The 101130-nt window shown below is 43.1% G+C and overlaps 6 protein-coding genes and 1 long non-coding RNA gene across 10 annotated transcripts; 5 read left to right on the forward strand and 2 right to left on the reverse strand.

Moving 5' to 3' along the window:
* The first annotated feature begins 10393 nt into the window (after positions 1-10393).
* Positions 10394-13239, forward strand: LOC142956670 (uncharacterized). Its single transcript, XR_012956038.1, has 5 exons — positions 10394-10830; positions 10953-11346; positions 11453-11636; positions 11726-11812; positions 12135-13239. It is a non-coding gene; the product is annotated as an uncharacterized LOC142956670 (long non-coding RNA).
* Positions 13240-16456: 3217 nt separating this feature from the next.
* Positions 16457-30949, forward strand: LOC142956039 (myomegalin-like). The gene is made up of 9 exons (XM_076097336.1): positions 16457-16496; positions 16590-16657; positions 20541-20651; positions 25663-25739; positions 27673-27796; positions 27887-28044; positions 28138-28294; positions 28835-28888; positions 30929-30949. Exons 1-9 carry the CDS (start codon positions 16490-16492, stop codon positions 30947-30949), a joined length of 777 nt encoding a protein of 258 aa, XP_075953451.1. The 5' UTR covers positions 16457-16489.
* A 2365-nt stretch (positions 30950-33314) lies between these two features.
* LOC142956661 (myomegalin-like) lies at positions 33315-53660 on the forward strand. Its single transcript, XM_076098347.1, has 42 exons — positions 33315-34646; positions 36075-36212; positions 36302-36421; positions 36508-36600; positions 36718-36942; positions 37031-37189; positions 37280-37381; positions 37896-38033; positions 38216-38395; positions 38763-38957; positions 39039-39221; positions 39301-39417; positions 39505-39573; positions 39683-39789; positions 39890-40029; positions 42536-42663; positions 42808-42823; positions 42854-42959; positions 43080-43374; positions 43853-44057; positions 44173-44289; positions 44411-44661; positions 44767-44981; positions 45110-45227; positions 45372-45489; positions 45637-45691; positions 46782-47020; positions 47104-47208; positions 47310-47471; positions 47740-47997; positions 48091-48222; positions 48312-48428; positions 48509-48698; positions 48834-48955; positions 49245-49481; positions 49590-49691; positions 49904-50121; positions 50209-50352; positions 51003-51138; positions 51618-51664; positions 51876-51930; positions 53440-53660. Exons 1-42 carry the CDS (start codon positions 33315-33317, stop codon positions 53568-53570), a joined length of 7317 nt encoding a protein of 2438 aa, XP_075954462.1. The 3' UTR covers positions 53571-53660.
* Positions 53661-56583: 2923 nt separating this feature from the next.
* prkab2 (protein kinase, AMP-activated, beta 2 non-catalytic subunit) lies at positions 56584-61824 on the reverse strand. Of its 2 annotated transcripts, none has more exons than XM_076098066.1 (8): positions 61709-61824; positions 60583-60762; positions 60296-60447; positions 60100-60193; positions 59703-59817; positions 59485-59618; positions 59313-59381; positions 56584-58272 (listed from the first exon to the last, which is right to left on the reverse strand). In XM_076098066.1, the coding sequence occupies exons 2-8, from the start codon at positions 60739-60741 to the stop codon at positions 58195-58197; spliced, it is 801 nt and encodes a 266-aa protein (XP_075954181.1). In that variant the 5' UTR covers positions 60742-60762; positions 61709-61824; the 3' UTR covers positions 56584-58194. The 2 variants fall into 2 exon arrangements, with proteins under 2 accessions (XP_075954181.1, XP_075954180.1); XM_076098065.1 differs by having other exon boundaries at positions 60583-60765; positions 61709-61804.
* A 1229-nt stretch (positions 61825-63053) lies between these two features.
* LOC142956693 (mitochondrial adenyl nucleotide antiporter SLC25A24-like) lies at positions 63054-68355 on the reverse strand. The gene is made up of 10 exons (XM_076098409.1): positions 67755-68355; positions 67390-67516; positions 67167-67254; positions 66934-67045; positions 65720-65878; positions 65446-65598; positions 65220-65327; positions 64694-64861; positions 64374-64524; positions 63054-64129 (listed from the first exon to the last, which is right to left on the reverse strand). Exons 1-10 carry the CDS (start codon positions 67932-67934, stop codon positions 63948-63950), a joined length of 1428 nt encoding a protein of 475 aa, XP_075954524.1. The 5' UTR covers positions 67935-68355; the 3' UTR covers positions 63054-63947.
* Positions 68356-69701: 1346 nt separating this feature from the next.
* Positions 69702-76789, forward strand: LOC142956694 (EEIG family member 2-like). Its single transcript, XM_076098411.1, has 11 exons — positions 69702-70015; positions 71136-71256; positions 71534-71563; positions 72051-72167; positions 72647-72693; positions 73794-73897; positions 74281-74376; positions 74495-74678; positions 74894-75030; positions 75671-75734; positions 75991-76789. The coding sequence occupies exons 1-11, from the start codon at positions 69870-69872 to the stop codon at positions 76031-76033; spliced, it is 1089 nt and encodes a 362-aa protein (XP_075954526.1). The 5' UTR covers positions 69702-69869; the 3' UTR covers positions 76034-76789.
* A 455-nt stretch (positions 76790-77244) lies between these two features.
* Positions 77245-82419, forward strand: prpf38b (pre-mRNA processing factor 38B). 3 transcript variants are annotated; one of them, XM_076097435.1, is made up of 8 exons: positions 77245-77678; positions 78268-78336; positions 78563-78714; positions 79118-79178; positions 79353-79394; positions 79733-79750; positions 80442-80686; positions 80914-82419. In XM_076097435.1, exons 1-8 carry the CDS (start codon positions 77469-77471, stop codon positions 81644-81646), a joined length of 1530 nt encoding a protein of 509 aa, XP_075953550.1. In that variant the 5' UTR covers positions 77245-77468; the 3' UTR covers positions 81647-82419. The 3 variants fall into 3 exon arrangements, with proteins under 3 accessions (XP_075953550.1, XP_075953551.1, XP_075953552.1); XM_076097436.1 differs by lacking the exon at positions 79353-79394; XM_076097437.1 differs by lacking the exons at positions 79353-79394; positions 79733-79750 and having other exon boundaries at positions 77246-77678.
* Positions 82420-101130: the final 18711 nt, after the last annotated feature.

The raw sequence follows: 101130 nt of genomic DNA on the forward strand, positions 1-101130 counted from the left end.
GTGTTGCGTCTTTGCTGTAGTGATGCATAATGCTAAGTCATTTTTGTTTTATATAAAATACATGTTGCTCAACAGTTACAGTTTGTACTAATTTTGCTGAGAAACAAACACTTACCTTGATTACTTATTGAAAATGTATGTAAAGATGGCCCATTATGTCAGTCATTCCAAATATATGTGCACTATATCTTTGTTCGCTGCCCAAACGTTTTTTTTCTCATGCTAAAATAATTTAATTATGCACCACGTAAACTTCAAGATGTTGATGTGAGCTGTAAAAATACATTTCATTTAAAAAACTGACATTTCAATCCAAAGATTATATATGTATGTATGTATATGACTATATATGTATAACTTCCATGAAAATATCAAGAAAGCTTAGTCAAATTGCATATGTATTGTCATTTCTGTGCATTTTCTTCACCAAACAGTCAAACGGTCATAACCTGCATTTTACCGTTAAGTCACACATGTTGCTGTAATGTATCGTGGAAGAAGAAACATGTCCGTTTGATCTGTTCTGGTGTTGGATTTAGCTTCTCTCCAGGAAACAACTGAATAAAACAAGAGTGTTATGTCCTGTCCTTGTCCTTTAATCCATCTTACCTTCCTCTAATACCTGGGCAGTGACCTTATTTATGTCAAGGATTACTGTACATGAGTCATATTAAATACTATTGGATAATGATATAGATCGATAGATAGATAGATAGATCGATAGATAGATAGATAGATAGATAGATAGATAAAAAGATACACAGGCCTAGAACGATAAATAGATAGATGTCCATGCTTTTCTATATGTATCAGGTAAATTCTCATTAGCAAAACTGTGCTCGCAGCGTCATTCCTCTGACCTTGACTACCTCAAGCTGCTGCAGCTAATCTAGTTTTCATCTGCGTAGCTCCACAAGCAAACAGATAGGTACAGAGAAACTAAATAAAAAACTTGTCAGGGTGAAAGATGCAGCTGTACTTTTAATTTAAGGTTTACTTGCTTAGTGTTGCCAGGAGTGTGAAGGCACCCAGTGAATTGAAGGACTGTTGCCTGCTGCTTTGCTGCAATATAGACGTTTTTATTCACGTTCTGCATGCAAAACTGTTGTTGAAAGTATAATGTATGCTCATTGTGTTACATCATGTGAAGCAATGAAGTATTTCCTCCTGATCCTTTTGCGCTTTGTAAGATGAGACCTTTGTGCCGGCTTCTTTTGATACAGCGACGACTCTGAGATATTAAGTGGATTCCCAGGCTGACAGCAGCTTTGAAGACTCTCAGACAGCAACGGAGGTGATGGAGGACAACTTAAATGTTCGTTACAGGGAGGACGATGGCACGGTGTTGTTTGAGAGCTACATACCTCCCTCTCGGGATGCTATCCACCTGCCTACCTATGTCCTCTACCTGATCATGGCCATCTTTGTCGTGCTCGGTGTTCTTTATGCCATCATCGGTCACCTCATCAAGGACCTCATTCATGACGTTGCAGGTGTGTTACTGTAGCCTACTTGTCCTTCCCTCCCTTTAAGATACTCAAAGTGTCTGTTTCTGCTATTAAGAATCATCACTCACAGCTCTTCTCTTGCATCGACTCTGTCCCTCTTTCCCTCTCTTTCTGTTTTCTAGACTGGGTGCTCGGGGTGCAGCCTGAGGAAGTGGTGGTGAACTATTGCGAGGCCAAAGATAAGTTTGTGGCAGACTGGTGCCCAGAAACCTCCCCAGAACTAGAGGCGATGGCCCGGGCCGAGGAGAACAAGATGTTTGACAGGGACTTCGAGCAAGCCCCCGCCATCTGGATCATCTCTGCAGAACCTCGGGGGAGCAAGTCGGGACCCCGTGTGGTCTTTGAGAAGAGGATTTAGGAAAAAGAAGATGACATCAGATTAGAGACTCGTTGTTAATGTAGCTGGATCTTCTGTATCTGGTGTGATCGTACTGAGATGACTGAGATGTGACGTGAATGGCTGTAATGAAGCTTTAAGCTTTAAATGTCTTGTGATAGACACAGGAGGTGTCTCTGGCTGGAGGTGCTGAATGCCTGAGTGCACAGTGGTCTCATGAGGACATCTAGTGTCTATTGAGGTCATTGCAGCGGATTTGCAGTAATACACAGGAACCACATTACAGATATAAGAAAAAGAGATTAAAAAAAGACTAAATATGCCTTCCTTTCTGCTAAAGGTTGTTTTAAAAGTTTAAGCTTGCATTGCTTTTTTTTGTGGAAATTACTGATAAGAATAAAAACCATGTCTCATCTGTAGTGCGTCTATGAAAGGTGTTAATGTAAAGTTAAGTGTATCAAGTGTAGCTATTGCAGAGTAGCCTAATTTTAATAAACACAGGTGGAAAAATGTTTTCAGTTCATTATTCATTTATATATTTATGTGTATATATATATATATATATATATTCAATGTACTCAGTAGTCAGATGCCCACATTGGTGTTATAAAACAAGACAACCAAAATTGTCAACACTAAAATGTTTAATATTGGTACTAAGTACACTACTATACTAGGGGTTTGTTTGTAACTTATTTGGAATAAAACAGTGGCCGGTGACAATCCTTTGTTGTTTTTCTTCTTGTACATTGTGTTCATAAATGTAGAAATTAATTATTTGTATGTATTAATTTGTTATTACATGTAATGAATTCAATGCTACTTTCATCATGATTCAAAAAAAGAAAATGACGCAAAACAATGAACATTTTCCCTGAGCTGGAAAAATAAAATGCACAAACAAATGACATGTTTGCTCATTGTCAGTGTTGATAGGTTATTTGTTCCATTTTGTCATGGATCAATAAGATCCACTAAGTCATTCTGCTGGTGTTGGACATTTCTTTGTGCAACTATTAATATTGATTAAAATAATTTGACAGGCTTTAACACACACACACACATACACACAAAACACACCCAGAGGAGGAGTGGTTTTTACGAAGTCAGAAGGAAGAAGTCTAAGTTACAAACAACTTTTTATACATTTCCAAAAACATGTTTACACATAACAAGGCATCCTATAATATAATCACATCACTGGTGATCAAACCATAACATGCATCACCTGCATTAACTTGTCACCTGTTTGTGCTTTAAATATGATGGCACCATCTTGTGATTGAAATAAGAAATACAACAAGTTGTATCCAAACTAAATTGTAAAAGTTGAACTTAACATATGTGGATTTATCTCAAGTCTCAAATCTTTGTGGACTCACACATGAAGAAACTTCACTGAAACCAGCCCGAAAAAAAAGGTGACAAGTTAATGCAGGTGATACATTTGATGCCTTGATCACCAGTGATGAGATTATCCTATAGTACGCCTTGTTATAAGGCTTTATGTTACCCGGCAACAAGAGAGCCGATGACATTGCTGCTCTTCTCATCCGATTTCTGGAGGACCACGATTGTCTGGACAAATAGAACAGCATTTGGTGAGTGAAACTGCTTTCGTTTTCTTTACATCTGCAGTGTGTTCATTTTGCCTATCGTGTCGTTTATGGATAGTGTTCCCTGATGTAAATACTATTTGAATGGCCCTTGCTCTTTAGTGTGAGTGTTGCTGGATTGTTTTGTCATGCTTTGTTGTGAATACATGTGACTGGTTCTTGTGAGTTCGCTCTTGTCATTGTGTTAATTACATCGATTTTGACCATATGCATTGTCAGTTAATTACGAAGCATCCCGTCCTGCGTGGGTTTAGGGTCCGGATAATTTAATCTGTTTGGGCTGTTTTCTTTTACAAAGAAGAATTATGGTCTGGAGAAATGGGGATTGTGTGGCGATTGCTTAGCCCTGTTTGAATCAGTAGGGAACAGCTGCCTAAACGCTGCGGGGAGAATGTAGCGTGAGTTTGTGCGTGTTGTTTTCCTTACTAAGCTAGTTTAGCATAGCCTCGCAGAACATGCGTGCCTCAGCTGTGTTTTGTTTTACTTCCGGGGTCAGACGCTGACCCGGAAACTAAACAGACAGACAGACCGGTGTCTCCACCAAAAACGTTATATTTACCACAATTTAAGCTTCTGCATTTTCCAAATGCACTAGTATTATTGTTCGGTGTATAAGCCTTGTACCGAACGGTTTAACACGAATACGTGATGTTACACCCCTAGAAACAAATAACCGTAGCTGTGGCGCCATCATGAGCTTATTAGGTGGTAAGACAGCAGTGAAGGCCCAGTTATAAAATGCACGGCCCGCCAGATACATTATAATGTGTTATGATTGTGCTTATAAAGCATTAAAGACATGCATTTCATATATGAAAGACATGGTGATGATGAAAGAGATGATGATTTATTATTTTACAGTGATAAACACACCTAAGCATTTTTAACCAATAAATAATTTGTATCAACTCATTTATCAGAAAGTAAGTAAATATATCTGCTGGTAAACTGAAGTAAAAACATAAAAAAAACTGACTATGATCTCTAATATGAACGTGTCTGTTTTATGTTTACTCTTGTGGACACAAACGACTGATCTGATGACTGCAGAGAGTGATGGACATTTATTGAGCAACAGTGAAAAGGTTTACACGTGCACAGTAAGAGAGCGAGCTAACTGGCCGTCTCTGCATCCTTCAGACTTCCACTAATCTGGCGGTGGTGGAACTGAGACAGGGAGGGGCGCTCTCAGTTTGGGAGAGGAGCAGCAGGAGTCGGTGGCGAATGTGCAGGATGTGGAGGAGGACAAAGCATCTCTGGTACACAGCTCTGGTAGAAGGGATCGTCCTCATCGGCTCTCTATCAGCTCCTTGTGGATCTGGATGTGAAGTCCAACAGGGTCTGGAGGAAACCACAAAGAACATGTGTTGTATTGAAATAACACGCATCACCAACCCGCCATTAAAAAAATCAGATGAGCTGAAGAAGCACAGCTACACACTGAGACACTACCAAATATCTCACACTGCTGAACATCTGGCTGATCAACTCTACCTTGAGTTGAGTGGGAGGAAGAAGAGCGCTCTCTGGTCCATGAAGTTCAGCATCACAGTCAGTCAATGTGTGGAAATAGCTGTGAGGAGAAGAAGGATGTAAACAGAATGTAAACAGAAAGGCAGCTTTACTTCATCAGCCCAGACATGTTATTATGACACAGCTATGTTTCTGTTTGTTATCTGAGAGGTGATATTTACGAGTGTGTCTCTGGTCCTTGCTGTTCCGCTATGGTCTTCACATGGCGATAGGAGAAGGCAGCAGTGCAGGTTGATGGAGGAGGCTTCAGGTGGAGCTAGAGTCATCTGGCAGCGTCTTCAGGTGGAGGCCAAGGTTGATGGCTGCAGGTGAAGGTTCAGGCGGCAGGTGCCTGCGAGGATCTGCAGGTAGAGGCAGCAGTGATGGTTGTTGGTAGAGCCTGTAGGTGGAGATTAAGATGGCAGCTGTCTGCGGGCTAGCCAACTTCAACGTTACCGTGTAAGACATAAGTAGTGGACCAGAAGCGATCACACTCCTGTGACCAATCCTGCTTTATACAGAGGTTAGGACCTCCCACCTCAATAGCAGACACATAAATATTTATTTATTTCAGTATTTATTTCAGCATTTAATTATTCTTTTATTCATTTATTTCTGTATTCAAACATTTATTTATTTATACTTAAGTCATTTCTGTCCTCCATACTCGGAATGCATGGAAAAAGATCTAGACCTGGAAAAATCCATTAACATGGCAAGGCAATCAGAAGAGAACAAAAAGCAGCAAAGCACACTGAGGAGTGATGCCAGTGGTATAAAACAGATTTATTTATTTTTTTGATTAATTTGACTCTCTTTCTGTTGGACAAGTAATAATTTGGGCACTCTGGTTTCTACCTACTGGCCAATCCTATTGGCATTTGATTTTTGAGCATATTGTGCTTGTATGATGTGATGATTATGTATTTACTTTGTAGAGTGATGCAGGCGTGTCTACAGATTTACCATGTATGTGTGCGTTTATATATTATATAATATATATATATATATATATATATAATGACGTCTGGCACGGCGAAATGAGGTGACCTTTTTATTTATTTACTCTTCTGTTCTTCGAGGTGGGTGTACCAGTGGGTGGGACAGGTTTGTTGTTTGTTTGTATATGTTAACAAAAAGCTGAAAAACAATGGAAATATTTGTCAAAGTACATGCTTACTGTACTGTATTCTGTGTCTGCCAATATTTCCAAATTAAAAAAACACACTGAGGAGTGATGCCAGTGGTGTAAAACAGATGGATATTCAATTCAATTTATTTTATTTTTGTATAGCCCAAAATTACAAATTTGCCTCAGAGGGCTTTACAATATGTACACATTTGCCATCCTCTTGTCCCGGAACCCTCACATCGGAACAGGAAAAACTCCCCCAAAAAAAACCTTTAACGGGGTAAAAAAAGGAAGAGACCTGTGGGAGAGCAATAGAGGAGGGATCCCTCTCCCATGATGGACAGAAGTGCAATAGATGTCATGTGTAGCACAGCATAACAGAATTACAACACATTCAATGTAATTACAACACATTCACTATCAGATAATCAGCTCGGTAGACAGAGTGTTTAAAGGCAGACAGCTAAAGGAAAAGCCTAAATTCGGCAAATTCAAAAGTAATGTCGCAAAGCCACACAGCTCTCAGAGTACAAGTCCAAAGAGCTCCCAGTGTTACAGATGTGGTGGTATGCCCCACCCTGAACACGAGTGCCCTGCTAAGGATGCAGAGTGCCGTTGTAGGAATAAAAGGTCACTACTAGCGTGTGTGCCTTGCTGGTAAAGCCGTGCTTGGTCTTGAGGAAGAGGAGGAGAGTTTCTTTCTCGGCTCTGTGACATCTGATGCTGATCCATGGACTGTTGATATAGACGTTATGGACAAAACTTTCACTTTCAAACTTGACACCGGAGCGGATGTCACTGTTGTGTCACAGTCTGTTTTTAACAGCATTTTTTCCAATGCACAGCAGCCTGTGCTCCAGAAGGCAGAGAAGCCTTTACTTGGTCCAGGACGGATTCCTCTAGATGTGCTGGGGTTCACTAGACTGCTGCTGAGGATAGGAGCCAAGCAAACCATGGCAAAGGTCTATGTGGTCAAAAACTTGAGCATGCCATTGCTCAGGTTGCCAGCCATAGTGGCCCTTACTCATTCGTGTTGACAGCATAGACATGGCGACCCTAAAGTCAAGCTACCCCAAGCTATGCAGTGGCCTTGGGGAGGTACAACGTAATGAGATAGAAAGTCAAAGTTATGAGATTCAAAGTTATGAGATTCAAAGTTATGAGATAAAAAGTTAAAGATAGATAGATAGAAAGTCTCGAACATGAAGGATAACAGAATCTATAACTGTAGGATGGTCTTAAAATGCTAAACATTATTAGCCTTGCAGTTCTCTCCTGAACGCTTAGTCACTTGAAAAGAAGGATTTCACATTCTGCTTCGCTCTTCACGTCCCTCTAGCTTTCTCTGGAGTACAGTGCCTTCTAGTGGCTTTAGTGGCAACATCATTGTTCCCACTAGGTCAGTCACTTATAAAACTATTGCTGGAATAAACAAGTGTGCTCACTTTAAAACATATTGGCTGTGCATGAAAACAAAATACATAACACACATGTGACAACACATTGGTGGGTATCACACTCACAACATGTTATCTTTGTGCTAGCTCAAATGCACATGTCGCGCAGACGGACACCAATTCCATACAGCACTAAACAACGAAAATAAACATTACTTTCGATACAGTACACGCACATTAAATGTTCTCGAACATGAAGGATAACAGAATCTATAACTGTAGGATGGTCTTAAAATGCTAAACATTATTAGCCTTGCAGTTCTCTCCTGAACGCTTAGTCACTTGAAAAGAAGGATTTCACATTCTGCTTCGCTCTTCACGTCCCGCTAGCTTTCTCTGGAGTACAGTGCCTTCTAGTGGCTTTAGTGGCAACATCATTGTTCCCACTAGGTCAGTCACTTATAAAACTATTGCTGGAATAAACAAGTGTGCTCACTTTAAAACATATTGGCTGTGCATGAAAACAAAATACATAACACACATGTGACAACACATTGGTGCGCATCACACTCACAACATGTTATCTTTGTGCTAATCACTATATGGGCTTTGACAGGTTGCACGTTCCAGTCTGACACATTCAAGTTCTCGCTATTGCCACTCCAGCGACAGCGATGCCAACAAACACTCCTGCTTTCAGTAGACCTTTGGCACAGCGAAACCACCAACGTGTGGTCTGAGTCTCAGCAGCTGGAGCCGGCAAGACGCTCCCTTCAGACTTGACATCATTGTCATGCTGAGCCCCCTTTAGACGCTGCTCAAGTTCATTAATTTGGACCAACATGACATCATTGTCATGCTGAGCCCCCTTTAGACGCTGCTCAAGTTCATTAATTTGGACCAACATGACATCATTGTCATGCTGAGCCCCCTTTAGATCCTGCTCAAGGTCATTGATTTTGACCGACTTGACATCATTGTTTTGCTTAGCCCACTTTAGATCCTGCACAAGGTCATTCTTTTGGGCCGACCTGATATCATTACGCCACTCAAGGTCATTAATTTGGACCAACTTGATATCATTGTCATGCTGAGCCTCCTTTAGATCCTGCTCAAGGTCATTCATTTGGGCCGACTTGATATCATTACGCCGCTCAAGGTCATTAATTTGGGCCGACTTGATATCATTACGCTGCTCAAGGTCATTCATTTGGACCGACTTGATATCATTGTCATGCTGAGCCTCCTTTAGACGCTGCTCAAGGTCATTCATTTGGGCCGACTTGATATCATTACGCCGCTCAAGGTCATTAATTTGGGCCGACTTGATATCATTACGCTGCTCAAGGTCATTAATTTGGGCCGACTTGACATTATTGTCATGCTGAGCCCACTTTAGATCGTGCTCAAGGTCATTCATTTGGACCGACTTGATATCATTATGCTGCTCAAGTTCATTCATTTGAACCGACTTGACATTATTGTCATGCTCAGCCCACTTTAGACGCTGCTCAAGGTCATTCATTTGGGCCGACTTGACATTATTGTCATGCTTAGCCCCCTTTAGATCCTGCTCAAGGTCATTGATTTTGACCGACTTGACATCATTGTCTTGCTGAGCCCACTTTAGATCCTGCACAAGGTCATTCATTTGGGCCGACCTGATATCATTACGCCGCTCAAGGTCTTTAATTTGGAGCGACTTGATATCATTACACCGCTCAAGGTCATTCATTTGGACCGACTTGACATCATTGTCATGCTGAGCCTCCTTTAGATCCTGCTCAAGGTCATTCATTTGGGCCGACTTGATATCATTACGCTGCTCAAGGTCATTCATTTGGGCCGACTTGATATCATTACGCTGCTCAAGGTCATTAATTTGGACCGACTTGATATCATTGTCATGCTGAGCCTCCTTTAGACGCTGCTCAAGGTCATTAATTTGGGCCGACTTGACATTATTGTCATGTTGAGCCCACTTTAGATCATGCTCAAGGTCATTCATTTTGACCGACTTGATATCATTACACCGCTCAAGGTCATTCATTTGGACCGACTTGACATTATTGTCATGCTGAGCCCACTGAGCCTCCTTTAGATCCCGCTCAAGGGCTTTAATTTGGGCCGACTTGACATTATTGTCATGCTTAGCCTCCTTTAGATCCTGCTCAAGGTCATTCATTTGGACCGACTTGACATCAATGTCATACTTAGCTTCCTTTAGCTGCTGCTCAAGGTCATTAATTCGGACCAACATGACATAATTGTCCTGGTGTTTCACCCTTTGACGTTCCCTACATTCATTAATTTGTGCCTGATTCATATTTATCTTTCCTCCTTCCATTGTACTGGTGTCTCTTGAAAGTCCTCAATAACGGTCCTCAAAACTAAGCTCTTCAAGAAGGCGTCTGCTAAATTACTGTAATGTAATGTAACTGTTTGGATAAGTAAAGTCTGGGGTGTATATATAGAGTTTCTCTGCCTTTGATCTGGACAAATTATTGTGCCTCTCATCTCTTTGTGACGTCATGCCGTTCCATAGCGTCTGTTTCTGAACATTCTATGCGCGAGCTGTGGCCTTCTGGAGACCGAATGCGTTACCGCGGCTGCGACGAGGCTGTCCCATTTAGAAGACTCCTTCCAATGTATAAATACATGATGAAATAAATACAGAACTAATTAAATGCTGAAATAAATAAATGAAAGTTGACACCAAAACAGGACGTAAATAAATACATCTATTTCTACACTTCTGTATTCCTTTATTTATTTATTTATGTATTTCTGTGTCCGTATGTTAGTGAGGTAGGCAGTCCGAACCTCATTCTTAAGCAGGATTGGTCGAGTCGGGGAGCAAGACAGAAGCAACCGATTCCTAGCAAATCATCCCTGCAGACGACGTCAAAAAACTAGCTAGCAGCACTGATGGCTTCGACCAGGCGGCCGCTGACAGACCTGCTGCGGGATGTTTTCCATGCTAAATCCCTTGTGTAGACTAAATTACTATCGCCGGTGATGAGTGATTTATTTATTCATGCTGTGCGTCAGATCACATTCCTGTAAAGTGTGCGATGATATCGTTAGCCAACATGTTTCTTCTGCAACGTCCTTATTCTCTGATTATAGCTTATCCTCTTCACTTGATTCTAGCCGAGGTTTCAAGACCGTTCGGTCCATCCATTAGAGGGAGAAGGAGGCGAACTGTTGCTGCGCCTGCACAACTTCATTCGTACACTCACTCTTTCTGTTGTATTGAGGACAAACCGATATGCCAGAGATAAACTTGCTGCTGCAGGACTAGGGGAAAAACGTCTTACATTCCAAGGTAAGTCAGGCATCATGATTGACAGACATATTTTTCTTGAATCAAGTTACCTTTCAAAAACATTAAACGTTATTATATTTCAAGTTAGATCGGTTGTTTGTATTATTATCTTCTATTTTCAGGTAGTCATACTGATCCAGATGACTTTAGATAATTTATTTTAGAGGCATATCCAAAACTCAGACAAGGGGGAGGATTTGAGTTGCTCAAAATCTCTGGAACAACACGAAGTCGCCAACTGATCATCATACCATGTCCCAATGAGGGTTACCATGTGAGACATTTGGAAGATCCACAAACACAGATTTGGAAGATCCACAAACACAGATTGGTCACGCTACAATTTTCATCCGACCACTCCAAAGAAACCTGAATCTGGAACCCTGTATCAGTTCACCTTACAGGGAAGTGAGACAACAAGGGCCAGCAACACAAACTACTGCGTGCCACCTCAGGGACATGTGGCTGCTCCTGAGATAGTTGACCTAGATCCCACTGAGGAGAGAGGCTTCCCAGGTGTGTTACATCATTTAAACATTACATCATTTATTGCAATAAATTGTTGCTCTCTACATATCAATTCATCCAGTATTAATTGGAATAATTTAAAAACTCTTTTTAGATTGGAAAATTCTTTCAAATCCCAGTGAGGCAGCAAAGAGATTCAAAGAAGACATTTTAAGCCGGCAATGCAACTGGAAAATCATTCTATCTCACCATGGATCTTGGAGACAGTGCAGAGGACCTTTCTTTTTCTAAGATGGCTAATGTTGAGTGGGCTTGCCCCTTGACATGCACACTCGAGGGTAAATTGGTTACACATGCAAAACTAAAGATAAAAAATGATCATATATTCATTTAACTGATGTCTGTACTGTGTATTTTGCTTTTTCAGGAGATCCAGCAATTGGTGATGACGTGAGTCGCCATTTCTTTGCAAGCATCATGTCCAAACTTCAGTATGGTTTTGAGATGAATTTTGGTAAGTGAATATTCACTTTGGCTGATGGCTGGTTGTCAGCTATCGGGCTCTGTGTTTGGTTTGTTCCAGGCAACAGACATGCATGGCAACAGGCATGACAACAGATCTGTCTCTACTTACCCAGAGAATACCAAAAACCTTAAAAAACAAACAAATGTGACGCAGCTGCTGTGGCCCTGTAGGTTTCTACAGGATCACTCAAAGTATTCAGTGGCTGATTGATATTTCCTTACTAATTCTGTATGAACGTTTGAATATCTATGTCCTTTACATTCTGCACTATCAATGTTCTTTCACTTTTCTCTTTTAATTGATGTACCAGGAGGAACTCTTCTTTTTGAGGGGGAACAAGATCATCTGATTCCCTCCACTTGGCATTACCTTTTGGAGAGTGACTTCTTTGTTGTTGCTGGCCCAATGATTGGTCATTCATTCCTCCATAGTGGGCCATGCCTTGGAGGACTCAGCCCAGCTATCCTGCATGTGCTCTTTGGTGGATCCCCAGAAGAAGCCATAATAGATGTTAAGGACTGTGCTGACCTTGACATCCGTGAGAGAATCAAAGTGGTGAAATACATTTTTCCTGTAAGATTTTAATGATAAAAATTCGGGGCAAGGACAATAAAAGTAATACCTGATGTCAGAAATTTTTCTCAGATATTTATAATGCCACAATCACATAATTTACTAATTTAAACCAGTAGGGGGTGCTGAAGCAATATTAAAACCATAAACGTAAGTACATTTCTTTAAAACATGTAATTATAGTGACGGATGTCATCATGTAAAATGTGTTTTTAGAGCAAACACAGTTTTAACAGGTTCCCAACATGCTGTTTAAAAGGGATACAAAATGACATTATTTGGGATGTAGTTTGAGACCAGTGGGTGTTGTCAACCACGTGATTGATAGTTATTGACGAGTTGTCCTCTCCCTATTTGTTGTATCAAATCTGAATATTATGCAAGTCTTGAGAAATCAGGAATTCTAATCTATTCTAATTCTAATTGTCATTATTAGCTGGAGGGTACAGCAGATTTGTCATCTGAAGAAAATAACCTAATTAATGAGTTGGCACTGTTCTGGGATTTGCCTGCAGTCACATCTGACAACAGAAGATGGCTGCTGGACAAACTGCTCCTCCATGCTGACAAACTGCTCCTCGCTGTCACGCCAACTTATATTGAGAGGGGGAAAAATGAAAACATTCTAGAGTCAAACTCTCTGTAACTCAATGGTAATAAAACTGAAGTCATTTTATTTGGACCACAGCATTTGACCAACATTATATCTTCTCATCTCGGCCCTTTGACCTCTTCTGTTTAACCATTCAAATCAGGATTTAAGTGTGACAATTAAATCAATGAGGTAGGTAAATTAGGCTTAATGTTTGATAAGAATAAACCAAACATCTTTATTTTTTCAATTGTCATTATTTATTGCCTCGTGATCAACACATGCTCACTCTTCCATGTAGGTATGTTTAGTTCTTAAATGACACAAAGATAACAAGTAAATACATGATGTATACAACTAATGTAAATTAACCATGAACATGAAATATCAGATGAAATAATCAGCATTAAGTACATCTGTATCAATAACCTAATTGACAAAAGTACAGGTAAATATAACAAAATCTATGGTTTAAATACACTTATACTGCCATCTAGTGGTAGAACGGGTGAACACTTACTTTGCGTGTCCTACACTCTGCGTTCACTAAATCAACACAATACAGTGGACAAACAAATATCAGTGCCAACAGCAACATTTATGTGAACACAAAAATGACTTTGATTAAACTATATCACGAACTGTATTGCATCAAACAATGCACAGATTCATCGAACAGTTGATTCTTGCTGTGTACATGGATAAATGAAATTAAATCGCTACTACTGCTGCTAACACACTCCCATCGGCCCAGGATTATTTATTTATATTCATTAATGTATTTTCTTCTAATGTTACCCTGGTATGTGCTTGCATCACAGACTATATAATGCTAACTTAAGCATTTATTGCATACGGTCATTATATTGCCTTCACTTTTATTTTGAAATATTCTTATTTCCGGGTTACATGTTGTGCTCTGCGTCTCGTTTTAAAGGAAAAAAACAAAAAAGGAACAAAATTCGGCTCGTTTTTGACTTTGGTTCTGTGGTTTTTCCGTTTTTGAATTCACAACCAAAAACGGAAATACGACCTCCCATTTCCGTTTTTGGTTTGAAACGAAAAACGAGAATACCATGCATGGTATTTCCGTATTTTGGTTTTTCCGAATTAACGGTAAAACAGATGACTAAAACGTACACGGACCATGTTGCCGCCAACAAGAGCTGTACCCCCGTTCACATCCTCCTGCTGTGACTGACTGCCAAAGAGAACAATGACATGATCTTATTAACTTTGTCCCACCTCCCCTTTGTCCCACCCCTCACTCTTTCAGAGCAGCACCCCCGAGTCAATGACACTATCTACAATAAATAAACAATCAGCAGCTTCTGCAACCTGATATAGATAACAGCTGAGTAGGATCTCACAGAACTTTACAGTGCTTGAATTTATATTTCACTGGGGGAAAGTCGCAGCACGGATGTGAGGCCATACAAATCGGTAATTGGTCAAAATCATTTCAACAGTTCTGTGCAAGAGCATATTTTTAAGGCCTTTAAACAACTGTTTGTTGTTCGGTCTCAGAAAGATTTTGATTGAAAACAAGTGTGTGGAAAAATCAAATACAGATAATTGTTTTGAAGGATGCAGCCGATCCTTAGAGGGCACAATAGTGTTGAAACAGTTTTCAAACATAATGGGATTATATTGAAATGCAACCTTCGGCTTTCTGTTTGCGGTTAAAACATGGTTGTGTTACTTTTAATTTGGAAAATGCAGCTAAATTCAGTTAAATCAGGAAATGTTCAGTTCATTATTTTGAAGGATCCCTAGAACGCGTTTTCACTTGTGAAGCAGAATATTGCTCCTCTCCGCTTATAGTGGTGGGCTGGTTGAACAGCAGGGGCTCTGCTCTGTGGGATGGGGGCTCTGTCACATCCCTGCTTTCATTTCTCAGGGCGCGCATCTACACACACCCCCTCCAGACCTGAGCGGTGTGCAGATGCTGGACCGCGCTCATCGACATGTTCCCGTGTGGTTGTATTTTCTCTATTAGATAATGGACGAGTGATTTGAAGGCAGCGGCTCACCGGCATGGATGCCCGTTGACTGAAGGAATAGCCTATATGGATTGGAGCTCATCGCCGCCGGAGCAAATCTGGGGAGAGTCTGAAAGGTGAGGAGGCATTTTTAGCCGATTGTGTGTGGGGGTGACACCGCAGCGGAAGTCCATATTGCTCAATGTGTATTGTAACAAAACACGACCCGGGTTTACAACCTGCGGTGGAATTAAAATCCTCTTTCGGTTGCAATGCCGTTATTTTCTATCAAATGTTTTCAGTGTTCTGTCATAAAGCATCCGTACATCCTCCGGTGTAATAAAGGCCTGGCTGTATCACACACAGTAGCCATCTGCATGCTTTATGGATCGGTGGATATTGCTATTGAGGCCACTGGCGATATACATTTAAACTTTGATGCCACATTGCACCGGATGTCTGTATTTTCCCCCAAATGCAGTGATAATATAATTTTCTGATGAAATATAAGGACAAGGACGTGCTTCTGGAGGGTCATTTTGGCCTACCTTGCACAAATGAAATTGCATTGCAATACAGTAGCACATATTTAAAGGGCCCAAATGTGCTTTTGGGCAATAGGGCCTGGGATACACTTAATGTAGCAGGCCCAGAAGTAATACATAAGATTATAAGATTAATTGATATACTCAGGTGCTGAGGTAGCACAACAGAATGACTCATTGAATGACTTTCAATAATCACAACCCACGTTATGCATCAAATACAGTATAAGAGTCAGCCTACTATTAATTCAGACTAAGCGATTGCAGTCCCTCCAGTTCAAGTTCTCCATGGGCTCTGTGGTATTGTATGTAGGTTACTGCATCACCAAATCCCTCCCACATACAGGAGATTCACAATTACTATAAATGGACCATCCCACTGATATTTGCACGGTCCAAGCAGTAGGCTTATAGTGAAAAAGTAGTGATATTGATACAATGACGCAGCACGTAGACTATTTATCCACAGGGTGAACTCGTAAACCATCAGCATGCACCAACTGTCTATACATTTTCTGATGGAGCAGCTGTCAGAGGAATGTACACACAGAGACTGGAAGGGGGAGCAATGGACTAAGGGCTATGCAGTCCTGTTTAAACAGTGGTAATGCTACTGTGGCTGTTGTCAGTGCTTTTGGTTGGTAGACAGCAGGTACCCTGAGAGGCTCGATTGAACTTTAACCCTCAGTGGCTCCTCCTATCCCTCCTCTCCCCTGCTGGGACTCCCTGATGACCCCCAATTCCCTAAAGAGGTGCAAATGATATCATGCTGTTTCAGTGAGAGGATTTGAGTGCCTTTTGTAATTTGCAGTAGAGCTCTCGCCTTTTACAAAGCTTATTGTTTATTTCTCTCTCTCTCTCTCTCTCTCTCTCTCTCTCTCTCTCTCTCTCATGTGTAATGTGTGTGCTACCTTTTTTTGTTTCTCTGGACAGTGCTGTGAAAGAGCAGACTTCATCCAAGATCCCAGGTCACATGACAGGTACATATCCCTCATTTTAAAATAGCTTGCGTAAAATCATTTCCACGATTCCACAATTACTCGTGATTAAAGGAATTTTGTCCCTCTGCTTAGATTTGTGCAGTGATGAAACAGACAACTCTCCTCCTCTTCAGCTCCACACACTCAGGGAGTTTGAACAGGTAAGAGTCTTGATTTGTAATTCTCGATGAGCTTGATGTGAGTGAGTGTCCTTCAGCACAATGAACAATACTCTAGTAGTGAGTTAGAACAATGACAATAGGCTCTCCAGTGCCATCTTGTGGCTTCTCGTCTTCCTATATAAGAAGCAATGAGCTGATTTGGTTTGCTTTGATGCAGTGTATGGGATCAGATCACTAAATGTTGAGAATGTATGTGTAATAAATCCATGATCATATCCAAACTCTCTGGAACATGTTATTAAACTACTGTACAGGAAAGGAGAACACCTGCAGCTGATAATATCTGATGGAAAACACCCTGAAGTCTCCTGGTGGTGAAAGTCCGCCTCTGGGTACAGCATGGCCCACTTAAGGATTTCTCTAATATTAATTATTAATTATATTAATACGAATCTATATTAAATATCCCTTTTGGCAGCAAGGTGTTGTACTATGGTGTTGTACTAAGCATACTTGATTTCAAACTCCTTTGTTTTTGGGGCTTTAAAACTCCAGAGTAGGGAAGATGCTAGGCGTAAACGTAGTGATGCGGATGTAGCCTCGGTATGAGTTAGAGCCAGGAGACGGTCAGCTAGCTTAAGACTGGAAACAGGGGGAGACAGTGAGCCTGTGAATAGTACAGTTAGGCTCCAACACAGAGACACAACACGTTATTACACTTCTGTTTACTAATGAAGGAAACGACATACAAAGTGATAATTACTGGGCTTCAGCAATTTGGTTGGTGGATTTCTTTCCCAGCACTTTTTATGCTATGCAAAGCTAACCAGCTCCAGAATCTAGCTTCATTATAAAAGCTCAGACATGATGGTGTTATTGAATAAGTGTATTCCCCGAAAAAAATATTCCTTTAAGTATCTGTTGGAACTTCTTGGAGAGAACAAAAGACTTTATCTAGAAACAACAGAAGCCTCTCAATCAATACAGTATTACATTGATTCCAAGTCAACACACTTTTACTTCAATACACACCAGACGCATACCAGATCAGAATAAAACGCAAGCCAGCACTAAAACTGTCACTGAAAACTCACCACCAGTGATAGTCCTTTAATGTTATTTTGGAGGTGCGGCTGAGCCTCATAAAACGGGAGGTGTCACCAACTAGTCACGAAAGCTGAATTACTTTATAAAACTACTCAGAGCTGGAGATGGCTGCCAATTCTTGGATGTGTCACTTTCACAATGAAATAAACACATACTGCACACACATATTTACACACATTCACTCCCACGTGTTTTTCTTTGATGGAGAGCTGAAAAGTCAGTGTGTGTGAGTTGTGTCATGTGTGGAGTTTAAAAACACACACTATGTACATGATGTCATCCCTAATGTTGGGCGGAGACTCCGCCTGGCGCCTGGCCTATCTTTACTCAGAATTATTTATCAACAGCACGTAATGTGACCCTTAAATAGGTTCACTCGATGAATGAAGCAAGAACTAATAATGACGTAATTGGTAACATGTTTCAGTTACTTCATTATTGATGCTCTTTGCACTGGAAATTTGTCTTGAAGCTTGATTTTAGAGAGCTTTTATTATGAGATCAAAAAGAGTAAGTGGAGCGTGTCTTCCTTTCTGTTATGTTACTTCTGTTCACTCATCTCTCTGTGGGACATTCAGGGATTCACCGCTCGGTGAGATGCAGGACACCTCCCTATTAATAGCACTGTGGCTCACAGCTCCCAGGTCTCCTATTTCATCCAACTTCTTTCCGATAAGTCCCATCAGTCACACGACCTTCGCATGCTGGTTAACCTTTGTCAGGGCACTTTCTGAATTTAACATCACCGTTCAACTATCATAGTCAAATTATAGAAAGTTGCATGTTTTCTCAAAGGTCGGATGATATTGACTCATCCCCTTCAATAACACTCTGTGTGTCCCAAAGACTTTTCCGTTTGCTTCATCGGTTTTGGCCAATAGGGGTCACGGACACACCAAAACATGCCGTCAGCCATGACATGATGCTACCACTCATGAAGTTGTTTTGGCTAACAGCTCTAGTTTCACATCCAACAGACACAGAGAAACCTCAGCATTCACTCGTGTTTCTTGACACCAAAATGACTGTAACGTTAAGTCCAATATTTACTGTCCTTTTAGCTCTGTTTTGGTCTCCACCAACGTCTGAGAAAAATATCTCGGCATTTAGCTCACTAATCTTAACTGTTATCACAAGCTAGCTTTAGCTAGTTGCTAACTTTCTCTTGTTTGGTGCTGGGCAGTAGTCGGTTTATCAGATCCTTTTCTTTTTCTGAAATGGTTGCCTGCAACTGCTAGAAACTCAATTTATTGAGACTGGTGAGACTGTACCATAAAGTAAATAACTATACTACCAAAACTATTAACTATAATTAGCCAACTAAAATAGATGAAAAAAGCTCTGCAGAGCTGCTTAGTTCGGTCATCACTAAGAGCAATCGCCCTTTTACATAGACTTTGTCATTTGACTCATTGTTAATCTTTATATAGAAAATATTGATTCATGTAAATATAGGACTCTACTATGAGTCTGAGCCCTTTTGGGGCTGTCTGTATCCTCTTTACATTGAGGCATTGTCAATACTCTCAGCCAGACATGCTACATATTCTTATTTTCTGAAAAGATAAGATTAACTTTACTTAAGTACTGTACTTAAGTATAATTTGGAGATACTTCCACTTTACTTTAGTAATTCTCTTTTCTATTTTTTCATGCATTTACTCAAATATTTTACATTTGTCTGTACTACATTTATTTGACAGCTGCAGTAAGACTTCTAGTTACTTTTAAGATCAAGGTATACAAACCATATGGTCAGTTTTTCAGAAAAGATGCATTGGATGGATTATTTTTACATTAGGTTATTAAGTAAAATGTATTCAGAAAACCCATTATTTTGGATGTGAGGTGTTCTAAACCTGCTCTAGGATACTAAATATGTTTGACCCAGTTGGAGTTCAGAGGGTTGAAGCAGCAAGAACGTATACACCTACACACATCTATTAGTTAGAAAAAAAGAGATAGTAGTAGAAAGTAGTTTGCTCAAAGTGGTGTGTAATTGTATAGTGTCTTCCAAAGAAACACTTTGTTAATCAAGTGTTTTCTGAGCTACCCTGAATGTGTTAAAGTATTTACCTTGCAGAATAGCAAAATAAAACAAATATTGAGAAACTGGAAAAACCAAATGTATTTTCAATACAACAGAAAAGCAACAGAGAAAATAAAAAAGGACACAAATCTGACCCGCTCTCTTCTCTTCGTGTCCCTGTTTGTTCGTTTTGGCGCTCCTGTTTTGCAGAGGGGTGAGATTTCCCTTCATATCACAACTGCTTGTGAGCCCTGCACCTCTTACCTCCCCTCCCCCTTCTCCCCCTCCACCCATCTCCCCTGGCAGACTGGGATTCCAGGGATGTCTCATCCTGTAAAACAAGCTCCTGTCCCGTCCCATAGCAGACCAGAACACACTATGGAGCTGACATGGCTACATCGCTGAGCGGCCGGACTGCAGAGTCACCCTCTGCACTGCAAACACCCCTATAGACTCTAGCGTGTGTGTGTGTGAATGTGTCAGTCTTAGTGTGTGTTTTTAGATGGTATCCCAATGGCCTGTTAGAGGCTAGGATACCACTTTGTAAATAATTGGATTATTTTGACATTATGCTCTTTTGGAGAAGGAGGTAGCATGTCTAACGGTTACCGGACTCTAACAGATGGACATGCCATGACAGTCGCTGTCCTCTAAAATGGACTCCCTATTCCCCCATGATACGGATAGGTCGAAGACGACTGTTCATTTCTGACCCATAACGGACGTGTCAAGGCGCGTCGGTGCTCTTTGACGGCCATGTCTAACGGTTACCGTACTTTGTCACAGCACCTGAATGACTTGAAGAGGGAGAACTTCAGCCTCAAGCTCCGCATCTACTTCCTGGAGGAGAGGATACAGCAGAAGTACGAGGAGAGCAGTGAGGATGTCTATCGTACGGTGAGTAGGGCACCTCTCGTCGAGCATGAGGAAATGACTAATGATGAATTGGACTACAAGGGGTGCGGGGAGATGTTGTGAAGGGGCCAAGGGTCACTTCACTATCAACAGCATGATCAAAAATCATTCATTTTGCTTTATGGAGGTATTTGACACTGAGTAGGTAATCAAAAGAGTTAATTTGTGTCTTATGTCATAGAAAGTGATTGTTATCAGACTGTATACAGGTTTGTTGTCCTGAAGAGTTGCTTTACAGAGCCACTTCCACTTTTGTTGACCCAGCTGTTGCACTGATGTGGTTGAAGTGTATGTTTTTAAATATGGCTGACCTGTGAGCGACTACACATTAACTAGCCCTGGAACTAATATTTGATGCAGTTTGTGTGTGTACCTAGCTGACCTATCTGTCCAGCAGGACCTCTGTGCATTGTGTTCATTATACTGGGATTTGATACTAAACTAGACAACACTACAACTCTGGATACATAGAGACCCTGTGAGATCTGTGAACCTGTAATGGAATGTCAGGCTTTGATGAGGATTTTTTTTTTTAAGTTTATCATGGCGGCATGTGTGTGAGCCGTTAGCAGAGCTGGATATTGATCCTCTTCCTTTTTTGGTCCAGACCAAAATGTGTCGTAACACAAAGTTGGACCACTGACTCAAACTTTAGTACCACAGCAGTCTCTGGTCTCATTTTACCTTATTTGGATAATTTTGTAATAAATTGTACTAAGTGACATGTACAGGTGTGTGTTTGGAACAAAGAGAGCACTAGTTGGATTTGGGATAAGGAGAGGAGAAGCTGGATCGGAGCATCCTTGCGTTTATGAAATACTTCCTGGTTTACATTTTAAAATGTCAACTCTAAATTGTGGCCTGCTTTTATTCCTTGCTACACTAGCTATGACAGACCAAGGCAGCGGCTGATGCACATTGTGGAAATGTTGGATTTGAATTAGAAAAGGGTCGAAAAGGACAGTGGGTGTCCTTCCTGTATGCTGTACAGATCCTAAAGCCTTCAGCCGTTTAGTTACTCTTTAATCAATCAGTAAGAATAAAACAGTATCAATAATCCCTTCTTTCGCTGCTACCAGTTTGTTTTTATGTGAGTGTGAAAGTTCATTCTTTACCCTGGTAATAATAGTCTAACAAAAGTAATGATAGTGTCACAATCAGGCTTTGTGTTGTGTGTTTTTCTGTAGCTCCTCACTCTTCAACTCAGTCACTCCCTCAGCACCAGTCCAACTCCCTTCACCTGTCCCTTATCTGTAATCAAGCACTCCCTCATCAGCACAACTCTCCTCACCTGTTCTAGTCACTTCTTAAACCCCTGTCTCTCTCTCACTCACTGCCAGGTCATTGTTTTTTCCCTTCCTACCCGTCCGTGTTGCTCGTCCTGTTCCCAGTCTGCCTGTTCCGTCTTGTCCTTGGATTCCCTGCTTGTTTTTTGGTTTGTTGATTAAACCTTTTTTCACTTCACCTGACTGTCTGCTCCTGAGTCCTCATTATGTCCCGTGACAGATAGACAGCATCACCCCCTGAAAATCTGGTTGTTGCTTACCTCCAGTAACTTCTCAACCTGATGCAGTGAACGTGTGGCTCTTACCATCTTTTATTTCAATCTGCAAACTGTATGCTTTTATATCTACATATAAATCTGTGCATTTCAAGAGCTTATGGTCCAAATACAACGGTTGTACAATGTTGCCTTTAAGAAACAACAAACTGTTGGGAATTGTAATGTCTTACCTCGATATCCATGTTGAAAAATGATTTACCTGTGGAAATGTAATCAGGTACACACATTTTTCCGTAGTTTACTCGGTGAAGGTCTGTATATCTGTTCACTTTGCCCCTGCTGTTAATAATGTGTACTGTACTGTAGAATGTCACAATGGACCAGAATGCAACAGTTTCATCTGTGGAACTGCAGTGCATTCTATATCCATATACACACACACACAATAATATGCATTAACTCAAACATTTTCTGACCTGCAGATGCTATAAGTTTGTATTTATTTATAATTTGAATATATGCTTCACAAAACTGCACCAAAATAGACATTTATTTTGAGTCTGTCACAGAATACAAGTGTTTGCTACCATAGTCTCTTGTGTCTCTTACCATGTCGATACTTTTAAATGTTAGCATTTGAAGCACAACTTGGGTATTTTATGCACTTATACTCAAAATCCATTGCGACAGTGATTGTGTACATCTCAGCTGTATTCACTGATACACACTCATCAGAACAGACTGTGACACATTCTGCTTATTGTGTTATTAAAATATTAACACTGGCTACGGAATTGAACTTTTCATCAACTGCTGTAGCCGGGGGTTTGTTTCCTCACCTGCACACAGAATAGAAGCATTACAAAATTCATTTTTATTCTTGTGCTATGTTTATTTATACTTGCCCAGGGGATTATTTGAAAAGCAGCTTCCGTGGTCAAATTTACTTTTAAGTATTTATTTACAGTAAGAAAAAACCTACAATCAAGAGGTCAAAAATGAATAATTTTTAGTCCCAAAAATGGTGACATTTTTTTTCATTCATCTTCCTGTGTGTGTGTGATTTATATGCATGTGCCAATATCTGTAGGCGTCTGCACTCTGTTTGTCTCGGGGTGTGCGTCGATCTGTGCCACTCTGTGCGTGCAAAGTGTGCGTCTACAAGAAGGTGACCCGGCTCAGCTGTTGTCTGTTTACACGACCCAGTCGGCATTTAAAACTCGCCTCTGCGATCATCAACAGCTCTTTGAGAAAAGCTAAATGGCGTTTTGATCCAGTCAAACAAGACCTGAGCGTCCTGCAACTTATCCTCCACAATTACTGCATACCGGCAGTGATTGAGTAAACTGATCCCACGTCATCTGAAGGGATTTTAATCCTTGTGCTTCACAATCTCTCACTCTGTGCAGCTGAAGGATGATCACTGTTTTATTGGAGACTAAATCTTTGTTCCATAGCTGTTATCTGACCTGAGCTGCCCATTGCTCTGTTGGTTGAGTGTCATGTCAGTGTCAGTGTTCCCATCCTCCAAAGCATTTCAGTGTAATACAGTACAGATGAGGTGTGCTGGTCCTGGGCACATACTGATCTCTCTCCGAGCTCCAGAGACTCTATTTATAGAGCAGGCTTTAGTGCAATGATTTATTTATCACATGCATCCATGAGTGTCCATATGACAAAACTCATAACGTGTTTTTTTAAAGGATTTAAATTCAGTCGTGCCATGCAGTTCATTTTTTGATTGATCGAGAGAAAGTTAATCATCAGCTATTTTGATAATAAATAATCATTCATTTTTTTAACAACAATGTCAAAAAATCCCTACTTCCAGCTTCTCCATTGAAAAGGATTTGCTGCTTTTTCTTCGTAGCGTATTTCACTGTTTTCATTCATGTAAATAAAGTGATGCTACCAGAGCATGAATGGTTTAGTGTGGAATATGCAAAATAAGCAGCAGCATCAACAGACGAACTGAGAGTAAAATATAATATCTGATCAGTCACAATGTTGCAGGTGTTTGGTTTATGAGTAACACTCCTGTGAGTGTTTTGAAATGCAGCCGTATCCCTCCTCTTGCACAGTTTGGTTATTAGGGGATCTGTTGCTGGGGGCCGGCAGGCCAGGAGGGGCCATAATAGCAGCTGGTGCACTGTGATGAGTGTCTATATATAGAGCTGTTTCCAAGAGAGAAAATGTCTCTCTTCCTGTAAGCAAAGTTGTTGACACACACACACACACACACACACACACGTGTTCCTGTGGCTTGTGAGTGACATTCATTTATTATCGGAGCATTTAGGTGAATCATTTACAGTCATTAGCTATGCAGAGCACATGGCCGGTCATGTGTTTCATAAGTTAGTTGCTGCTGCATTACTTGACTGCACAGTTGAGTTCTTGACAGATTAATTAGTCCAAAGAAAATTAATTATAAACATGAGCTTTGTGTCCTTATAGAGCCTTACCTGAAAAAAAATATATGCAAGCCTTTAAAACGTTAAACAAATGTTAAACATTGTTATTTAATGAATCAAATAGATAGCTTTTCTAATTTTCTAAACACAACCTCATGTCCCTTAGAATTAATTTCTGCTGTCCTTTTTTCTTAGTGCACATGTATAGTTTTACGAATTTAATTAAATGTACGATAATATTGAGAAACAAAATGTTTTATTTTTGTCCAGCAGACAGACAGACGAATAAACTGTCCTCTTGCGGCTCTCTAAGGTCAGAACGTAAAGAATGAGCCCCACCAATCCTGCTGTTTGAATCCTCTGTCCCCCAGTGTAAGAGCCCTGATTGGCTCGAAAATGTCCCATGTGGACCCCTGCAGGTAAACAAACTGTTTAGCCTTTGGCCCCCGAAGATGAAAATCTGAGCTGCCCTGAATTCACCAGCTCTAAATATACCAGCCCTGACAGCACGGTCACATGTTCTGTACTGAGCCTGATTCACACAGAGACAGAGAGGCTAGTTTGTGATGAAGAGATGTAAGAAACAACAGGAAAAGTACTCTTTAGATGCAGACAAACCCAGTGAATATAAAAACAATGAAAGACAGCGTGTCAAACATATTAAAAACCTTTTTTTTTTTTTTAATACAGAATCTGTAACTGAACCTCAGATATACAGAACAGGCACACCCTACACAAAGTGATGAGATCTTTTTTATTGATGATGAATCAGGTGTGCGACGTATCTCCAAAATATATTGTAACTTGGTTTTCTTTATGTAATTGTATGAAATTACAGAATGTATAGAATAAATCTGTGTCATCTGTTTTGCCAATATTGTATTAGGCTTCTTGATCACTTTAACAGGAACATTATAGTAATTGGCCACTATCATTGATACTACAGTATAATTACAAATTGTCATTTATCTGGTGCACGATTTAACACTGATGTTGGAGGAGATGTTTGATGATGTGTAATGACCGATTAACTCATGACCAGTGACTGACTTTCTACTACTTTCATCTGTTGCAGAACATCGAGCTGAAGGTGGAAGTAGAGAGCTTGAAGCAGGAGCTCCAGGAGAAACAGCAGCTTTTGGACAAAGCACTGTAAGTCTTCCATTTTTTTTATCATGATTATTTATAATGTGCAACCCTAACCTTAAATAAACTCAGATTATACAGTTTGTAAGTGTGAATGTTGGTGTCAAAACAACTAATTATCTAAAGATACAGAGCACCAAAGAAAACTTAACTGAGAAGTCAAAAGACTATCTTTGAAAAATGTAACACTGTCTAGCTTTATTCAGAGAGCCTTCATCAATAGTCGGTGTAACATTGTGGGATCCAAAGTTTAATGTTTTCTTTGGTCACATATACTTTGATTAATACGGTACATAGTGCGTACTGGTGGGCAGATACACAAGTTGCTACAACGCCTACAAGCTTGTTTTACTTTTAGGCTTTGATAACAAAGATGAATCCTCTATAATAGTGTGTGTGTGTGTGTGTGTGTGTGTATGTGTGTGTGTGTGCACCTCCATCTATGGGTATTGGCTCCATGGTCCTGTCCTAACTGTGGCAACACCTCATATCTCCAACAGCTCATATGTCATGCAGCAGCTGAAAGAGATAACACACACATAAGCCTTCATGGATAGACAAATGAGACCCACAATTTAAACCCCTAACATGTTACAAAAGTCTTGTTTAAGATTATCGTCGACAGGCTGTAACAACTGCTGTTGATCTAAATGTGACACGATAATGAGGAAGACTGCCCTTTAACCAGGGGACTCATCAGAATTGTCTCAGGTGATTATATGTCTACCGGTAGTCCCTTTTTATACTGTTGATTCCCTTAAAACTCACGTCCTCCTCTACCTGCTGGGCTGCTATTGCTCCAGGATGGAGCTTGCACCTGCTGCTGGAGTTTGGTTGATTCCATGTGCAATGTAGCCCAGGGTGGTGGTCTTTCTGGGTTGGGTCATTTCAGTCATCATTCTGTATGTCTTACTTTTCACAGCCGTTGGCCTGCGTTACTGCTGAAATTGACCGAGATCGTGGTTGTTGACCTTTAAATAGGTATAGTTCATTATTGTTGGTGCTCTTGGAAAGGACTAAATGGTTTGTATTACTGGTCTCTATTTTTGTTGCCGTTGTCGCTCCCTCTCTTCACATTCTGTAGTATTGTTACAGTCTGACCAACACTTCATGCCTGAGCGTCTTGAGTCCCATGAACTTGAAGCTTCACATTATTTCTCGGTAGTGTTGTAAGTTGTCATCCAGTTGTTTGTATTGTTGACAGACCAAGATTACTGACATCTCGCAGAAAGGCTGGCGCTTAGCATGAAGGTCTTGTCCACTACACATAAAGGACACTTGTCCACGAGACAGAGATTTGCATTACTCATACTGGTTGAAAATATCCCAGCTATTTGAGCTGTTGCATGTGGCGGACAGAGTTAAAAACGTACGTAGAGAGGGTCCAGGGCAGGACTCATGGCGACATTGTGGCGTGTGCCATTCTGGGAGTAGAAATTCCGGGATGGCGTTGTTAACTGACTAAGTGATATAGACAGATGCTCGCACAGAAGGAGAAGACTTATGTCGTGAACTGGGAATACAAAGAAACAGGATGAGTGTGAGAAATTTCTCATTTCAGAAAGTTTAGAATGTTCATATGTATGTATTATGTAGCTTTCACAGTCTGTATCAATTGAGTTGGACACCACTTACAAAAGGAAAAAGGACTTGAATTGCATCATATGCTGTATGTTTTTAACCTTTCACCACGTACAGATTGTGTGAACGCCACTAACCATGACAACAAAAGCCAACACCATGTGGAAAAGGTGTTGGGTCTCCCATGAGCACCGTAGCAGACAGGAGAGTGATGACATCTTTGTGTCTTGGCTCTGCATCATGTTCTAATGCTTACACCACTGGCTACATTAGTGTGCATTCAAACTGAGCTGATTTGGGCTGTAGTCATTGCGATACCTGTGATCAACTCTGACTTGCCTCTTTCCTTGTTGAACAGCATTACAGCAGAGAGCTTGACCAATCACAATGAGGCCGAGCTGCAGAGACGGTGTCGGGAGAGACAGCAGGAAATCGACCACATGGAGCAAGTGCTTGAGACTAAGATTCAGCTCCTGCAGGAGGTTCGTCTGCTCACACTCCTCTGCTGGTTCAACTGACACACAGCGGCATCAGGTTTACAAATCCTAACTGTGTATGCGTATGTTTTTTAGGAGGCCCAGCTAGTACGCAGCGAGGCTGAGCGGATGGTCTCGCTGGCTGGATCGCACTCCCACGCCTCCCTCCTCTCTCTAGACACCCCCATGGAGGACACCACAGAGGACGAGAGGCCTCCCAGCATCCTGTTCCCATCCAACACCAACAAAGACAGGTGCAAAACACTAAGAAATCTCCACAACCACAACTACTATCAAACCAAATCCAACCTCCCTGTCTCACTGGCGTTTCCTCTGTCTGCGTTCAGGTTAATAGAGGAGCTGACTAAAGATCTTTGCTCCAAGGAGGTACTCATCACAGAGCTGAGCGGAGAGAAGACGACTCTCACCCTCAGGGTGGGAGAGCTGGAGGGACAGGTTCAGGAGCTGTCTTCATCTCTGCTGCAGAAGGACAAGGATGTGGACGTATGTAGACATTGTATTCCTATTGTAAATGACGCCTAACATCAAAAAAACCTCTTTCTAGTCTTAGCAAATGGATATCCAGACAGGAAAGTGTTGGATCCCTTCAGTAAATCTGTTTCTATCAGCTAGTCATCCCTAGAGTATATCATTCAAGACTTCTAATATTACTGCATTCCTCTGGACCACCATGTCTCCTCTGGCCAAACTTCTATTCTAGAAAGCAGCATATGTGACATTCCCAAACCTTATTTTAACAGCTATTCATGAAGGTCACAAGAACTATTTGCACGCACAAACTGCTACTCAGACAAAAGTCACACTGCAGGGGAACATGTAAGATAAGATAAACCTGCATTGATCCCCAGCGGGGGAAATTCAGAATTTTTGTGTACAAGCATTCTCCCATGAAGTATTTTTTCTGTGAAGGTTCATTCGTTCCCTTTCCTGTTTCCTTAATCTTAAAATGTATTGTAATGTTAATTATTTTAATTCTCAGATTAGTACATACAGTAAGTTAATAGTCTGTCTCCATTCTTACAGTTTTATCAGGAGGAACTTAGTCGAGAGAGGCTGCGCATCGAACAGGAGATGCAGGTATGTGGAGCTCTGTATCTTTATGTTGGTTCATTAGTCTTCGCATGTTATTATAAAGTTCTCCACTAGGTGTCAGAACAGCATCACAGTTCTCTCTTGATGTCAGACGGACTCTGCCTCCTTATGGAGAGGTGAAACATTGCATTTTCACACAAGAGCTGACGACTGTAGATAGAATGGACACATATTTGAACAATTTGCAAATTTTTACAAAAGTATTTAAGATAGAGGGAGATCAGACCATTTGCAATATAACCAGTATGTTCAAGATTGTGGTACAAAACCAACAAACTACCAAAGTTTGAATATGTTTTCTCTCATTTTGCCCATTAAGAAAATAGCAGACTGTCTAATATGGCTAATAAAATCAATACAACTACTCTCTGTAATACAATGTCATAGCAAAAAGTCAGTAAACAGCAAGTGAAACATCCTGTGGTGAGCTGGAACTTTGCTCATCTTTGTGCAATCTAACCCTGAATGTTTCATCATCGGCAGTGGCTTCTGATTGGTCAACAACACAGATATGATGGTGAACTTTCCTCTAAAACGAGCAAACAGTTAGTCTTAGTCTTCTTGTACTGCAATGGAGCACCATGTGAGACTGCTCGTGAAAGATCTTACAGAGGGTTTATCTCATCACACAAAGTGCCAAATCTCATTACATTTATAGGCTTTAGCTGCACTAACATCCCCAAGGACACATCTCTGTCCTGATGCCTAATTAAACTACGAATGGAGGGGGACCATTATGTGAACTCCCTTTAGTAGTCTTTTCCATCAATTTGCACTTCCTATAATCAATAATCATAAACACAGTCTGCTTTATTATTCACCGTTCTTGCAGTGTTGCTTCGTGTTATTTGGCGTCACAGTATTTGTTGAAAACATTTTTGTTGTTGGGTGGGATGTTTTAACTTGTAAATCAGTTGTGAATGAAAGATGCAAATGTACTCACCAGGCAGGTTCTCTGCTCCGATTGTGTGAGTGTTAGTGCGCACGACAAAATGAAACAAAGCGTGTAGTATGTTCAGTAATGGACGACAACACTGTATGTGCAAAACATTTAGTCACTCAGGGAACAGTGGGGTTAGAGTGTGACTAGTAAAGTACATATGATGTGCAACATATTGTGTCTGAGTGTTTATAAGAAAGGACATAGTCTTAATATGAGCACAACAAGGAGAGCTGAATCTGAATTGTGTTGTTGGTTTTGGGGTCAATGCAATGGGAGGTGACAGTTATTTGTTGGTTGTGCATATGTGCACACGAATGAGACAGCATATAGAATACAAGAAAATGTACAACACAATGATTCCATATTATCCAATACACCATGAGTCATATTTTTCATTTTAAGAATTTAAGGAAAAACCGTTGCGGGTAAAATACAGCTAAAACTAAAATGATTTGCCATATGTTGTTGCTTTTTACTGCAAGTAAATTATTCTATGTGGCCCACAAATATACTTATTAGCAATTTGTGTTCTGCAGCAGTGACAGAAACAGCGACATTCACATCTACTCACAGAAATCATGTGAGGATCAGTAACTGGGGTCTTGTGTGTGCACACATTCCCATGAGGCGCCTTCTTTCATATGTGCGTGTGTGCATACAGGCATCTTGCTGGTTAGCAGTTTAGCGGGTCTGGTTTCAGCCGGGTTGTCGATAGGTCAGGTTGACCTTTGAGTGCTCAGCGCTCCCAAGGCTGATATCAAGTTGTGTAGTCTCCTACAGACACTCGCAATAAGAGCTCCTAATTAGTTCCCCAGACACCACGGCCATTTAGATTAAATCCATGTCTGGCGAGAGAGAAAGAGCCAGGGAAGAAATATCATCTGAAACCTCTTAAGACAATTATTTCCAGGGTTTCCTTTTTAAGAATAATTTGTAGTAATTGGTACACTGTACACAACTATCCTTTATAAATCTGCTTGTATTCAATTACATAGGACATCTGATCAAAAAGAAGAAATATCATATATCCAGTGTTATTATTCTGCTGCATTCTTCTCTCATGTGTTGTTGGCTGTCTGCAGCGTCCTTCGGGCAAATTCTAACACATTTTTGGATTTTGCACTGCATATCTACGAAGAAGTCACAGCGTGACAGCATGACCATCTGTTTGTGCCCCTAGGGAAAACAAAAATTGTGGTCACGGCTGTGAAGCACAGTCAAATGCATGAGAAAAGACCTAGTTGTTTGACCATCACAGTCAAATCATTGTTGGAATATCTGCTCCATGACAACAAGAAGTACAAATAATACTAATCTTGAGGCAATAGCATGTATTGACATAAGGTACACGGTCGGATGAGGGCTCTATTAAAAGACCAAAGTCACCAAACCAGTATGATTATGATTATACCACAGGATTTAGTGAGCTCAGTGATATGCTAGCTAGCAGCATTGCTTCTTTGTGATGCCTTTTTATAATGTCAAGGGCCCAAATAAGCGCAATCCACTGTTGTGTCTTAAAAATGCCTAATTCCACTACTATGCAGTTGAAACCAAAACTGATATTCATACATAAAAAAATGACTCAATTATCAAAATAATCATCTGTGAAGTACATATGTGTAGCCATGGTAACTTGTTTCATTGCTCTTGTCTTGAGAGCCTCTTGCCTGATAAAATACTGATGCATGAGTAACGGTCAGGCAGGTAACCCTGGATACATGAATAAAAAAATTATTAATTTCATTGGTCTGTTCTATAACTTATTTGTAGTGGTCTAATGAAGTTATACACACCATTACCCCAATATAATCAGATAGGAAATCATTGCAGGAATACAAACTGAGGCAATTTTTTATACTCAGTGTAACACAAAGGTTGTAGCACAGCTTAATACTGGAAAATGGAAACTGGGTCCTGTGTGTGTGTGTGTGTGTGTGTGTGTGTGTGTGTGTGTGTGTGTGTGTGTGTGTGTGTGTGTGTGTGTGTGAGGGAGAGAGAGGGATGACTCTACAGCATAATTAATGCTGTATATATGTGATTATCTTTAACACAGAATAGAATAGGACATTCGAAAAAATAGAATATGATGCCTCATCTTATTACATACAATAGTTTTGAACAGTGCAGCTATTTGAGTTAATAATGTGTACTCCTTGTACATAATTATTATTTTGTAATATATAATATCGTATAATAATTATTTTACTTGCATTGTAAACATTGTAAAACCTGCTGTGGCAAAACTGTATCGTCACACCAATAAAAAAAAATTAATTGCTAAAAATAGAATAGAGTCTGACTCTATTCTATTCTATATACTCCTTAATTTCACAGAGCGTCACTAATGTTACCGTGCTACTGAGCATTTCACCTGTTCAGTCAGGCGGACAGGGTTTAGTAAACCGGGCAGGAGGAAGTAAGAGACTCCCATGGGAACATCGTTCTATCTCTTTAACAATAAACTCCAGAATAAAGATAATATTCGCTGGGTTTACATATTGTGCGTTTCAAAATAAAAAAGGCCGTTTTGAATCGGAAAATGGATTTAATGGATATTAAACCGTGAGCATCTCTATACGACTGCACAGTGCTCCCCCCACCCCCACCCCTCTGTATTCTCTAAATGGTACGCTCCGCCGCTGCAGGTCTGATTCAGGCAGCCACATCGTTATCAGCCCGGAGGATCTCCGACCGTACGAAGCACCCAACCAGACGAGCGCGTGATTGCCTCTCTAGCTGTCGGTAAAGGCTCTGAAATGAATAAAGACTCACGTCTTAGGACACAGACACCGGAAGAATACTCAGAAGACTGTCCCGGGACGCCAATTACTGCTCTGTGTCCATGTCCTGGATTACTACCGATCACCAGTCATTATTAACCTGATGGCGCGCGGTGCGGCTGGTGTGTCCGTGACAGACGACTGATGGCGCAAAGGCGCGTGCGGTATTGTTGGGAAATGCGAAACAGCGTTTGGGTGACAGCGCGAGGACGATATCCAGATAAATACTGCATCTGATTCATGAGACATTCACATGGCTTCGCTGTGCGTCCGTGGGAGTGACTGTGCGCCATATTCCCGATGCACCTGCACCTCCTGCAAATGAATGGTGATCCTGGACTGATGGATATTTTTTAATTAACGACACCATATCTGCTTACCTATTTTTACCTCATGGCTTTTCAGTCTTGTCAATAACCTCATGTGCATTCTCTTCAAGCATATTGCTTCTCATTGTCTACCTCATTTCATTTATTAAGCCATTGAATTTAATGCCATTACAAGAACTGATGTCATAGGGAGCTTTACACTATTTCAAATGAAAAAAAGGCTTTTATTGTCCTCTAAAAGCACATGCGGGTTGAAACATTATGCTCTTTTGTGCTCACAAGGGATCAAATTCATCATAATAAGGGTCCAGCTGTCCTCGTGTTAGAGTGAATAAGGATAATTACAAACCTGTGGCATGCTCGATCTCAAGATGAAGGAAACGTGTCGCATCTGTGGACGGGAGCTCTGCGGTAACCAGCGGCGATGGATCTTCCATCCCACCCCCAAGCTCAACCTGCAGGTGCTGCTGTCTCATGCTGTTGGGCGAGAGCTGGCCCGGGATGGCAGAGGAGAGTTCGCCTGCTCAAAGTGCACCTTCATGCTGGACCGCATGTACCGCTTCGACACAGTGATCGCCCGCGTGGAGGCCCTGTCCATCGAGAGGTTGCAGCGTCTCCTGCAGGAGAAACACAGGCTGAGGCAGTGCATCAGTGGGCTCTACCGGAAAACTAATTCAGAGGAGGGTGCAGCGACATTACCTGGAGGTAATGATGGATCAGGAGATGGGATGGTTGACATTTCTGGTCTTACTCATGCAAAGTACTGTGCCCTGCTCCAAGATGATCTGGTCTACTCTTTGTATGAGTCGTGGGCCGATGACGGCCTGGACTGTCAACACCACCACCACCCTCACAGTTCTGCTGGTCCAGAGTCAGAGGTCACAGTTGCAGACTCACATCGTTGCGTTCCCAGCACTCCCAGGAAGTGTCGGGGTTGTTCCTACTGGCGGGTGGCGGACTCTGACTATGAAGCTGTTTGTAAGGTGCCCAGGAAGCTGGCACGGAGTATTTCCTGCGGGCCGTCATCCAGATATTCAGCCAGTGTTGTTGGAGGGAGTGTGACTGGAGGAGGAGGTGGTGGAGAAGGAGTAGGAGAAAATAATAATGTGGAGGATTTAGAAGAACCGCCCTCCTCTTTAACTCTGGTCCCTGGTTCTCAGGAACCCTCCAGGTCATCCGATAGTGAATGCACCCTGGCTGGACGAGCCAGCTCCAGCCCCTCTATAGCATCCTTAGAGACGACTGAGGAATATATTCAGTCTGGAGCTATAACAGATGGCCGGCTGAGCTCCCCCAGGGAACTGATGGATGACCGGATATCTGACTCCCTCTCTGAGGAGCACGTGGGAGCCCCACGTGGCCAAGCCTCACCTGGACCCAGCCTCTCTCTGGCCCTCTGTTTGCTGCAGAGCTATGCCGTCTACCGGCCAGTCCTGAGCCCTAAAGGGAGTAAGCTGCCAGTGCTGCTCCGACAGAGCTCCAGTAATGGAGGCTCGAGGCTGGCCTTCCCTGATCCTGTTCTGGGAATGTCTTATGATACTCCAGAGGGAGAAAGAGACAACCACATGCCAACACCTGAGCTGGAGACCCCTCTGATCAGGCTGGTTGATCAGGATCTGAACCTGGCCTACATGGAGGATTTGTTGGATGATTTGTACAAAGAGTATCCTCCCCCACGTCCTCACCAGGTATAAAACATCGGCAAGGATGGTGATGAATACACAGATTTGACTACTGCAGTATGATGACACACAGTGGGGTAGTGTATTTTGCCTGACTCCTGCAAATTTGCAGTATCTGCAGCAGAATGAGAGAGCCAACCCAACAGGCTTTAATGTTTGACAGACAAACAGTGCAGCCTGCCCACTAAACGAGTATTCTCGCCACTGTTCCTTTTTTTAAACTTAATTAGCCTCATAATCCCTCTGTCGGTCACTAAAATCCTGCCCACAGCTTCTCCCACAAGCTTTTACCAAGGAGGATGTGAGCTACAGTGCTGTGTATGTTTGTGTGTTGTGGGAATACATTACATGAGCAGTACGGTGAGGGTAAGCGGTTACACTCGACATGGTCTAATTACCTAGCGTGTGAGTGTGTGAGTGTGTGCACTCAAAAAGGTCATTAGTCACGTCAATAAGGTAGAAAGCACAGAGTGAATAGTGAAAGAGCAGTCATTTTTAACAATTTAGTGAGCGTAAACGTCAATAAATTCAATATGTAATTGCTTATGTATTTAAAATGGTTTTAAATTAAGGTGTTGATGATCTACAGCGACATCCATCACAGCTGCCAAATACTGAACACAGCCTGCAGACTAATAACCCGTTTTTTCCAGTTACAAACTATTGTGTTGAAGCACAGGATTTTCTGCTCAACGATGTGAAAATTCTTCCAGACAATAATAATCAACAATAGGTTTCTGAGGGTGTGTATTTGCCTCTGTGTGCTCTTCGAGCCGGGGCTGAAGTAGGTTAGATGTGGGGAGACATTAAGACAGAGTGACTCCACCACTGGCCTATTTTCACTAAGAGCCCTTGAGGCAAACTGATCCACGCAATGTCAGACCATCCTATCATCTCAACTCTGGTTGGCTGTTACAATAGCCCTGTTGTAATGACATGTTAATGTAATCATTTCTATTAGAAAACACACTTTTTACAGTAAAATTTCAAAATGTGTTTCATTTAATCTCAGCTACATTCAACTACAAATTGATCTTGGTGAATGAAAGTATGAGTCTGTGTGTCTAAATGACATCCTTCCTCTAGTAAGTGAAAGTAGGAAACGGGGTTATGTAAAGATAATAGTGCCACAGAACACTCGTGCTAACTCATGCATGCAGACACACTCGCACCGCTTCAGAGGCTCTTCTCCCCATCATGGCTTTTTAAAAAGTACACGCGTGCACGGGCAGAGTTTTTACACATCGAACACAATCCACTGTGAAAGTTATGCCGCCCACAGCCTCTGTATTCTTCATGAATTTGAAACAAACAAAATATCTTCCTCACAAATAATTCAGCTGCTCGATTCGGTTAGAAGATCGTGCAAGTTAACATTCACAGCGAGTAGTTTTTAAAACTTGAAACGCTGACACCTTATTTCCGTCATTACAGAGCCTCGTTGAGGAGCAGCAGAATCAACTGAACCAGTATGAGTGTGCAGCCGGTCAATGTGTCAGCGAGCTGCAGAAGGCCCAGCTCCAGGTCCATTCCCTGCAGGCCAAGATCCACAAGAGCGAGGCCAACAATATGGTATGCCCCATTTAAAGTTCGATATTTCTGATGAATCCATATCTGATAACGGATGACAGCCTAACAGTGTTACCTGTTTCCCTCTTTAGAAACTGCAGGAGAAGCTGAATGAGATGGAGTGTGAGCTGCGTTCAATCCGCCAGGCTGCTCAGAGCCAGGAGAGAACCATTCAGGGTCTCACAGAGTCCATCAGCACCAAAGACAGTGAGGTGAGTGTTTATCTTTGTTGTCAACCTGTGCGAGATGATACCTGTATTTGAGAGATGCTCATACACACAATTTATTCTGCTTTAAGGCCCAGGAGCTGTACCAGCTGATGGAAGGGCAGAACAGCACACTGTGTAAGCTGAGAGAAATGGTCCACCGCAACCAGCTTGCTGAATTTAAGGTGAGACTTGGTGCGCGTATAGTGGCAGCAAACCCTGATCCAGGATCATTCTTTATTGATAGTGAGAAACCTCATCTCCGGGCATGACACACTGACTTTGATCTGGTCATTCTTTAGATGCCAGAGGGGGTCAGCGGGTCTGTGATGCTCGCCCAGCTGCAGGGCGAGCTGGTGGGGGTGCAAAGCTCCTTGTTCTCCCTTGGTCTGGAGCTGGAGGCCAGCCAGAGGAGTCTGAGACAGAGTCAGAGGCAAGGAGATGACCTGTCGAGGTTCAAGGACCGACTCAACTCTGATCTGCAGGAGGTGCAGCAGCACAGGGAGGTCACAGAAAAGCACAACCAGGTTAGTGGGTTTGTGAGTGTGCGCGTGAAACACGTCTTGAAGTAGGAAAGCTGCAGCATATGCGTGACCTCCCGTCTCTGTGCCGCAGGACCTGCGCTCTGCCCTACAGAAAACTCGCTCTGAGCTTCAGGCTAAAGAAGCAGCTCTGAAGGAGGCCGAGGCGGAGAGACACACTGTGGTGCAGGAGAAAGAGAGGAGCATCACACAGCTCAAACACTCTCTGCAGGACAAGGAGCAACAGCTGCAGGTAATCACTCAGGTCATACAGTATGTGGTTACATAGATGCACACGCATGCACACAATTCTGATCCTGTCTAAAAATCTTTGTATCTGTAGGAGTACTCAGAGATGTTGGAGTCAACAGGAAGCTCCAAACCAAGAGATGCCCTGCTGGAGAAACTTAAAGAGCGTATTAAGGACAGAGACAGAGCTCTGGAGGTAAATTTAATCAATTGTAGCTTGGTAGAAATAGCATGAGGACCCCAACTACTGTTCCATGTGAATCACGGTGCTATATTTGGTGTGATTAATGCCACAGTCTTGGAAAAGGAGAGAAAAGACCTCAGTATGCATCTTGCAGCAGTCGAGAGAGCCTGTAGTAGACAGTTGTGCAAACTCCACCTAAATCAGTAGGTCAGCATAACATTTCACAACAAACACAGTAAAACATAAAAAGTCTTCATGGGAATTATTGAACTCTCTTGTCAAGTCAAGTCCTGTCGCAACCCTACAGCATTGGTAAAGAATTCTTCTTAAATATCAGATGCTGGTGGCGTTCCCTGACAAAAATGTTACTTTCCTACCCTGACTCATTTATGAAATATTTTTGTAACGAACAGGAGCTTTGGATACTGCCCACCTGCTCAGAACATGATGAATATCACAGTTGAGGGTGCCCAGAATAGCAGCAGTGTGATTTTTTTTTTTTTTTCTCCCCCTCCGCCATCTGCAGCGCTCCATAGATGACAAGTTCCGCTGTGTGGAGGAGCGCGAGGCCCAAGTGAGGAGGCTTCAGCTGGCCCTCAGGGAGAAGGAACGGGACCTGGAGAGACTCCGCTGCATTCTGTCCAACAACGAGGAGACCATCACGGTACGCTCATCGCACACAGGACAAACCTGTCAGACCTGTCAGACCTGTCAGACCTGCCATCTTATATTAAGAGAGGCTTTACTTTAGAAAGCAACCTTTTCAAATCAAAACAGGTCGTTTACAATATATATGAGGTATTATGTTAGTTTTTGTGTGGTCACACCTGTGATTGTGACCATCAGAGTCTGGACGCCCTGGTGCGTGGCAAAGAGCTGGAGCTAGAACAGGCGGCGGAGGCCTACAGGAACCTCCAGTGGCTGAGGCAGCAGAGTGAGGAGAAGGAGAGAAACACTCTGAGAGAGAAAGACACCATCATCAGCCAGCTACAAGCAGCTCTACAGACACACAGCCTGGAGGCACAGGTAACTCTCACACACACACACACACACACACACACACACTCATGTATTGCCTTTATGGTTGTGGCTTCTAATTGTTTGCTATATCATTTTCAAAGCTTTGGAAAACCAGTCCACCTAGACAAACCTGTGCTACTTGTTTTCCATTTGACAAATACAACAAGTGTGCTGACACAGGCCTTTCTGGGTGAATGTTGTGTGTGTGTGTGTGTGTGTGTGTGTGTGTGTGTGTGTGTGTGTGTGTGTGTGTGTGTGTGTGTGTGTGTGTGTGTGTGTGTGTGTGTGTGTGTGTGTGTGTGTGTGTGTGTGTGTGTGTGTGTGTGTGTGTGTGTGTGTGTGTGTGTGTGTGTGTGCGTGTTTGTTTTTACAGGATCTGACAGCCACCCTTATTGCCAGAGTTCAGGCTGGTCCCACTGAGGTCGTCGAGGAGTTGAAAGCTCGGCTGGCGCTGAAAGAAAAACTCTTCCAGGAACTGCTCTCGGACCGCAGCCGCCAGTCTAATGAACACCAAGCACAGGTCCAGGAAATGCTCAACGCTCTCAGCTCCAAAGACCAGTATCTGCAGGTAAGTCGTGTTGCTGGTATGGTTATGGAAATGCAATCGTACACAACAAAAATCTTTCAACCTCTCCACTCTCTCTCGCAGGACTACTCCTACAGGCTCTCCCTTGTGATTAGTGAGCGGACTGGCCAGCTGCAGGAGCTACGCAGACAGCTGTCATCTAGAGAGCAAGAGCTGTGCGAGCTGAAACAGGACATGGAGAGAGAGATGGGAGGAGAGGCGGAGCACCTGCGGAGTCTGCTCAAAGAGAAAGAAGCCTTCATCAAGGTACCATTTGTTTCCCTTGGCGTCCTCCCTTGCTTCATCTCCTGTAGACCTGATCGTCACAGTATACTTTATTCGCCAGGAGCTGATGCAGGGCCAGGAGGAGGCGATGCAGCCATCCTCTAAAGAGAGTGAGGCAGAGATGAAGGCTCTCCAGGAAGAGTTGCAGCTGGTACTGAAGAAGGAGAGGGAGGCTCAGGTATCTGTGTGGACACTGTGATAAAAACGTAAAAACAATACTTCACAGTAATCTCACACGTCACATCTTTGTTCGCTCTCCCTGCAGAAGGAGCTCTCTGCTCTGCGTTTGTCTTTGGCTCACCAGCAGGACAATGAGGACAGCGCTGATCACCAAGTACGGTGTTGCTTCATTCTCAATCAATTAGACAGTATTTGGCTGTTTGTGCTGCTTAATAACATGCATTTATTATGTCTCATCAACCCTGCCTGCCACTGTGATCTAGTGTGTGCTGGAGCAGCTTGTGTCAGAGTACAACAAGCTGAACGATGCGCTGAGGACGGAGAAGAGATTATACCAAAATCTCACACACGTTCACACCAAGAGTGACAGGTAGGGAAGCTGCACACAGGTCTTGTGACAGGCCAGTTTCCTCTGAATACAGGTTTGTTTTGTTTTTTTTTGCTCTAAAACACATTTCCCTTTTCTTCAGCTCTGAGAAGATCCAGGCCCTCCACACCGAGCTAGACTCAGTTCAGGCGCTCCGCAGACAGCTGGAGGAGGTCCTGGCCAAGACCCGTAACATGGCCCTGATGCTGGAACGGGCAGCTAAAAAGCAGCCCGTCTTTGGAGGTGGGGATGGGTAGGGTCCAGCCTGCAGGGCTGCAGGGGGTGCTGTCACTAACGCTCTGTCTGACCACAGCACTGCTGAGTGACACACTTTATGTGACATGGAGCTGTCTGCAGCCACTGATGGTCAGATTCATAAAGAACAAGTGAAAGCAATCAAGACAGTTCTGCTTTTATTAAGTGTGCATAAAAAAAAAAAGAAATCTGACCATCAGTTTTCAGGTAGCTTCATCCAGATAGCACAAGCACTACTCACATTAGCAGACGCCTGTTCAAATTAACCTCAATGGTATGAAGTGGCAACGTGCAACCCAGAGTCTTATTTATTAATATGTTTTCTGAGTGTGGTGTGAATATGTTTTTGTATTGTTTCCGTGAACGGCCTGCGTATCGTTTTGCAGTGCGATTGTTCTGTATTGCCATTTCTGTGTCCTGTCTCTCACCGGTGTCACTCTTCCAGCCTTACTGTCACAGTGAAGTTACGTCTTGTGGAGAAACTCAAGCTCATGCCTTGCAGTGGAACGTCTCACCATCCATCATTTGTTTTTATATCATCTGTTTGTGAACAGGATGTGCACACCTAACAAGGCCCGAGATACAAATCCCAAAATATGGTCAAGTAGTTTCCTCTAGTTCAGCTTAACCTCGGATTGCTCTCATACAGTTGTACCTGCTCTGCACTAGTTATGGTTTAGTCTGACAGATGAGGTTAGCCGCATTGGATATAAGGTGGTTGGTGCACGCTGATTACTTTAAAGTAACGTCATGGTAGTTTAGTACACGTGTTGTTTTTAGTTAGTCTGCTTGTTGAACTTAAGTTCAGCTTTGTATCAAGAAAGCAGAAAAATATAATATCGAGTAACTTTACTGTCTGCACTATGCTCTCAATAAATCACATGCAATGTGAATGCCAGAAATAATACTTGCCCATTAAATATTTATATGAGGTAGAATACATTTTCTTGGGATTTGTGCTGATCTCTCATCTAGGATGGAATCCTTGTCAACACTTCTTTTTGTATATTTAATGCAACAAAAATAAAAATGTGCTGGCTTTTTGTCAAAAGCACTTCTGTTTGCTGTGTTTAATTTTTAATTTAATTTAATTTTAATTTATTATACTATATTGATCCCTTTAAGGGGGACATTTGTCTCTGCATTTGACCCATCCCTGTATATAGGGAGCAGTTGGGAATTTGTCTTAGAAGCATCCCAAATCTGACCCCCCCCCCTCCCCCCACACTTAGTCCTTGATCTATACTTCCTTCCATCCCCAGAGCTCAACCCACAGTGTGTTTTATCTATCTGAACCATTCCTACATCATCCTCAGCCTCCTAGTCTGTCCTGATATGCACTTTATCACACGAAAACACACTTGTTATAAATGTGTTGTAAAGTCACAGATTTAAATGTGGTCAAAAATATCTGAACAGATTTCGTTAGATAATTCAGTCTTCATATAAATATAAACACAAAACTATCCAAGTTAGTGTTTTGTCTTGATGTCCTCCCTCATGCATGATATTGTGGCATGGTTTTCATGTTTGCTTGGCTGTTCTGCTGTAATGCCCAGTTAGACATTCACGACACTAAAATGACAAATTCACAAACTAAGGGAACCTCATGTGAGCCCTTTTACTCAACATCCTTGATCTTTTTAAACGTGAAATCCACATTAGTTTAACTGCCAAATACACAGTTTCAAGGAGTGCCGCTTTCTATATTATCATCCCGTATGAGAGTGGTGACGATATGTGGTGCCACAGTGTTAAACGGCCCCACATCCAATCAGTTCAGCTTAGAGAGCACATTGTTCAATCTATAATCAACCAGCAGTTTGCTTCCATGAACTTCCTGCCCTCTCACTAACTTTGATATTTGTATTAGGGTGGAGTCAAATTATAGTGCCTTTGAACTTTATCCGGATTATGAACTAATCCCATAATAAATTCCAAAAATGCACTGAGCTCAACGGTAGATACACACCCATACACACGTGATACACATCTACACACTGTATGTGAAATATGTGTGTGTCTGCTGTGTATCATCAGGGCCTATTATGTAAAGCGAAATTCCTGCCGGGCTCTTTTTTACTGAGCCTCTGCGTCCTGTGTGTATATACAATATTTTAATAACACACAACAAAGCTGCACACATATTTAGTTTTGGCACAAAATCACCACTAAACCTTACATGTAAGATATTTTAATAAATAAATGAAAATCAATTACATTTGTCTCAGTTTCTCTTGAACACATATTTGCACACTCTGGTCCCGGGTTGCGTTGTCTTGAGTGTGTTTTTGGCTGACAGGCATGAGTATGACATAACATTTCCCTTTAGTCCCATGACAAAGTGGTGATTCAGCGTAGAAACAGGAGGTCTGGATAGAGAGTGGACGCTAGAGAGGGAGAGCCGATACAAAAACCAAGTATTAGAAGGATTGAGAAATAAACAAAAGGGATAAGAGTAGGTGGATGTTTTATATGGTTGTTTTCTTTCCAGAGCTCAGCACAGACGAGGAGGGGGAGGAGGAGGAAGGAGACGATGAAGATGGCAGCAGTGACGAGTTTACGGACAGCATAGAGGAGGATGATAATAAAGTGACGGCCAGAGGTTTGGCCTCCATTCAGGTAGACTACTTCTATTTACATTTCACTGTTGAATCCCTTTAAATTCAGGCTTGTAACCATAGATTTATGGACCTCTTAATAATTTAAACCATTCACGTAATGGATTAAATGGTTGCACAATAACAAACGTCATCTTCTGTTAAGGCTTGTAGAGCTGAGGGTGTGATTGGACCGCTGGTGTCCCAGGGAGCCGATGTAAAGCAGCTCGAGGAAGCAAGGAAGACACTTGAAGGCCAGCTTGAAGAAATAAGGTTACAACTGGAGAGGGATGGATACACCACCGTGGCTCAGATGAGGTGCACTGTCTCAGAGATCCTCTTGAAACTTTGTGTTTTGATTGTCTAAGCTGCAGGGGAGGGGTTTAAATCTGGCAACTTGATGATGCAACTTTGCCCTCCTTCCTTGTGTTCGGCTAGGAGTGCACTGCAGAGGCTGCAGCAGGAGAACCAGGCTTTGAAAGACACCAGAGGACAAGCTGGAGTTGTGCGACTGAGGACAAACCCAGAGAGGAATCACAGGAGCTTGAATCAGGAAGAGGAGATAGAAGAGGAGGAGGATATTGAGGAAGAAGATGAAGAGGAGGAAACATCTCCGGTGCCAGTGGGAAAGCGAGGTCATCCGGGTGTTAGTCTGAGTGACGAGCGAGTGAAGAGGCACTGCAAGGGGCCACGCTCTCTGACATCCCATCATCACACACACCAGCCTGAGACGGTAACACGTTCTTCACATTCTTCATTTAATAGAAATCAAACTTTTAGTGACTTACAACTGCAGATGTAACTGCCTGTCTCAGACATTTTATGAAGCTGCTGAAAATCTATTAAAGTAATTTTATCTCTTTAGGCGTTAAAGATTAGCCAAAAACCAACAGAAGTTATTTTATTTCTGCTTCAACACATTGCAAAACAGATTTCAGTAAACTGTGCAGGAGCAGCGTTGTCTCCAGGCCCCGTCTATGTACGGGTGTTGTGTTCTTTTAGTCCCGAGGTTGTTTATACGAGTAATGGAGTCGTCACTGCTGTGCCTGCAGTTACTGTAGTTTGACATCATCAGTGTGATAATAAGCATGTCAATTAAAACATTGTTCCCAACAAGTTCCCTATACGTTAAAATGATGAAAAGGACATACCTGTGATTTCCTGTCTTGTGTATTACATGTCAGAGTTGCTTAAGCATGTTACTGTTGCAGGAGGTGGAGCCTGCTGGAGACAGCAGCGAGGAGGGAGCGCTCTGGCAGGATATAGAGGAGGGTCTTCGTGAGCAGGCGGCCCGCCTGAGCTCCGATCTGGCTCTGAGCCACCAGGAGAACCGAGAGCTGCAGGAAAGGCTGATGGTGTCTGAAGCCACGGTCCACGCTCAGGCTGAACAACTAAAGGATTACAGAGATCTGCTCAGTGAGTCACTCTCAGGAACATCTATGAAGGAACGAAAGCGCAATGTACTCAAAACCTTAATCAAACACTGATAACTTTACCAGATTTAAGTCATTTCTTACTTATGTCTCTGCAGCGGAGACGTCGGTCCAGCAGGCCAGTAAGCAGGTGCAGGTGGATCTCCAGGATCTGGGTTATGAGACTTGTGGTCGCAGTGAGAACGAAGCTGAGAGAGAAGACGCCAGCAGCCCAGGTAACAAGCAGAACAAATCCCAATCAAACTGACACACAAATGTTCTCCTCTCCTGTAAAATGCACTCACTGATCCGCATTAATCATGAATCACTGTGTCTCTTCATCTCTCCCTCCTTCAGAGTTTGATGACCTGGAGATGTGCACGTCGCTGTCCAATCAGCAAGACTATGAAGGTGCGGGCAGCTGGTACACTGGCAGCAGTAACGCAGGTGAAATGGAGGACGAGCCAGCCTCTCTGCAGCATCTGGTCCAGGATCTCCGCTCACAGCTGACCCGCTGCCACAAGGTGATCCGTGGGCTGCAGCTGCGTGTCCGCTCCCTGTCTACCACCAGCGACTACGCCTCCAGCCTGGAGCGAACCCCACGCAAGGTACTGTAACATTAACCAGCTACTCTACATCACTGACTGGTCTTATAGGTCCATAATGATGCCCTTCATGTTGTTGTTTTTTGCCATTTTATCCTCACCTTCTAGGTAAACTGGGCCTTTGAGACGTCACCAGCCCCCAGCGGTGTGGAAGAGGATGAAGGCTGGATGTCTGACACCCAAGGCATTCTCTCAGGGTCCAAACCCAGCAGGGAACTGCAAGAACTGATGGCACGAGTTGCGTCACTGGAGGCGCAACTGAAGAGCTCCAGACAGGAGGACAAAAGCCAAGCAGAGGAGGGGAAATGTGCCACCTGGCCTGGGTGAGTGGACAGAGACAGATAAGACAGATAAGCCATGGTTAAAGATAGAGGTAGCTGCTACACCTTTCTTGTGGCTAGAATCACTTAACTGAAGCACATGAGAATGATTTTCTCCCTCCCTCCCACAGGAATTACAACTCTCTGATCCAGGCACAAGCTCGTGAGCTGTCCCACCTGAGGCAGAGGGTGAGAGAGGGGCAAGGAGTCGGCCACATCCTCATCCAGCACCTGGGTGATACCACCAAGGTGCTGCAAACCCTTCCACTAACTAACTAACTACATCACTAAACCACATGTTATCACATTCCTACATATTACCAACATGTGGAAGTAATATGAGAGTGTTTAGTCGGTATTCTCATGCCCACTCAAATTCTCTACAACTTGCAGACCTTTGAGGAGCTGCTGCGGGCCAATGATATTGATTACTACATGGGTCAGAGCTTCAGAGAGCAGTTGGCACAGAACTCAGCCCTGGCACAAAGAGTGCTCGCCAAGATCAGTGGACGTAAGGAACATCTTCCCATATCTTCCATCGCACAGACAGAGGGTTCATGTTTTATAGTTTTCCATTCTTGTGGTCCTTTTATGCCCAAATTCAATTTTTTTGACATTTCCTCTCTCCTATGCTGTCTTTCCTGTTTTACTTCCATAGGCAACCGTGCAGAGAGCCATGACGACAAGACAGGCCATGAGTTGCTTGCCCTACGGTGAGTCGGCTTGCTAACGTGCTTTCAAAACAACAAGAAAACCCTGATCTATAGAATCCCCTGCAGCATTGAGATGTGTGGGCCTCCATTGAAGGTATTAGTAGAGCACTTACTCTACTGTCCTAGTGATTAGTTTACTTTGTCATGTAACCCGCTGCTGCACACCACATGGCTCCTTATGGTAGGAGGAGACAGAAGGTTGCTGTTAATCCACACACAGGCCCCAGCATGGATCCTTTAAGTTGCTTTCATTGAATAGTCTTACAGTACAGGTGTCCCACCAGCTGGACTTAAGAGGCTCAGTGTGACTGTGTGACAATCCTTTACTGACGTTGCCTCATTCAGTAGTACCGTGCTCAATGGATCTATACTCAGTCACTTATTTGTGGATTTCTGCTATTATCTGCAACAGCATTTAAAGCTACTGCGATTTCTTTTTAGTTTTTTATCATTAAGAATGTAGTCTAAGAAGTCCTAAAGTGACTGGATTTAGAAGACAGCAAAGAGTCTGTAGTGCATCAAGGACTTGGTCTTTCTGGACTGAACTGATGGCTCCCCTGTGGAAATCTATGATTTCTAAGAACAGTCCCATATACAGGAACTCACTGTGGTCTTTTTCAACGGCTCGAGGACAAGCGAGAGAGACAGCTTTTCTTAGGATGCTGTTGGAGAGAGACAGGGAGTTCATGCTTCAGCAACTGAAACAGTAAGGGAAGGTACTTCACATAAGGCAGATATACTTTAAGACGATACTGAATCCCAAACTATTCAGTATGACAAAGAAAAGCATCACATTCTCACATTTACGAAGCTGGAACCAGCATTTTTTAAATTAATTTATAATCAAAATAGCTGCAGTAGATGTTGATTGACTAATTGCTGCGTCTCGACACTCTTCCTTTAGTTCTATGTTGTACTCGAGGATAATCATATGCAAATTAGGTAGAGCTACATAAAAACTTACTGTCCATCATTTTCAGTGATTATGATATAGATTTAAGGGTGCCTGGCAACAGTGTTAGTTGTTTATTTTTCATTATTAGCTATCAGTCCAGACTGTAATGGTTGATTGTCTTGTGTGCACATGTAGGCTGAGTAAGGAGCTTCAGCAGAAAGATAAAATCATCGAGTCCCTCCACAGCAAGCTACAGCAGCGTCCAGAGACCCCGTCCAGCTGCCATGCCCTCTCTGAGACCACCGACCAATCAGACAGAACGTCGTTGGTGTCTGATGAGTACAGAACCAATGAAGACTTGGAGCTGTGCTCCGATTTAGACGTCAGAGAATATCAGGAGGAGCACGGGCCAAGACAAGGATCAGAACAAGAAGGTAACGTTTTTTTTGTATGTTCCAGCTCTCCATATCTGGAAAGTGCCTCTTCCTTCCTCTCACTTTTCATTCCCCTCCTTTAGTCCATCCATCTATCCTTCCTCCTCATGGCTTCCTTAAGTACTCCAGCAGCTGTCCCAACATGCATTGCTCAGCCCCTGTGGGTTTGACCAGTCAGTCCTCAAGAGGTATGGTACTTACAGATGGCTTTGACATGCAAAGTACCCCAAAATCACCTTTCCTTTTTCCTCCTCCTCCTTCACATTCTGTACGTGTCATTCTCCTCCAGCCCTTTTCAGTGAGCCTGTCTCCCACTCCTACTCTGGCCCCTCTGGCCCTGACGTCTGGGGCAAAGAAGTCATTTCTGACCCCCGGCCCAGGGCCCTGTCTGTGATTGCTGTTCGCCCAGAGCTGGACACGCTGTACAAACTGATGAATGAGCAGAACAGGGGTGAGGGCCTTGGCGGGGGAGGGCGGGCGGGGGAGTGATGTGTGAAAAGTGTAAATAAAGACACGACTTCCATAATATCGCCTGTTGGCAACCATCTCATTTGCAGATTAATTACATTCCTCTGTTGTCCTAGAGTTTTTACACACACTTCACTCTTTTTTTGTGTGTGTGTGTGTGTGTGTGTGTGTGTGTGTGTGTGTGTGTGTGTGTGTGTGTGTGTGTGTGTGTGTGTGTGTGTGTGTGTGTGTGTGTGTGTGTGTGGTTCCAGGCTTTGCAGTTCCCCATGACAAGCCTCTGTTCACTCTCGCACCGGGTGCCCACATCCAGCACGACCTCTCCAACTACAGCCAGCAAACCCATCATGCCTTTCAACAGTATCCGCTGGGTGGCATCCCCGAAGGCCACTCGATAAAGTCTGACTCAGGTCTAGTGACGGGACGGACTTTGTGGGACATGGAAAACATGGGTCAGCAAGTTGGAGGCTACTCTGGATCATCGGGACACCAGCAAGGAAGCAGCCATGCCGGTGTGACTCTCTACTGTTTTGTCTGTTAGTAATATACAAAGTCTTCAGAAGAGTCAAATGATTATTACCATATTATTGTTATGTCGTCTCTAGGGGTAAATTTGATGGAGGAGCACCTGCGGGAGGTGAGGTGTCTCCGTCAGCGTCTGGAGGAGTCCATTAGGACCAATGAGAGGCTCCGACAGCAGCTGGAAGAGAGACTGGCCTCAAACGGGCGTGATGGAGGTACTGCAGCCCTCGCTGCAACATTGTCACTTCTTTCTCTATATGTAAGAAATTACAAAAAATAACTTCTCTTTTTTTTTTTTGTCCAGGGGCACAAACAAACATCTACATTCAGGGACTGGACACGGTCACTCAACTGTCCAATGAGATCCGAGTCCTGAAGGAAGAAAACTTGGGTCTAAAGTCACGCCTCCAGGCCAGCACAGGTACTTCATCTGAAAGTTCACATTATTTTCCTCTGGAATAGATGCATGTTTACCCATTTTGAACTCTCCTCTTTCCTCAGACACATGTGAGGAGGTGGTGCAGTTGCGGGAGGCGGTGTTTACAGCACGCGCCCGCCTGAAACAAGCAGAGCTGGAGGCAGAGCAGTGGAAAGAGGAGCTGAGACGACTTCAGGCTCACACTCAGGAGCAAGGACAGCAGATACACATACTAAGGCAGGAACGGCAGGCCAGTCAGGAGAAAACCAACAGGTTGGTGTGTGTGTGTGTGTGTGTGTTTGCAGATTGAATCAAACAGCGACTGATTCGTTGATAGAAATTGTGATTGTCTGTGTGTGTATATACACATCTAATCTCTGACTGTAATGTACTGTGATGTCTCCTCAGGCTCCAGCATGAGGTGTCTCTACTGCAGCAGCAGCTATGTGAGAGCAGAGAGCTCATCCACTCCCTGCAGAGTGAACTACAAGTGTACGATCGAGTGTGTTCCAGCATAAAGGCCAACAAAGGTAAGTCTGTCCATTTTACACTAGCTACACTTAATATACTCCCCTTTTTACATGAAATGTTGGCGCCATCTGGTGATGGGAATAAAAACTGAGATAGATAGGCCAAAAGCAGATTGCTCACATTTTTCCAATTCCGATTGTTTCAAACAACAGTTTGAAAGATGCAATAGTTACAAAATTAACAAAAACATTTATTTAAACATCTACCCAAGAACTCCAAACCCCAAGGGGCACTAAAGCAGGAGCATGTCCTGTCAGACTCTCCGGTGATTGTGTGTTTTGTGTTCAGCCTACCTGTGTGAGCTCCCAGGTCTACCGGTGGAGCTTGGGGAGCTGCTCGGGGAGGTGAGGAGCCTGCGAGCCCAGCTGCAGAACAGCGTCCAGGAGAACAGTGCCCTCAAACAACTGGAGCTCCACAAGCAGCTGGAGCAGAAGCTGGGCGTCGGCTCTCCTCGGACCCCCTCCCTCTCCGCCCTCACTGCCAGCCCTCAGAGAGAGAACTTCTACAGGCGACAGCTGCTGCACGGTGAGACCGCACAACATTAACAACACAACATGTTTGTGGCGCTCAGTGTGCTGTGGTGTGGTTTGCTCTGTGTCCAAGCCTGGTTTGTTGTTTCTGTGTGCTCCACAGACCCAGCTCCGTCTCCACCAGTCAGGGACATTGGTCTGTTTAATTGTGGATCTCCCGGTCCTCCCTACTCAGACCTGGACGACAGCCATAGCACTGCCAATGGTGTGATTTTAACTACACTGCATGTTTGCAACTTAATCGGTCTTAAATGTGTGGACTGATTGTTCTGTAACAATAATAACTTCTTGTTTTTATTGTAATGTGCCTGAACTAATATTATTTTAATCACTTGTGAACTGGCAATATAAAAAAAATACAATAATGTCATGCAAAGTCAAATTCAAAATTACATTCAGCTCTTTAATTCCCAACAGACCCTCTTGACCCTCACTCTGAGCTGGAGGGGGAGGCCCCTGACGGATCATTTGCAAACCGCAACGGCCGCCACGCCATCGGTCATGTGGATGACTTCAGCGCTCTTCAGCAGCAAGTCCTCGAGGGCGGGAGCCTTGTCCAGCGCATGGAGACAACCCTGCAGGCCTGCCTCGGCCCACCGCTGCTGGAGGGCCACCAGAAGCAGAGCAGTGAGCTGGTGAGAGCCAAAGGGCCAAAGACAGATTTTCAATGACAACAAGTCATGACTATGGAGCACAAATGTCTAACTGAGGTCTGCATGCAGGTCCTGGACTATGGATGTGTGAAGAGTCTGCTGTCCAACACCAAGATTCTGAGACAGATCCTGGAGGAGGCGATGTCCCTGCTGAAAATGTTCTGGAGAGCAGCTCTGCCCAGCACCGATCCCTCCATCCAAAACCTGAAGAAGGTTTGGGACACATTTATGACTGGTCTGGTCTTTGAAAGTATAAGCCTGGAGATATACACTATTTATGTGTTATTGTCAACAGATCCAATGAAAAGTCCAAAATCAACAATGTAATAGTCTCTCAGTGTGTTCCAACATACCCAGCATGTCTGTGGCACTCAGCCCCGAGCCCATTTGTTCCTACTGAAGATATTTAAACAGGTCGTAGGGTTAAATGATTTCCTAAAACAGATAGATGTATTTTTTCAAAAATTACTCAAATGGTGTAAATAGCGTATTTTTCTGCTGTGAATTTGGTGTGCTAGTGTGCAGCAGGACACTGTATTATGTTCATATTAATGAAGGAACATGATACCGGGAGCACCGGTGTGGTTCCACATTTATTTTTAACAAACAATGGAGCTCTTCGTCACAGAGGAATAAGCTGTATTAGGCCACACAGGCAGTATACTTGTTAGTATGATCAATTCATTGTTAAAAATATACGTATAATATCACCAGTACTATTTAAAGAGCTGTATCACAAACATGTTTGGTGAGAGAGCCGAGCTTTGATAAAAAATGCCACTTTGTGTGTGTGTGTGTGTGTGTGTGTGTGTGTGTGTGTGTGTGTGTGTGTGTGTGCGTGTGCGTGTGTGTGTGTGTGGGAGCAGTGTATGCAGGAGGAGATCTTGTCCCTGAAACTGCGTATGTCAGAGCAGGAAGAGGTTCTTAAAGGGACGACTCACAGACTGAGGAGCACCAGCCGCACCAAGGAGAACATGGAGCACTTCATAGTCAACCAGTGTAAGTGTTTCTGTGCATTTGTGTGTGAAAAAGAGAGCTAATCAGAGAAAACTAGGTAGGTCTTGGAAGCACAGACGGGCAAGGAGAATTTCAAGGTTAGGAAAATACCAAACGAACAGAGTGCTGCTTGCGCTGCTCGGTGCACAGCCACAAAAAGTGAAAGGAAAGAATGTAGGAAGGTTGAGTGTAAAACAAAACCAAATAAGGTATGAGTAAAGAAAAAGAGAAAGAGAGCTTCTCAGCAGACAACATTGTGCTTTGTCCCTTCTTTTGGAAGTTCTAGAGAAATTCCAGGTTGAGGATTTGGATAGAAACAACAAATGTATGTTGTATCCAAGATCCAAACCTGAAATGACATGTGTTACTTTGATTTGCTTGTTAATGCATGCAGCGCATGAAGTGTTGACATGGATGTATTATCTGTGGGCTCAAGTAGTAGGAACAATATAGAAACATATTTTTTCCTTGTTTTTTTGCAGTGTCAAGGACTCGTGATGTGCTGAAGAAAGCCAGGACAAATTTAGAGGTAAGCAAACATCACCATTATATCCAGGATATCATACATGATATAGGTATCTGTGTGCATACTCCATAGGTCACAGTATTATGTGTATAAATACTGTATTTTGTCATGTCGCTGGTGTCTTCATGATGTAATTTCATCACTTTTGGCTTTCCTGCCTCACGTGTTCCTTCGTCCTGCATTTGTCTCTCCTCTGGTCCTTTAAACTCCCCAGAAGAATGAGCTGAGACTTTCCTCTCTAAGCTCCTCCTCTTCCTCTCCTTATGCTGGTAATTGTTTGACATCTTGTGATCTTGCAAACAGGTAGATGTTGTCCCAGATGTTTTTTTCGAATAACCCGACAGTAGTAGTTTAGACCTACTGGTCAAACTGTAGGTGTAAAAGTAAATAAGGGTGACCCTGTGGTCTGGGGCAGCTTTTACCTCCGTGTGGATTTGCTTTTTCTAACCATGCCGACATCACTGCTTCACCATCCCGTCACAGCGAACTGCATCCTGGTTAAACTAACTTTTTATGACGTTTCTGCTTTAAAAGAGTGTTTATCAGGAATAAATGAAACATGGGAGGTTGTCCTATCTAGAAATCAAGCTGGCCGCACACAAATAGCTCCACACAGACTTTATTGTACCACTCCTGGGCGGCTTTATAATCAATTTTGTCATTGGAGACGTGTGTGTGGCCACCTTGTTTTCCACATGGGACACAGCCATGACCAGCACTCAGCTATGTATTTGGTGTGTTTTCACCTGACACGGTGATCTTAAAATCCTCCAACAACTACTCAGCTATTGTAAACAACAGTTTTAAAGTTAAAGGCCATGAATTGTTCCTGAACCCACAACTCCGACACCAAATTGCACACACACCCAGCGAGTAAGACGCCACTGCACTAAAGTGTTGTTTACCTCTACATGTCCCCTAATGTTGAGTCTATTCATAGCTTTGGACAAAGTTGGCACCAAAATAACTGCACGGTACGTAGTTTCCATTCTGTGTGCATGCTGTCACAATATCGCTAAATGATGCACACACAAAAACGTGTGTGTGACAGCTATAAATACAAGGTTTGACTTCTGCCCTTCAATGTTTGGATTGAGTGGGGTCATAAACACCTAGATTAATTCCATCCACAGGGCACGCAGTACACAGTGTGTGTGTGTGTGTGTGTGTGTGTGTGTGTGTGTGTGTGTGTGTGAGAGACAGACAGAGGATTTGAGTAACAGCATTGGTTATTCTCTAATCACTCATTCTCAGCTTCTCACCTGCAAGCGGTTGTATTTTGGGAATGGTATTACAACTAACATTACGCGAGTGAGGTGAGGCGATTGCCACCTCTCTCATGGTTGTACACTAAATATGAAGCTACTGTCAGGAGACATGTTAGCTTAGCTTAGCATAACAACTAGAAACTGAGGGCAACCACTAGCCTGTCTCTGTCTGAAGATAACAACATCTACCTACCTACACCTATAAAGCTCACTAATTAACACTAATTAATTAGCAAAGATTTCAGAATTACTGCAGCTGGTGAAAAAAATGATCCAGCTCATAACTAGTAGGTGGATTTTTTTACTGGCTAGCTGTTTCTTTGAGATAACAGTCCATCGACCTTCTCATCAAACTCTCTGCAAGAAAGCAGATAGGCGTATTTGCCAAAATGTAGAACTATCCCTTCAACATTTCACCTCGCCAGAAGTTTGTTCGTTTTATCCGCCTGTATGAGGATTGGTGAATAATAAAGTACATCTAGTTTTCTCTCCTTTTGTCCCTACACCCAGCTGAGGACCCAGGAGGTGCTGCCAGAGAGCGGCCTGCTGATCGCAGTTTCCTGAAGACCAGCAGTGCTTCCGGAGCTGCAGCCAATCAACGTCCGGCAGCGAGGAAGCGCAGCAGCCAATGCCTGCTTTAGACTGTTAAAGAACCAGCCTCAATGCTACCACCTCTGACCTCTAACCTCTATGCTAAAACAGCCGCCCTCCTTCCAGCCCCCCCCCCCCCCCCCCCCCCCCCCACACCAGCCTTTCTTGTCCCACCCAATCACCGTCCAGCCATGAGAGTGCTTCCACCTGTCCCTCCTCCAGGCAATACGTGTGCAGTATAATCTGCCCTTTGAGCCTGACCAAACTCCCTTCACCTGCTCGCCAATTTTCTGTCACTCTCTAGCCCCTCCCACCACATGCATTATTGTCTTTGAGTGATACAGTCGGCAGTATGCCTCATCGTGTGTGTAACTGAAGAAGGTTTTTTAAATGTCCCTCTGGTGGTTTCAGTGAAGTGCGTCCTACTGACGGAGCTGGTTGAGGATGCTCCCAGACACTGATCTCAGACCAGGTGTGTGTTCTCAATCTGGTTTCAGTAAAGGCCTTTTGGGCTTTTTTGGTTGTATTACAGAAACTTTCAGGATAATTAAACCAGATAAGGAGATTTTGAAAAATATTTTTACAAGGGAGGATTTTGAGATTTTGAAAAATGAACCGTAGATTTGAGAGAACTTTACTTGCGAGTTAAAAATCGAAATGTTTCTATAGTACACCCCCTGATCTGTATCTAAGAGCATCCTCTTTTGAGAGCCAGACAGCCTGCGGACGGAATAGATGTTCATGCATGTTTAATCGTGGCTTGAGAGAGGTCACACTTGAACGAAAACAGACACACTCAAAGACAAGACATCCTACCTTTGACTGCCACAGAATTGCAAGTTTACTTCTTGTGGCACTTTTATCAACGAGGACATTTTTTTTTTTTTTTTGCAAATGCAATGCAAAGAACAATAACACCCACGATGTATCTACACAGTGGAGGAGTGTAGAGGACGTAGGCGATCACTGCTAAGTAGTCGTGTACTAGTTGTATCTATATTTGTGGAAGAAGCTTATGAATGCTTTTGTCAAACATCAGCCAAGGGATATGAAAAGCAGAAAAAAAAGCCAGAGAAAGGTTCCATTTTAGTCACAAGCCTCCTCTTTTTGGGTCCTAACGGTGCTTTTCTAGGCACCTACCTACTGAATCTGAAGTACTGAATAAGTCAAAAACAAGGGAGTATGGTCAATTTAATGCTCAAGGCTTTGAAACATCTGGTTGGTTGTGATTTCTGAGCAGGATGTACACGAGAATATGTAAAAACAAATTTTAAAAAAGAGGTTAAAGTGCTGAAATGGAACCAGGCTAAACACGCGTATTCAAGCTCCTCTGTAGGAGTTCTCATACGAGCATGTGCAATAATGATGTTTCTTGAATGATAATGCTGCACCGGGTTTGTTTGTTTTTCTTTGCTTGACACTGGATTATTAGTCACACTCATAATAACGTTAGTACACGATCAGAGTAACGATTGTACTTTTTACCGGACTGTTGATGCATGACAGAGATTGTAAAATCTAAGCTAAGGAACAGCGGATTGCCAATACTTGCCAAAGTTTGAAGTCTTTTGAACTCTTCACTTTGCTTTGACTTGCCTTATCCATGCGAATGACAAACCCAGGTCGGATCGGACCGTAGGGATACCGAGATGTCTTCATTCCGAGGACCTCCAGAACCACAGAGACGGTAACCGTTAGACAGCTGGTTCAGTGTATTTTGAATTGTGCGACCGAAATGAGCTACTTTTTTGGACCAAAACTCAACAGAGTGGATTTTTCCCACTTGGCCATATGCTATTGTCTTTATGTTATTTTTCTTGGTTCAGGCCGTCTTAGGATTCCCATGGCAAAGGCAATATAGGTTATAAAGTTCTTATAGATGATGCAAACTTTGGCAGGCTACTGGTGGGATCATTGATCTTTAATTCACTCACTTATAACGGTTCAAATTTCGTTTGATGAGTTCTTGCTGTACATTTGCCATTTTTACGCTGTAAATAACCTGCTATTTCTGTATGAACTTTTGAGTGAGTCTGTGTGTGCGCGCATGTGTGTGTGTGAGTGTGTTTGAACAAACATCCAACATTTGCTTTTTGCAAAGTTGATTTTCTGGGTAGCTGTGCAATAGCTTATATGTTTTATTTTGATGTTAAACATCATCGTAATACGAGTATGATTGCTGCATTCACTTCCTGCAATGTGTGATTTATATGTTAGAGGAGTTTGTCACTTTGAATCACATCGGCTGATAAGAAATCACAGACTATGCCTTCATGATATCTAAGTCACTGATCCCAATATCATCCACCTATAACAAAGCTCTGATTGATGTTGCTTCGCTTGCCTTTACATTTATTAGCTTGAGAGCTTCTTCAGTCTGCTCTGTGGTAGAATTGGCTTTGAACTAGCGCTCTTCTACCTGAGATCTGCCAAATTAGGTTTTGTTTGCGCTCAAGTCTTCATAAAAAAAAAAGACAAAAGTTGGCATGTATTTTAACAGAGATAAAAAGTTTGATATTTCCTTTTGAAATGTAAGAAGTAAAAAGACAAAAGTTTTGAAGAATTGTCAATGACTGGAAAGATTATGACACGTTGGATGCACAAAGCACCTTGTTAGAGCGTAAACAAAGCCTTTTTGCTATTTGTTATAAAGAAGGGAATCAAACGGCAGTTTGAAACTATATATTGTTGGTCCTGATTTTCGTATGTATATATATACTGCTATTTGATTGGTGCAGCTTTTATGTGATAGGAAAGCAGTTTTTTCTGAGTTTGTGCATAATGAACTAGAAAGCCGATACAGGACTCATATGGATCCTGTCTCTGATGACAGTTAACAGTGTGCTGTGTTGGCAAAAGTATTATCAGTGAACGATTTGAGAAAGGATGAATAAAACACTTAAAAAGCTTGTGTGGTTTACTTCTGTAGAATTTTTGAATTGATTGGTTTTATCTAAAGTGTATGGATTTAATAGACAAATGTAAAATGAACGAATAACAAACAACTTTTGTTTAAAGAACACAACTTTCATACAGAATAAAAAAGAGAAAGACAGACAGGAATTAGGACCAGCGTGTCCGCTCTTTATTTGCAAAGAAGTAAACCCGTGTACAGAGAATCATCACACTGGTTCTTCAAAGCATTTTAAAACATTCAAAAGAGTTGTAAAATTCAAGTTTTGGGTTTTAGCCTTAAAACACCACGCCATAACTTTTTACATCAGCCTTAAAAACTCTTTGGACAAAAGTTCATGTCTAGGCTCAACATTCAAAAAATACTTTCAGAGCGTCTAGTTGAACACCAACAGGAGCTATGAAAGACCCTTTTTACAAGTCTGTTAACCATTGATACGTACTGGATATGCAGACTATTAAACAGCACGACTTGACAAAAATATCTTTCAAAGTACATACCTCAAAATACAGATCATCTTCAATGGCTATACTGTAAAGAACACAAGTGAGCAAACATTGTACAACTTTTAAATTCATGGCAACTATCTCTCCTCATAGCCCTGCAAATTCTGAATGTGGTCGATCTGCTTGTGCACCAAACTCAGTAAATGTGTCGTATCCTCACAAGTTGCGGACATTCAACGCATGCAAAGCAGCAAGTTCAGACTGTTAAGTGTACACGCCTCTGTGTATGACTACACGTGGAACAGATACAGACAGTACATTCCTTTTTAATAAACAGAACTCGATAGGGATGCACACAAAAAGCACTGCAAGGTCATCATATCTAAAGAAGGAAAAGCACAAAGCTACAGCACGAGTTGCCTGCTGCGTAGTTAAAAGCTTCTATCAACACTCTCAGGATGGTCAAGTGCTCACACAATGTCAAAATAAAGGCCACAGCAGAACTAAACATGTTCTAAGTACTCCATCTACAGTGACCAATGATGGTAGTTTAGTTATAGACTCCACTGCATGATAGCTGAACTGTGAGAAATTCAATAATATCTGCAATACGTACTGACAAATAAGATGTCGTTCGCTGCTGCCCCCTCCTCCTGTTCTTGTTTGTGAGTCTACGTTGAGTTAAGTTCTCTTTACAGCACGTTATTGCACTTCATGTTCAACCAATGCCAAGTCTGCTGCTCTCTTCAAGCATCTCTAGACCATTCTGTTATTCTACATGCACTGGCCATAAATACCGTCAGGTCAATTATTTCACAAACGTAATTCAAATCAGTTCAACGAGAATATGACGACACAACACTTTAAAATCAAACTGTCGATCCACACCAAGAACACTCAAAACCCCTCACGTTAGGAGAGCATCCTTAAAATCACCTTTACAGAAACGAGTCCTTCACAGATCAGCGTCTTCCTCGTTTCACACACGGACATGCATATATTCACAAGGTGCAGTTAACACTCCAATACACACAGTGATTGAATCAGTCATCTGTCAGTAGATGTTACAGGCAAAAGCCACAGTACGGTTTTCCTCTCTTCAACACCCGACACACACTTTGCTACTTTTGTTCAGAGCCCTATGTAGACAGAAGTGCAGCCTTTAAAAAAACCAGGCTGAAGTCACAGCTACTGGCCTTTGTCTTGCCTGTAAACTGGTTTCAGTGCAAGATTTGGCTAAATGTGATGATACCAACAAAAAAGAAAACCAGCATGCTGCTCTCTAAAAGCACCGTGGAGCTCCCAAGTTGTGGTTCAGATAGGCTTATAAAGCAGGGAGGTGACGTACTTCTTCTTGTATCTGTGAGTCGCACTCAGCACCATTACTCCATCCTGCACAACACAACACAACACACAGGCAATCTGCCATTAGAGAGACCCAAACCCACGGAGCAGATAAACATGAGATGCTCGTATTTGTGAAACTGCCAAACGGTCCACACAGAGAATAATGTAAATATCTGATTTTTAATAATCATGAAAACCTTCATGTATTTAGCACTAAAAGGTGTCTACTAGCATATTTAGTAGAACTATTCTGACCACACATTTGGTTGCTTTAAATGTTCTCTATAGGATATTCAGAGCATTAATATAGGAAGCAGCAAACAACTATTAGCTTTGTAAAGATATAGTGAGGTAGTGTCTATTTTTAAAAGAGAATGAAGTCGCTCTCCCTCTGTATGTGTTGTAATCCGAGCTTCTCCCTGCTTTGTTGACATAGCAGGGTCGGCCCCAAGTGGCTTTTAGTGCACATTAGTGCATGTAAACGCGCCCCACTAGTTAGCTGGCGACCGCCGCTCAGCACTGTGGAAGCAGTTACAGCTGATAAAACCCAAACTCTAGTCTCCCCTCAGATTAACACTGAACGCTCAGCACTGTTGCCGTTGTTTGCACTGTTAGCACTCTTAGCTACGTGCCGCCGGCTCAGCCCTCACCATGTTGAGAGGCATGTGGAGGAAATAGATATGCTCTGAAGTTCTTAAGTGAGCACCGTCAGTAACATGAGAAGTTATGCAGGGTTATGTCCTTTTGAATGTTTGTCACAGCAACAGACTTTGACATTTAACAGTTGGTTGTACAATTTTGCTGTGTGAATATTTTCAGAGGCACTTGACTTCAGAGGTAATTGATTAATGTAGAGTAAGTAAAACATATATAAAATGAGTCTAGATTTCAGAGTTTGGGAGTTAAAGACTATTATATTAAGTTAGTTTTTGCACGACCGTCTGATTCACTGGCTGAAAGGTGAGGGAGATTCAACCCCCTCCACAGAATTGGGTTGCTCGGGGATGTATAGTTCATAGAGCTGGGGGGAAAGCGTGTGTATTTCATGGGGTGCCAGTAACATCTGGAAACGTGTGAGAACCTACCTTAATTGAGAGGGCGTAAAGGTGGTTTAGCATTACATGGTTGGGCTCAGGCAGCAGGGCAGGGTCACACTGTCGAGAAAGAGTACGAGGAAAAATTACAAACCACAAAGAAAATGGTAAACAACAACAACAAAGCGTTAAATCTGAATGGCAGATAGATGGAGGCACTGACAGATATATTGGTGTCCTTGTTGAGTATGACTTGGAGGAGGTGAGGAGGGAGTATAGGTGGGGCTTTGAAATGCTCCTCAGGCCTGAAGCTGTACTGCTCCTGTCCATAAGGACCTGGAGGGGAGCTGGACAGATCTGCAACCGTAAAAAGGCACATTAACACCGCTGACAGGGTTTCAAGGCTTGACTGAACTTTCATCAGTGTTTACTGTAACTGACCTGATGTGTCTGAGCACTCCAGAGAGTCAACATGCAGGGCGTCAAACACCTCAAAGTCTGACTTCTTCACCTGGATCAGGTTGTTGATGGTGCCGAGTTGACTGGTTACAACTGTCTGCAAAAGAGAAAAGTATATAAATATTATATACAACACTGCACACATTTCCCTAGAATTTAAAAAGGCTTTGACAGCGATAACAGTAATGGACGTATAGTTCTTCTGTGGTTTCCTGACCAAATTCCACGACAATGATGTCTTTGCATAGGAGGTCCTTATCCTCTCATGTATATAACGTCATAGGTCTTTGTAACATGGCAAAAAGCGGAACTGAACTATTTGGTATTGAGGAAAAACTTTCAATAACACAATAATAAAATAAAAATGACACTGATGTACCTCTGAGGAATCATGGACCCACTGTCCATCTACAAAAAACTTGTACTGGTGCTCTCCTTCTGGCAGGTCCAGGATCGCTACAAAGTCATTATGGCTTTGGAGAAAAGAAAAGAAATAGTATTAGTGCAATACCGGTCGTTCGATAAGTTCCATTGGATCCCTAAAAGACCGTAGGAGATGATATTTACATGTTTACCTCTTATTTAGTGGTATCTTTGTGCTCCAGTTATTAAAGGAACCAGCTATGAAGACCTCCTTCCCCCCTCCAGCCCAGCGGATGACTGTGGGTCGAGCCTGACGACCAGTTTTCACCTGGTCAGCCAGATCTGATTCTTTCTCTCCTAACGCCTAAAAGCAATTCATTGATATCTCAAATAAAATCATATCTAACAAATGGCATACAAATCTGAAAGGTATTCCTGCGCAACAAACAAGATACTGTACAACAATCTATATTTCTGGTTCTGTGTTTTCCAGCGGTACCTTCGACTCCGGCCCGTGGGTGTTGAAGATGTTGGGGTCGTCTGTGCTGTCCACCATCTTGCTGCTGGGTTCCTGGTCTTTGTGGCTGCCGCTGCTGTCTGAGCGGTGGGCCTTGGCTCCATGCCGATCCCCAGACACTCTGTCACTTGTGTTGCCCATGATGCCCGTCTGTTTATGGTGCTACTGGAAAGAAAAGACAACTTCTTCTATGTTTGGGAACAAACCATAGACTAAATGACTTCATTGCAACCCAGCCATTCAGAAACTAAATGACTCAGTTGCATCCTTTTATCCCAGATTTCAGAGACCTTATTGGACCGTGCAGATTCCTCCAGCCTGGAATCACTTGAAGACAGATTTGCAGCTAGATAGGCTGATCCTAGTAAAGGATTTGGAGTTTGTAATTGCTTCTTTAGCTAGATCAGTTTCCTTGTCTGTCTTCCTAGCATATTAATCTGCCTTTTATGAGTTTGTTTCATGTCTTTTAAATGATTGAGTGTATATAAAAAAAGTTAAAAGGTATAATATTAATACATTATGACAATGTAATGGTAAAAAAAGTCCCATGTGATATATTAGTTATAGCAGAAACTACAAACGGTAAGTGCGATATGTGGCTGATTTAAAATGGTAAATACACTGAATGCACACATGATGCTAAACGGCCTACTAGAGAGGCTTATCGGGAGGCTAGACAGCTTAAGATACGACCAAGTAACGTTAACTGTGGCAGTAACTGTAAACCTGGACCTGCCACCGCTTAACGGTAATAACGTCTCCACACAGCTTCGTCCCGTTAACGCCCACTAGCTACTTAACGAGCAACAAGTTCCCAAATTAAACTTTAACGTTAAAGACAATGTTGCCATTAATCGAGAGATGTAACGTTAAGCACACGTAGCTTGCTGTTTGAAGCCTACCAAAGTGTCCCCTCTGTTCAGCTGTGTCGACAAATCACTAAAACAGGAGAATATTTTTAGCTTACAGTCGGCTAGCTGCTAGCTGTCACTTTCTAACAACTAGCTTAGCACGCCGTTTGTCTTATTTACGACGTCAGTGTCGATTATTACAACGTGACGCAAACTTCACCATGTACCGTTAGTGACGACAAAACAAATACACTCACCGAAACCAGCTGAAGTTTATGTAGTTTTGTTTTTTTCCAGCGGAGGGCTAACCTCCTTCAACAATAGTGGTGGCCCAACTACGGTGTGCGACTAGGACAAACTTAGTGGGACCATGTATTTCATCACATGGGCAGAAATGGGCTTCCACAACTACCAGATTGCCTGAGAGAGAACTATGAAATTGTTTATCGATGCAACAGAGATACAGCAACTTCATATTATGTAGTTTACTCTGCAGAATCATAATCGGACAAGTTAATGTTTCAATTACCTGCATTCAAGCAGCAGAACACTTTGGGGGCCTCATGTGGTGTCCCGGTGGAGTGATATGTTCATGGTCTCTTGTTCTGTCTGAAATATTTTATATGAATAATAATTAATAACAAAAGTAATACACTGTACACAATATAAAATAATTACAGTTAGCCCAGGTAGCTTCCTTTGCTACAGGAAAGGGTCTAAAATAAACCTATATTATTGTAACCTGCACACTGCGAGAAAGTCATTTTCAGAAACTCTTTGACCAACTACATTCATTCATTTATTTTATTAAGAAAAACATTTTTGGGGGGTTATTTTATATAAAGCTACTGCATCTTAAATAATTCTCCAGATCCCTTTTGTGTAACGAATGAAAGCAAATTCTAACAATTGTTCGAACTTGAGATTGACAAGATGACAAAATGCTCTATATAAAAACCAGAGCCCAAATCACAGACAAAGATGATGCAATCATTTTATTGTTCTTAGTTATCCAACTTAGTCTGTATTTTGCCTGTTTTGTTCCACTAATATCTCTGACCTCTTCTGCTGCCCATTTAAATTCCATCTGGCTCTTTTTTATCAGGCCAGCTAGTATCCATTAGAAATATATATCCCTGGGATGATTAAAGATAAAATACTAAAGTCTAAAATACTATTATGGTCTCGTTTACTTGTATTGTACTGGGCAAAATTTTCAGTTGAGCATGGAAGTGTGTCTAGGTGTTTTGTCTTCATTAGCCACCAGGTGGAGCTGTTAACACACCTCAGTGAGCCCCACCCCAAAGAGCTGAACTTTACACCACTCAGCCATTTGCTCGCAAGTAAGCCTTCCAGCAAAGACCATGGTAAAGTTTCCACATGTTCTGGCTAAAAAACTACTAAATCAAGACCAGTTTTCCTTTCTTAAAATCCACATTAAAGTAACATATAATAAAGACAATTGGCTGTATGGAAGAACAAGTCACACAATGTTAAAGGTAACAGTATCTGCTTGTGGGAGTGTTCAGTGTGTGTTTGGTTGGTTGGTTTGCTGTGAAGAAATGAGAAGTGAAGCAAGAGAAAAAACATGCTCCTTGCAAGTCCAATGACCAGTTATTACTGTTAATATGTTCATCAAAACCCGTAAATAATCATAACTGAAAACATGTATCTATATATACACAGTACATAAATGCAGTATATATATATATGTAGTAAAAAACACATCTGTGATGTCAGACAGTTCACATTTAGTGGCTGTAAGGCACATTTAAATGATTATCAGATAACACACAATTTGTGATTTTCACATTGCACAAGACACATTTGTCTTCATGCACACAGTACTCCAGTGTTAACAAGTTCTTGATTTTTCAGAGACAGTTCTTTTTGGTTGACAGCAGCTGACTGGAGCCGATGTCACTCTAGGTGTTTACAACTTAGGAAAGTGTTAAATTACCTCTAAAGGGCGTTGACTTCAGCATTTGAACTGGTGTAGTGTCGTTTTACCTCAAAATAAGATCATTAACTCTGCTGTGTACCTCTATTGGAAAAGCTCCAGATTTCATAAAACAAAATATTTCTTTAGTAACCAAAAGAAACAAAAACAATATGATCCATTAATCTACCAGTTTGGTTGATCAGTTTTAACAGAATAAGAGTAGGATGAATTTCACAACCCATCATGTATTATGTTTGTATTTAGTACAGTACTATCTTTATGTCAAATCTTGTTTTGGACAATGAATATACTTTGGGAGCGTGTTATGCGTAAAAATAGGATAGAAATTAAAGCATGCTCAGCAGCAACGATAAATGCTTTAGCTACCGACAGACAACCCTTAGTAGGACACATACAGTTTTCCATCCACTGAACTCCTTCGCCAGCTGGGGGAAGTCATGCTCTGTATGCTTGATGTCTGTCTGTTTTTTTGGGACTCATTTCAGGCATTTTCAAGTCTGACAAATAAATGTTTTTTTCATTTGCTTGCAGCGTCATTTGGAAATTCCTAAGCCAGTCTTCATGTATTCGTAAACCACATAGCTAATGCTGACAGCAGGAATGACTTTCATGAAGTTTGGCAGGATGCCCCGGTAGAGTCCGAAAAAGCCATCTTTGGCTACTATCTTCTTCATCAGGCTGCTCATGGAGGGCTGGTCTGATGCATCCAGAGACGCTGGAGAGAAAAAGGAAGTTAGGGAGGCTGTTTTACATCTGAAAGCATGCTTTTTACTCTTGTACTGTATGTTAAAGGAAGCCCTTCTCCATTGCAGCCCACTTACTATATTATGTACAGAAAATAGTGGGTGCTATTACAGTTTTGTCACCACATAAACATCTTGCCGTGTATTATGCACTATGTAATTGCGTGCCATGTAAGTTTTGTCATCCTTGTTACCAAATGTCAAGACTGCGTTTACCTCGTGCCTGCATCCGTGTGCGCACAAGCGCGAGTGGATAGCTGGCCAGCTGACCACAGGTACTAGAGATGGTCCCGCAGGCCACCAGCACCAGAACTCCAGGGTTGGCCGAGTCCTTGGCGTAGTGCGACAACCACGTGTTCTTCAGAGTCTGAGACACAGGAGAGACATGCATTATGCTAGTGAACATAAGCATAAAAACCCACTGATTTTATGTAGCACTACAGTCCTAGGTTAACTGATTTGTCGTGCATACAAATGAGAAAATGTAACTAAGTGCGCTCTGTTGTGAAATATGAGGAAAGGAGCAGAATACATACCTCATAAACAGCGAGGTCTATCCCAGCATAGGGAATGATTCCCACTAAGTTTGGAATGTAGCCCTTGTAGAAAGCCTTGACACCTTCCTTTCTCAGAATTGTTTTGGCACAATCAAACATTCCTGAATACTGGCCGGTTTTCCTCAGGGTCAGCCTAGTTTTCAATACCTTAGAGGGAAAGTACAAAAGAAGAAAAACTGAGGAACAGAATATTTTGATTTGTGTGGTATTTTCTAGTTTGGGGGAAAAACATATTAAAAAAGCTGCCTTCATTTTCGTTATTTTGACCCACAACCCTCTGCACAGCGGAAGATACGTCACATTGCCTGAGCCGAAAGGGCACAGACAGACGACAGATCAAGTGGCCGAAGGCGCAATGACAGATGACAGCACATTTAAGAGGGTCAAAGTTCAGGGCGTAACGTAATGACGAAGTGGAATGTCTCAATTGCATGCGATAGTACATGCTTTGTAAGGGCAGCTGCAGTACGTACAAAAAACGTAAAAAAGCAATCAGTTGACGTACCTCCATTGGGTAGATGGCTGTCTGTGCTGTGGCCCCGGCCATAGAGCCAGCCATGAACCTCTTGTGTGTCTCAATCTTCTTGCCCTCTGAGGATAACAACTTCTTAAACTACAGAACACACACAAATGGAGCGAAAATAAATAATGCACTGATTCCAAATATTTGTAATGCTACAAAACGGTGATAAATACCATCACATGTATAAAATGTGCATTTAAGAGCTTACTTGTTCATATGCCATGAATTTGATTGCTGTCTCAGGTGCAATCTTCAAAACGTTGGTCCCATTTCCCCTCCACAGTGACGTTAGACCTCCCTCTTTGAGCATCCGCTTGAAGCCCCCTACCAGGCTAATCGGGTTGGTCTTAGAAGAATGAACCTGCAGCACAAATGCATAAAAGGTTTGCAGGTCAGTTTCACTCGTAGCACACGTAAGTTGCATAAGTTATCATCCTAAGGTAAGAATACAGTTGTCCATTTGTTTCTTTCACTTATTTCACCTGCATGAAGACTTTCATTCTGTCCAGAGGGGCAGTACCAGTGCGAGAGACGGCCCCCGCTACTGCACCTGCAGCAAGCTGCTTACACCAGACACCTGAGCTCTTCTCCTCCTCTGTGAATTCATCTGGGATGGCAAGACTGTCACCTATGTCCAGCACCTGGTGAAATATATATACATATATATTTGATCAAATCACTTGTATTCATGGGCACTGGTCAAATCAAAGACATGTCCGTTTAGCATTATTGCTCCTGCTAGAGCAATAAACACATTCTCAGTGCTGTGTCAGTTTATGGCCATGATAATAATACAGCAGAATTATTTGTGGTTTTTGAGATTGTATCTCTCTCTCAGGAAGGCACATGTCATGTCATGTTTGTGTAGCTGTGAATGTGACAAAAAAAAAAACACTTCACAAGCCGACAAGAACTTCTCCTTTTGAGGTCTATTTTCACAGTGATGCAGCAACTGTTTTTTTCAATCCTGCCAAATTACCAGTTGTGCACTGAGAGAGAGAGAGAGCAGCCTTTACAAAACCTTGAACATAAGGTTGCAGCCAGGAAGTAAAAACATTAAAAGCGCATGTTTCCTTGTCTTGTATAGTTCATACAACTTGTGCATAGAAAAAGGTCACACTGTTCGAGAAAGGCAAAGAAATCGTAGAATTGTAACTATTTTAACAACAAACAATGAATTGACCTAACCTCCTTATCCTTTAGCTAGAACTACCGATAAACAAATCCAAAGTTTTTCCAAAAGCATAAATGTGCCTGTGACAAACATGGTGCAGTGGCAACGTAATGCATTTCTGCAGGGAACCACAGAGGCTTATGCTGCAAGTTATTTGTCCTGCAGCCACTCTTACATCACATCTATGGCATGAGAATGCAGTTTTGCCTGGTTTTGGAGCAAATATCTTGACAATGACATCTTTATTTGCACCGAGAGGTGGAGGAGCAGGCTGAAGGGGGGCCAAAGTGTGCTGTTGTGACCTAATTATGTTGGACAGTTCAAAGCTGCTGGCAAAATGTGGAGTGCAGGGAAAATCCATAGCATCTCACACAAGAGGACTTGACGTCATGTGATTAATTCCACTGCAGTCGCCTGCCTCTGTATTTGAGTGTGTGTGTGTGTGTGTGTGTGTGTGTGTGTGTGTGTGTGTGTGTGTGTGTGTGTGTGTGTGTGTGTGTGTGTGTGTGTGTGTGTCCGTACCGAGGAGTGTTTCCAGTAGCGTATGATCTCTTCCAGGTTGTGAGCAGGGCAGAAAAGGAAGTGTTCTCTCCACTCATTCCAGTCCACCATCATGGTCCCATCAATGTCCATACTAAGGAAACACACAGACACCTGTTAACCCATGATCTATGGTTATAATAAGCACACCATGTAAGGCTTTCAGACTAACACTAACACTCTAAATGAAAACATTTAAGAAATGGAGGTCAAACCTCTGTAATATTTTCTGGGCATTCTCTCTGCTGATGTCCAAGCCCAGCTCTTCAAGGGACTGCTGGATCTCTGAGGCATCAATGCGCCCTGAACACAACATTTAAAAAAAGCTCTACTGCAGTATAACCAGAGGATATGTAGCCTCCTAAACATCCACTGGCATGTGCCATAATTACTCGTGCCAAGTATGTTGATAGTGAGCTTCCTCTCATCATCCCCTACCGTCGTTGTTTCTGTCCAGACTCTTGAACGTCAGCCGCAGCTTCTTCTCGTGCTCCTTCAGATATTTGCTGAACTCGTTGAAGTCGAGACTCCCATCTTTGTTCTGATCGCCAGACGACACGATTTTCTGCAGAGAGGATTCACAAGTGGTTCAATTTGCCTTCAGGTGGTATCAGGGCGAGTCACAAACACACACAGACACACACACACACACACAGACACACACACACACACACACACACACACACACACACACACACACACACACACACAGACACACACACACACACACACACACACACACATGGTCAGGAATTACATGGAAATCGAGCCGGCCAAGCCCTGTTTTTTTTTTTTTTTTTTACCTGTGCGGCACCGTGGCGAAATATGCCCATTGCCTTTAGGCCCGCTCGTAATTCAGCGACGTCCACCTCCCCATCGTTATTGGTATCAAGCCTCTCAAACAAGTCCTGGTACGACCTCTTGCTGTCGGCGTCCCAGCACTGGGCATTTGATACTAAAAACGTCCGTAACGACGGATACATTGTAAGGGCTGAGGGGGAAGCAGCAGTCAAGAGATGAGTCGCCCTGCGGTCAGGATCAGATTATGAATCCATATCCAGATTGAAGATCATGCATAAACACTGCGAAAAATCCAGATGCGAGCGATGAAAAAAAAAGGCTGCTTTATTATTTTGCAGACTGTCCCGGTGCAGAGGTGTCCTCCGTGACGTTTCAGGTGAACTGCAGCTATCGAGGGCGGAGCAACGAAGGCTATACGTAGCCACTTGACGTTTTTTTCTACGGAAGAGCAGGAAAGATGGTCAAATAGAAAAGTGGTGAAATAAATATCCCCCGGATTAACCGCGTGCTTAATCCGGTTTATGCGTCTGGTAAATTTCCCCATCTGTCTTTTTCGCCCTTGCTCCATGTGATATGTCATGGTGTATTATATAGTACGAAATGTAATCTCTTCATCTGGCACGACGTGTCAGTGCAGGAAATAACTGTTTTCCCTGCAGCGCATATCGCTGGTCGCCACTAGATGGCGGAGTTCCTCCGCACAAAAAGGTGGCGCACACATGGAAAGGGGGTCAGGGGCCCTGTGTGCGACATCTCTGTGCCCCCCAAGACATCTGACTGTTTCATTTGGTACTACTGGCTGTTAGTTAGTGTATATCTGTAATGTACTAGCACATTCCATGTTTCGTCTTTCCCTCTTCTGCTCTTAACCTCACTACGTTACTACTGCATTTCCGATTAAGAAGAAGAAGAACAAAACATTCCTTTATTAGTCCCACAGTGGGGAAATTATTCTCTGCATTTGACCCATCCCTGTATATATAGGGAGCAGTGAGCTGCCCATGCAGGCGCCCGGGGAGCAGCTCATATCTTTTTTGTATGTAAAAATATTAAGTTGTAAAGTAACTAATAACTAAAGCTGTCAAATAAATGTAGAGAAGTACAAACAATATTTCCCCCTGAAATGTAGTGAAGTAGCAGTATAAAGACATGACATGAAAATAAAATACTTAAGTAAAGTGCAACCTCAAATTTATACTCAAGTACAGTGCTTGAGTAAATGTAGTTTAATTCCACATCTGTGCATTGTTATAATTAAACCCAGTAGTATATACTGTATACAATTTGCCCCACCTCAACCTGCTCACCATTAAAATGTTGCTAACATGTTAGTGTATCAGCAACCCAGTAATATGTGTATATAACAGGGATTGTTTTGGTATGTTGGGCACATTACACTGGTGACACTTTTCTACTTCTAAGTAAACAAAGGAAGACATTGTGTGGTTTTGCTACTTTCACTCATCAGTAAATTACTGCATACATCTTCAAACACTGTTTAGACATAAATTCAATATTCAATAACCTGAGCTTTACACAAACTAATAGTATGTTCTTGCTGAATACCTTCAAGTATGGTCTATTCATTTTGGCTGTGGAAATTCCTTCCACCTGTAACAAGTTTAATTTAGCTGTGATTTGAACCATAGTATTAACAGACTTGTCATATGCTCCCTGTCACATGCCTGCTGAATGAAAGTTATTGTCTTTCTTTCTGCTCCCACTGTCTCTTTCACAATGTTGTGGTCATGGTTGGGAGTGACGTCACGTCAGGGCACTAACTTTGAATGAGTTTCCTCCGTGACGTGTGCGACCATTTCAATCGCGACCTCGGTATTCCTCTTTTCTTTTTTGTTTTCAAGCAGCCGCAGTGTCCAATCAAAAGGTAGAATGCCCGTCACGTCATGAATAATACTTTTCAGTGGGTGGGAAGGAGGAGATTTGAAGTTTGAATCGTGTCTGCGCGACACTACCGCAACTCTGCGACGACCAGCGACAGCTGAGCGAGCCGCGGTGACAGCACGGAGCGGGGGAAAAGTGGACAGTTGTCTGTCAGCCTTTACCACTTCTGTCGGGACTTGTTGCGCCTCGGTCACCCGCGGCGTTGAGGATATATCATGTCGTTCATGCTTATGAAGAAAAAGAGATTTAAATTTAAGGTAGACTTCGATCTGGAGGAATTGTCATCGGTTCCCTTCGTAAACGGAGTTTTATTCTGTAAAGTGAGACTCGTGGATGGAGGCTTCGCAGAGGAGTCGCCTAGGTAAGACTTGTTTTTTGCTATTTATAGCAACAGTTCACTGGTAGTTCGAGCAAGCTTGCTTTTAAGTCCCTGTTCAGTTTTCGCTCGACACCTGTTAATCATTTGTAGTCTCGGTTTTGCTTCATTGTTGCATTCCATGAGTTGTATCGTGTATAGTTAACGCTGTGTGTAAGTTAGTTAGTAAGCGACACCACAGGAACGTTAGTTAGCTAACGTTAGGTAACTAGCGTTGTACTTCTATAGGCTCGTTACTTGCTAAAACTAAGTATGTGTATTAACTCAACGTATCGTGAACCAGCATTGGTTGAAGGCTTCTGTGTGTTAAGGAGACAGAAACTTACAAACCAGGAGGCTCTGGTTAAAGAGCTATAACGCTAGTTATTAGTACATTATCAGTCCAATAACATTATTTCGTTAGCCTATGTAACGTTACACAGTTGATAAAATCAGTTGCTAATCAACGACTCTGAGTTAACCTAGCTTCTTCTTGAAACACACTTTCTTTCCATTGCAAAGAAGCACACACGCTTCCTGGGGGCAGTGATTACACGTGCTTGTATTGTAGATGAGTCACTGGAAGAAGCAGGTGTACACACGTCAACGTCTAGCTAAGCCTCATAACCCTCATTACTTTGCCATGGTAACTGTCTGTGTACCAACACTGTGCTCCTAGTTTTATCCTGCTCCAACCACAACTTTAGTCTCCTTTTCAAATACCAGAATCATATTGACAATCGTGTATTGTGTATGAAAAGTCCCATTTTTCTATTTTCTCTATTTCTACCACTATATTGTCTTTTAATTAAAAAGCTACGCCTCTTATCGCTGCTGTCCAGTGTCTATTCAACATTCTCTATGTACCCTGTGAAGTCTAATTTACTAATATAGGCCAAAATCAATTTGCCTCAAAGGGTCTTCTTCCAAAATATTCACATGTTAAGTTCAGCGAGTATTGAATTGAAGTGTTGCACACATTTAGGATCCGACTGGGACACTCTGTGGGTAAACTATGCATAAATCTGGCAATCTTAAAATGAATATCTGCTCTTTCAGTGTTCAGTATACCTGCATGTTGTTGTTTCTCTGTGAAGAAGTGTTTTTAAATGTGCTTCTCTCACAGGAATCCAGTCCAAGCCAACTGTGTCCACTGGAGGAAGAGATTCTCGTTCAATGTTAAGATGAGTGCCAATGCTGGGACAGGTGTACTGGACCCCTGTTTTTGCCGGGTGTCCGTGCGCAAGGTATGGGAACGTTTTCTTTTCTGCCATCAAGCTCGATTTTGTTGACACTGCAAAAAATGCATATTAGAAATGTTCCATAGCAGAGTCCAGATAGTTAACTGAGACTTGAATGTGCTCAAAAGGTTTCTGTAGTTAAGGTCAGAGCACTGTTAATTTGTAATCATGTCACAGATGCTTTGTGCAGACAGGAGTAAAGTTTGAATGAAAATGGTTTGTGAGATAGTAATGAAACGGGTAATTGTGACCTCACTGATTTTTGTGTTTTTGTCATTTTAAGGAATTGAAGGGTGGAAAAACTTTTGCAAAGGTAATACTTCTGTTCTCCCGTCTGTAGACTGGCTAAACATAGATACTTAAGTGCCAGATATCCATTAGAACAGTCTTATCATAAGTGATATGTGATAACAGTCGGCCTCCAAGTGTCCTTGGATAACGTTTCAGTAAGGTGAGTCTGTTTACCAAGAATGTTTTTATTTCTAGTTTCCGTCTTTAGTTACTGATTGAAAATTCTGTAAATCACAACCTACGCTATGTTAGTCATGAACTTTAAAGATGAGTTAAAGTATTAGGTTATCTGATTTCTCAAGGATTGAATACCTCCTCTTTAGACACACGTGGTGTGTTTCCAAAAACCTTATCTGTGCTGGATTTCTTCAAATGTAGATAGTTCTATAACACCACATTATCATAGGATGATGCTTTATGTACACATGCATGTCAATGCTGGCACTTTGACGGAGATAAACCTACTGTCAGATGGTTCTAACGGCTTGATCTCTAATATCCCTGTGCAGCTGGGCTTTGCTGACTTGAACTTGTCTGAGTTTGCCGGGTCCGGCAGCATCACACGACGGTGTCTCCTAGAGGGATACGACACCAAAAACACCAGGCAGGACAACTCAATTCTGAAGGTGTGGTATTGTTTTAACGCATAGCTCCACAATACTTTAAGTTGTAAATGCCGTTAGGAGTCTCTGCCACACTGGCAATGTTTTTGGTACGGTCCAATAATTTATTCTTACACGTCTGTACAAGTAACACACATTTTAGCAGAGCAAAGATAAGCCTACAACCTATTGTTGCAAAGCTATGCTGCTCTAAATGATGTAACCAGTCGATGGAAACGATGAATGTGCTGACAAATGCTGCCACACATGTCTGAGCCTGTGATCTACAAACTACCTGGGTCTTGGGAATGCATCTTAAATATGCTGATTCTTCCTGGGGCTACAATGGACTTACATTGCACAAAATGTCATTTTAAACCTTAGTTGATAGCAACCCCGTCAAACCACACTACACCGGAACATTGCAGCTTTTTTCTGCCTCTTGTCAGCCTAAAACCTACATTACTTTACCTCTTTTTTTTTTTTTTTTTTATCTGTTACAGGTTGTCATCACCACACAACTTATGTCTGGAGACACCTGTTTTAAAACGTAAGAGCTCATTTTTTACCGTATTCATTTGTTCAGTTGTATAACTCAGTCTGCAAGTCTGAATATCAATTCAATTTTAAAGTTGTTACTCCGGAAATACTGACTTGTCTGTTGTGTTTAAGTTTAGTCAACTACAAAATGCTATAGCTGTGGTTGCAACGCACGAATGTCCCCCACTTACACAAACCTGCATCTAACCGCAGTGGAAAGAGTTCTCATCACACCCTGTCTGGCACTCGACTGAAGACTCTCTTGTCTGACATTACAAAGTCCTCATAGAGTTTGAAGTTCTGACGTATGGTAGCTGAGATTGTATCAGAGTTTTATCTGACAGCTAATAATGCCTCACCCAGACATTAATCTGCCCAACCTCGGTAGTGAGCGACAACTGAAGTGTGATCAGCTCAGCCCAGCGGTTGTGTTTTCTCTTTTGTTAGGAGCTTTATGTAGAGCAGTTTGTCACTGAGGATGTGATGAAACAACACACTCCTGCCAAAGCCTGCACCGTTTGCAACTTTTTTCAGCCACCGCAAGTCTCTCCCTGTACACTGTCACGTTCCAACTCCCTTTTAGTGTGATGACACACACGCTGCTGCCTAGGAGATGTCTAAAGTGTAAACTCAATGACAGCCTAGTCATTCATCCCACAGAGTGTTACTCATTGTGTGAAGAAACAAGATGAGGCTCTTTTTTTTTTTTTTTCTTAACTCTTTGTCTGTCGCTATTTGTCTGCCTCTCCGCCCTCTTTCCTTTGTGTAACATCACAGTAGCAGAGAAGTCATGTTTCCTGTGTTAACGTCCGGGAGCTGCTTAAAGTGATTGCCCTTCTATTTTCAATAGACTTATTATTTATCCATTTTGAACTAATGTATAACTTGCTCAAGGAGGCTGTTGGCTTTGACGTTTGCTTGCTGATTAGCCATTACACAGTATTACACAGTCTCCACTAGAATAACAGTGCATACCACAAAGTCTAATCGGGTTAGAGTCCACATTTTTGTGTTTATGATAAGAGCAGGGCAGTTGAAGGAGCTCTTTTCCAACATCACTCTGATACTTAAAAAACTCAGTAACATCACTTTTTCCTGTGTTCCCTTTAGTCCCCCATCTACAGCCATGACTCTGGGAATCCCACAGGCTGAAGCAGAGTGTCTCCTTGAGGACAGAAAGGGAGGAAACATGTACATATCCCATTCACTCACCGGTACGTACATACAGACTCTGAGGCTCAAAAGAGTTTGCTGTTCCTTACGATGGCAAGATTTTATTTTAAGTTTCTCAATTCTTGCCAAAAGCAGCAGCTTTTGTTGTGCACAAGTAGTTTTGACAGAGTTCTACAAAGAACCGTTCTTCATGAGGTGCCATGATTATTCAGGAGTCAACAGTAACGTACTGAAAATCATCGTCAGTCTTTTCATTTAGGAAGCCTCAGAATGAATAGCATCATAAAGAAACTAAAACTAATTGAATCCTCAAGGGTTTTACCTTAAAGAAGAGATTTTTTTTTTTAGCTGTGTTTGCATATTTACAAAATGTTCATAACAAAACTTGTGATTTCAAAATGTGTGTTGTTTTTTTTTCGTTTAGAGACTCCAGCAACGTCAGTATCAGTCCCAGAGGACCTGGTAGGGTATGGTCACTCCAGAACACCCAGCCATGCCAGTCAACAGTCAAAAATCTCAGGTACCTAACACAAAGACACACATTTATTCCCTTTAAACAAGCACCATTACCACCACGCCAGCTACAGAAAACACAAGCATAACCTGAATGTGTTTTTTCTCCCTTTCCTGTTCTGTAGGTTACAGCTCGAATCACTCCAGTTTAACAGATCTATGCCATCGGAGGAGCGAGTCAGGAGGTTCTGCCTCCACAGGCATCGGCAGCATCCTGGAAACCAGTGATCAGCGAGAGCAGGAGAGCAGGACCACTCTGCCAGCCTCCGCTACCTGTTCTAATTCACCTTCCCCCGCTAAAGTTTCAAGGTAAATGTTTTTATTTTCTTCCTTTCTTCTCACCTTTTACTTTCAACACATTTTCTATGCTGGTTTCGACCTTTGTGTGCAATGACCCTGTTATATAAACAAACCTCGGGATCAGACTGTTTCTATTTTCCACTAAATATATGGTCTCGTGTATTTTCTTTCCCATATAACGCACACCTGTATAATGTTTCACCCTGCTTCTGTTTCTCCATTAGACATCCAGTAAAGCAGAACTCAGTGGAGAATCAGCTCAAAAGAGTTGATGCCACCAGGGTGGATGCTGATGACGTAATAGAGAAAATCCTGCAGAGTCAGGACTTCAGCCCTGGCGTCTTGGACTCCAGTGCAGAGGGTGTGTACACCTAATCCGTGACTTAGTGCACTGAAGGCTGACTTGGGAAGTTACCTACACTCCTGCTGATTGGATCAAATTACTTCGAGGTGTTGCAATGCAACAATGCAACGGCATCCTTCAAACGCTGAATGACAATTAGATGTTTATGATGGCAAATCATAAATTTGAACCATACTTGCATATTTACCAGCCTGAATATTAAAATGTATTTGAATAAGCATTACAGAGGTTAGATTTCATTATCTGAATACCTCAAGGGCAGTTTACCCTCACTGGTAGCTGAGCACACATAGTGGCTGCCATGTTACAAACCCCTGTGACTTAATGAAGAGGGGAGTCATTTATTGTTTTAAAAAAAGGGGACTCTCTCCACTCAGAGAATGATGTTGAACACATTTTTTTGTGGAAATGTGCGTATTTTGATGTTCTTCAAAAGATCTCATCAGCTTTGCAACATCGTTCCCCTCTCTATTCGTCTATTGACATTTACTATTATCATTTCTAGAGACGTAAGTGTGAGCCATTTTCAAACCATGACTTTGCACTGATTGGCAGTATTCTTATTTCTAATGTGTGTGTGTGTGTGTGTGTGCGTGTGTGTGTGTGTGTGTGTGTGTGTGTTTTTGTGTTGCTACAGATGAGGGGCTCAGCTTGTTTGTTGGTCCTGGTGGGAGTACAGCTTTAGGAAGCCAGCATATGAGGTGGGTGTGATTATGTAACTGTGGATTGTGGTTGCCACGCAGCAGGCATTTATTACAAATCTAAATTCATTGGACATATGCTAAATGGTTAAATGAACATGTTTTTATTTAGGAATCTATTACATACATGTCACACGGTACTTTCAATTTCACAACACAGTGTTAGTTCTGCTTATAACAGAATGCACCACAGCAGCAGCCAGATCACATAACCACCCTCATTTCCTGTCATATAACACGTGGCATTCTCTTTCAGGGTCGCAGCTGGAGCCTTTGAGCAGGTGGTGATCAAGCGCTAGGCTTTGGGAAGCATGTGCCTGTCATAAGGGTGCCGTATTACACTGATACGGGGTATACAAGACTGAGTTGTAGAATTGCCATCAGAACTTGCTCCCGCCTCAGTCCAGGAGATTTAATTTATTTTACGCAATCCCTCTGCGTCTGACCTACAGTGTCTGTTGACCAGGAGAGCCTTCTAGTGTTCAAGAAGTGGAGGTGAAGGCCACAATTGGAACATTTTGGGGACTGAGATTACTGGTGTTCTGACATTTCTGTTGGTCTTCTTTGAAAAGTAAGACTATGATTAGTACTGTAATTCTACATTATATTGTTGACTCATCTCTGTTATTTAAAAAATATCCTTAAGTACCCAACATGCTTTTATTTAGCTGTGGTTGATTTTGTGTCACCATTTTACTTGTACCTTAAGTGGCTGGAGGGGACTGCGTCCGTTCCTTGAAGTTCCATCAAATTTAAATAATTGATAACTGACATTGTGAAATTGACGGTGGTTACAGCACCATTATATGTCACCTGGTTCCTCACCTGGTTGTGAGGGAGGATGACTGAATTTAAAATACCATGAAGTTTTCATGTTTTGTACCTTCGGTATGATGTCTATTTTCTGTGTGCATGTGCATATGTCTGTAAAGTCATAGTTAATGGATGGAATTTATTTTTACCACAGATTTTGTGTTTGTGCCAAGTCATATCTAAAGTATGTAATCTATGTATGTATATGTATATAGGCCAAATAAAAAGAACATTTAAAAAAATGTGCATTCTGGATTTTAATGTCTTTTTGCAGAAGGGGTGAAAATGTGACCCAGAATTAAAATGGAAGGAAAAAGCAAATTAGCAAATTTATGGTTACATTTTATTTAACTACCCATATCAAATGAAATGTTAAAAAGACAATGGAAGCTTTAAGAGGAAATTGGTTGTTGAAATTGTCAAGCGGCAGATTTAAATCGGAAAGTAAAATGTACCATTTCCTGTTGAGGCAAGACAAAAAAAATTCAAAATAAACGTGTACTGAGTACATTGATATGAAAAGCAAAATCGTTTTAAATACAACATGACATAATAATTAAAACACCCCGTCTTTACAGAAGCCTTAGAAATATGTGTTTGCACAATTGTTTGATTTAACAATTTAAACAATTAGATTTAGAAATAAATGCTTTTATTTTGTAAACATTCGCCTTGTTGACGTATCGACGGTTAGCGGTCGGTTCTTTTCACATTGCACCACCAACGGTCCTGTTCCACCTCGCAACAGCACCGAGCTACAACGACGGCGGGAAGTTGTTAACATCAATTTAACCTCAAATCAGCGACAACTAAGCGGACGAAATTGTTAACGATCATCATTTCACGATATAATATTGATGGGTCTGTAATCGGAAATACGCTAACTGTACAGTAAGCTTAGAGGCGTGGGATTCAGCTAACATGGCTAATGTCGGAAACCAGCTACCAACACAGGCCGTTAGCAAGCCTCCACCAGGAAAACATGGAAATGTATTGCCTCTGTGGGGCAACGAGAAGACCATGAACCTCAACCCAATGATCCTTACGAATGTACTGTCTTCGCCGTATTTCAAAGTTCAGCTTTATGAACTTAAGACGTACCATGAAGTTGTGGACGAAATCTACTTCAAGGTAACGTTAGCCAATGCTAAGCCGCATGCTAGCTAGATATCCACTGTCACAAGCTAGCGCTACACTGCAGTCGTCAAATAACTGTGGTAACTAGGATCAGATGGCATTCATTTTAACTAACTTAACTTCAGGGCACGGAAAGACGTCCGCCTAATTCACATAATTGCCCACAAATGTATAACATTATTTATATTATTAGTAAGCTAACGCTAGCTAACTTTAGCAACTAAGCTAACGTTAAATCAAATACGGTACCGTCAATTTGCTGCCATTATCAACCTTGCATAAACTTTACACCTGGTTTGTTGGAGTAACGTTTCCGTTCATTTGGGATTGGTAGTTTAAAGGCTAACGGTACGTCAACATTTTTAGAACGATTAGGGCAGTTCACCATCGTTATGTATACGAGTTAATCTGTGTTATCTGCGAGGGGACCGTCCGCGATAGTCCCAGAATATCTCATGGAACCTCTAATGCAAGTCGTCAGGGAGGTGGACGGTATCTTTCTAATGTGTGCTGTGATCTGTGCAGATCCAATACGGTCTCTCAGACGTGTGTAAACTAGTTAACTCGTCCTGTGTTCCTACAGGTGACCCATGCTGAACCTTGGGAAAAAGGCAGCAGAAAGACCGCGGGTCAGACTGGAATGTGCGGAGGGGTAAGTGAGAAGTACGTGCTTTTTATATTCCCCATGTCTAACCCCCCTCTACCCTTACCAGCCTGGAGGATGATGCTTTACAAATATGAGACATTGACGTGATTTATTAGTACTTTAATTAGTGTACTTCTTGAGCGATGTAGTCTAAAGGCCAGTCGTTGTGAATAGGTTTGCTGTGAATCATTTACACTGATATGCTTTACGAATGTGTCTTCATCCTGTTTAGGTGCGTGGAGTTGGGACTGGTGGTATTGTGTCCACTGCTTTCTGTCTTCTATACAAACTGTTTACTCTCAAGTTGACTCGCAAACAGCTGATGGGTCTGATCACTCATACAGACTCTCCATACATCAGAACGCTTGGATTCATGTACATAAGGTATGGTTGCCATAATTCTTCTATGTAGGTTTTTTTTGTTTTAGACTTGTAGAGATTCCGTGCATTACTAGATATTTTGCACATTTTAGTTAAGACGTAATTCTGATTGCTCAACTGCCCACCTGTTTCAGAAGAGAAATGTGTTGTTCTTTTACGGCAATATTTTTTTATTGAAAATATAATTTTAAGGCAAGACCTCATCAGTTAATAGAAAATAATAAATGTTGTAATTAGAAATTTGGTACTAAAATAAATCTGTGTAAGGGAAATTGTAATGCTCTGATCACATTTTTATTTATTTAAGTCTCACCTGTCTGAAAATCAGTGTATGAGGTATTATTGGAACAGGTCCTTAAAAACAATTCAAATTAAACTTTGTGCTCTCTGTCTGGTTCTTCCTCAGATACACTCAGCCCCCGGCAGATTTGATAGAATGGTACGACGGTTTCCTGGATGATGAGGAGGTATGTCACCTCGGGTAATAATTTAATGTTTCTTTCTCTGCAATAAATACACAGTTACACGACACAAGTTAAAAACTGTCCGTTACCCTCCCTTGTGATGCTCATAGCTGATTTTTCACCTTTGCCTTCATTTGGCTTAATTGTCCCCAACTTTTGTCCTCTAAACCTAAGTAGCTAGGTTACTTGTTCACTTCTCTGCTGGTGATTTTTATCATGGTAAGTACCATATACAATAATGAGTCAATCTTTTCGTCAATGTAATATTAAGGCATGCCCTTTTTGTTTTTGACAAGCTTTTATCAGGACTTGTTGCACAAAACTAAATTTGGGATTAATAGCAACTGGAGAATTCATATGGATACACACAGACAAGATAAACACAAACCATATAACACATGTCAACTGTTGCATTAGTCTATTGTTCCCACCCTATTTGATTAGCATACAATTTGATACCAGGCTGTGCAGCCAGGCCTCCTTTGATGTTCTGTTGCATTATATTTGATCATATGAAATCCTACCCAACTGGTTAATTCCCCTGTTTTTTTCTTTAGATGCCCATTGTGCAGCAGGTGAATTGGATATTGTTTCTCAGCACTGTTGGGTTGCGTGTGTGAGTGCAAAGCGGCTGTTCTCTACCATATAAAGTCGATAACTCTTCAACTGGTGTGCATTTGGCCTACCTGCTCCATCCTGTGCTTATACTGTGGGCAGTTGTTATGCGCCCACGGCCCCGTTGTGCTTTTGGGAGACTGAAGGAAGCCATGGCTTCTCTCTCTTTGTCCTTTTGGCTCAATGAGGAAGTGTCACAGTGTTATTAGATGCTGCTCTCTTGTTTCCTTCATTTCTGGTCTGTAAGCAGTCGATGCAAACCACTTTTTAGAACATGTCGTTTTAAACAGATGATGTGAAGGAAAGGAGGGCGGATCTTAGAAATGTAATAGCATTTGCTTGATCAAAGCTCACATTGTAAATACAGACTCTCCAGAAACTGCCAGACAGATTAGACGAGGCAAGCTCTTTTTATATTTATAGTTGTGTTTCCTCTTTAAAACTATCAAAGTAAAGTAGGCAAATCTGATTTGATATGAGAGATTAAGCTAGATGAACAGAGGTGAATGTTCAGTACTTGGTCATCACAAATTGCTTTTTGATTCGAGGCAAGATTGAGAAAGCGATCAGATTTTTCCTGTGTCCTGCCCGTGTCTCCTAATTGATTATTTTTTATTTTTTCTATTGTTCTTTCCCACCGTTTGATTCTAGGAGCTCGATGTGAAGGCAGGAGGCGGCTGTGTCATGACCGTTGGGGAGATGTTGCGCTCCTTCTTGACCAAACTGGAGTGGTTCTCCACTCTGTTCCCCCGAATCCCAGTGCCTGTGCAGAAGTTCATTGACCAGCAGATGAAGGCGAGGCCTCGTAAGGTTGTTCAGAAGGAGCCGCAGGAGGAGGAGGAACCCGCAGAGCCGGAAGCAGAGGCAGGGAGGCCAGGGGAACGACGCCAGTCCAGGTAACGCAGTCAATGGTTCAAGCTTTTTAGCTTTATTTTCTCTAGGTAATCTTACCTGGCCCCATCATCTAGCAGCTATTTAGGATGGAAAGGTTCATACATATGACTATAAAACTCTTGCCATGACTTACTGGACTCTACAATTATTCAGATTTATGTAGCCAATCTTTAGTTTTGTTAGAACAGAAAGTTTAATTGCTGGAAGCTAATGTTGCTTTTCTTGCCAGGACTCCAAGGCGGACACCGAGCCCCAAGCGGTCACCCAAACGTTCACCCAAGCGGTCACCAAAACGTTCACCCAAGCGGTCACCAAAACGTTCACCCAAGCGGTCAAGGAGCAGGAGCCACCACCGCGAGAAAGAACGCCACGGCCCCAGCTTTGACCGAGAGCTGGAGAGGGAGCGTGACCGCCAGAAGAAGGAGAGGGACGGCAGGGGGGACAGGGACCTGGATAGGGACAGAGGGGAGAGGGGGGACAGGGAGAGACGGCGGTCCCGCAGTGCAGACAGGAACCAAGACCGTAGGGAACGTAGGCGAATTCGCAGTGGCAGCCGGGACCGAAAAAACGAACGCAGAGACAAAGAAAGAGACGGCGGGGAAGACAAGAGCAGGAAGAAGGACAGGGAACGGCAAAAAGATAGAGGCGCAGAGAAGGAGAGGTCCAAGGACAAAAAGAGCAGGGGAGAGACCGACGACAAGAAGCATAAAGAGGACAGGGAGAGGCACAGAGAAGAGAGGAAGGCCAAAAAGTTGAGTCGGAGTCGAAGCAAGGAGAGGAAGCACAAAAGTGGGGGAGAAGAGAAGAGCAGGAAAGGAGAGCTCAGCCACAGCAGAGATGGAGACAGGGAGAGAGACGGAGAGCAGCGTTCTCACAAACGTAGTGGTAGCAAAGAGAGGAGCCATCATCAGCGAGAGTCCAGTAATGACCTTAGTAAACATAGGAGTCACAGCACTGAGTAAATGTCGCCCCCCCCCCCCAGCAATATTACTTCTTCTACTCCCGTGTTTACCATCCTTTTTTTCTACCCAGCTGTCTGTCACTTGTGCTAAAGAGAAGGAATGTCAGCACATTGACATCTGCAGTTGTCGTCTTTGGCCGATGTAATGTTGCTTTACTTTTATGTTTTTTTTGCCTTCTCCTCCCCCCATCAGAACAGTTGGTCTTCACAGTTTGAAAAGTGGCAAAAATGGCATTTTAATTTTCTATGGTGCGCTCGTTTGCCCTGTGAAGATGTGGGTGTGTACATACTGTTTTGGAGGCTGTCTACACACGATGAAAGTGCTGAGTTGCCTTTCTTGCTGGGTCGAGTGCAGTCGGTGCTGGAAGCTCAGCTCAACACTGTCATATGATTTATGTAATGTATAAAGAATTATTTTCAGGCGATACAGAGGCCAAAACATATTTTTTAAATTTGACTGATATCACAGTGCATATATTTGGACTTTCTTCATATTTAAGCGTCTCGTTCAGTTGTATTCTGAACATGCTTTGAAGGGTCACAAGTGACGGGTTGAAGTACAAATTTGAGTGTAGCAGCAATGTGGAACGATGGCTCAGCAAAAAGCAATTCTGTCCATGGTGGTGTGTAGACAGCACGAGAATGTTTTAATCCTCGAATGAGCAGTCTGCAAAGGGTGATTTTGTACGACTCACACACTGAGCCCTGCCTGTGCTGTGTTTGGGTTATTGCTCTGTTGCATTTTGTTTTCTAATAAAACACTTTTACAAACAACACATTGTTCTTGTCTTGAAAGAAAATGACTTGGCAAATGTCCTACAAGCATAGATTACTATATACATTTAAGGACAACAATCACTGAGTTAAGACACACGCTGAATGCAAAGAATAGTTTTTATAGTTTTATTAGAACATATTCTGAAAATGTTTTCCATATTAAATATACATTTAGAATTAGTAAAACAAATACCCTGGACATGTTAATTCCTGATAGATTAACTTTAAGGTGACTAAGTCATTACAAAAGTGATTATTTTTAAAAACCAAGAGGAACAAGGCCCAAGATAAAACATATCACCTCAACCAACAGCAGACAAAAAGATTTTATAGAGGAACTTAAAATGTGGGCATGGGCTCTCATTTAGAAGACCTCTTCCCTTGTGTAACACCTCAAACTAACTGTGCAGTTTATGGTTAGCAGCAGAAATGTAAACGTCAGAGCATGCTAATTAATTCCCATGTTGTACCAGATCTAAAGTGGTTGTGTATTATAGGTAACTGGGAAAAGATTTGTCAAATACGCTGACAGTGAGACCATCACATTTTAATCGGGAGACGAGTGCCGACGTCTAGCTCTGTCTACATGAGTGTTTTGCTATCAAGCCCCTGTCCTGTTTGCACACACACAGGCTCTGACTCTGGTCCACTAGTGGTCGAGTCCTCGGCCCACACGGAGAAACAGTAAGCGGAGTGCAGGTTCAGATCAGTAACGATGGTGAGCTCTCCTTGCACCATGTTCGTCTCGGGCTCACTGGAGCTGCTCTGCTCCCTGATCACCAGTCTGTAGTGGGAAGCACCTTCTATTGGAGGCCACTCAATTAAAACAACTGTTGCCGTTGCTTGTGTGACATTCAGCACGGGAGCTGAGAGGCCTCCTGTTGGGGGAAATCAAGTCAGAGTTCAGAGTCCAATAAAAGAGGAATAATAATGATATTGCAATAATGCTAATATATTCAGGTTAGGTTTAATATTCTACCTATCATTTTTGTAACATCTGTCCTTATAAATACAAACCCACCGTGCTCTGGCTTTTGCCAACTGAGATCTCTCCTCCTGCGTTCTTGTGTTATCACTACAGGGAAAAGGTTTAGATCGATTCAGTTTGTTTTAAACATACCGTGAAATGTGTCTTTTCAAATACAGCCCCCTCTCCATGCTTATTTATACAAGCAAACACACTGACGGTCCTACCGTTTGGGACGCCTGTCGTTTCACTTTCTCCAGCTGTGTTGCTGGCTGTGATCACCAGGTTAGTGGAGGCCATGTTGGACAGGGAGCAGGACAGCCCTGCAGTGCTGCACAGCTGGGCTTTTGGCGTCACACTGTTGTCGTACACCGTGTATGTGGTGGCAAACACGGATGCGTTCCACGCAACTGTGGCAAAGGAGCTGTTACCACTGTACACCACCCCTGATGGTGGACAGGGAGCTGGGAGGAGAGACGTCGGAGTTAGTTAAAACATCTGAAAACTAGGTTTCAAATGTGGTGCTTTTCCCTAAAATCATATACATTCATGACTAAATGAGCTACAACAACTGGCCCTTTTCACAGCAGACATTTTGACTGGTCATAGTAGGAAAAGCACAGGTGTTAATAATAACACGAACGATGGATGTTGTCTTTAAGTGTCACAGTAAGTCATGACAGTGCAATTAATTATGTTGCTATGATATGTGGTTACAAGTCTAGTCAGCCATAAGAAAGTCTACTGCATATTACTATAAATAAAGTAAATACTATGCTATGATAAAGACTCCATTGTCAAAAGGGCAAAATGTAAGAAATATGTTTGAACAGTAGCTCGAGCGTTCAGTGTAGTTCACCTGTTGTGTCATTGAGAGGCACAGATGGGTCGCTGGTACCGGCAGCGTTCCTGCTCTCCAGTGTAGCAGAGTAGGATGAACCACAGGGGAGAGGAATCTCAAAGTACGTCACGGTTGTCCAATAGGAAGAGACCTCGAGCTGGGCCTGGCTGTCTCCCAGCAGACTTCCTGTTAACTTCAGCATGTAGTCCGTGTCTGTACAGGTGATCTGTGTCCAGCTGAAGCGCGTCACTTGGATCTCCATCTCCATTGGTAGCAGCTGCACATCAATAGTGTCTGGCGGGCAGGGAGCTGGATAGAGAGAGAGAGAGAATAATTCATGTATTAGTCCACATTAAGAGCATATGTTACTAAGTTATTGAGTCTTACATGCGGCTCTTATACCTGCTCCACTCTGCACTGGGCTACTGAAGGAGCTGTTGCATGTCCCATCTGAGGCCTGGACAGAGAAATTGTAAACTGTTCCACAATCAAGAGCCTGGATGGTGCAGGTGGGATCTGTGCTGTAACAGTACAGCATGTCTCCATTTCCAGCCTGGGCACAGCCATAATAGGCTACAGCGTTATCTGAGGCCGTCCATGACAGCAATGCAGACTGATTGTTACAGTGGAAAGTAACCGAGAGACCATCAGGCTGACAGGGACCTGGACAGAAAAAGAAGATCAAACTGCTGAAACTAATATTATTTAGTTGTGTTTGGTCAACGTATGAGCAGAGACTGGTTTGCCCCATGTCTTTAGTATATAAAGACTAATACCTGTGTGGAGTGTGGCATTTTGACTGGCCTTGCTGGAGCAGTTCTCATGGCTGGCAGTCACAAATACTGTATACTGCTGGTCGCAGTGGAGCTCTGATAGGCTGCAGTTACTGGAGGTGGTGTTGCAAGTATGAGGATGTCCGTCTACACCCATGGCGACGACATGATAGGTTTCAGCTACAGAAGAGGGGCTCCAGGACACCAGTGCACTGTTGTCCTCACAGGTGGCGTTGACCACCACGTTCCTGGGCGGACACGGCTCTGTGAGAAAAGTTGGGAATAGGTGATGTCTCGTTTCTTGCTAAGCCTACCGGACAGATATGAATGTGGTATTTATCTTCTCATATAAGTCTCAGCTAGAAACCTTTGCAGAAGCCAAAAAGGAATGGGAAAAACTCATCCAAACAATACTTTCCATATAAGTTAGTACTTGAAAAGATGGTATGTAAAGCATGACAGAAAACAAAAAAAGAAATCTATATACCCATGCTAATTCTGTACGGTGGACTTCTCAGACCGCTGCACTGGTCTGATGAAGCAGCAACAATGACGGTGTAATGGAGGTCGCATCGTGCTCCAGGGAGGTAGCAGCTAGTGCCAGTGTTGTTGCAGGACAGGCAGGTATGATCACTGGCTACTGCTGTGGCCGTGTACACAGTGTTTCCCTGGCCGCCCTCCATCAGATTCCACAGGACGAGGATGGAGGAATTGTGGCACTGAGGAACCGCTGTGATACCAGAGAGGGAGCAGAGGGCTGGAAGAAGAGACAGATTTTCATTAACGATAACTGCAGCGTCCATGACTTTGTGTTTTACTCATGGTTGGGCATTATTTTAAATTGACGTGGTTTATTTCATCCACAAAGTCAGAATTCTTTTACCTGTCTGCAAGTTGATGGTGGCACTTGGCTGACTCTCACATTTGCTGTTTTTAGCGGTGACACTGAAGTTATAAAGCGTGCCACATGCCAGGTCCTCCACCTCACATGTGGTGTTGGAGGAAGTGGTGCAATTGGCTGTATAGTCCCCTCCACCCACAGCTAACACGGTGTAACTGTCCGCCCCCGGAGCAGCATCCCATGATATCCAGGCAGAATTGGTCACACAGTCGAGGTTGCCTCTGATTCCCTGAGGCTGACAGGGAGCTAGAAAGTAAACATGACAGTTAAATTGGTAACTGGATGGATTTCTTTTGCAAGGATGGAAGCCTTTCGAAGTTTTCATACCTGACGGGATGCTGTGGGCCTGACCGGGCTGGCTGCGGCAGGCGCCTCTGACGGAGGTGACTTGAACCCTGAATGTATTTCCACAGGTCACGTTGCTGATGGAACATGCCGTGGTTGTGGTGTTACAGGACTCGCTGGTTCCTCCATTGTCTGCAATTACCGACACCAGAAAGTGGTCTGCTTCTCTGACAGCATCCCAAGAAACCGTCATGTCGTTTGACAGACAGTTGACCTCTGCACTCACATTCTGAGGCGGGCAGGGAGCTGGGAATAAGGAGACATTTAAAGTTGAACATTCTGGTATACACAGCACAAAAGTATAAAACTATAACCGTGTATAAGAGTGAATTTGTTGGTGTTTCCTCTCTTACCTGAGTTGAGTAGCAGAGCCTGGCTGGGGATACTGGAGCAGTTGTCATTCATAGCCACCACATGAACAGTGTAGCGGTTGCCACACGTGATGTTGTCAAGTCTACAGCTGTGGTTAGAGGTCTGGCAGCTGACGTTGCTCTGACCACTGTGGGCCGTCACTGAGTACTGTACAGCACCACGACCAGACCAGGACACAAGAGCAGTGTTGTTGGCACAGTCCATCACCGCCGAGACGTTACTGGGAGCACATGGCACTGCAGGTAGGGGGCAGACAAGAGCTTCATCATGTTGAATTCAAAGTTCAGAAAGAAATAATGTATTTGTGTGCATAAGAGTGATATATAAAGTAGATCATCATCAAGAGGGGATAAGGAAATGTTTTTATTTGATAGATATTTTTGAAAGCTGTTAAACGTTATTGGTTTAGCTGCATCCTCTGAATTATAAATACTGTAGGAGTGAATAACAGGAGAAAAGTAAATGATTCTTGATTACAAAGACAAAGCATCGTAACCTTCAGTCTTTTTAAAGACCTCACCTGAGTGAAGACTTGTGGTTTGTCTGGAGGTGATATTACACTGCTTGTTGGAGGCCGTGACTGACACAGAGAAGTTGTGCCCACAGGTCAGGCTATGGACGCTGCATTCATTAGAGTCAGACATGCACATTTCTGAGATGCCGGTGTCAGTCTGCATGGTGGCTGTGTAGTAGTCTGACCCATTACTGGCCTGCCAGGATACCAGGACGATGCCAGAGAGACAGTCCTGCATGGTGGAGATTCCTGCAGGTGGACAAGGCCCTGGGACAAATACCATACAAGTTCATTCTAGACCCGTTTGAGCTCACTTTTACCATTACATGTTTCATCTGTTTGCCTTTAAAAGTGAGCTGAACTCATATCTGACTGGTACGTACATGTCTCTGTGGAAGCCGGTGCGCTGGAGTTTCCAGCACAGAGCTTGTTGTGAGGTGTTACTGTGAGGCTGTAGTTTTGTCCGCAGTTAAAGTCAGAAAAGTGAGCTGTGGTGACATTAGTGGTGAGCCCAACTGTTTTGTTTCCCGCCTCTCCTGATACCACGTACGACTGTGTCCCATTACTGGCATCCCAGCTCAGTGAAACAACTTTCATTTCACAGTTCACAGTGGCAGCCAAATTCTGGGGCACACAGGGATCTGGAAGAAACAAGGATGGTGGATGTTAAAACAGAGCGAGGTTTTATTTCATCATGCGACCAACTTCAATAGTTCTGTAAATATATGTGCTGATAGAAAAACAAAATTGGCAACGCTTTATTTTTGGGTCCGTTATTTCCTAATCATTTCCTAGGAAGTCTCTTCAATAGAACTATGTCATCTGTTACTAATTACACGGACAAAACTGCAGGAATATCCTTGAAGGAAAAGCTTGATTTAAATCAAAGCAAATATTTATCCATTATTCATTTAATATTGGAAGCTTTATGCTGCATATCTGTTGCATGATATGCTTGCTTGAAGACAAATGTCACACTTTTGCTTTAGCTGACCTTCTGTTCACTGACTAAAAGCTTAAATTACTCGCGCAATCACTTGGAATGAATGAACTGGAGGTGATCTAACTGACCACTGTGTCACATACCCATATGGATGACAGAGCTGTTGCTGAGCAGACTGGTGCAGTTGCCTTCCTTTGCTCTCACCACAACAGTGTACACCTCTCCACAGTGTAGGTTGTTCCAGGTGCAGGAGGTGGTGTTGGTGAGACACCGGTGGGTGTAGCCGTCAAGCCCAGTTGCAACGGCAACATATGTTCCGGCACCGTCACTGGGCCCCCAGCTGACAGAGCCCACGTTGAACTCACACTGCACATAGGTTGTCACGTCGCGGGGGATACATGGAGCTGGGGAGAGAAGGGAGGTGGTGAACTCAAGTATACACAAGTGTGTGACAGGAGCTGTGCATCGTGTGTATTGTGGTGTAAGGTAGAAGATCATACTTGTTTTGAAGAAGGCAGGGCTGCTGGGGATGCTGTCACACTCGCTGCCTTGTCCTTGTACAGTGACATTGTAGTCCTGTCCACACGGTAAAGCAGCTGTCAGAAGGGTCTGGGTTGTGTTGAGGATCTCCAGATAGCCGAGGCTCCCGCTGGCCGTTACAAAGTAATTCACAACACCACTTGCTTGGTGCCAGGAGATCTGGACCACCTCACTCTGACAGAGCGCCTGAGCAGATACAATGACAGGCTGGCAAGGCTCTGAGGGGAGCAGCAGAGAAACAAAGAGAGAGAAAAACGATCAGGTTAATGACCAGTCTACCAGAGACAAACAGGGTACTCAGGTCCTTTAAATAAGTATAAGTTGAAATACTAACAAAGCTGAGACGATAAGTTGAGTCATCAATTAGCAGTTAGTACTTGAAAAGATTCGATAATCAATTTATTGTTTAGGTAATTTTGACTCTTCCAGCTTCTCAAATGTGAGGATTTGATTATTTTTCAACTATTTTCGTTCGGACATTTTATAGACCAAATAATTGATCAGTTAATTGAGAAAATAATCACTTTGAGAGTTATATTATATTATAATGTATATTATATTAATGTTTTGCTATTGTCTTAATGTGTAAGCAACACATTAGAGTTGCAGTTGGTGGAGCCTAATTAAACCAAGTAACTATAACTATCAAAATATAATAAATGGAGTAAAAAGTGCAATATTTGCATCGCAAATGTAGTAAAAGTATAGAGTAGCAGAAGATGGAAATACTGAAGTAAAGTACTTGGTTACTTTTCACTAGAGTGAATAAAGCATATAAAACGGTTACGCTTCTGCAGTACCTGTTTGGATGAACACGGTGCTACTGGCCTGGCTACAGCAGCCTTGACTGTGTGCTTTCACGGTAAAGTTGTACGTCTCTCCACACTCCAGACCGGTAAACTGACAGGTATCGCCTGTAGAGTTACACGTCCGCACCTCCCCCCCTGATGTCTTGATGGCACTTGCAACGTATAGTTCAACATCAGACATCTCCTCCCAGGACAGGACGGCGGTGCGGGAGCCACACTGCAGGTCGACGGCTACACGCTGAGGAGGACAAGGACCTAAAAAGAGGACGTTTTTGAAGGATCTTGAGATCTTAAATCTTGAACAAATAAAATCTAGACTAATAGTTGCCACTTGTAAACACTCACGTGTGGTGAGGTTAATGTGCATCGGCGCTGTGAGGTTGCACTGTGTGTTGATGGAGGTGAAGCTGAGGTTGTAGGTTTCCCCACAACTTAAACTCATGACATGACAGCTGTTCTGCTGAGTCACACACAGAGTCTGAAGACTTCCACTGACAACGGCTGTCAGGGAGAAGTTTCCTACGCCGTAAGTAACGTTCCAGGACACAACGGCAGCACCCTCAGAGTTACAGTCAACCTCTACCTCTACCTCTGTGGGCAGACATGGAGCTGAGGAAGCAGCATGAGTAGGATTATGAATGGAAAGAATACACAAACAATATGGACAGAAAATGACATGAATACCGAGTATGTCTTTACCAGATGTAAGAGACACCACTGTGCTGTCAGAGCTGTTGTACTGCAGACCAAGCGCCTTGACCCAGACGTTGTACACTGTGCCACACATCAGTCCTGACACAACACAGGAGGTTTGTGCGTCTGATCCAACACAGGAAGCATAGTGGCCATTCTGGTTGTCAAAATAGGCGACATAACCCACAGCGAGGTCGCTCTGCTGCCAGGAAACAGTCGCAGTTAGTTGTTCACACGCCATGCTGACTTGAACGTTGGTGGGTGGGCAGGGTTCTGAATGAAGAGCAAACATACACATTTAATGATTAGGGAAAGACACATAGAGGGCCATACCTGCATGTAGTGCAATCATTTACACATTCTTCCCGATCAGATGACGAACCTGTCATGAGGCGGGAGGGTTCAGAAGTCACAGTGCTGTTGCAGGCCAGGTTTCGTGCCATCACAGTGACGTTGTAGATCTGACTACACTGCAGGCCATTCAGGGAGCAGCTGGTGTTGGTGGTGTTACAGGTGACCGTCAAGCCCTGGTCAGTCACAGCCTGGACAGAGTACGAGCTGGCACCTCTTGCTGCCCCCCACATCACGTGGGCAGTGCTCATATTGTAGTGGACAGAGAGATTCATGGGGACGCAGGGCTCTGGAGGGAGAAAGGGTTAACTTAGTGGCTTAGTATTCAATACGATAGAAATTGAATGTGAACAATTACGTGGCTATACTCTTGGCCGTCTCCCACAACACACAATGGCTGTTATGCTACAAAAACACACACAGGTAAGCATACTGTACCTGTAGTGAGGTGTCCCCCCATCTCAGCAGTGTTGTTGCAAGTGTCTCCCAGAGCCTTCACAGTGACATTGTATTCCTCCCCGCACTGCAGGGAGCTCAGCTCACAGTTGGTGTGGTTGGTGGTGCAGCTGGTGGTGCGGCCTGATGAAGCCGTAAGCTCCGAAACATAGGACACGGCTCCAACGCTTGGCTGCCAGGATATGGCAGCAGAGTGGGCCTCGCAGTCCAGAATGGCTTCGATGCCACTCGTCTGGCAAGGTCCTGTGGGATTTAGAAGAATATGAATTTACATTTTCACCAATGCGCCAATTAAACTAACAAGCGTACACCTGGGTAAGGCTTTACCGGCTAAGTACATTGGGAATTTGCTGCATATTAGATTTCTAAGCCTTTAAATTGATTTTAGAGGCTCATATTAGCCGGTAGCACTTTCTTTACCACTGTAGTCTGATGCAGTCTCTGTATTGGAGCAGCAAACACATATTACAGCTGCACGTTTCTTCTTGGTCACACTCAGACAGTGGCTTCATGAAAGACAATGTTGGTTTGTCAGTCAGCCGATCCACCACTTTAGTCCAGAGTTAAATATCTCATAATATTTTGTACAGACACTCTGTAGAGGATGAGCCATCATGACTTTAATGATCCTCTGACTTTTCCTCTTGCACCACAATAAGATTGACATTTGTGGTTTTGAGTAAAATGTCTATTCAACTATTGAATGGGGTGCTATAACACCTGCTCCTCACAATAATTCTTGATAACTTTGTTGATTTATGTAATACGTGTAATTCTATATATTGAGTATGTCTTTACCTGATGTTAGAGTGGTCACTGTGCTGTCAGAGCTGTTGTACGGCCGACCTAAGGCCTTGACCCAGACGTTGTACACTGTGCCACACATCAGTCCTGAGACAACACATTGGGTATCTGCGTCTGATCCAACACAAGAAGTGTCGTGGCCATTCTGGTTGTCAAAGTAGGCGACATAACCCACAGCGAGGTCGCTCTGCAGCCAGGAAACAGTCGCAGTTAGTTGTTCACACGCCATGCTGACTTGAACGTTGGTGGGTGGGCAGGGTTCTGAATGAAGAGCAAACATACACATTTCAAAATGGAAAAAAGACATACAGCATATTGTAAATATTTATTTTAACACATCTTTTCCAAGTCAGATGACGAACCAGTCATGAGGCGGTGGGTCTCAGAGATCATACTGTCACAGGCCAGGTTTCGTGCCATCACAGTGACGTTGTAGATCTGACTACACTGCAGGCCATTCAGGGAGCAGCTGGTGTTGGTGGTATTGCTGGTGTTGGTGGTGTTACAGGTGACGGTCAAGCCCTGGTCAGTCACAGCCTGGACAGAGTACGAGCTGGCACCCCTTGCTCTGCCCCACATCACAAGGGCAGTGCTCATGTTGTAGTGGACAGAGAGGTTCATGGGGACACAGGGCTCTGGAGGGAGAAAAATATACTGTAGTTTGGACGACTGTGGTCTTCATCTCTCACGATTTCATTCATGGTTACAAAAGCAGTAATATGGGACCCATTTCTGAGGACTATGACGAAGATCTGGCATCATCTTTTCTTTTCTTTATTAATTTTGTACTGATATAGTTTTTTACTGTATATGTTTACTGTCACTTTGTGTTAACTCAGTTAACGTGACTCCTTCCGGGTTTAAAAAGTATCAACAGTGCGAGGTCCAAGTTACACTTACCTGTAGTGAGCCTGGCAGGGACACTGGAGGGGCCAGAACAGCCGGTTTGCATTGCTTCCACAACTACAGAGTAGTCCTGTCCACACAGCAGGTTGTTGAGGTTACAGGATGTGCCCATCTCACTGCAGGAGGAGTTGTGTCCATTCATGGAGGTTGCCTCGACGCTGTAGGCTGTGGCTGCATCTGAGCTTCGCCAGCTGACCAGAGCGTTACGTGTAGTACAGTTCAGTTCAGCTGACACATTGGTGGGAGGACATGGGGCTAGAAAAGGAGAGAGGCACAGTTGAGAAAAAGAGATTGTTGGACACGAAGAACACTAATATAAAAATACACTGAAATAAAAACAATAGTTCAACATTTTGGGAAATACGTTTATTAGTTCTATTACATTGACGAGAGTTAAATGAGATTGACACCACTATGTCTGTACGCTAATTATGAAGCCACCGCTAGCATGCATGTATTTGTAGTATTGGTGTTACACAGCAGAAATAAAAGATTTAATTTCCACCTAACAAATTTGTACGCTTTAATGTAGAGTGATAGTTTGGAATGATGCACATGCACCCCAAAACCTCTAGCGAACCACATCATAGCGTCTGAACATTGACTGTGCAAAGACTGATGCTACTAAAGTGAAACAGAGCAAAGCTGCAGAGACTTTAGTAAAGGCATGTTAAGGCAGAATCTTCACATTGGCCATTTGGGTACATTTGGGTAAATGTCTGTGCCATTTGAAATTTTCTCAAATAACTGTAAAACTCATTTCATTTAATTTACACGCCACTGTAGGCATTCATTCTGAATTATCATAATTGACTTTGTTTTGAAAATCAATCAAACAGACCCCTTTACATGTTCCCATTTAAAGAAACCCATAAGTTACTGGTGAGTTCAGTACCACGATTCATCCACCAGATGGCGGACTAGCCCGTGTTTTCACACGCAAGGCTGTGGCTAGTCTGTTCGATGCTGGAGGAAGACGGAGTGCAAATGCCCCTCCGTGCCTTGCAAATTAATACAGACGGCTGGAATCGATAAAAAAAATGATCCAGAAACATTGAAGTAGCCACTAGCAGCGTAATTTATAGTTACGGCTGTATAAAGTTTAGCTTGTTTTTTCCGTGAGTTTTGGAATTTGGAATCTGTGAAGTCTCTGCTTTCATAATGACATTGTTTGTGTGATTGGCGTGAAGTAGCACAATTCTAGCATCACTATGCATGCCGTCAGATATATTTGCTTCAGTGCTAATTTAATTGTTTTGTGTTGGAAATAAGTTTTGTTTCGGTAAAAGTGGTTCTCATGAGCTTTTAGCTGAGCTTCTTCCCGTTATGTGTCGGGTTCACACACAAACTGAAATATGAATACGTCGTGACTTTCCGTTATCAAGGTGCAGTAACTTGGTAACAAACCTGCTGGTTTCTAGCTGTGTTCCCCTGTTGCCGGTCCTTATGCTAAGCTAAGCTAAGTGGTAGATGCTCGTGGTAGCTTCATATTTAGCGCAGATGCATCGCAGCATCAATCTTTTCAGCTAACTCTCAGCAAGAAAGCAAATAAGCATATTTCCGAAAACAGTGTTCCTTTGAGAAATAGCTGTCAAAGTCAACTAAATGAGCTCACCGGTGAGCTTCTCTATAGGAGCGCTCATCTCGCTCATGCACACATTAGTGTGTCCCATCACAGTGAAAGTGTACAGCTGACCACAGCTCAGGTCCAGGAAGGAGCAGCTGCTCTCGGGGGAGTCACAGGTGGAGTTAACACCTGAAGCCCACGTGGCTTTCACAGTGTAGTTCTGTGTGGTGCTGCTCTGGTTCCACTTTACTGTCACGACGTTGCTGCTACAGTTCTGCTCAACAGTGGTGTTCTCAGGTTTACAAGGAGCTAGAGGTGGTTGAAAGAAGAGCAGCATTTTCATTAAAATCACATTATTCATTCTTTTTTTAAATTATTTTATACTCAAGCTCTGCACATTAAAGCTCTGCACTGACCAGACTGAACCTTGTAGTCCGAACCAGCAATGATTTCGCAGTGAATGGAGGAGGAGGTGACGGCCACCTCGTAGACCTTGCCGCACTGCAGATCATGAATGGAGCAGGAGTTGGACGATGAGTTACAGGAGGCTCTGTGTCCATCGGTGCTGATGGCCCAGGCGGTGTACTCGTCTTGGCCCGGGGTCTGTGTCCAACTCACATTCATCATGTTGCTGTCACACTGTAACCCAGCTAGGACATCTTCTGAGAGACACGGAGCTATGGGAGACAGTTTGAGTACAGGTATGAGCATACTCTACAAATGTACATAGCAAGGTCATGTTGATATTGTGAGACTTGATACATTAAACCGCTTGGTGACAAAATGTGCATGGGTGGCCCAAGACATGTTTAGTGCCATGCCATCCTCTTCACTTTGAGCTATAAGGGACTGTTGATTTGTCTTATCGATGGATAAACTAAGTTGTGATTGGTATTTTTGAATATTTTTGAATGTCCCTTTATGTCCAATTTCTGGGTAAAGGTCCTGTCCTTATATCTTACCAGAGTCTAAATCTATGCCAGCATGTTTGCTGCTGTTGCAGCTTTCTGTGGAAGCCACCAGCGTAGCCGAGTATGACCGGCCACAGTGAAGTTTTGCAGCGCAGGAGGTGTCCCTGGAGGAACAGGATGCTATGTGGCCGTGCTCTCCTGTCACCTCAACAGTGTAGAAATCTGCTCCACTGCTCTCAGACCAGGAGAAATTCCCTTTGTTGGTACCACAGTCCACGTGAGCAGTGAAGTTGGTTGGCTCACAAGGGGCTGAAAGAGGTGGAAAAAACTGATTTTAGATTATGATAATTTCCTTTACTCTACTGCCATAGAAACACATCCTACCTGTGCTTATTTCTATGGGCGGACTGTAGCTGCTGCGGCAGGTTCCGTCCTGTGCTGCGATGCGGAAAGCATATCTCTGTCCACACAGCAGGTTGGTCAACGTGTATGAGGTATTAGAGGTAGTGTGCATTAAAGGAGGGTGTGCGCCGCCTATCCTCTCAGTTTCTAAAGTGTAGTTGGCCCCGGACACTGGATTCTGGTCCCATGTGAGGGTCAATGTGTTGGTATCACAGCTGACTTGGCCTGTCAAATTGGTAGGCGGACAAAGACCTAGGATAACACAGAGGGAAATTGTGTCACTGCACAATTGCTTCATCTATGTTTCTTTATTTCCCACCTTGCAGTTTCCTCTCACCTGTTCTCAGCTCCACGGCTGAGCTTGGCTCGCTCCAGCAGCCCATGTCTACAGTTACAACAGTAACAGCATAGGTTTCCCCACAGTGTAGGTCAGTGAAATTGCATGAGCAGGAATAGTTTGAGCTGCAAGTGTGATTGTGTCCATCATCTGCAGTTGCTATTGCTATGTACATCTCAGCCCCTGTTACATCAGACCAAGAGACAGCGCTGTCCTCACACGCTGCAGACACGGAGACGTTACTTGGAGCGCAAAGACCTGGAGATGAGGGAAGAAAAATAGGGTTTGATGTTGTCTCTCTGAGCTGAAATGTAAGTATATTTTTGTGGTATAACATGGATATCTAACTTCAAGTCTTTCTGCACCTGCTTCAAAGCTGTAAACTGCACTTGGGCTTCCTGTGCATGTCTTGGAGTACGGCGTTACCGTGATGCCATAGGTTTCACCACAGTGGATGTCAGTTAGCTGAGAGCTGGTAGTGTCGGTGTGGCCGCGGTGTGTGTGTCCGTTCTGGCCCGTCGCTGTCACATTGTATCCTACAGCACTGGGGCTTCCTACCCACGAGACCAGGGCTGAGTGATTGAAACAGACCAGTGTGGCGCTCACATCCTGCGGGGCACAAGGGACTGGGGAGGGAAAAGGGAAAAAGACAAAGTAGTTATCAACATACAGTGCATCATCTGACACTTTGTCAGGTTCAGCAGTTAGCCAATTGTCTGACTTTTTTAAGAAATTTGCTTCTCTGCTTTTTTGCCAAGAGTTAGATGAGAAGATTGATATGCTGGAGCGGACAGCCGGTTAGCTTAGCTTAGCACAAAGACTGCAAGCAGGGGGAAACAGCTAGCCTGGCGCTCTAAAGCCTCTCAGCATCACTAATTATCACATCTTGTATTTTTTAATATGTAAAAAAAAATCAAATTGCGAAAACCTCAGTTGTATGGGGTTATGTGCTGGACTATTTAGCAGCGTGGAACAACCTCATGATCATCAGTTACTGTTTATAAGCGTTACATTGGTGGAAGTATTACCTGTTTCAATAGATTCACTGACACTTGGGGTGCTGTTGCACTGCGCCCCCTGAGCTTGAACTGTCAAATTGAAATCCAAGCCACAGGGAAGATTTTGAAACGCACAACTGGTATTTGTAGTCTGGCAGGTATCCTGATACCCTCCTCCTGTTACCTGAGCCAGAAAGCCGAGGCGTCCCACGGGGTCAGTCCAACTGAACACTGCTGTGTTGGTGCCACACGTGTATTGCTTAGATAAGATTGCTGGACTACAGGGGGCTGAAAAGAAAGCAGAAGAAACGGTATATAGATGTGGGTTTAAGTATATGTGTGAAATTCCTTTTTCCCACATATACTTAAATGATCTCACCCGTGCTAATGTTGTTGCCGGAGCCAGGTGCACTGTCACACTGGCTTCCTCGTGCAATGATTGTGGTCGTGTAGGTTTCACTGCACAGGAGATCTGTCAGGTTGCATGTAGCAGTGGCCGAGCTGCACGAAACTGTGTGCCCGTTTGTAGCTGTCGCATTAACTACGTAACCTGTGGCATCGGCCATCGGCATCCATGACAGAGAGGAAGAATTGGTGCCACAGATCAGGCTGCTGTTCTGGATCGAGGGAGAGCAAGGAGCTGAGATGGAGAGATGAAAGGGAGAATGAGTTAGTGGTTTACAAAGACATGAAAAATAAAAATCTATTTTCTCTTTGCAGTCTCTCCGGGTTTTCTCTTTTCTACCTGTCATCAGGGTTGCACTGATGCTTCCAGTGCTGTTACAGGTGGCATCCTCAGCCATCACAGTCAAGTTGTAAACTTTTCCGCACTGCAGCTGGTTCAGCTGACAGGAAGTCGTAATGCTCCTACAGGAAGTATAATGCTGAGAGCTGTCCTCTCGAGCGCGTACAGTGTAGCCCACGGCCCCGGCAGCAGCTTCCCAGGACACCGTGGCCGTGTCCGAACCACACTGGAGGACGCTGGTCACATTGACAGGATCACATGGTCCTGGTGGAAGAGGTAAAGAGAGGACATGTGTCACATCATGCGATCCAAGTCCAAGAGAATGCTTTCCAATAAATGTAAACAAATATTTTCAACGAAACCTGTTGTCAGAGCGGTTTGACTCGGTGAGCTGGTGCAGTTGCCCTGGGATGTCACCGTGACGTTGTACTGACTGGCACACTGCAGGCCGGAGACAGAGCATGTGAGGTTGGACGTGGAGCAGGTTTTAGAGAAGCCACCGGGGCCCGTCACTGTCGTTGTGTAGGAGGTGGCACCAAGAGAGGCGTTCCAGGAGGCCTGAAGAGAGTTTGTGCCACAGTCTGTCGCTGCTGTCAGGCTGTCAGGGGGGCAGGGTGCTGGAGGAAGATATCACTGCATGAAATACACCAAAGTAACAAAACAAAGTTCATGAAAATCATCATCCTTGCGTCGTCTTTATTACCGGCCTGAACAGTCTGTGGGAGACTATATGGTCCACTGCAGCTGCCAGAGGAAGCTCTGACAGAGACATTATAACTCTGTCCACACTGAAGACCACTCAGCCTACAGCTGGCACTGCTAGTGTGGCACATGACCGAACTGATATTTCCAGCCAGCAGCATGGCGGCGACACTGTAGTTGAGGGGCACAGCAGAAGTGTTCCAGCTGGCCGTCGCGTCATTGGTGCCACATATCAGCTCCGTCCTGAAGTCCTCTGGAGCGCACGGTACTAACAGAGACAGAACACAATGTGAATTAGTTGTATTCCATACAAAAAACGATAAGTTGTGGTTTTATGTGGAAGACTATTTCTTGGCAGGTTGCAGTGGCTTTCTGGAGTCAAGTGAGCGAAAGCATGTTTTTATTTCCTCCATTTATTGCAAGAACAACGAAGGAACCACACTTCACTTGATGTTATGCTATGGATTAATGATTGCTGGCAGCTGGCAGCTGCACTCATCAAACTCGCTCTTATATGCTTGAATTTTCCTCTCCATTATCTACTGTCTTTTGGCTAAAGAGCAGACCTCTCTCTCAGTACCTTGGTCTTGTCTGAAGGGGGCACTGAAGTTGCTGACACAAGTGCCGTCAGTGGCAGTCACAACGATGTCGTACGCTTGGCCACAGACCAGGTTACTCAGCGTGCAGTTGGGGCTGAGGCTGCTGCAGGTGAGGGTCTGTCCGTTGCTGGTGGACACTGCATAGCTCACTGCATTTGCACTGGGGGGCCAGTACACCTGCGCGGTGGCAGCCCTACACATCAGCTGGCTGGATACATTAGAGGGAGAACAAGGCTCTGGAGAGGGAAACAAATCAAACCGTATTCATAAGTCTTTATGAATGACTTGTTCATTTAAGTCTCGCTGGCGGTCAGTGTCGTGTTACCTGTGTTCAAAGACACAGCGTCACTCAGTTGACTTGTACAGTTGTCATCAGCTCCTGACACACCAATGGTGTAAACATCTCCACACTGGAGTCCAGGGAGGCTGCAGGAAGTTGCATTGGTCATGCACTCTGACCTGTGACCTCCGCCACTCACAGCGACAGCAGTGTAGTATTTGGAGCTTTCACTGGCCACCCATGACACAGGAACAGGATTCGGAGCACATGCGTGCACGGCCGTGACGTTGGTGGGAGGACACGGCACTGGAGGGAAATAAACATGAAGGAGAAATTTTCAGACTGCCCTCAAGGAAAGTCCCGCTGCTGAGTCTACAACCTTAAAGAAGATAAATCGGCCTTTCTCACATGTTTGCACTGTGACCTCTGTGCTGGGCAGACTGAAGCACGTCCCGGTGACAGAGAAGACAGTCACCCTGTAGGTGCTTCCACACAACAACCCGCCCATGGTGCACTGTGTCTCTGTAGAGTTACAGTACAGAGGCTGACCCATTCCTCTAGATATGAATGTCGTGTAGTTCTCTGCAGGAACTGAGATGTTCCAGGTGACCGTCAGCTCGCCGGTGATGCAGGCCACGCTGGCCCTCACATCCTCAGGACCGCACGGCACTAAAAGGAGAGGCGACGAGACGTCATAAGTTATTTGTAATATTCATTACTCTTCCAGACAGAAACAGTTCGACCCCTCTTACTTTCCTACCTGAGTTCAGGTTGATGGGCGTGGAGGTGGACGGACAGTATCCATCATTGTAGGTGACAGTGACGGTGTATCTCTTTCCACAGGGCAGAGAGGTGATTTTGCAGTTGTTGACCGTGTTGCTGGTACAGTTGAGCCGAGCTCCGCTCTGATCCTCCATGGTTGCTGTGTAGAGGCCTGTGCGCCGATTGTTCTGCCAGACTATTAGGGCGTGATTGGCGTCACAATCTCTGAATGCCTCAACGTTGGTTGGAGGACAAGGAGCTGATCGACAGGCAGAGGATTTGGTCGATTAGATGCACAGTGCATCAGATTTTGGAACATTTTTGAATATATGTTTGTAAAAACTAGAAGGAGATGAATAACCAGAGCAATCCAACCCTCTGACCTACCTGTCATAAAGCTGACCTCCTCGCTGGCGCTGCTGTTGCACTCTAGATTGGTGCCGATGACGCTGGCAGTGTAATTCTGTCCGCATCTCAGGCCTTCGATCAAGCAGTTGTTGCCCATTGAATTGCAGCTGTGCAAATTCCCATTTTGGTCCTCAGCGATGGCGACGTAGAATATAGCACCGATGCTCACCGTCCAGTTGGCTTTAACAGAGTCTTGGCTGCAGTCCACTGATGCGGAGAAGTTGATAGGGCCACAGGGAACTGGAGAGACGGGAAAGGTTTGTGTTTAAGTCAAATACCTCATTAATAAAGTCAGAATAACAGAACATCATTGAGTAAGTGTCTAACAGAGTCCCCCAATACATACCAGTCTGAGCAACATCTCCCAACACCCTGTTAGTTGAGCAGTTGTCATTGGAGGCGGTGATCCACACACTGAGGTGTTCACCACACGGCACCCCGGTCACCGCGCAGCTGTTGGAGGAGGAGGTGCAGTTGAAGGTTTCTCCAGTGTTCCCCTGTGCCTCCACCGTGTAGGAAAGAGCTCCAGCAGCAGAATCCCAGGTGGTGAGGAAAATGTCGGAGTGACAACCAGCTCCGGTCTTTACGGTTGTTGGTAGACATGGAGCTGGAGGAAAGGAGGGACATAAATAAAGACTTACTTACTCTCTCTTCTTTTGCCTTCCTACAAGATGCCACATTGATTCCATGTAAATATTAAAAACTAAAGTGCTATGTGAGAACGAGCGTGCCAATACTGTAGTAAATGATTGGCCTCATTACATTTAATTATTAGTTATGAT

This window comes from Anarhichas minor, unplaced genomic scaffold (genome assembly GCF_050575085.1).
Source record: "Anarhichas minor isolate MPS153535 unplaced genomic scaffold, ASM5057508v1 ptg000024l, whole genome shotgun sequence".
In the NCBI taxonomy this organism is placed as follows: Eukaryota; Metazoa; Chordata; class Actinopteri; order Perciformes; family Anarhichadidae; genus Anarhichas; species Anarhichas minor.

Bases quoted from the DNA above. Each gene is read 5' to 3' on its own strand.
- prpf38b (XM_076097435.1), top strand. From the start codon at position 77,469: ATGGCTAATGTCGGAAACCAGCTACCAACACAGGCCGTTAGCAAGCCT. The intron at 78,337-78,562 runs GTAAGTGAGAAG...CATCCTGTTTAG, and splicing joins AGACTGGAATGTGCGGAGGG to GTGCGTGGAGTTGGGACTGG. The intron at 79,179-79,352 runs GTATGTCACCTC...AAACCTAAGTAG, and splicing joins GTTTCCTGGATGATGAGGAG to CTAGGTTACTTGTTCACTTC.
- LOC142956661 (XM_076098347.1), top strand. From the start codon at position 33,315: ATGCTCGATCTCAAGATGAAGGAAACGTGTCGCATCTGTGGACGGGAG. The intron at 36,422-36,507 runs GTGAGTGTTTAT...TTCTGCTTTAAG, and splicing joins TCAGCACCAAAGACAGTGAG to GCCCAGGAGCTGTACCAGCT. The intron at 37,382-37,895 runs GTAAATTTAATC...CGCCATCTGCAG, and splicing joins ACAGAGACAGAGCTCTGGAG to CGCTCCATAGATGACAAGTT.
- LOC142956693 (XM_076098409.1), bottom strand. From the start codon at position 67,934: ATGTATCCGTCGTTACGGACGTTTTTAGTATCAAATGCCCAGTGCTGG. The intron at 65,879-66,933 runs GTACGGACACAC...ATATTTCACCAG, and splicing joins GCTACTGGAAACACTCCTCG to GTGCTGGACATAGGTGACAG. The intron at 64,525-64,693 runs GTATGTATTCTG...CCTGTGTCTCAG, and splicing joins TAGACCTCGCTGTTTATGAG to ACTCTGAAGAACACGTGGTT.
- prkab2 (XM_076098066.1), bottom strand. From the start codon at position 60,741: ATGGGCAACACAAGTGACAGAGTGTCTGGGGATCGGCATGGAGCCAAG. The intron at 59,382-59,484 runs GTCAGTGCCTCC...CTTTCTCGACAG, and splicing joins ACAAGGACACCAATATATCT to TGTGACCCTGCCCTGCTGCC. The intron at 58,273-59,312 runs GTAGGTTCTCAC...TGTGTTGTGCAG, and splicing joins TTTACGCCCTCTCAATTAAG to GATGGAGTAATGGTGCTGAG.
- LOC142956694 (XM_076098411.1), top strand. From the start codon at position 69,870: ATGTCGTTCATGCTTATGAAGAAAAAGAGATTTAAATTTAAGGTAGAC. The intron at 72,168-72,646 runs GTGTGGTATTGT...TATCTGTTACAG, and splicing joins AGGACAACTCAATTCTGAAG to GTTGTCATCACCACACAACT. The intron at 74,377-74,494 runs GTACCTAACACA...CCTGTTCTGTAG, and splicing joins TCAACAGTCAAAAATCTCAG to GTTACAGCTCGAATCACTCC.
- LOC142956039 (XM_076097336.1), top strand. The intron at 28,045-28,137 runs GTGCAAAACACT...GTCTGCGTTCAG, and splicing joins TCCAACACCAACAAAGACAG to GTTAATAGAGGAGCTGACTA. The intron at 28,889-30,928 runs GTATGTGGAGCT...GGCTGTCTGCAG, and splicing joins GCATCGAACAGGAGATGCAG to CGTCCTTCGGGCAAATTCTA.